This window comes from Rhamphochromis sp. 'chilingali', assembly GCF_963969265.1.
Source record: "Rhamphochromis sp. 'chilingali' genome assembly, chromosome: 15".
In the NCBI taxonomy this organism is placed as follows: domain Eukaryota; kingdom Metazoa; phylum Chordata; class Actinopteri; order Cichliformes; family Cichlidae; genus Rhamphochromis; species Rhamphochromis sp. 'chilingali'.
In genome coordinates this window covers 22,457,096-22,601,274 of record NC_137942.1, presented here as the reverse complement: position 1 = coordinate 22,601,274, position 144,179 = coordinate 22,457,096, and the positions used below count along the sequence as shown (strand labels likewise).

Sequence of the window (144,179 nt, the reverse complement as noted above, 5' to 3'; positions counted from 1 at the left end):
GACGGTTCAGAGTTAACTGAAAGATGCTGAAGTTTAGCTGCAGGTGTGTGTGCGAGCATTAAGGGGGTATCTTGAAATATAATGACTGGAATTTCCTTGTCTGGTTGTCTTTCTAAGAACTATAACTGACAGCATATTCAAACAAAAATTAGCTTTTCATAAAGTCGGAGGTTTCTTCCTGTGAAAAAGGAGCTTATCATTCCCGTTGTCGCCAAGTGCTCACTCACATGGGGTCGTTTGATTATTGGGGTTTCTTTCAATAACATCGTTGAGATTTATAGAAATAAAACTGAACTGAATTTCCCCCAAACTGCAAATATAACGGTGTACAGAAAGAGTTGAACGCGCACGGGCAGAAATGTTGAGAGCGCAAGCAACACATTGCGAGCAAGCGCAAATGCAAAAAACTGAGCGAGAGGGGCTGTTATTGTGTGTGTGTGTGTGTGTGTGTGTGTGTGTGTGTATAATAGCAAACACTGAAATACATTTTCGCACGCAGCTATGAATTTTGCTGAAATTCAATGAATTACTCCTCAAAATGCAATGCAACACTTGCGCTCAATTTTTTTTTTTACGTGCGCTCAGAATAGTGGCACAAAAGTAACGCCATACTCTAAGCCCTGGATAGCTGAAGTTTTAGCCACGTCGCCTTTGTTATTTCCATGTTCAGCTGGGTGAAGGGGCTTTAAGCATCTGATTAGCATTAGGTTACAAATGTTTTCATGGTGGTCATCCTGGAGTTTGTGTGTCTTCATTGAGCATGACTGCCTATGTGTGAAAACAGACATGAACATGAAACCCAGCGGCTCATAACTGGACATGTATGAGGATGATTGGCTGCTCATCAGTCAAACAACATCTGAGAATGTTTTATAAAAGCAGGTGTGTACAAAGAGGGAAAACCCTAGATTGCACCACAGCAGCGTTTTCAAAGGTTATTGACTTTAAAAAGCTCCCATAGAGCACTTCATATACTAACGTAAACCTGCTCACACTAAAGCCGAGACTTGTACCTGTGGTGTGGTGATGATGATGGCTCCATCAACATGGGTGGCGCTTAGGTACTGGACGATGGACAGGTGTTCGTCAGAGGTGCCGGGTGGAGTGTCTACGATGAGGTAATCCAGTTCCCCCCAGTCCACATCCCTTAAAAACTGCTTAATGATCCCTGATTGGACACAAGCACCACACAGGTTGTTGCTATGTGAGATCTGGAAACATGAGCATCTCACATACACACATCACATTACCGCACCATTTTTCTTGGGTCCTCTCCAGATCACAGCATCATCGGGACTACTTAGCAGGAAGCCAATAGACATGACTGCCAGGTTGTCCTCCACATACTGCAACACAACGCAGAGGCCCCTGTTTTATTATGCTTAAATAAGGAAAATAATTACAAATAAATAAATAAATAAATCGTTCAAATCAGCTCACCACAGGGGACCATCCAGAGCCACTCTGGTGAACCTACACAGGAGACGACAGAAAGACAGCTCAATCTTTGTGTCCATGTGAGATTATGATTAAAATGTTGCACCAATAGATATAACAGCCGTTTCTGACAGCTGCCTACTGACTTACTTGCTCTCCCTCTAAACCCACGATCCTTGGAATGGATGGACCACAGATGTCTACATCAAGCAGGGCAATCTAAAAAAAGGAAAAAGAAAGTGGAAGCATGAAAAGTCGGCAGTCCAGTATAATGAAGGCAACTGTCTCCCGAAAGGCTACACAAGGCATTTCCTGTCTGCTTGACTGGGCAGCACATCAAAACAATGGGGCTGTATCCCAGCACTAGGAGCCATCCTAAAGCATTGCTTTATCAGCATTTTCTCTGAGGAACTGCTAAAACTTTGGGAAGTGGAATGTTTTGCGTGGGAGTGTCCAGTTGATCCCCTTACTATGGATGACATCATTGTGAATGAACCTTTGTACTCCAGTGGTTTATGGGTAACAGTCAAAGATAAAAACTCCTGCTAAGTCTAACATGAGATTTTCTTTCAACTAAGAAATAATGATTTACGCAAACTACACTAAGTTTTCATATGTCAAATTCACCTATATTCAGCCTAAGAAACAACTTTATGTAATACAGTGGTCCCTCGCTATAACACGATCCCTTTACCTTTCGCAGCCTCGCTGTTTCGCAGATTTGCTTTGTGCAATTTTGCATGCTTCTCCCCCCAGCGAATTATGTTCTGTGTCCTGATTGGCTGTAGCCATTGTCACTCAATCTCATGCCGTGTCTCCTCTACAGTACAGAATGCGTTCAGCTTGTCAAATTTACATAAATCTTTGATCGCTAGCAGTGTGACTCTGAAGTGCTGCACTGTATGTAAGTTTTCTCCTCCCCAACAAACACAACAGTGTCGACGAAACGTTTTGCACCGTCAAAGGCAACCGCGGGTGCCTTTGGTTTCATTCTATAATACTGAAGTTAGCTCTCTACCGAGGTTTCAAAGTGTTTAAACAAGAGAGAAAAGTGTGAAAATCATGCCATCAAGTACATTCAGGTCTGACGAGCAGGTTTTTGGTTTGATCATTAATTCTGGCGAACTGCACAGATATTGCAAATTCATCAAAGTATTTTAAGCCGTGCAGATTTAAGGAAAGCAACATCTCTGGTATGACTGGATTGCCAGTTTGACACTAACAAAGTGTTATTAACAGAATACTTTAAACAGAAGACAGTGGTGTACATCTTACGGAAGAAAGATGAGGACAGATTCTAGAAAAATGCCCTGACAGATGTCTAAAAAACTGATTCTCCCACACATACCTCCGGGTGAGACAGCAATAGTCAATATGAGATACTTTTTTTTTTCTTTTTTTAAAGAAATGTACATAAACTTAACAATATATACAATGATTTCTATTGAGATGCCTCTGATGCAGGACCGGAGCCTGACTTTCATTAAATTTAAAGTGCTGTTGAGCACTTTGCCATCAGAGGCTAAGATATTACCGCCGATATTAGAAACTTTACTCTGAAAACAACGAGGAAACTTTACTTTAAGAGCAAAGAAGAAATTTGTTAGATTTAGTTCTTCAGGCTTCCTGAAGTCTTTCACAGTTTTATCTTTGGACACTGGCTTCTTTTTCACTAATCTTCACTCCCGCCCTTCTCCCTGATCCCTCTCAGAGGAATGTGTTTTTGGTTTGTTCAGCCACTTAACACTGACCTATGAATCATTCAAGCATATTTTATCTTTATGCACTTTCTTATTAGGGGCCTGTCACAAAAACACATGATTTGTTCCCATTACTTTAGTTGAATCCACAAAAAATCCCCAAAACAAACATAAGACAGTTTGACAGGAATAAAATTTTTTGCACCAACATGGTGATTCACAAATAAATCCAGCAACGACCTGACACAGGACCCAAGATATGAATCTGCCCCTCCAGTTTATCCATCTACGGTTCATTGAAGGCTCATCATGGTTTCAGTGAAACGGTGGCGGTCAAGAAGCTACTCTTTGGAAATGAGCTTGTGGCAGTAATTTGATAAGAATGAGAGATACTGTTAGATAAATTAGGACAAGAGGCAAACATATTACCTCCAATATTAAAAACTTTACTGTGGGGGGAAAAAACAACTCAACTCTTCCAGAGTAAAGAAGAAATTTGTTAGATTTAGAAAGTGGAAATGTTCAATAGTTTATCGGTGGATACGAATAAAAAAAAAAAAAAAAAAAAAAAGCAGAATTATGCTGAATATTGTTAATAAGTTGTGAGATGTAGGATTGTCTGCTTCATTTTAGTTCGTTGCTGCAATAATGAAGTGAATTCTTATAGATTTCAAAGTCAGTTTATGATGATTTATGATTTTCTCTCTCAGCTCATTTGAGAAACGGCATCAGAAAAGTTGTCCAGCACTTCATCTCATGCGGGAGATAGAGCAGGAGATATGGAATTAAAAACTCAGATAACTGATGCAGATTTACAGCTGAAAATGTTTTCTATAAAACAGCGATCCCACCACCTGCCTGTTTGTACAGGTCAAATAAAACTACTGGTGGCGGCCAGTGGTACCCCTCAGCCTCCTAGCAGATACATCTGTGGTGCCAGTTTTAAAATCCTAGTTGACGTCCTTCTTGAGTTATCGCACACGGGTGTCCATGTCGCCGTCCGGCAGGAAGCCAGCAATGATCCCATCAGCCTTTTATGGCTGCAAGTTAATAAAAACTTTAATGACTTGGTAATGCTTTAATGAGCCCTGTGTTAGCCGTATCACCAAGACAGGTGTCAGTAATAATGCCAATAATAAATATTTGTACATCAAGGGATGTGCAGTGGCGGAGCGTGGGGGTGGCTTACTGGGCTTAAGCCCGGGTTGTTTTGTCAGAAGCCCGGGGTCTTTTGGAGTGTAATTTTTTCATAGTTAGATGCCTGGCTGACAACTGTATAAAACAAAAAGTACACACAATATTCGAAGCACATAGTGCACACTGTGGGAATTTACGACTGTGCGTAAATCCCCCCTAATATTGGTATGATCCGAGCTCAGACACTAAGCGACTGAGCGAGGGGGCGGGGCAGCTGCTGCCTGCGCGTGCGCTGTTGGAGAAGCGCAGCCAGGCAGACAGAGGAGAGCTGAAGTTTGACCAGGTACCAAAGCAAATCATTCGTACTGTACCAATAATGTAAATATGACGGTGTATCACAAAAGATTGATATCAAACTGATCATTTGACCCATGTTAAGTTACTTGCTCTTCAAGTGAATCAACAAATGGCAACATGAAAAGCCGAACAACAACACTGCTGTTTTTTTAGAGAGTCTTAGCTTACATGTGTGTTTATTTCATATTTTCAGTTGTTACCCTCCACGGCTAAATAAATCGGTTTCAGTAATGCACTGATATACAAGAATGGACATAAGGAGCTTCTTTCAAAGAAAAAACTCAGGTAGATGTTATTTTATATATTGTACTTTGTATGTTGTTCAGTATATTCCTATGCAAAACAAAAATTTCAACACACAGCAGTATATTGACAGTTGAAACCAGATATTTACATACACTTTATGGAAAACACAAGAACATTTTTTTACTGCACAACATCAGTTTAGAGTAAACTTGTTTTGTTTTGGATAAATAAATATTGAAATATCTTTTGAATTAGTTAAATGTCACAATAAAGAGAGACAGAGCTTTCTGTTTTTTATCACTTTCATCAAATTTAGGAGTACATGTACACTAAGTTTATTGTTAATTAATAAGAAAACTCCAGACGATTCCATTCTGAGCTGAAGAAGCTTCTGATAGGTTAGTAGAGTCCATGTGAGTAAATTGGTGGCACAGCTGTGGATGCATATAAGGCAAAACACAGAGCCTGTTTCTGTGACATGGGAAAATCCAGAGATATCAACCAAAACACCTGGAAAAGAATTGTGGAGCTCCATAAGTGTGGCTCAGTTTGAATACAATTTGGTGCCATTTGCAATTAAGAAATACAGATAGTTTCTCTCTTTACTCTTAAAGTTAACAAATATGTTTTTATATTTATCAATCTAAAAAAATAAACATTTAGTCTGATTTGATGTTACAATTAAAAAAGTGTTTTTATCTGAAGAGTCTGTAAATATCTGGTTTCAACTATATATTTGATGATGTTGGTGTTTGGCTTGATTGTCAGCACAAAGAGGGAGAGAGAGGAGCAGAGAGAGAGAGAGGAGAATGAGGACAGAACAGAGATGAACAAGAGCAGGTGAGACACACGTTAGTCAAATGGTTGTTTACCAAAAGTATCACCGTATCATAGGTACTCATGTATCTCGTACCTAATGTTTCTTTTTAGGTTTGTTATTTTTCAAATTCTACATTTATTAAGTTATGCAGGCTTGTTTTCACAGCAAGGCTAAATAATTATATAAACCTTTCTGAATCTAAATAGTGGACTTCGGTAGAATTAAAAAATAAGTGTAGTGCAGGTTTTAGTGCTACTATCATCTAGTTCTGATTGTGGTTCTGTTTTGGTTAAGTCCTAAGTAGTCCTGATTTTGAACTGTTGTAGTCCTGTTTTAATTCCGAATCAGTTCTGGGTCTGGTTGAATTGGGGTTTAGCCCCGACTTTGTTCTTGCTGCTTAATTTAAAACCTATATGAAGTCCTGCTTTTTTGAACAAAACTCAAAACAGAGCCTATAACCCCCCGCCCCCATCCCACATGCATACTACCCTTTAGGGCTAAGCCCTGGGTGTATCAAATGTCTGCCTCCGCCTCTGGGGATGTGTGCAGTAAATTATAGGTAGTGATGGAGGCAATGAGATAAGGTGGGTTTAATGTGTGAAAGAGTGCTGCATCTGTAAGGTTTGCTTACTGGCTTGCTGCTGGTGTCAGTTCTGTTATTAATAATTATAATAATAATTCCACTGCATTCCACTGTTAATAACAGGTTGTGATTATGTGATTAACATTGTATAATACTATCGGAAAAAAGTGAAATGAAAAACAGCAGCTGAGCAAAATTTTGACACAAGTTCTTTTATCAGCCTGGGACTGAGAGCTGTCCTGCTCATGTCAACAATCGAGTGTCAAGTTCGCTGCTTACAGTAAACATACATGTAGCACTCACTCTGCAACTGATGCAAGACAAATAAAAACATTAATTTGATTAACATTAATTAAACACTGTTGCCCTGTTCAACTTGAAACTGTGAAAGCTACACAAGAAACTGGCGTATAAAGAGAGATATCTCACAGAAAAACTGCAGGAGACATAGACTAATAACCTGAGGCATCTAACTCCATCCTACTGGTTAATATAATCTATCATTGTTTTGAATGGAACTAATAAATTTCTTCCTTGATTAAGCTGTGGCTTCTTTTAGAGTGATAGCACTGTGTTCCTTGTTATCGCTGGGTTTCAATGATCGATTTTCCAATTCAAATCAATTTTAGCTTGAATAAAGCGATATTGATTTAAACCCTGAATTGATTTTTAAATATAAATGTATTTTGCCAGAAATGCCAGAATCTCAGGTTAAAGCTAAAACAGCAAATACGAGCAGGTAAACAGATTCCACACAAAGCTCCACACAGTGAGTTGTCGGCTTTCTCACCCGACAGCACGGACACGCCGTCGGTGCTGATAGCTCACAGCTCACTGATTAAACAGTTGCAGGTTTTGTCTCTCTCAGACCAAAATTCACTGAAGCAGCAACAAAAGAAGATCCTTCTTACTATTGCTGTTTTTCTTCCACCACGATAAAAATCACACTTCCCGCACAGCTCTTTCTCTCTCTCAGTGTACTTCAAGAACAGTTTCCCATCTCAAATATCCGTTTTCCGCATTATTTGCTTGCTTATTACGCAAAAAGTGTACCGTTGTGTACAGCGTGTCAGCGACAAGAAAGCCTAATTTCTTCTGTTCAATACCGAAGAAATTTAAACTTTTTAAAATTATACCAAATTGCAAAATGTTTAGCTGTGTCTCTAATAAAACCTCTGTAACTTTGCTCTGCTTCACTTCAGCAGCATCAGGTAATATTCATATGTTGATTCATGTTTTTTTCAGCTTATTATCTATTACAGAATATTTTAAATGTTTTTAAATTAATTTAATCATCTGCTATAAAAATCCAGGCCAGGAACACCTTCATGTTTTTCTGTGCTTTATCCCCAGTTACTTTGACACAAAGGAATCTGCTGTGATGCTCACACCTCTGATGAAGTCTCACAAAAGTCAATACTGATAAATGATCAGAATTAAAATATTTCTGACTGTCTGAGGCAAAATTTCCCAGATTCAAATCGAATCGGGACCCTGTGAATCCGAATCAAACCTATTATAGAAATCAGTGACGACCCACAGCCATGTTCCTTGTGTAACACAATTTACTTTCAGAATTCAAATATATTGTTACTCTATGTCTGCAGTGACCTCTAGTAGTCAGTGTATTTTAATGTTTTATATGAGAGCATCAGGATTTACACACACTAGCTACTTTGGACACCACTTGTTAATGCAAATGTGTAAATATAATAGCCAATCACACGGCAGCATTTAGTCAATGCAATCTGCTGAATTTCAAACAAGCGGCAGTTCTCTGAGTGAAAATGCTTGTTGAGGTCAGAGGTAGAAGGAGAACCGACCGACCAAGCTAACAGGAAGGGAACAGTAACAAAAATAACCACTCATTAACCACTCGTTGTGGGTGGCTGTAGCTCAGGTGGTAGAAATCATCTCAAACTCGATTCTTGAACATGACAATTACTGATATTCTGTATTACCTCCTTTGTGGTGTCACTTGCCAGAGCGTGAGCCAAGTGAGCGCTAAAGGTGCTCTTCCCCACACCTCCTTTTCCAGACAACACGAGGATCTTGTGTTTGACTGTTGACAGCTTCTCTCCTATCTCTGCTATAGCTGCAGACACACGGGAACAAGATGTTTTAAGCTCTTAACTAATCCCCTAATGTATCTGCTGAAGCCCAAATATGTATCAAAATATTAAAGTGATGAGATAATAGCACACGGTCTTACCAGGGTCAGGGGCTTTTGTGGCTCCAGAGGCACAGAGTTTCTGGTTGGGACAGCCCTGGCATGGTGCAGACTTGCCAGCTTGCTCACTTGTTGTACCCGGACAGTCTAACAAGGATAAAACAGAATCCAGTCATCAAGATCTGAGCACCTTAAAGAGACCTAAATATCCTAGATCTGCTTCGAGTGGTTGTCGTTAAAATAAAATGTGGTTGAACAAAATATCTAGAATCTCTGCAAAGTCTGATTGGCGCTTGACTGTCTTTAATATTCAGGTGAGAAATTGGTTCAGATGTTCAGGAACAATGCAGGAACCACTAAGGGTCAAGCCTGCCGTAAAGTGGAAACTGCTAAAACACCAGCATCACTACAGGGAGTGCAGAATTATTAGGCAAGTTGTATTTTTGAGGAATAATTCTATTATTGAACAACAACCATGTTCTCAATGAACCCAAAAAACTCATTAATATCAAAGCTGAATGTTTTTGGAAGTAGTTTTCAGTTTTAGCTATTTTAGTGGGATATCTGTGTGTGCAGGTGACTATTACTGTGCATAATTATTAGGCAACTTAACAAAAAACAAATATATACCCATTTCAATTATTTATTTTTACCAGTAAAACCAGTATAACATCTCCACATTCACAAATATACATTTCTGACATTCAAAAACAAAACAAAAACAAATCAGCGACCAATATAGCCACCTTTCTTTGCAAGGACACTCAAAAGCCTGCCATCCATGGATTCTGTCAGTATTTTGATCTGTTCACCATCAACATTGCGTGCAGCAGCAACCACAGCCTCCCAGACACTGTTCAGAGAGGTGTACTGTTGTCCCTCCTTGTAAATCTCACATTTGATGATGGACCACAGGTTCTCAATGGGGTTCAGATCAGGTGAACAAGGTGGCCATGTCATTAGTTTTTCTTCTTTTATACCCTTTCTTGCCAGCCACGCTGTGGAGTACTTGGACGCGTGTGATGGAGCATTGTCCTGCATGAAAATCATGTTTTTCTTGAAGGATGCAGACTTCTTCCTGTACCACTGCTTGAAGAAGGTGTCTTCCAAAAACTGGCAGTAGGACTGGGAGTTGAGCTTGACTCCATCCTCAACCTTAAAAGGCCCCACAAGCTCATCTTTGATGATACCAGCCCAAACCAGTACTCCACCTCCACCTTGCTGGCGTCTGAGTCGGACTGGAGCTCTCTGCCCTTTACCAATCCAGCCACGGGCCCATCCATCTGGCCCATCAAGACTCACTCTCATTTCATCAGTCCATAAAACCTTAGAAAAACCAGTCTTGAGATATTTCTTGGCCCAGTCTTGACGTTTCAGCTTGTGTGTCTTGTTCAGTGGTGGTCGTCTTTCAGCCTTTCTTACCTTGGCTATGTCTCTGAGTATTGCACACCTTGTGCTTTTGGGCACTCCAGTGATGTTGCAGCTCTGAAATATGGCCAAACTGGTGGCAAGTGGCATCTTGGCAGCTGCACGCTTGACTTTTCTCAGTTCATGGGCAGTTATTTTGCGCCTTGGTTTTTCCACACGCTTCTTGCGACCCTGTTGACTATTTTGAATGAAACGCTTGATTGTTCGATGATCACGCTTCAGAAGCTTTGCAATTTTGAGACTGCTGCATCCCTCTGCAAGATATCTCACTATTTTTGACTTTTCTGAGCCTGTCAAGTCCTTCTTTTGACCCATTTTGCCAAAGGAAAGGACGTTGCCTAATAATTATGCACACCTGATATAGGGTGTTGATGTCATTAGACCACACCCCTTCTCATTACAGAGATGCACATCACCTAATATGCTTAATTGGTAGTAGGCTTTTGAGCCTATACAGCTTGGAGTAAGACAACATGCCTGAAGAGAATGATGTGGACAAAATACTCATTTGCCTAATAATTCTGCACTCCCTGTATTCACAGTAAAGCGAGTTTTAATGTGAGGATGCCAACTAAGAAAGAAGTCCCTGCTCCAAAATCCACACCTTCAAACTTGACTGAAATTTATGAAGCGGACAAAATTATGAAGGAGGAGGATTACCTCCCAAGTCTTCAACTTCACCTTACATCAGCAGCTAATCTGGTAGCAGTTGGATGTTCTAACAGGAAAATTAAGCCAAACACACAAACTGGTTTTGGAATGGATAAAGCAGACTAATATTAAGTCTTCCCGAAGCCCCAACCTCAACCCTACTGAAAATTACTACTTTACAGTTTTTCCTCAGTTGCTTTGGTGCATTTCTCACAACAGAATTAAACTTTGCACAATAGTTAGTTCAACCTTCACAACATGTAGTCGTTTTGGCACAACCTTGTGGCGGCTTCATGTTCATTGCCAAATGCCTTTGGACATGAAGCAGTTGAGTAAGTACAAATATCTAAAGAATGGTCACTTTTGACTTGCTATTCATCACTATCTCCCTGCTTTTATCATGAATGTCACAATTATTTATACTTGTACCGGTTGAATAGTCATTGTCCTTACAACTAATAGTCTTCATTTCATTGCTTGTGTCAGTGCACTCAAAATTGTTGAACATCTTGTCAAACAATTTGTACACCCATTTTGAAAACCCTATTTTTAAGGAGTTTCCATGAACATCTCCATAAATTACTTTTCTCAGGTGAACCTTATCTCACACTAATGAAAATTGGTGTGTGTTACTCTTACTTGCAACCAATGAAAAGCCTCTTCTACCCAGTCACAGGTGAATCGCGTTATAGTAACCCCTACTCTACAAGTATATATATATCGCACCAGGCAAGACCCCAGGTGCAGGCTGTATAAAGATGCCCCAGAGACAATCCAGCACATAACAGCAGGGTGCAAGATGCTAGCAGGCAAGGCATACATGGAACGCCATAACCAAGTGGCCGGCATAGTGTACAGGAACATCTGTGCCGAGTATAACCTGGAAGTCCCGAGGTCAAAATGGGAGATGCCCCCAAGGGTGGTGGAGAATGACCGAGCTAAGATCCTGTGGGACTTCCAGATACAGACGGACAAAATGGTGGTGGCTAACCAACCGGACATAGTGGTGGTAAACAAACAGAAGAAGACGGCCGTAGTGATCGATGTAGCGGTTCCGAATGACAGCAACATCAGGAAGAAGGAACACGAGAAGCTCGAGAAATACCAAGGGCTCAGAGAAGAGCTCGAGAGGATGTGGAGGGTGAAGGTAATGGTGGTCCCCGTGGTAATCGGAGCACTAGGTGCGGTGACTCCCAAGCTAGGCGAGTGGCTCCAGCAGATCCCGGGAATAACATCGGAGATCTCTGTCCAGAAGAGCGCAGTCCTGGGAACAGCTAAGATACTGCGCAGGACCCTCAAGCTCCCAGGCCTCTGGTAGAGGACCCGAGCTTGAAGGATAAACCGCCCGCAGGGGCGTGCTGGGTGTTTTTTATATATATATATATATATATATATATATATATATATATATATATATATCAATAAATAATGTAAACCAACAGACAGGATTGGCATGAGGTGCATACTGAATCTACAAAACTGCAGAACATGGAACGTCAGCCTTGTGGAAGAGGGGTGAGGATCGGTGGAGGACGAGGACAAAACCAGGTAAGAAGAGACCAACCACATAGACACGTTCCTGACTAAATCAGGGCAACACTTGTGGATCATGTGATAAACCATGGCCTCACAATGGCCGAGTCTGGTCGAAGGGTGCAGCCAAATGTTGGGAGAACTACTGTAAGTTCTATTATTCAGACATTTCGTCGGGAAAACAGGTGAGCATACTGTAATGTAGTTATTCAGCACAAACTAATTTGCTCTGCACTTTCATAGTCATACAGGAGACTTGCATTAGGACATGACCTCATAGATCTTTACATATAGACGTACTGTAACTGAAGTGCAGACTTGGCCCAGGTGTGGCATAGTGTGCTGTGGTACAATACAGTAATGCTGTAAAGAAAGGAGTTTTGAATGATAGTCCTGTAACAATTACTGTAAGCATGTTTGCGCTTATTTATGTTTTTGTTTTGTCATCTGCATCTCAAAAAGGACTGCCAGACAACCTAGAAGAGGCAGAAGAGGTCCACTTTTGACTCCGCAGCAAGAGGAAACAATTTGTGCAACGGTGGCTGCAAACAACGCTTTGAGACTGAGAGAAATACAAAGAACTGTCGTAGAAGATGACACCATCTTCGGAAATATTCAGTCAATATCAATTTCCACCATAGACAGAGTCCTCAGATGGAATGAAATGTCCATGAAGCGATTGTACAAAGTACCATTTGAACGGAACAGCGATCAAGTGAAGGAGCTCCGTCACCAGTATGTACAGGTAAAACATGTTTGCATATGTACCTCTGTTTACTGTAAAAGTTTAGGCCATGTACTGGACTTACATTTATGCATGTTACTGTAATCCTATTTACAATTCAAACTGTACAATCTGTTGTGCCAAATGCACCATTACAGACTTTTTTTTATTCTCATCCTTTGTATAGCGTATCCTGGAATTGAAGCCAGGGAACACCTGCACACGTTTGTATATCTTGACGAAGCGGGATTCAATCTCGCAAAAGGCAGACGGCGTGGACGCAATCACATTGGAGAAAGAGCCACCATTGATGTCCCAGGCCAACGAGGAGGAAATATTACAATGTGTGCAGCAATCTCAGAAAATGGCATTCACACCCATATTCCTCATATTGGTGCATACAATACACAACACCTGTTGGCTTTTCTGGACGCTCTTTATAGGGACCTAATCCCACAAAATGAAAGGGATGATCCTGGTGACAATCGGACAATGTATGTAGTGGTTTGGGATAATGTTAGCTTCCATCACTCTGCTGTAGTGAGGCAGTGGTTTGCAGGATGGAGCACACGACAGGATGCTTATGGAGTTTCTTCCTCCTTACACTCCATTCCTAAATCCAATTGAGGAGTTTTTCTCTTCCTGGAGGTGGAAGGTATATGACAGGCATCCACATACCCAAATGACCCTGCTAGCAGCTATGGATGCAGCTTTAATAATGTTTAATGTTTTAATGTGTGTTAGTCCCCATAGGGAAATAGTTCCTCTGCATTTAACCCATTCACCCAGTGAAGCAGTGGGCAGCCACCAATGCAGCGCCCAGGGAGCAGTGTGTAGGGACGGTACCTTGCTCAGGGGTACCTCAGGGTAGCCGTTCAGTGGAGTTGAACCCCCGACCTTCCGATCATGGGGCCACCACTCTACCTACTGAGCTATCCCTGCCCCTTCCACAGAGCTATCCCTGTGATGACATCACAGCAGAGTCCTGCAGAGGGTGGATTTGACACTCCAGAAGATACTTTCCCCGATGCATCGATAGAACTGACATTCGCTGTGATGTTGATGCAAATATATGGGCAGACAGACGGGAGCGTCTAGAGAGCAATGATTGATATGCAGCAGTGTCTGTTTTTCAGTTTTCTTTTGTTTCATAACTACTGCAGTAAGGTTTACTGTCTAAGTGAGTTTGTGTTTGCTGTAAAATGTTTGATTTACTGTATTCCCCCAGTTGCACAATGCTGTGAACAGTTTCAATTAAATATTATCAAGAGTGCATATGAAGTGTCTTGATTTTCCTTTACAATTTATGGTTTTCAACATGCCATGCATGCTGTCCAGACTTGACATGTCATTGGGACGCACCTACAAAGAAATCCGTCACAATGAGAACATGTTCAAACTATTTGATTTTGTGACCAAAGGTGCTGGTGTAATGACTTGTAATTGTGACAGCCCTGACACTTTGATATAAGTACTTGCTTTTGATGAATATATTATCTGTTTTGATTAAGGGACTTGCTTTTGAAGCATTGACTACTTATTTTGAGCAACTGACTTTGCTTTTTGATGAAGTGACTCACTTTTGCAAGTTATCCACCATGTTTTGCAGTTTGCACTAATTGTTTTGAGAAGAGCCTTAGTAGTGTTGCAGAGATCAATTCTGTTGTGAGAAATGCACCAAAGCAACTGAGAAAAACTGTAAAAGCCAGGTCAAACAAATTTAAATGCTCTCTAGCAATCCTGCCCAGAAGAGTGGTCAAATATCCAGAAAGAACTGTTCTAGAAGATTCTTGATGGGTACCTTATTACATCTAGTTTTGCTAAGGGATCGTGTAATACAAAAAGAAAAGCTGCTCTCATGCGATGGTCCCTTAAAATCATTTATATACAGCTTAACATAACATTCAGCCAAGAGACTACTAAAATGACTTTATTAAAACTTATTCACATAATAAATTATACAACTGCGTAGAAGACTGTCATCATGACTCAGCAAAACTGGAAGACGTACTGCGATACCTATTCACATTCCCTTGTGTGGATATTATGCGCATTTTGCCCACAGCAATAAAAACAAACAAACACTTTAGTGATACATCAAACGATGTCTGATAAGCTATCTATCTAGCTAGCTATCTATCTATCTATCGATCTAAATAAGCATCACATTCAACTTTCCGAATATCCCGAATTCAACGTGTAATAAATTCATTAAATTAAATTACAACACCTTGAAAATTAATTTATCTAAAACATCCTTATTAATGTCCTTTCAAACACAGACTCAAAGCTATTAATGTTGATAATTCCAACAGAGAGGAACAACCGCCGTGTGTTTAACAATCACCGCGACCTTACAGTTAAAAGTAAATTCCCTACATCCACACACAACTTGAACAACATGACTGAGGTATTAAAACTGAAGAAAAGTAAGTTTAAAGGCTTACGCTCTGGAGCATTTTCTGGTACGTCTGCCATGTTTGCAAAGTGTCCTTCAATTAAAGTCTTCCCCTCCAAACGTTCCGGATACGCAACGTGAAACGTCGATTCTATTCTTTTTGTACAGTTTTAAACAGTTTTATCGAGGGACTGTGACAACAGCACTCAATGTACTCAATACAGTACTGAGCACAGCAATAAATATGGAAATAAATAAATAACTCCATACATACATACATACATACATAAACAATAGATATATCATTTGTACCGGTCTTGTGAATACAAACACTCAGGATCGGTTTGAGGAATTTTTCCTTACATACATCAGCTTGTGAGGCTTTATTTCGAGCATGTTACAATCGTAAAGCAGCTAGATTAAAAACTAAAACAAAACAAAAACATAAGAAAGGAAAAAAGGAAAAGGATAGGACATAAGGAAATTTTAACAAGAAAACATGATACATTAAAGAAGCAGGAAGAAGCATATTCTTATTTTATCCAGTATTCTCCACTATTTATTATTAATTATGATCACTGTTACTTCCTGTTTATATCCTGTCCAAATCCCGCGAAAAGCAACAACAAGACACTGGCCACTAGAGGTCACTGTAGACATAGTATAACAATTGCAAATTCTAAAACTACTTCTGTAACCGGTCACAAGATTTTCAAAAAACCTTGAGGTCAAGGTCACTGAGATTTGAACTCGTCTAAGATTTTTAGTGAAGGCACCTCTGATATCAACCTGAAAATCCTATGGTGTGCTGTCGAATTCAAAAGACTTTCAGAAAACCTGATCTCTGACTTTGACCTTGAGGTTGAGGTCACCAGGGTTAAAACTCATCCGCGATTTTTAGTAGATACACCTGTGATATCAGTCAACTTAGGTGTCCACGCTGCCAACAGGCAGATAACAATACTGATGAAGTAAAAAGTTTCACCGTTACACAATGAAGACAACCCTATCGCTCTTAAAGATGCCACAGCTGCATCAAGGAGGAAATTAATTTGTTAAATTTTATTCACAAAGATGTTAGATTACACTAATCAGTAATAGGATAGAGTTAGATAGCCTCAGATTATTAACCAATGTCGACTGCAATTTGTCTGTGAGATAAACTTTGAGGACAATTTGTGATTGTTTGAGTAATTCTTTGTTGTAACAAAGACATTTTAGCATTTTAACAATTTATTCATTAAGCGAACAGGGGTCTCGGTGAGACCCAGGGGAAAAAAAAGTATTTTGATTTTTCCATATAAATCAAGTGTTGGGTTGGTAAAAGACACATTGCAAAAACAATTTTGTTTTTAACTAATTTTATTAAAATTTTACAACATGTGCACTACAGTGCACAAGGGGAGTTCATTGATCACGAATGTGAAACTAACAAAATTCAATCCTTTTCTTGATTTCTAGAGAGAACTCTTCATCACTGGTATTATTCAGGTCTTGTTCATATATTTGTCCCTTGTTTATCAGTTCCTCAGCCAAGAGGCGCTTGAACTCCAGGTATTGGGAGTTCTTCTGAGCTTGTTGCATGTCCTCGCTATCTTGTTGGTACTGAAGCCAGGAGTTGGTGATGACCAAATCAATGAAATAACGTGTGGTGCAAACAGTCCACTTTTTGGTCCGACTAGATATTCTGTAGAAGCTGAGCATGTGATCAGATAGGTCAACCCCTCCCATGTCGATATTATATTTGCAACCACTGCAGGTCTTGGGACTTGTGAATTGGGACAGCCAGTGAATGGAACGATCTGTTCATCATACAGACCTTTGTTGGCCTGGGCAGATTGAGGCAACCTAAAGGACTCTCTTTAGAAGTGGTCTGACTTTCCCCAGGAGATCCTTTTTTTTTCTCATTTTCTGGCAGATCATCGACTACTTTCAGCGAAGACCTGATCTTGTAGAAATGACCACATGTCATGGAATCAGCTATAACTGCGTACATTTTAATTCTCGGATATCCAAGGCATGCAATGTACACTGAGATTCCTAAAAAGCTATTGATTTCTTCTGGTGTTGTGTTTAAACTACACCCTGAATCCTGTACCATACGCTGGTTGGTCAACAAGGACAAGTCCTGAATTAGTTTTTTGTCAATGTACTGCTGGAAATACTGCTGTGGGCTCCAATCATTAAGTGTCATTAGGGTACCATCATCTCCAATTCTGCATTCTTCCAACAAAGGCATAAACCTAAGATAATGGAAAATTATTTAGCAAAATAAAATTTAGATACTCCAATATCCGATATAGTTCACTTGCAACACATTTACACTATCTTTATAAGTTAAATCAATTTACTGGAAATCATTTCTGCACGTTACCCATACTTTTTTCACTCAAAATCAAAAATTCCTGATTCTCCTACATGCTGGTTTTGTACCAGATAGGATGACGGCAGATTTCAGCTGACCCTGTGTCGTTCTCCATTACACCCTGCATCTTGATAATCTTTGTCTGGCTCTCTCTGGGTTTTCACCCTCTCCTATCTGGCTCATATGACTCTCATCTTCTGAAAGATCTATGTCTGAAATTCCCTCAATGATTGTGTTAAGAATTCTTTCTGCCTCTGTCAAAGAGTTGTTTAGAAAAAAGTGAAATAAATTTAAGTACAAAGTCCTGACGTGCACCAGAGTACACATTAATAAATTAGTCATTTTCTCCGTGAAACTAAATAAAGTTAGGTCTGAAAACCCCCTCAAATTACTTACTAGATGTTTATTTTTGAAAATTAATCAAAATCTGAGTTTAAAAAATATCTTAAATGTAGATATCATGCTTACATGTCTTTCTTCCATAAAATGTGCTTGTGGGCATGCCAGCCATTTTGAAAGGTAGGAAAAAGAGAGTTGGGAAGGCCACACCCCCACACATGTGACATCATTTTAAAGGTGCTGTTGACCTCTCTAAGAAACATCAGGACTCAACAGAGTGGCATGTAGAGTGTGAGTGATACAAGCAAAAACTAAATGTGTACTACAGTGCACAAAAATGAATTACTGGGTCTCAGGAGGATGTGGATATGATGGCCTTTCACACAGATGTGTTACAGAAGAAAATAACTTTTGATAATGACTTTTTCTATCCATGGATGGGAATTGTATCACTAGAAGCTAACAGAGACACATGCTGTGGTAACGGTGGACCTAATGTAGTTAAAATTTTAATTAATGCGTTATCTTATAATGTAAGATAATATAATGTTATAAAAGTGGTGATAATGCCACATTTCTATGAAAATATACACAGTACACGGAGAAAAAACCTAATGAACTGTTCTAAAACAACTTGTGTGTCCACCAGGGAGCGTTGTTGTTTTAATTATGCTCCAACGTGTGCAGGGTGGGGGTGTGGGGTACAAATTTTCAGGTTTAGAAGTCTTGAACTGAAGTTGCAGGTGTGTGCAATTAATTTCTCGTAAGGGGATATGTGAGAATCATGGACTGTTGTGGAGGGCCGGAACAACAAGAGATTAAGAAAATTAAAATTGAGCAGAACTCAGTTCAACTTATTGTGTCTCTCATGTGACCCCTTGAGAAAATGAATTTCCCACTCCTGATTCATAGTGTATTGTAATAGCTTCCCATATCGATCCTGGAAGGAAACACCAATCCCTTTAAGGTTGCACCAGGAAGGAAAATCTGCCAAATCAAACATAGCAAAGCCAACAGTAGCCACTACTGAAGTCAAAATATTTCTGACCAACCGTGTCGTAATCCTGTACAATTAAAGCTGCTTTTTATGGAATTTCCATCTCACTGTTTTCATTGTAATGACAATAAATTTGGGTACATGACTAATAATATATTGAGAAGTCCAGTGACTCAGGAGGACTGTAGAATTCAGTGACTGTAACCTCAACAATACAGCTAGTGTTCATCTTAAAATAGACCAAAATGACAAATCACAAACATTTACTTTGAAATCTTTACTTTTAAACTGCAGATTTAAAATATAAACCCTTTTTCCTCTTCTCATTGTTCACGTGTATTACACACCACATTAAGTGGGTCTTCACAGTTCGCAGCTGTTTGTGTTCAAACACGTTTAAACTTTATGAACAAGGCTGCCTTATTGGCTCTCTGGTATCACAGGAAAAGGTGATTGTTTGCGAGAGTATCATTTGTCCGCCTTTGTAACCGCGAAACAAAAGAGATATGTTGTTTGCTCCAGTATGTGCATGTGTCCTTGGATATAATGTGTTAAAAGCCAAAGTAGTCTAATAGCATTACCTAGTACTGTTATAGTAAGCACTCATTCACATTTCTAAGGTTCGAACCTGTGTGTCTGTGTGATTTTTCAGTGTATGCGCCTTCCCCTCCTCCAACTGTTTGCAGTGTTCAGACTTTGTAATGTGATATTTTCTTTGTGTTGGCCCTCCCTTTGCTAACTGTCACACTTATTCACACAAACCATTAATAAGCTTTGTGCACTGCTTTGACGTGTGTGGCAGCTTGTTGATCTCCTCTCAGACATGTTTCTGTGTCATCTAAGACGAAAGGAACACAGCTAAAGATGACTGCAAATTGCACAGAAAATAAGTGGAGCACACGTGATGCCAAAAGTCAGTTTCACTAAGACGAGCCTAGTGACTGTAATGACTGTATGAAGAGAAAAACAGCATTACAACTAGAGTGTACTTAAAATAGCTTTGATGTCCGTCCTGTTTCCTTTTCACAAGTCCTCCCCTGCCCTTTACACCCTTTAATGTCAGGGGTCTAAGTGTTAAAATGGTATAGAAAAGACACTTAAAGCTCAGCATATCCATGATTAAAAAAAAAAAAAGTTATAAAATAAGCTGTCATGTTGCAGGGGTGCATAGTGCCAGTCTGTTTAAATGGTAAATATAATTGTACATTATCTTTGCAAAATATAGGATCATGGTTTCACTGGTGCCAGTGTACTTCTTGTGCCAATCACAAGTCCTGATAAATGGGGTGAGTTGCATCAGGAAGGGCGTCTACCCTAAAGTCTTGGAGGGATCAAAAACGCAGATCATAAAGAAGGAGATTTCCATACTGGAACAGTTGGGGCCTGGGTCATCAACAACTGCCTCAGGTGTTGTTGACCAACAAGGTGAAAACTGTACTGTCGGCCGAAGATGGAGGAAAAGGAAGAGAGTGGGAAGGCATGTTGGGGCGCAGTGAGAGAGGAAAAGAGGAAGACGTCAGAGGGTGTTAATGGATGTAGTGTTTGACTCAATGTGTTATGAATGTGTGATCGATGCGCCACACTGTGTAATTACAGTGTAATTGTGTGATAAATACATCAGTGTTTTTAACAAAATATTAAGAAGACTGATAATATGTCTGTGAATGTAAAACTTATATTTTAAATAAAAGTTTAGATTTTTCAAGAAGTTGTTTGTTTTTACAACACTGATAGGACAGTTGTGTAGTCAACTAGTTACATAATTACATTACATGGTTACATAATTTCCTCTGGGCTCAATTATTCTCAAATATTCTCTCAAATATTGCAGTTTCACAAGATAATTTACTGTAGAAATGACACTATCACTGTACTAAAGATAAAGTTACAGTATTAGTAGACATATACACACTTTAAAAATTACATTATTACTGCAAAGAATGGTGTAAAGATTTACAGCACCACTACAGCATTTTAAAAAAAGTATGTTCCTGTAAAAAATTACAGTAAAAACTAAAAACAATTACAATATGGTGGCTGTGTTTTACAGCAAGGCGATGTCAACCCTGCTGCCAGTTTTTAGCTGTACAATCTATAGCTTTTTTTTCTTACTGTGAAGACATGCAGAGGGTTGGTGTGATAGAAGACGATGCCAGGGATAGGATGAGATCGAGAAAGATGATCTGCTGTGGGGACCTTTAAAGGGATTAAAACTATGAACATAGGATGTGCAAACATAAAACAATTTCTGTGAATAATTTGAATGGAGGAAAGATGATATGACAAAAAATGGACTTCCCTTTGTGTGTGTGTGGGTGTGTGTGTGTGTGTGTGTACCATTAACCATCAACAAACACCATTACGTGCAGCTCCTCTGGGCATTTTAAGTATATGGGGCATTATGTTTTGGTAGCTTTTCAGTGTTGACACCATCTTCAAATCTCGGTATTACACAGGCAATACGAGCCGACCAGATACCACATAATGAAGTCAGGCGGATTTTGTCTATTCAGCGAGTGGTACACACACACAAACACACACACACACGCATGCACACACACACAGACACACAGACAGTCACAGAGTTACTCAGCACAAAACCCAAGCCATCACACTGGGAGCAGTACCACACACACATTTACACAAACGGCCAGTCTTAACATAACTCACAATTTTCCTAGCAGAGGGAGTTTTCTGTGTGTGTGTGTGTGTGTGTGTGTGTGTGTGCGTGTGTGGGTGTGTGTATGCGGTGGGCCAGAGATGTCACCCAAGTGAAGAGGAAAGAGGAAGTAAGCTGTTTAGAAAAAAAAATATTTGGGTGTTACCAGGATATGAAGTTAACAAGTCAGTGTGAAGAAAATGAAACACAGTTGGAAACAAAGTGTTTGTGGATTTTATTTGAGGTTTTGAAGGGTGAACTCTTCACTTTTTCTTTTCCTAGAGTAAATCAGTAAAACAAAGATGTGTTTGACTGAGCTGTGGTGTTATTAATAAGAGTGACAGAGCAGAGCTTGCGTCTATAGATACGCTTCCAGAAACAGAATTACTTAGTTTTCATTTGACCTCGATGATCTTCCTGCTTCAGATCTTCCCTCTTCACTTTTTTTTGTTTGTTTGAACTCCTCCTTTTTCTTCTTCTCATATGATATTCTCAGTTGCTATAGACATGAAAGGTCATTCCCTTGGAGACTGTCTTAAACTGCACCCACATGGCTTCTGTTTCTGGACATTGGCAGAGATGTGTTTCTTTTAAATTTAGTAAACTCAAAAGTGTCTCACACATTTTTGCCTTTTTTAAGGTTCCTTCAACACTAACAGAAAAAGGATTGTTTGTCATTTTGTCAATGCAACGGAAATGCAAAGTAACCCACTCCCACATTAGGATTAAATACAGGCTATGCAAAACAGCTTCACGACACCATAAGGATTACTTTGTGTATGTGTGGGCATAAATGACTGTGGATGTTGCCCAAGGGATAACGCATGCAAATAAATGATGTTACTCTTCTAAGCCATATTTAATTAATAGCGTACAGTGAATTGATATATGCCGGTCAACAGATGAGACAACTTGCGGCTTAACTTTGGGTCACACTCACTGTGTGACAAAATCAAATAAAAGTATATAACAAAAAATAAAATAAAATAAAACTGCGCTCTTTATTTGCAAGAGCCACGCCTTGTTAGAGGCAACTCCCTTTGTTGGTCCGGGGATGCAGACAGCTACACACTTCTCCTGGAATGCATGGAGTCTCCATTCATTAATTTGCACTGACAAATGAGAGGCTGCAAAGAATTAGTTTTATATAGTTGGAAATACACTTCCATGGCTCTTGACCCACTCCACATTTCTACAAGAAATAGCTGCATTGATTTATCAGAGCATTAAAAACCCCCAAAACAATTTGTGTAATTCCAACAAGCTTTCTAATGACGTCTTTATTTTTCAGCACAGCATGAACTTTCTCATGGCAATTTTCTTGTCATTTCTTTAAGTACTCTTTAGGTATAGTTCTCCAGGACATTTACATTTGGATCTTGGCAGCCTTTCGTTCTTTGTCAACATGATTCCACGCTGCTTCAATAACGTTGATGTCCAGCCTCTGAGGAGGCCAATCCATGGCTGAGCTTGAATGACACACTGAAGGAGTTTTCCATTTATGTGCATGGGATCATAGCCATGCTGATCTCCAGCAAACGAAGCTGTTGGCAGCCAGATGCTTTTCATATGGTATGGCATGGTGGATTAAAATCCAATGGCACTTTTGTGTGTTCAGAATTCCATCAATTTTGACAAGCTCCCCAACACCACTGGCTGAGAAACCATAACAGAGCCTCTGCTGTGTTTAACAGATGGGTAGACACTCACTGTTGTACCTCTCTCCAGACCAACCTTCGACACACTGATGATGATTTTAACCAAAAATTCCAACTTTGGAACAACATCCCTTTGTAACACCAGCTCTTGTTTAGCTCAAGTTCTTGTGTAATTTAGAATACCTCAGACTTTTCTCTCTGTTTCACTTGCTTAATGATTGCTTCTTCAAAGCCACCCTTCCACTGGGACCATTTCTGATGAGAACAACTGAAGGGCTGGATGCATCTTCGAGATCCCGTCTATAGGGTTTTATCCTATTTCTTAACGGCATGACTTTTAAACTCTATTCATTCAGAATTTTTAGGCCTTCTTTCGTCTTCCACTCGTCCAGTTTACTCAAATTTTCTAAGGGCACAGTACACACTGTGCTGAATTTTTAGATGATAGTTCTGTGGGAATCACTTTGTTGGTGTGTTATCTTTGGTACTTTTTGAAGATTCAGCTAAATAAATGGGAAAAAATGATGTGTTATTGTGACAGGCTGCTATTAAGAAAGTGCCTAAAGACACAATTTCACAAAACACATTTTGCATGCAAGGGAAATATCCTACACGAAGAGAAGCAACAGCATTATACATCATGTACATGCATTTTGTAGAGGGAGAAGAATTTCAAATGGTTCTTGTGGTTATTTTGGTCGGGCTGTAGCACGAGGAATCCCAGACATCAACTCTTGATACTTCCATCCCCCAGCCTCCATTTCACCCACTAACAACCCAAACCACTGACCACATGCACCCCCTGCTCCCAGGACCAAGCTAATTAAATGGTGCCCCCCAAACAAAATCACCACACTGCCATGGCATCTGCTTCGTGTTCATAAGTAAACACGGGTAATCAGAGGGGCTAGTAAACTGGGGACTTTTGTAAGACACAGACAGTGTAATCATTGTGTGTGTAAATGTGAACTGCTATAATAATACCTCACCTTTGACCTGCAGCCTTCACTACAGTGCAGGGGGATGACACACACTCTCTCACACACACATGCACACACAATTTAATACCATGTCAAAGCACATTATCCTGATTTATGGAGACTTACTTTTAGCCTTACCTTAGATTAAGTCTTCTACTTTACAGCACGTGTCCCAAAAAAGGAAGCTGAGCCGCCAAAACACGAGTACAGCTGTCTCTGTCTGAGCAGGGTGCTCCAGGATAACCATTGTTATCTTGCTTGGTCTTTCTGGATTCTTTATATGTCTTCTTGTACTTGGGTGCAACAGTTCAGGCTGAGGGGGGGGGGGGGGGGGGGTTATCTTTGTTCCAAGGACGGGAAGCCGGTTGCGTGTGCGTGTTTGCCCTCGCGTGAGATAGCGTTTACGTGAAGGAAGGAAGATTAGTTTGGCCAGCAGCCTATTTCTGGCCACACAATGTTAGACATAAGAGTATTTTCACTGCGTTCATGTACACATGATGATATATACATTTGTTACCGTACAAATGGCAAATGCAATATTTGCCGTTTGCAGATTGTGTTGTCAGTCTGATATCAGGGAATACGCATGCTAACAGGCATGGTAAGTTTTGTGTTTCACAAAAGGAATTTTGTGTTTTGCTATTTTTGGACTCACAAATTCACTTTCCAACAGTCGAGGGGCACAAAGGTCGAGCACAATGAAAATAGCTTGTGTAACAAGAGCATTTTGTCATGTACAGCAAGTAACTGTATATTTCTTGTATCTATAAGCATGAAACTTACACACATTTTGAGCTTAGCTCACTGGATTTCTTAAAGGGACAGTTTTTCTTTTGGAGTATAACATCCAGAGGTGGAAAGAGTACTCAAAATTTGTACTCAAGTACAAGTACTGTTACACTGGTTAAATTGTACTCAATTACAAGTAAAAGTACTGGTGTTAAAAAAAAATACTTGAGTAAAAGTACAAAGTACTGTTCTCAAAAACTACTCAGAGTATTAATTACTTTTTAACAGACTGATGTTTTATTCTGTTGTCAATAGCAGGCATTCAACTCGATTCACCAGTATAAATATTTATGTTCAAAGCACATTTTTCAGATGAACAAGGTATAGAAAGGTAACTTGTTTTGTAAATAAATGTAGATATAAAAGGAGGAATTTTGTTTGTTAAAACAATGACAAAAATGTTTCTGAACATGCGTAGAACCATTTAAACTTTTCCCCATACACTGAACAACAGGCAGGTAAGTGTCTTAAAGTCTTAGCATTTCTTTCACACTTTACTTTCTGAACCTTTTGTTCAGTTTCAGCAAGAGCTGGTTTTCTAAATTAACAGAGGCAATCCGACTTCGTTTGGCAGTGAAGAGTAGACCAGCACAGCTAAAAAGTCGTTCACACGCAGCAGAAGCAGGCAGAGCTGTGTTTAGTTTAAGAGAGAGGTTTTTGATGGCTGAGAAGGAGTGCAGCAGCTCCATGGTGTCTGTGGCACAAGCAAGATAACCATCAAGCTCAACTGCACTTTGCAGCCTTCTGGAGATTGGTCTGGAGAAGAATTCATCTTCATCAGATGACTCTCTTTGCTGATCCTCACTCTCATGCTCTGTCGTTTCAAGATGTTGTTTGATGTATGTCAAGGCTGTAATTGCAAGTAGATAACACAATTTTGTTATTTAAATTTCAGTGATTATTCCTGAACACAAATTTAAAATCGGCAAATTCTCAAAAAGGATTGTTTAGTATTCAGGACAGACCATCAATAACTTACAATGTATTAGGTGAAATACTCACTTAAGCATGTGTTCAAATGTAAAAATACACAAAAATGGGATCACATGAATCCTTACCAGCCTCTGTTACATCTGCTCTGTCAGTCCAGGAAGTCTTGAACTTGGGTAAGAGGACTGCAGCTGCAGCCAACTCTGGATCCTCCATCATCGCTACAAAACGCTTTTGAAGGCCATTTTGCAGGGCTCTGATGAGTGGCACGCATGTCTTGCTTGATGTCTCCAGCCTGCTAAGTTTGGACAGTAGTTGTTGGATTACTGGCAGGAGCCATCCCATAAAGGAAGTGGACTCAGACTGAAGGATGTTTGAAGCTTTCACCAGTGGCTTCATGGTGGTACAGTACTCCCTTAGGAATGCAACTTCTGCAGGACTCAACCTGTAAGACACAACAACAAAACCCACCATGACTATAATAGGGATCTTCTGATTTAATATTAAGAGTCTGCTCACGTTTTTAACCATCCATTAAGGAAAATTCACAAAATTTGAAACCATATTGGTAGGTGTCCAATTTTACTCACATTTTCACCTTGAACTCCTCACAAATGCTCCTGATGGCATCTTCCCCCTTCTCATCAATGATGCGTATTATCCTTTCAATGGCAAGGTAGGTTGAATTCCATCGTGTTGCATTGGGACGAATGATCTGTAGCTCACACTTGTCCTCTACCACTTCATTAGCCAAATGAGATCGGCCAGTTTTGTTCCAAATGGCCTGGCATTTTGCAAAGGTTGCACGGGAGAGCCTCTTGTAGGTTTCATTCATGCTCTCTGCTAGGGAAGCATCAGTTGTTGCCACAAGGTTTAGCAGGTGACATGCACATCGCTGATGAGGCGGAAGTTGATACTCCAAACCAGAGTCTTCATCAAGAATTGCACTTGCCTCATGGTAGTCCCTATGGTCAGTCAGGTCAATAGTTTCTGGGTCTGCTTCATCTTCAGCTTCATCTGCATCATTTTGTGCCCCAAACATGTGGAAGGCCTTGACAAAGTTGGATCCACTATCAGTTGTGGTTCTTACAACTTTGCCTCTAATCTTGTATTGGCAATGGATATCATCAAGCGCACCAGCAAGCATGTCAAATGTGTGAGACCCTCTCAATCTTTTGCATGCTAGTGCTGCAGATCTTCTTTCCAGGGACGCTTCCTCTATCCAATGGCATGTGACTCCAAGGTAACTTTTCTGATGAGCTGACCAACAATCAGTAGTGGTAGCAACAAATTTGACTTTATCCAATGCTGCAACCAAAGTCATCTTCATGTGATCAGCAGCTTCACAGATTCTGGCACGGACAGTGGGTCTGGAGATGACTTTGGCTTGAGGTTGTAATGTGGTAACCAATTCTTTGAAAGATGGCTGTTCTACCACTGCAAATGGCTGTAGACCCTCACATATGAAATTGATGACAAGCTTGTCAACAGTTGCTTGTGGAACATGTTTGTTTGCAGCTCTCAACATCAGGTCTGGTAACTTGGCTTGTGTATTTGCTGAGAGCTTGTTTGGTGTGGCTGTGGTCTTTCGCTGTCGAGATGTTGATGCCACAGTGATATTGTACTGCTCAGTCTTCGATGGATGTTTCCTCTGTAGAGATAAATATTATCATACGTCAGGTTCATACATTACTTCATAACATCACTGTGATTAACACTAAAAGAAAACACATTTTTAAAACATTATTCAACTAGACTTGAGCTAATCTTTGATTGTTGAGCATAGTATAAAAGAGTGGTGAATTGGTCAAATTTTGCAGATATATTGCTGTATTTATTCACAAGTGTAAACCAATTTTGAACGATCATTGCAAAAAACATGAATTTCTGTATACATTCTAAGTTCTGTAATATGTATACTATCTGTAAAAAGAGTATCGACCAATGTATCAGTATCTAAATTTTTAACTCCTTTTTATCAGTATCAACCTAAAGTTTTCAGTATTAGTCAGGTCCTAAAAATACTAAGAGAGCAAAATATGTGTATCTAGCATATCTAATTTAAGAAAAGGGATCACATACACAAAAATGCTGCCCATACAGCTAACAAATAAAACCAATCCACATTATGTTCTTTAAAAAAAGATATCATATTGGGAAACATATAACCCTACTGATTAAGAGCCATGTCACTATGATAGACCTATATCAGGCCAATGATCCTGATCAACTGATCCATCAATCGGGCTCTGGTACATGTCAGCTGAGAGCTGGAAGATTAATTTGAGATGCAGCTCAGCACTGTGTTCAAGTTTGTTTGTTTTTTTGTTTGTTTGTTTTTTTAAATAGGCCAGCTGATTGTAGGCCTGTGAGTTTTAAATGACTACAAGTTTAATTTATTGTAATGACGGTGGTTATCCAAATAATAAGCTAAAACATTCCTACGAATTGTAGCTCAGTTATGCATGCACACACGCACATTAGCTAGCTCCGTCTTATTTTAATATCAGGCTAACCAATGGCGGTGACAATATCTTAGCCAAACTAGTAACCTTAACACACATGAAAAATAAGAAAGCAATATCATACACGTATAGTTGTAAAACCTCTTACCTCAATGTGTTTGTTTAGATTAGATGCTGAAGTCTTGTAAGCTGAAATGACTGTAGAGGTCAAACAAAGTTTGCACTGCATCTGGACGCTGTCTCCTTTTCTTCCTCTGTACACGAAAAATTCCTCCAGGTATAGCCACGGGCACGCGTCCTCCGTCTTTTCTACGTCGTTTTCATGGTTGACAGTGTTGTCCTCTGTCTCCATTTTGGCTTCTTTGTCTCCAAATCTTTCGTCTATAAAGTAGTTTATACTCCACCATTTAGCACCTCCAGACACCTGTGCCTGCTGCTGCAGCGGAGTTTATTCTTTGCTTACGTCTTAAATTGGCGCGGTTGCGATTGCACGGCCTTATTGGCTGCAAAAATGCAGACGAAAGGTTTGAATATTAATTCAAATTGTGGGCGTACTCAGTAGTGACTTTTGATTTTATAAGTAGCGAAGTAGATTACATGGTGTAAGTTGTACTCAAGTATGAGTAAAATTACACACTTGAAAAATTACTCGTAAAAGTACAAGTACCCAAAAAATGTACTTAATTACAGTAACGTGAGTATTTGTAATTCGTTACTTCCACCCCTGATAACATCAAGTCAATTTAACTTCTGGGATATTGATCTGGTCAGTTAAATAGCAGAGGGGGGTTGTTGATCAATTTAAGCTGCTTTTTTTTATTAATGAAATTACCAACAGGTGCACTAGAGGGGCAAAAATGAGACAAATCCCAACACAAAACTGGTTTTACAAGTGGAGGCCACTCACATTTTTCCCTCCTCTTCCTTTCTGACTTTTACTTCACTCATTTTTGCATTTGGCTAGGGTCAGAGTCACTACTGGTAATATGTAGTGACTCTAGGTAAATGCCTGGATCCTACAGAGGTTGCACAGGTAGTTTAACATTGCTGTGCCAAGAGCATGGACTTGATTGAGAGCTGGGTGTGGTGGGTGTGGCCGTAGAAGGCTCTTAACCCACCAGCAGTACTGTTATCTGCTTCTTTGTGCAAGAGTGAAAAGGATGAACACTGCCAGACTAGTGTACAGCGTCTGGCTTTCAATATCACCTTGATCTCAAAATATTTGTTTTGCTAATAATTAGGTGATTAGAGAACATGCCCATTGTGAAAATGCCGGGAACCGTGTGTTTGCATGTATGCATATTTTTGTGAGTGATCCATGTTCATCAGCTTAGAAAGAAATTGCTGATAAAACATGATGACTAACTGCAGATCTTCAATGTTGGCCTTCTTATCAGACCTACAGTTCCGGTTGTCATTTCCTTTTTGACTGACTGGTTTTTTTATGCATTAGGAAGCCGCAGACCTTTTGCTGCCTAAATCACGCAGTCGCTGCTCTCGGTTTCTTCATTTTCTGTTTTGTGTGTACTTTCTTTAGGCTCTCTGTGTCTGAAGTTCTGTGCCTCCTGTGGCCAGATGCTCACGCAAATGAATGGAAATCTAGGGATGCAAATCCAACGGAAAGTAGCTTGTGTTAGTCCGTTTGTGTTTGTTTGTGTGTGTGAAGTCTTTTGGCTTCAACCAGATTGTCCTAGCTAAACCAGCTCACCAGGGTGGGGTGAGAGAAAGGAAATAATAGCAGGAAAAGTAATGACAGGTGTTTTGCTGCTGAATTATTTCTCCTGCTTATACTTGGCATCTAACACAGGCTGGTGATAGCAGCATAAGGATAATTCTAACACGAATAAGACGGCGACTTTTCATTATGTCTCTGAAATTGTGCAAACCCCCAAAGTGGTCCTCCTCTTTTCATTTTAAACAGGGAGCTTTGACTTCTAAAACAGGAAGCTTGGATACATTTGTGACTTTCTTTATTGTGCAGGACAAACACTGTACAAGTATGTTAGAGGAGTTTTGGCCCTCCCTAATTGAAACTCCCGGATAATATTCTGGTATGAGGTTACTTCGTGCAGTGTTTGAAAGGTCTGGATGACACACAGCTTCAGCAAACTGAAAAAAAATATGATTGTTTGTGTTGCCGTGTAATTCTAAAAGCAAATGCAATTATTTTAAATGTGTCTGCATCAGTGTCAACACTGCCTGAGCCTCTCCCTCCGTCTACCAGAGGAAAGGAAGGGAGGGAAGAGAGAGGTGAAGAAAAGAGCCTGACTGCCAGCATTGTTCCACAATCACATGTTTCTGACTGCTTTCTTTTTCAATGTATAATCTTCTGCATATTTTTCTCCCTCACTAATAATATTGCTTCTGTACAGCAGTATCTTCTATCTCTTGGCTTTGTGTAGTTTTTTCCTGCCTTGTTCATTCTGCCTCCTGCTGATTGCCTAAAGTAGCAGGAGTGAGCGCGGACACACAGACACATACACTCTTGTACACACTATGAGAAACAGGAACAGAGGAGGTGGGGGTGCTTCCTGTCTGGCTGGAGATCGTCGTGTTTCTTTGTGCCTGTGTGTGCGTGTGTGCGTCTGGCGTGCTTCTAGTGGTAGAAGCACTGCAGAATAAAACGAATTCGAGGGGAGTGGGAGGATTTCAGTTTTCATGGTCACACACAGCATAAATGTCTTTGAATGAGTATTAACATGATGAAGGTCAGAACAGAGTGCACAGGGAGGCAATTTTCCATGACTTGTGGTTAAGTGAAGAACAATTTTTAAAGGAGTATTTGAGTTTCTTACAGTTTAGACTATTTTGCTATCATTCACAATGTTTAAAATAAAGTGTAAATGCAAAATTTAGCAGTTGGGACATAAGCAGCAGTACTAACAGTGCATAATTCACAGTGGCCTTCACAGTGTGGGCTGGGTGTGTCTGTTTCTGAAATGAAACTGTTAAAATGCTAGTTTTTGTGAGCAGGCTGCTCTCAAGGCAACTGGCCCATGACCATATGCATTTAAATAAATATATAATTTTATGTTAATCGTGCAGAGATCATTGTATTTGGCACACCTGTTCAACCACTCTTTAACACAAATATCAAATCAACCAATCACATGGAAGCAACTTAGTACATTTAAGTATAAAGACACAGTCTAAACCACCTGTTGAAGTTCAAGAATGGGGAGGAAAGCTGATTTATCTGACTTTAAACATGGCATGGTTGTTAGTGCCAGCCAAGCTATTTCAGAAACTTCTGATCTACTGGGATTTTCCAGCCATCTCAGAGGTTTCCAGAGAGTTGTCTGACAAGAAAAAAATATCCAGTGAGCTGCATTTCTCTGGGTGCCATACAATGTTGATGTGAGAGGTCAGAGGAGAATGGCCAAGCTGCTTACAGAGGACAGGAAGGCAAGTGTAACTCAAACAACCACTGGTTGCCATAAAGGTATGCAGAAGATCATCTGAATACACAACACGTTGACTGTTGAAGCAGATGGGTTACAGCAGCTGAAGACCACACGATGTGACAGTCCTGACAACAGAAGACCGGATTGCTCTTAAGGATTGTTTGGAGTCGACTGTGTGGGAGGTGATCTGTGACGACCACGGAGAGGACATCGACAGCCTGGTAACATGCATTACGGACTATATAAACTTCTGTGTGGATAACACCGTGCCTACCAGGACTGTGCGGTGTTTCTCCAACAACAAACCGTGGATTAACCCAGGCATTAAAGCCGTCCTTAAGCAGAAGAGGAGGGCCTTCAAATCCAGAGACAAGGAGGAGTTGAAAAGGGTGCAGAGAGAGCTGAGAGGACTGATAAGGAATGGGAAGGACAGCTACAGGCAGAAGTTGGAGAACCAGCTTCAACAAAACAACATTGGTGAAGTCTGGAGAGGCCTCAGAACCATCTCGGGCCACAAAGGTCAGAACTCTCTGCCTGGGAGGGATGTGAGGTGGGCAAATGAACTGAATCATTTCTTTAACAGATTTGATTCAGCCATGAGGCAGTCTTCAACATCGGCTGCAGACTCACTCACCCCCACTGCTGCTGTCTCACCTCTGACACCTCAGACACTTCACACCTCCTCCACTCACCCTGCTCACTCCTCCCCACCCCCAACAACAGCATCCAATGCACACTCAACACAAGGCTCCAGTCTGTTTCTCTCAACCACCCAGGTTAGGAGGGAACTGAGGAGGATTAAAGCCAAGAAGGCAGCGGGCCCAGATGGCATCAGCTCGAGGGTCGTCAGGTCCTGCGTGGACCAACTGTGTGGGGTGATGGAGCACCTCTTCAACCTGAGCCTGAGGCTGGGAAGAGTCCCACAGCTCTGGAAAACCTCCTGTGTTGTACCAGCGCCAAAGACTTCACGCCCCAAGGACCTCAACTGCTACAGGCCGGTGGCTCTGACATTCCACCTGATGAAGACCCTGGAGTGGCTGGTCCTAGCTCAGCTTCGGCACCTGGTGAGCTCATCACTGGACCCACTTCAGTTTGCCTACCAGCCTGGCATTGGAGCGGATGATGCCGTCATCCACCTCCTACATCGTTCCCTCGCTCACCTGGAGACCGCTGGGAGCACTGTGAGAATTATGTTCTTTGATTTCTCCAGTGCCTTCAACACCATTCTTCCCACGGTCTTGAAGGACAAGCTGGAGAACTCTGGAGTGGACCATCACCTCACTACATGGATTCTGGACTACCTCACCGACCGACCACAGTATGTGAGAACTCAGGGCTGTATGTCGGACAGGGTCGTCTGCAGTACGGGGGCCTCACAGGGAACGGTTCTGGCTCCGTTTCTCTTCACCATCTACACTGCAGACTTCTCCCACAACTCCACCCAGTGCTTCCTGCAGAAGTTCTATGATGACTCTGCAATAGTCGGCCTCATCACTGATGGGGACGACAAGGAGTACAGAGGACTGACCCAAGACTTTGTGGACTGGTGCCAGCTGAACTACCTCCAGATTAACACTAGTAAAACCAAGGAGCTGGTGGTAGACTTCCGCAGGCACAAGAATTCTCCACTGCAACCACTGAACATCCAAGGTATGGACATTGAGGCTGTGGACAGCTACAGGTACCTTGGTGTTCATCTGAACAATAAACTGGACTGAACTCATAATTCAGACGCCCTCTACAGGAAAGGGCAGAGCAGGATGTACCTGCTGCGGAGACTCAGGTCATTTGGAGTGAAGGGCCCACTCCTGAAGACCTATGACTCTGTGGTGGCCTCAGCAATCTTTTACGGTGTGGTCTGCTGGGGTGGCAACATCTCTGCAGGGGACAGGAAGAGACTGAACAGGCTGATCCGAAGGGCCAGTGTCAGGAGAACGGCGGCTAAGCTGTCATTCCTGTTGGACAACATCTCCCACCCCATGCAGGAGACTCTGACAGCACTGAGCAGCTCCTTCAGTGGAAGCCTGGGGCACCCACGGTGTGGGACGGAGAGATTTTGCAGGTCTTTCCTCCCCACTGCTGTCAGACTCCACAACAAAGACTTTTGCAGCTGATCAAACCCACACATGAGCAATAAGACTCCTATATGTGCAATTCTTTCTCTGACAAAGTTGTACTTTTGTATTTTCTTACTCAGTTGTATATAGCATTTGTATTCTATTTGATTCTATTGTATATAGTATTTTATTTTATTGCATTCCAGTGTTTTCTAATTTCTGCTACATAACTTTGCACTTTTGCTGTAACGAAACAAATTTCCCACCTGTGGGACTAATAAAGGTCATCTTATCTTAACCAACCTCATTAAAGCGGTTCAGGCTGGTGGTGATGGTGCAATAGCGTGGGGGCTATTTTCTTGGCAGACTTCGGGCCCTTTAGCATTATTTAAACAACATAGCCTATGTGAGCGCTGTTGCTGGTCACGCCTGTCGCTTTATAACCACAGTGTAATGCACACACACTAGACTAACATAATCTTGAAGTGGTTTTTTGACCATGACAATGAGTTTACTACTCAGATGGCTTCCCCAGTCATCAGATCTCAATCCAATAGAGCGCCTTTGGGATGTGGTGTAATAGAAGATTGACATCATGGATGTGCAGCAACTGCATGATGCCATCATGTCAGTATGGACCAAAATCTCTGAAGAGCCTTGTTGGATCTATGCCACAGAAAATTAAGTCAGTTCCAAAGGCACCATGCTAGTACTAGCAAGGTGTAACTAATAGAGTGTCCAGTGAGCGTATGTCCTCGTATTGAATTTACACTTCCAAAAATGTTGGGATGTCCCATGTTTTTTATGTTGCTACGTCACTTCCTCTGGAGGAGAACAAGAGCAGTTGCTGTGGTTCACAGTCTCGGGCCCCATTTGTCATATTTTTTCATTTCATAATGCTCCAGGTCTGAACCACAAGCAGGCCAGTTTAGCATTGCTGCCACGCTGCTGTAATATATGCAAAATACAGTTTGGCATTGTCCTGCTGAGATAAACAAACAAAACATTATCTGAATGGCAGCACATGCTATCACTGGGGTGCAAGCTAACCATGCCATGTCCACTAGCTCCCAGACAGACCACTACAGATGCTGCTTTTGACCTTCTGGATCTTGTTTTTATACTTTTTTCTTCTTTCTTTGGATGGTTAAGATTTAACCCCATTAGTGGATGAGGGTATTCTTATTTAAAGTTTGAAATTATTTGCAAATCTTCCCAAACAGCTTCACATCACATCTCAATTTTGTACAAACATGGCAGCAGTAAGAGAGTGGAAATCTAATTCTGCTTTAGTAACATTCCTTGCTGCAGGGTTTTGGGCGGAGATGGGTTTTAGCTTTTTGTTACCACCTATATGTCTACAACAATAGCAGGCCACTGATATGTGTCCATAGTGACATACTTGTAAGTGGGTGTGTGTGTATTAACATGAGTAAGTCTCTCATTTTTGTCGTATGTGTGATGGACACCCAACACCTTGCAGAGAGGTGAAACCAGTTTGCATGATGTGTTTATGCGTTATAGCAGTGGTATAGGGGTCGGACACCTGAGGGGCTAAAGAGGATGGGACTGCTTTGTTGTTTAAACAGGCACAGGCTTTGGATGTGCGTGCATCTGCGTGCGAATGTGTGTGTTTGCTGTGCAACAAGGGATGTTGAAATGAACAACAAATGTACACCAGGCTTAAACCAAAGCAGGCAGACAAAATAAATAGAAAAATTACAAAGATGACCAAAACATCCAGGAATATTGTTTTTAAGTTGCTCTCTTAAAATTGTAGCATGATGCTTTGCTTAAAAAAAAAAAAAGCGCGTTTCTGTGGTGACACGCTTGCTGAAAGGAATCCAATAAGGAGAAAAAGTAATGCCAGCAAATGAGGGATAATCCATTGTATTAATTGGAATGTGGCACCATCAGCTGCACAGCAGATTACATCCATCCTATCCCGTCCTGCACAACACATTATGTGTGCATTCTTTAAAAATATGCATACATTATTTGCAAAACAAGCGAAGCCCAGTGTTTTCTTTGCCCACAATAACCTTCTTCTCACACAGCAACAGGCTTTATTCTAAAACGATCCTGGCAGCTTTCCTGCCCAGCCCTGCCCACTTTGTGATAACAAATAATGGCATCAAGATACATCAAAGCAATTAATTTCTTCCAAAAAGCTCTTGAATTGTCTGTTTTAATTATATCCATGTGTAAGTTTAACCAGGACATCCTGAACACACATTCATTTCAATGAAAATCTTACACTGTCTGGACATGAGCTTTGAAGCTTTATTTAACCAGGATATTAGCGTTATGCCTCTAAGCTCCATTTCCTTCTATTGTTTTAAATCAGTGGAGCTCTTGAACGAAGCAGCCCAATGCCATGTGTCTGGCTGGCATAACACTGCTGCCTCACTATGAAGGTGATGCTTAACATCAGCTCTTTTTGCATTTGCAGCCATTGTCACACTGGCAGCAGTCACGAGCTGCGGCTGCCAGGAAAATGCACGGAATTATGAGCTGCACAATGAGCTCGGACAATGCCTTCTTCATTACCTCGTGCTTGTCTTTACCAACTACTTCCTTATGACCACAGGAAAGAATTCCACCTTGTCAGAGCGGTTACGCCAGCCAGCAAGGCAGGCGAGACAAAGATGCCTTAAACTCACGATGTAAGATTGGCGAGTGTAAAAGAAGTGGTAACAAGAGATGGGATTCCTGATAGTTGTTGAGGTTTAAGTTAGGCTGTCAATTATTTGCAAATGGCAAGTCTTGATGGGAGAGTTGTTTGCAGACCCAGTCCCACAGCAGATACGCCTTTAGAGATGGGTGTGACATTATATAAACGCCCTTAGTGGTAAATAAATGAAAACACTTATGTGGGAACAACGGAGTAAGTAAAACAAAGTGAGAAATTATTTCTGTTTATTCATCTTACCTTTACATGCCTCTTCAGCACATGGCATCACCCCTGTTAGCACATTTATGAATAGGTGCATTCTGCTGAAGTCAAACTGTTCTCTTATGCAGCACATTTAAAAAAATTTTTTTAATGTTTATTCTCATTTTGCATCCGTATTACTGAAGGCTTCATTCACCCCACAAAAGAAAAACTAGCAATGAGGATTGTTGAATTACTTTCTATGATTCCTCAAGACTTTCTGTGTTTGCATTTATTGGACCTATTGAGATTAGCAAAATGAGTGAATAGATTTACTTTTGAACCCTTTTGTGAACTTGCTTGATGCTCATTTTGTGCTTCTGGGCTGAGACAGATGAGTAAGGCACTCCAACCTCTAGCTTGGTATGAATACTGGAAACAAGAGGAAGCTTTGTTCAACAATATAAACAAGAACTATGGCACCATGATCTTTAATATTCCAGATCTCTTCATGCAGTCTTGTTATCGCCACACCCTTTAAGTAGACATAGTTAATTCTGATGTTCAGCTTCTGACTTTAACCTCATATCTACCAAACAGCCTCTATGTTTCATTATCTCATCTACATCTTTGCAAGACACCATCACACATAAATTACTAGATTGTTCTGTTAAATTAGGCGAATGTTGCAGACCAATGGAACTATGCTAACCTTAACTAAAACTACATCAACTGCATACCATACAAAAATACATTAAATTACCAAAAGTATTTGCACATCTGCCTTGAGTGACATCCCATTCTTAATCCATGGAGTTTAATAGGATGTCGGCCCACCCTTTGCAGCTATAACAGCTTCAACTTTTCAGGGAAGAAGAGTTCCCATCCATCCATTCACTTCCACTTATCCTTTTCAGGGTCGCAGGGGGCGCTGGAGCCTATCCCAGCTGTTATAGGGCGAGAGGCAGCGTACACCCTGGACAGGTCGCCAGTCTGTCGCACAGCCAACACACAGGGACAAACAACCATTCGCACTAACATTCAGACCTAGTGGCAATTTGGATTATCCAATTAACCTATCCCCACAAGCTACATGTCTTTGGACAGTAGGAGGAAGCCGGAGTACCCGGAGGGAACCCACGCAAACACGGGGAGAACATGCAAACTCCACACATGCAAACTCCACCAGCCCGATCGTGGAATTGAACTCAGGACCTTCTTGCTGTACGGCAACAGTGCTAACCACCGTGCCACCGTGCTGCCCAGGTTACCAAGGTTTAGAAGTGTTTGTGGGAAATTCTGACCATTTTTCCAGAAGCAAATTTGTGAGATCAGACACTGATGTTGAATGAGAAGGCCTGGGTTACAGTCTCTGCTCTAATTCATCCCAAAGATATTTTATTGGGTTGAGATCAGGACTTTATGCAGGCCAGTCACGTTCTTCCAAATCAAACCTGCTCATCCATGTCTTTATGGACTGTGCTTTGTGTGCTGTTGTGCAGCCATGTTGGAACAGGAAGGGACCATCCCCAAACTGTACAACTCCTGAAAAACAACCCTACACCATAATCCCCCTCCATCAAACTTTACACTTGGCACAATGCAGTCACACAAGTACCATTGTCCTGGAAAACCCTGACTCGTCCATCAGATTGCCAGGCAGAGAAGCATGATTTATCACTCCAGAGAACATGTCTCCATAGAGTCCAGTAGTGTCTGATACACGGTCTTGAGCTAATTTCAAACTCACATGGACTTTGGAAGTCTGTAGCGACCAAGTCGGCAGAAGGTTGGTGACCTCTGTGCACTATGAGCCTCAGCATCCGTGGACTTCACGCTGTGATTTTACATTGCCAACCAGTTCATGTTGTTCCCAATCGCTTTCACTTTGTTTTAATACCACTAATAGCTGACTGTGGAATATTTAGTAGTGAGAAAGTTTCATGACTAGATATGATGCACAGGTGGCATCCTATGAAAGTACCACGCTGGAACTCACCGAGCTCCTGACAGCAACCCATTCTTTAAAAAAAATGTTTGTGAATGTGGAAGTGATTGGAACACCTGAATTCAATGATTTAAATGGGTGAGTGAAAATTTTGGGCATTATAGTGTATTTTTGCATGACATATTGGAGTGTTAGAGATTGGTAGTGCTTGTCAGCAAACAGACACAGGGCAGGATTCTGATTGCAAAGCAGTGACTTGTGAGAGCTTAAAGAGGGAGATCTCATTTTCTGTGCTTGTCTTTTCATGATTGCTCTTTGTGTGGATGTAAACTGTGGGCCTTCCAAGAAGCAGTTGTTTTAAATTTGTGGCAGAACCTAAGAGAAAGAACTTTTAATTATAACAAGCTGTGGCAGCCCGCCAAGAAAGCAGTGCTATACTTGGAAACCAAACTTTATGAGCAGAAAATCCAAACGCTGCCCACACTGGGCCTCGGAGGTAAAGTCCAGAAATACCACAACAATGAAAAAGGAGTGTTTAAGGTGGATAAGAATACAAGGGGGGGGGGGGGGGGGGGGTCCTGGGTCAAATATTTTGACCTCTAAAATGAAGGAATACTTAAAAAATCTAAATTAAAGAAAACACAGGTAACAGAGTCAACTGTTTTTCCGCTCCTCGCCCCTTTTCAGTATTCCTTCTTCATTCCTTCCTTTCCTTCACTTTTCATCCCCTTTTATCTCTTTAATTTCCTTTTGTCTCCCTCCCTGTCCTCGGACTCCTTCCGCTTGTTTTTTCTCATTCAGACTGTAGCCATGTGAGGAAATATAAACTTTCTATTTTTTTCACCATACTTTTCTTTTCTTTTTCCCGCCGGGCCCCAAATTCCTGTCACCTATCATCGACACGCGCGCGCGCGCGCACACGTAGACCTCCCAGTACATCGAGTCCAAACCACACCCAGCTCCAGGTCTCCCTCCCTCGCGCGCTCTCGACGGCCGGGCTAGCGGACGTGCATTTGTACTTTTTTGTTTTTTTTGATTACTAGTGAGAACGACAGCTGTTCGAGGCTGTTTCTTCCACAGAAGAGTTGTTTTTCGTGCTTGGACCAAATTCGGTGAGCGAACTTTTCTTTCCTGATAACTTTTATTTTAAGTTTAGTTTGGCGCTTAAATGCCAAACAGAACTTTCTATGTGGGAGTTGTGGCATCACTCAGAGCAACTTTATGTGTTTGAAGTGCAGCGTAACGTGTTTACTGCTCTAGAAGACAGCTGTCTAAAAAATATAAATAAATACATGAATTAATACATTAAAACAACAACAACAACAACAACAAAATATATAAATAAACAGAACCTTAAAAAATATATTTTATGGTATGTCTGTTTAAGCGTATTTGGACATTAGGCCGTCTCTTACTGTTTGTTGCAGGGTTTAAGGGTCCCTTACTGCCGTGTTTTGCCCTGTGGGTATTTTTACACAGATTGTAACTCAGCTCCAAGTTCAGACATTGGAAATAAAAGGGGCGTTGTCAGCCACTTTGATAATGTGTGTGGGAGTAAAACGTATTTTTAAGTCCAGTGAAAGAAACTTTAGTGTTTTGGGAAGGAGGATAAACATTTAGTTTTTTCTTTCGTTTTTTTCAATGGACGCTGAAAATATGCGCCTGTGAACTCTGGGACTTAAAGATCGGGCTTCCTGCAACATGACACAGAAGGCTGTTATGTTGCTGTGGTTGTGGTTTCCGGGACTATGCTTTATATATGTTGCTTATAATATATTTAAGGGGTGCCATCTAAATGCAGTACACACACTGTAATGCCTTTATCCCTGTCTTTAAGTTTTCAATGGGGTAGATCCCTGTTTCTCTTCATGCCTGTCGCCCTCTTGTGGATAGAAAATAACATTAGACTATGTTATTTTAGGTTTCTGTGGTTACAGATTTTTTTTTAGCTCCAGCAACAAATAAGATAAAAGTATAGAGAAAGATATGAGGACATATGAAATGGGAGGGTTACAGTTGAACTGCAATAATGTGGATACACTGGATGGCGTGGGCAAAGTTAAATTGGCGGGAGGGGGCTCTGTCAAGTTGCAACACGCTCCTGAAAATAGGAACTGAGGCATCAAAGCATTATTTACTCCAGCCTCAATGCCACTTGTGGTATAGACCATGCTTCAATCACAATATGGTAAATGCTAAATGGCCTGTATTTCTATAGCGCTTTACTTAGTCCCTATAGATCCCAAAGCGCTTTACACTACATTCGGTCATCCACCCATTCACACACTGGTGATGGCAAGCTACATTGTAGCCACAGCCACCCTGGGGCGCACTGACAGAGGTGAGGCTGCCGGACACTGGCGCCACCGGGCCCTCTGACCACCACCTGTAGGCAACGGGTGAAGTGTCTTGTCCAAGGACACAACGACAGAGACTGTCGGAGCCGGGGCTCGAACCGGCAACCTTCCGATTACAAGACGAACTGCCAACTCTTGAGCCACGATCGCCCCACATTAAGCTATATTTTGAGTAGAAATCTGGTTTCCATATCTCTTAATAATCACATACAGGGAATATACATGTGAACAAGTGCGTTAAGCAAGAGACTGAGTGAGCAAATGGATGGATAAATTGCTAAATACAGGAGTGAAGCTAAACGTGGCTGCATTTTGATGGATACCATCATCCCACCATATTGAAGGTGGTGTGTTTTCATCCCATCAGAGTCAAGTTTTAGAGTGCAAGAGGGTTTGGATGTATAATTCAGGCAGAATAACTCCTGAAGCATTTTCCCTCTTACACTTATGTTTTGTGACACGAGGTAGCGAGCCACAAGCATTTCCCCTCATACAGAATGTGGCACGCGGAAAGACATGAGTGACATATGATAGGAGGGGAATTAGACAGCAGGCTTATGGAGAGATTTTAAGCGTCGCTGACAGATGAAAGCGATTAGGGAACAAGTGTGAAGTGACTGACAGAAGAACAGAAAAAGATGAACAATATAAATAAATAGGGATGGAGATGTGAGTGGAGGTCTCCTTTTCATCTCTCTGTCAGGTGTTACTTAACCTCTTTCTCCCTCTGTCTCTCCATGTGGAAGTTATTACTCAGCACTGTCACATGAGGAATGTGTGAAGAAAAGCACGTACACACACACACACACACACACACACCTAAAAACCATGTTAGCGTCCAACATGAAAGAATGCCTGTGTTGAAGTATTTGAAGCCAGAAGGAAAACAGTTGTGTATATGTGTGCAGATTCTTCTTATTTTTTGGGCTCTTTTGTAACTTCATGTTACCCTTCTCTAGTACTCAGAAAAACTTGATATTGTGTGAGTCTTTTTGTCTATTTGGGATGTGAATATGTCATTTGTATGCATTCACAGACAAATAACACAAATAACCACCGAAGTAACTGGTCTATCTGCAATTTCATAGACTGTATTGTACACTCTCCTAATATTTTAGTATGGATGGCAAGGAATAGAGCAACAGTCAGTCCAGAGTACCACTTTTATTGAATATTTGAAGCCTAATGTTGTGTTGTCCCATTAAAGCTAGTCCCTGAAAGATGAAGCCAGGTTGGGTCTCCTCAACACAGACATTTAAAGTCTCACCAATCCTTGTTGTGTCCTTCAAATTCAGTCAGATGCTGCATGACTTTGAGTCATTTAAATCCCCCTAAAACAGCACAGTACTGTTGACTTGCTACACAATATACAGGGTTTGGTCTACAAATGTAGCCAAACACTGTCACTAAGGATGAACTAAAATGTTTCCCCTTGTAGTAATTGTAAAGTTGCATCTAGAATGCAGCATCATATCTAAAAAAGACCTCTTATAGATACATAATGCTTGATTTCTGCCATCGGTCCTGGGAAAGTGTACCTTTTGTGTAAAGGTAATCCAAAGCTTGGCCTGTAAGTCGTATACACACAGAAAGATTTGGTTCCCCTTTGCTATAAGTGAATCTTATGATATATAAATTTAACATTATGACCAAGTCTATGACCAAAGCACTGAAAATGAGTCTTAATTTCTCATGGAGATTGAGTTTTTCATGAGCAAATGTTTCTCAATTGTCAGCTTAAGCTTCTTTGAATATTTGTGCATATACAAAAAGGAGTATTCAAGAGTAAAGGCAGATGAGGGCCAGAGGGCTCCACTGGAAGTCTTCTATCCCTTCTCTCTTCTTTTTTTTCCTCAATCCAATTTTCCATGGCCAAAGACACAGAGAGAGAGATAAGTAGAGAGAAAGGGAGAATGGGACAGTGAGAGAGGCGGGGGAGTGAGATGCAGAGGCCCAGTTAAGTCTGTGGCTTTGTGTTTTATGAAAAGAGGGAAAAAAAGGACATTAAAAGTCAGCATTTTCCACCAGACAAGGGAATCAGTCGACATGAGCACACACATATACACACTTGCACTCTTCCACTGACTGAGTCTCCCCCCAGTCTCCTATTATAAGGCTGAGTGGAGAGGAGGAATGGCTTCATTTGTGGTGTTTGTCAGCGTGTGTGTATCTGTGTGACAGGGAAGGTAACTGGAGTTATCTGTCATTGTGTTTCTCTGCTTACACCTAGCCGTATGCCAGACTTTCCTAAAGTTAAACACAAAGGGAACTGTCACATCTTGTACAAACAAAACACAGGATAATATACTTACTGTAAAATGACCTGAGTTATACTGCTGCTGATGTGGAGAAAAGCTAAGCTTCACTTTGTTCTTTTTTCCGACTAGAGACTTTCCATGGTCATTTTTTTTGTGCTGAGAAGGTCTCACAAAACTAAAGCCCCTAAACCATGTAAACCCACTTTGAATAGCTCTAAAAACACTAGCCTCACAGGGAAAACATAACAGCAAAAATTCAACTTCTGTAGGTTACCCTTTAGCAGCTACATTTCGCTTGTGAACATCACATCTTGTTAATGACCACGACAAAGATGGTGTTACAATAGATTTGTTATTACTTGTTCTGGTGGCGCACACCTCACAGTTGAGGCAAATAAAATCTGTCTGTTATGATAGATAAGGTGTGACAAATTGTGCCGTGTTGGTGTGAAGCAGGTCAAAGAAGCATGGCTAATGTATGCAACATGAATGTGGATAGTGTGTGTGTCTGTGTGTCAGCTGTTGCCTGATGTCAGAGGAACGACAATTCACACTCTACTATCAGCGCTGAGGGAAACCCATTAGGGTCGCTGGGAGTGCAGGGTCCACATTAGGCTAATGTTAGGGTATGTTTGTAGTAAGTGTTGTTTTCTTTTCTTTAATCATGCTCATGATAATCGGGGCCTGGCAGTCAAAGTAATGAAGATCTTTACAGTGCAAGCACTCACCAACACAAAAGACACTTATTTCATTTACTTTCAATTATCTACATTTTCCTTATGCGAATCGTATGTTTTTCTTATATTTAACTCAGCTCCCAAATGTTTGCGATTTTGCATTCTGTGTATGTGTGCATACATCAAAGTCTGCACGACTGTACTCAGTATGTGCCTCTAGGCTCATGTTTTTGTTTTTCTGCCTTCCCTCCATTTCCCTCCAATTGGGTTCCCTTCCTTGTTTCTCTGATCCCACCCTCCTCCCGTGCTCCTCCTCTCTTTGCTGAGATGAGAAGGCAGCTGCAGACAGTAGAAGATCCAGCTGTGTGTGCCCACATGTGCATGTCTGGGGATTATTTTCCACTCCAAAGAATGTCCCTGCAGGTCAGATTAGGCTCAAAGAGATGCATTGCACTGGAAGTGAATTAAATTATCTTTTATTTTTAACTTTGGCCGCCCTTTTCCCCAAATGTCTTTCGATGCTTCCTTCACTGTGCTAGCGTTTCTCTGTAAAATCAAAAACTAAAATCAGATTTACAGAAACAGATTTATTATAAAGTGTTATATGTGTGCTATTCACTACTTTGTGTGGATATTGAGAGAGTTGGCATACAGTAGCTACTTTATATATAAGGTGTCACATATAAACACACAACGACACCAAACTACCATATAAACACAGACATCGCAGGCTTTTATTGCCTCAAAGCGTTTATGTTGAGAATAAACATTTTGCAGGCTCACGTGCGACAGGATTTTCACTTCCATTTCTTTGTAGTTTTTTTTCCCTCACAACCTCTGGTCTCGGTTTAAATGAGTCTTACCAAGCCTTTGTCTTCTCCAGTTTGATTTTCAGAACAGTATCATTATGATCTTTTGGCTTGAAAAGCCCTTGCTGTTCGCATACTTGTTGGAAACCTGAACCCTGTGCTTTTAGATGGCTGTTGTTATTTTCCCGCTTCCTTTTTACTATTTACCACCTGGTGCCCCCTTCCCCCCTACCCAGACAGGGAGGACCTATCCTTTGGCACATCACACAACCGCATACTCGCACACAAAAACTGTGACCTGCTTCCTGTTGGTGGGCAGAGACTGTTTTTACTGTGACTCCATTTTGGCGGGGAAGACTAATTCCTCTGCAGTCTGGCTGGGGCTGTGTGTGTGTGTGTGTGTGTGTGTGTGTGTGTGTGTGTGTGTGTGTGTGTGTGTGTGTGTGTGTGTGTGTGTGTGATTGTGTACACTCACATGCTTTTAAATATGCTTGCGTCTGTGCCTCGTAAGCTTCTGAACCTTAGGTGGGAGGCACTTCCAGAAATCTAAATAATATGTTTTGTTTTATGTGCGTTATCTCCACGGTAGAGTTTGATGTGTGACACTGTGTGACGCAGATGCTAGTCAGTATGTGTTTCAGAAATGTAGGCCTACATTTGCAGACACATTATATTATAAAGTGCCATTAAAGCTGTGCTGTAAAATGTCACAGTTGAATTGTAGATTTTGGAATCCTGTGTTATGTGAGCATTTGCAGCCAAATAACCGAATGATGCTGACAAGGCATTTTTTTTATGCTGAGCAAAACTCAACCCTGGATTTTCTCACACATGGTTTTCTGGGTATGCTTGAGTTTGTTTTTGTTTTTTTGTTTTTAATAGAATCCACATTTTTATTCACTCTGAGGAATTTGTCTGTAGAATACACAAATAAAAACTAATGAAAATAACAAAAGAAAATAAATCAGGCGCAACCTTGCAGAAAGAGAACACAGTAACTTATTGTTCAAATAACTGCCTGTTCAGACACAAATACGTCTTATCCTAACAGATACACCCAACCTGTTATGACTGTCAACAGTGATTTGTGAAACCATACACTTCTGGACATTTAGTTTGAATCATACTGCTACAAAGGCTAAGGTCACACTGCAGAAGAAGTAGAATAGGCTGGTATTTGAACCTGCACACTGAGTGCCCTTGGTTCATTTGAAATATGTAAACTTTACTGAAATGTATCCATGGCAGTGCGTCTTGATTTACTGGCATTCTTTTTATCAAATTTGTAACTGATAATTGTGTATCATTGTGTTGGTTAATCTCAGGTTTGAACAAAACACAGATTTACACACACACACACACACACCCCCCCCCCCCCCCCCGCCCCCCCCCCCAAAGTTTACTGCTGAGTCCTCGCTGCCATAAAGTCTGAATGAAGGCCTTTAATCACTGCAAAGTATACACTACACTCCCACACATTGTAAATGTGTGTATATATACTGTGTAAAACACCCACTCTTTCTTTGACACACATGTACACATGATTTGCTGGACAAAACATAAGATGTGTGTTTTCTTTAATTTAAGGGAAGACTCTGAGGCTTCTGACTGTTTCTTTGACAGCTATTTGGACACAATGTAACAGAACATACATAGACGGATTGTAATTGAAGTTTTTAGCGATGCTTTATCTACATAGTTTCTAAATAGTTAAAAAAATCCTGTCAGTGCTATATTATTATACATTTCATTTCTATACATAATTTATATTTTGTTCTGTATGTATGTTATTCTGTCGATATTGTAATTACTGCTTGCTTTTCTTTGAAGGCTGATATTGGACAGTACTCCAGTTTCATTGTACTATTGGGCGATCGTGGCTCAAGAGTTGGGAGTTCACCTTGTAATCGGAAGGTTGCCGGTTCGAGCCCCGGCTTGGACAGTCTCGGTCGTTGTGTCCTTGGGCAAGACACTTCACCCGTTGCCTACTGGTGGTGGTCAGAGGGCCCGGTGGCGCCAGTGTCCGGCAGCCTCGCCTCTGTCAGTGCGCCCCAGGGTGGCTGTGGCTACAATGTAGCTTGCCATCACCAGTGTGTGAATGTGTGCGTGAATGGGTGGATGACTGGATATGTAAAGCGCTTTGGGGTCCTTAGGGACTAGTAAAGCGCTATATAAATACAGGCCATTTACCATTTACCATTTATTGTACAAGGTATGACTGTGCAATGACCATAAACAGTTAAAGACTGTGTTGACATTGCCAATATTAGTTATTTGGCATTATATGTATGTTGGCACATATTAGCTCATAAATTAAAATGAAAAAAATAAAGATGACACAGGAGAAACGCCCTTCAAACCATGAGTGCTGATCTTGCTTAGTTTGTCCACCACGCTGCAACTCTGCACTCGACAGTCAACGACGACTAGTAATCGAGAGTAATCGACCACTTGTGAAAATAAAGGAAGATTATTTTTAAACGACATTGTAGAGCTGCACAATTAATCGTTAGAAAATCGCGATCTCGATTTATACTTATGTGCGATCTCATTTCCAAATGACAACGATTTAAAAAAACAAAACAAAAAAAACAAAAAAACAAAAACAAAACACAGACGACAATGATTGTATTGCATTTTGATCTGGGACGTAATCTGCATGAAAACAAGCGCTCACTCTTCCTGCTCAACAAATGACGAGGGCGGAGCCTTATACCACGTGATACAGAAGCTGTGCCGTGTGATGCTAAAATTAGCAGGGAAAAAACAACTGAGAACATGTCAGGGATGACGAGAAAGTGACAGGAGAAAATCCGTCCCGGTCAACCACCCAAACATCAATAACGGGAACCTTATACAGCGCTTCCCTATACCCGTCGAACTCCCGCAGGCACAAAGAAATTACGGAGGCTATCACTTATCACCTGACCAAAGATATGGCTCCCATCAACACTGTGCAAAACGAGGGATTTAGGAAAATGATCAACACCCTCGACAAACGCTACACAGTGCGTTTCTATTGTTGCACTACCTGCTCTATACACGCAGTGTCCAGCAACGGTGGAGACGGAATTTCAAGCAGTACATTTTGCGGCAACAACAAAACGTGAGACATTTGTTGTTTTTATGTTTATTTATTGTTTTATGTTCAGTCTCAACTGTTACGAAGTTGATGTGCAGTTAAGCGCAATAAATATTTATATTGGAAAAGAAAATCGTGATCTCAATTCTATGCAAAGAAATCGTGATTCTCATTTTATGCAAATCGTGCAGCCCTACAACATTGTCATATTATCTTAGCTAGGACTTATCAACGACCACATATAACACATTTTTGGGACATCTGTTTCTGTTTTGTGTATCTATACGAGCTGAATTTTTACATCACCAAATATCGATATTGGTATCGATCATGCATGATGATGATGATTAAAGAAATCATTTCTTTTTTTTCATTTACTCAGCTATTACACTCATGTTGCTTCCAACAGGTTCTTTTCATGTGAGCGGCCTTGATCCATTCCTCACTATCAGTCTGCAACCCCGCCTGTCTGACAGCCAGCATAAACATACAGAAGTGGTTCCACCAAAACTGACAATCAGCCAGTGGGAGAAACAAACAGCGAGGGGAAACGGCCTGCAGGGTATTTAACCAGTTTGACCGACAGGTGACAAAAAGCAGATAGAAGTTAGACGGAAGGGCAGTCATGTTGATCGTCTTAGCTTTCATCATACTCTTTCATCTGGCTGCAGCCATCCTGCTCTTCGTTGCCACCATTCACAATGTAAGTACACACTGAAAATAAATACTCCTTTAACATAAATCATTTCACTTTTTTTAACAATGCTTGTGTCTATCCCTGATGTAGGCGTGGTGGGTGGTATCAAGACCTGGCATTAACATTATTAGTGACTTATGGTACGCATGTAACACCACTTGCGAATCGATTGAGGACAGTCACACTGTGAATGCAGGTAAGACAGTGTGTATACTTCCTATATCTCTGTAAATGTATGTCTGGGTATGCTACAACTTCTAACTTCTCTCTCCTCAGCTTATCTGCAGGCAGTCCAGGCTACCATGATCCTTGCCACTATATTGTGTTGCGTCAGCTTCTTCGTCTTCATCCTTCAGCTCTTCAGGATCAAACAGGGAGAGCGATTCATTTTCACAGCCATTATCCAGATATTGGCATGTATGTAAAACACATCTAACTTTTAATGTTCTAATGCAACTTATATCCACTATCCGTGTGTATGATTTCCATCCTTTTCCTTATCTCTTCTCTCATCTCCCAGCTTTATGTGTGATGATCGCGGTGTCCATCTACACGGCCGAGAACAAAAGCTTTCATAAGCATGACCTTCAGGAAGGCTCATTCGGCTCCTCTTATGTTGTGGCGTGGATCAGCTTCCCCATGACTCTCATCAGTGGCCTCGTGTACCTGGTGCTCAGGAAACGCAAATAGACATAATAGGCTTATATAAACAATATTCAAATTCTATAAATGGAAACTTGAACATATGAGTACAAACAAACAATTTTTCTCATCTAACATTCTTTTTTTAACCCTTATTTTTTATTTTCTATTGGAATCTGCTTCAAATTCTGCATCATTTCAAATCACAGGTGCAAATCTAGAAAACATTTAGTACTTTTTTGGTCCATCTTATGCATGAGCTTCTTGTTCCTGATGGTACATTGTTCTTACTGAGTGTGGCAAAGATGACTCTTCGGATTCAAGTCCTTTAGAGACATGGCAGTCCAATTTTTCCCCTGCTTACGTCTGTGGTAGCCACTGCAGTATGTTTCTGCAATTATCTAAGGCGAGAAGTGCACCGTGATTCACATTTGATCTGCAGTGCCTTGTTTAAACAGTGTAACCTTACCTTTGCCAGCATGGCACACTGTGCTGGCTAGCTCCATTTACATAAGGTCAAATCAGCTCGATGCAAATGCACACCACAAGAGCCTAGGTGACTTCATCACCCATCCACTGCTCTGCATAGACGAGGCTCCAGAGGACCCTTGCTGCATTTTGTGAGAACTTACCTTCACCTTCCTCCCTTTCCCTTGGCAAAAACACAGGAAGAGAGCTCTGCTTTGTCTCCCCCTGTTGTGTCGCTGTCTCCTGCTTTCCACCAACTCCAGTCACAGGACTGTTTTATCCAAAAGGATAATAGTGGAAGAAGGAAAAAGTGTGGAGGCTTGTCTGACATCTCCTAGACTTGCTAAAGGCTTTTTTTTTTTTTTGTGAATCTATAGTTGACAGACTTTATTTTGTACATATTTGCTGTGTGTGTATAGTTAAGGCTAGATTCAAATGATAAAAATTTTATCTATAAAATAAAAGGCATATAAATAAACAAATATTAACCACAGCATAGAAGTGTAGTGAATCAGTAGTTAGAGATACAAGATGTAGGATTTTAACCTTTTTGTTATGTTCTTATGTTACTTTTTGTGTTTTCATGGTTAGAAAGGAACCAGTGATTTGCTGTGAGATTTGGGATTTAAAACGACATAGAAATGTGTAAACTTCAAAGAAGAATGAACATTTCTTTGTTATTACTATGCTTGTTTTGTTCACAGCTTCTTTGAAGCTATTCTTTTGAAACCACTGTTTATTAGATTATAGCATCATGCGACTGGCGATGTATGAAGTAATTACCATATTTTTCCCCTCTCTGGCTGGGTTACTGCTTGGTCCATTACTGGAACATTTCTAGCATCTCTGCACTTACTCATGTGTCAGCTTTTAATAGTAAGCTAGATGTTATACCTGCCAGCAGTTCCTTGCATTACTTTAAAAGAACTGAAACCATCATGGGCATCAGCGATTATAGTTGTGCTGGATTACTTCAGAGATGCACTGTGCTGTTTTTGTTGTAAAGAGAAATGTTAGATAAAGCTTGGAACACAGAAGTTTGTAACCTGCTAACTCACCGGTGATGAAGATTTGTGGAAAAGGCGTGGAATTGAAGTTATTAAGCTTTACTATCCCAAGTCGATACTTGAAAATGAACAAAACAGCGTGTTAAAGGCCAAGATTACCATGATATTCATGCGTTTTGTCAAGTTGTCATCATTAGTGTTTCACTTGGTAAAAAGCCTCATGTAATTAAATGCCTTTTATCAAAAATGTTTGTTAATGTTGACTCTACTTTAGTTATGATGTAATGATTTTTAAAGCAGACCAATATTTAACTGTGGATAAATCAACGTTTTGAACATGGCATCTGATCAGATAAGTTAAATTAACATATTTTCCCAATTGAGTGTGTTGTTATTTATTCATCTAAATTGCTTTGGCATGAGTCGCCCTAGAAATGGCCACCTCCTCAGAGCAAATTCCCCCGCCTTTAACCAAAACAAATAAAAATACTCTGGTCTTTTCCTTTTAAGAAGTCATGGCCCAGTTATAGAAAAAAAAACTATTCGTAACAAGGTTTGTGTTTTTGTTTTTTTTGAGTAACTGGGTTATGATTCTGAGAAAGCCATCTTTAGCACCACAAAGCAGTCACCTTGTTATCTGGTTTTATTTTATCCAAAGAAAGAATATTTCTACAGCAGATGGCTCTAAAACTGGGCAACTCATACCAAATCAGTCTTTATGGCACTACAAAGTAAAAATGAAATAGTTTGTCCCTTTCATTTCAGTTGTAGATATTCAACATAAAACACGTTATTATCTTTAGAGTGAATTTATTAGTATACTTTTCTTGTAGTGTGTTTTATACCCATGTAGATGTCATAAGGTCATACTGACAGAAAAAATTGAGTTGTTGAAACCAAAACTGTATTTATGGGGATTTCTTTCTTTTTTGCATCTGAAATATTTCTAATGTTTAATCAAGTATTAATTCCAAATTGATTTAAAGTCTCATGTTGCTCCATAATGTTGTCAGTGTATATTTTGCTGCGTGGAGTTGTTTTCCGCAGGCTAGCAGTTTTTCAATTTCCAGTTTCTGCTTGTTAACGGCTCATTTCCTTGTATTGTTTTAAAAGCCAATTAAATTACAATATACTAGTTATTTTGTCCTCTGTTGCAGCTTCTGTGGCAGCTTTGGTGATTTGTTAACATTTTTTGTCCTGTGGTCACATCATCAGATTGAACGTTTGTCTGCTACCGACACCTAGTGGACCGGCAGAAAACTACATCATGTGTACGAGCTCGTTTATTTTATTCTTCAAGCGGCACACTGGTCAAACATCCAGTAGATTTATGAACAAATACTCAGCCTCAACACATCAATTTATCTGTGCTTATTTTTCTTTTACCTTTCGAAAAATGTCTTTGAATAAATAAAACATATTTGTTTGTAACTAGTGTTCTACTGGGTATTAATGTGTGCATACGTACTTGCTCTCCAGTGTCTTGTCTTTTTCTCTTTTCCCATGTTGCAGTGTACTACTTACCATATTTTAGGCTTTATTGTAAAATTTCATGGGAATTACACTCTGAGTGCAGTTTTGTTTCAGGTTTTTAATAAGGGAAAAAAATATGTCCAAATCTACCAGGCCCTGTGTGAGAAAGACATTGATTCATCAGGTGTGATTTCTGCAAGACCAAGAAATCAATTAAGTAGAACCTGCCTGACAAAGTGAAATGGACGAAGATCTTAAAATAGAACACAGCAAGTTTGGAAAAGGATTCATGATTACAACAATAAGAAAGAAATGGCGTACATGGGAGATTTTCAAGTAGACACGTTTACCATGTAGTGACTGGCTGGATAACATTTATGAAGAATTTTATATGAGACTTCTTTCACCTTATTTACAATCAAATATTTATGGGGGATCATCCAGACTGTCTTCCACTTGATATCTGGAACATATCGGTTCCAATAAGATATTATATATGGGAGAGAGATGATATCTGCTTGGAATAAACTACGTATTTTCTTATTGCTGTTACCAAGTTCTTGTGAAAAGCAGATTTTTCCTATTGGTGACTCAGCTGGATCAGGGAGAGTGACTGAGGTAGATATTGAGCTGTCAGTGTTTTTATATAACATTAAAGTCCCTGAGGGTATGGCACCAAGCACCATTGAGAATTCCTGAACACTGATTGGAAAATAATATAGTGCAATAAAGTCATTGTAAGTAAGTAGTTGTCCCTCTTTATTAACCAGCTGAGCCACCAATAGGATCCCATTTTGGACCCAAGTTTCCAGGAAAAGTGATTTATTTTTCTATAAAATATCTCTGTTGTTCCAGATAAGGTATTTGTGAGGTGAGAAGTTGTGTTTATAAATGAGGGTCCACGCATGATGTGTAAGACTTGCGCGAAAGGTGTCTACTTCCGGTCAAAGCATTTTACGATAGTTACAGGTCAGGGTATCTGTTACGATGTTAAGAATAACAAGTATCTCTTAAAATGTTTCCGATAATGAAACATTTAATATAATGTAGACAAAAACAAAAAAATAAAAAGATAGTGTGTTGTGCCATGCGCTTGTGAAGTGGCTGTTTGGTCTCTCCAATGTAAAGGTCTGGGCATTCCTCGCTGCACTGTACAGCATACACCACATTGTTAAGTCTGTGTTTTGGAGTTTTGTCTTTCGGGTGAACCAGTTTCTGTCTGAGCGTGTTGCTGGGTCTGAAATGCTTGGAGAAAACCCTCCTGAGTTTTTCTGATACACCGGCTACATAGGGGATGACAATGTTGTTGCGTCTGTCCTTCTTATCCTCCCTCGGGTGAGGGAGGGGGCTGACACCAGCGAAAGAGTCACCACCTCCACAGGACAAGACTCAGCTGTCCATCTGCATCTTAAGGATAAAGGACACTCTTTCGAGGATGCCAATGTTCACATTTTGGACAGAGAGGACAGATGGTTTGAAAGAGGAGTGAAAGAAGCCATCTATGTCCACTGTGAGTGACCATCTTTGAACAGAGGCGGTGGTTTACGACACCAACTCTCTGCCATCTATAATCCAGTTTTGAGTTCCCTCCCCAGACGCCTTAACGCCCACTCACATCCTGGGCCATCTGACCTCAGGAATTCGCATGATAAGGTGGGGCCAGGTTTCACAATGAACTCACCCGAAACCCTGGCTGATTGGGACTCACACCCAGTTTCACACCTTGGCTCAGGTGATTAGAGGATCATCAGGGGTCCTTTTGTCCCTCTGTGGGGGGATACTCCCACTAGGTTTATATCTTGGACTCTCCACCATTTGACCTTAGAACTAAAGAAGCTTCTTGGATGAGAGGTGAAATGTCTTCAAGCAACTTAAATATGGAATCAGAACAATGCCACCTTGAAACGAAACCGAAAAAAATATTGAAACCGAAAAAAATATTGTAACTGAAATAAATGTACTGAAAAATCTTGTATTGAAACCGAAAAAAAAATTGATAGTGAAAAACAATTAATTGAAACTGTAATTTTTTTGTTTTCGCTTATATATATATATTTTTTTCAGTTTCAATCCATTTTTTTTCGGTTTCAAACCATTTTTCAGTTTCAATCTGCTGGCACTGTTTTGGCGTCCAGGGGCGCGCTGGGGGGGGGGGGGGGGGGGGGGGGATTCCGGCCCCCATGTATTTGCATATATTATGGAGGCCACTAGCGCTGACCAAGCTGCCATCTTTCTCTCTTCCCGTCTTTCAATGGCTGCTTCAATTTCAGCTTGACCCTCCAAACCGCAAGTAAGTAATCATTTTTTGTCATCTTTCTTGCTGTCCCACTGGACTGGACATTAGTTTAGTTTTTTTTAGCTACATCTGGTGAAGTTGTGGTAAAATACTGGTATTAGCCTATTCGTCGTAGCAAGCTAGCCTGAAGCTAATATTTGCTAAATTTAGGGACACCTGTGTCTCTTTAGGAGTTGGAGGCCGGTGTTTTAGGAACGGCACAAGATCTCATCAACAGGCAGTGTTGGGCAGTAACGTAATACATGCACCGGCGTTACGTATTTAAAATACAAAATATGAGTAAATGTATCTGTTACAGTTATCGTTCAATAGGTGATGTTGAGAATACAGTTAGTTTGTTGAAATAAATGGATTACATGGCGGTATTTTCCTGTTTCATATGTTAGGCAATGGTCTCTCAATTTTTGGTAATTCCACGCTGGTGGAAACCCAAACAAAGCACGCAATAAGAGCCTCTAAAAATTATTATACAAAAATGATTTAATATGAAGGCAATAGCAGAGTGTTACAGGCATCGCCCTAAACAATGTAGCCTCATGGGCAGTGTAGTCTGTGCTGCAGGGAGAATGGACTGCCATACCCGTTATGTGTCTGTGAGCGAGGGAGGGAGAGAAAGGAAAAGTACGAGCTGTCACGGGGCAGAAACGGGAGCTGGAAGCATGTAAATATAATAATAACCACTGCAGCCAAAAAGAGTGCCTGACAAGCCCATCTGTAAGTAAGCTATCAAGTCTCGACTGTACACTGTGTTCGTGTTTTCCTCTGAAACAATAAGTCCCGTTGGAGCAGCCTTTCAACGCCTCTCTCTGTCTCTGGCAAGCAGAGTTGACCCAGACAACAAAGTAAAGCTAGTTTTCAGCTACGAGCCCGACACGAACCCGACGTATTAGCCAGAGGTCCCTTTACTACAGTTCGGAGCCGCGGACCTGTTTTATATACGCGTGGGATAGTTTTCTATACGAGATCACAGCAAAAAGTGCAGCCTTACCTAATGTCCACCTACTGTTACTCATTTATATTATGATTTTAACACCTAGTTGGTATTGGTATGGCAAGTAGCCTTCAGTAATAGTAACAAATCACACAGCAATAGTACATTCATGTAGTTGTAAAGTATTCAGAATACATTACTTCTATAATCTTTGGTGGAATACATTTTAAAATTAACCTTCGCAACACTGTCAACAGGTTAGCACTTCATACCACAGTGCAGCAAAGCAGTCTCATGAGTGCTGGGAAGGACAAGCCCAGAGCCCAAAACAGACAGTGCAGGAGATGACAAGGTTAGTAATTGTATGGTGAAAATTATACTTTTAGTTATCTTGATTGGCAAAAGAAAAGTAAATACAAAATCTGCTTCTCACATTTAGGGCATTTCCAAGATTTTTTTTTTTTTCAAAACTTCAATTTCTTTCATTATAGCTGTCCTGTGCCAGATGTTCTGTTGACCCACAGTGAGAGGCATCATTTCATAAACACCAGGAAGACTGAAACTCATCGCCGGGATCAAGCAGGGCTCGTGATCTTCACCAGCAGCTCCCTCACAAGAAGGATAAACCCAGCATTTCATGAACACTGATGGAGACCTTTGCTTTGTGTAATGTTAGAAGTACTCAGATAATCCTCAGAGGAATATCTTTAAGTCCTGTAGAAAGTTAAACATATGTTGTGCTCTCTGGTTACTCTGGTATGAATGACTCTGAATTACTTTATGATAAATAACACACTATTGTCAAAAAACAGTGAAAGAATTCCAGATCACAAGTTTTTAGTTCAAATACAAGTAACAACCTTTGACTTTAATCAGGTTTTATTTAATTGTGTCAGAGAAAACATCACGTGCTCTTCATGTAGCTGAGTACATTCAGTGTTTAAAACAGAAGTTGTGCAGGTCTGAGCTCAGCAGTTTTCTGAAACACCAAACTGAGGTACTGTTAATGCTGATGTATAGTGACACAGTTACTGGGGTGATTAATCCTTTTGACTTTTTGTCTTTAAATTTATCAATAAAACAGCTGCAGCTTTCACTGACAGCACATGTGGTACTTTAACCTTTGTACTGTTTTCTTCAGTTAATTTTGGAGTTACTACAAAGATTGAAGATATAGGATGATCTGTCTGCTGTCACTGGGTGGTGCTGAGGTCTGAATCTGAGGACAGCTCCTGTAATCACAAACAGAACCATCACAAACTGAAATATAAAGTTTATCTCAAATCTGAAATAGAGCTGATCCTTCTCTGTCCTCACACATTCGGGATCTGAAGTTGTTCAGTCCTACAGTTCTGCCAACAGCTGTTTATTTTTTAGTTGTTTTAAAGGCCTTATATACTAACACATTTTCTAATATCATGTTTACCTTTGAGTTGTTGATGCTTTAGGTCCTTAGCTAGCTACCTAGCTAGCTAAGGACCTAAATTACGGATTAGCTTACAAACACATTTAACTTACCAAAAATAATGCGGTGAGGCCTCAGGTCCTCCTGTCCGGTGTTCCAGATCTACTGGCGTTTAGATCAACTGGCGTTGGTCGAACAGATGTGTGGCAGTCTTGCGTTTCAGGAGCTGCTACCGACAAACCAGCAAAAAAACGGCAAATGTGTCATCTGTGACACTTGTGAGGTTATGTCAAACACACTCCGTCAGTCTTGATGCTGTTGAACAACAAAATGTATAAAAATGTGGCGAGTTTACCTGGTGATATCCTCATGCGCGACGCGATCGCGAAAACAGCAAACAAGTAATACTACGCCGATGTTGTTCACAGGACAGCAAGAGTAAACGATCGGGAGACTGTTGTTATCCTTCCCCTCGCACGGTTTATTTCTCCGAATTCAGCGTTTTTGCTTCACAACTAAAGCGAGCAGTTTACTTTGTGCACTAACATGGACTCGAGTCAACCAGCGCCACCTCTGGCCAAGTGCCGCAGCCTACAGCCAGATCAACCTGTGACACACATCTGCACCACGTTTGAATTCGTTTCATGCACAACACATTTGTACCTTTCAATTGTGTCTGTTTGTGCGTCATGCAAATAAACCTTTGAAATGAATGAAATGACACTAATATTTCACTAGTGTTGTAACATCACATGTCGTTAGCGTAGTCTGTGTCTTTTCTCTGCGAACAAACATGTTAGAGTTGGTTGTTATATACAGTCTGTATAAGTGTGATTAATCTAATAAACATTTGTAAGGAGATGGCAGTTACTGTGAATGTACAGCATTTACACAGTGATTAGTAATAAACAGTCAGACAATGACTCTGACAATCTCATTCAATTTTGCAGACTGAATGCACCTTCTGTGGAAAGTGGTACCACACAGTGTGTGTGGACTTCCCCTGTGCAGAAGGCGACAACAAATGTTGTGCATGCTAAATAAACAGAAACAAATGATCCCTGTTGTCTTTGCTTACTGATTGTTTTCAGTGTTGACAATCCACATTGCTGGCATTGCATCTTTCAACATGTTTGTGGGTAGATTTGGATGTACCAGGGGTAAGTGCAGACACTCAGCCTCTACTCACTGTGATCATAGCAGCAGGTGCAGATGTGTCACAAGTTAATCTAGTAGTAGGCTATGGTAGTAGTGGACTGACCTCCATTTGAAACTGCTCCAGCTGCTGTGTGATAGTGGATCTGCTACAAATTGAAGATCATATGGAAGTTTTGGAAATTAACCCTTGTATTATGTTGAAAAACAAAAAAGTGACATTGATTTTGTTGCGGGTCATTTTGACCCGTACTGTGTAAATCCACTCAGAATTGTCAAGAAACTGCAAGAAACTGCAATAAACTGCAATAAAACAATAGCAACTTTATTTTCCATCAGATAAACATGTAGAACACAGACATACAACATAACTATTTTAGGAACAATTTGGTTTTTCGTTCTTACAAACACGTATTTTGAACTTGCCCAACGTTCTCAGTTTTCCAATGCTCAACATTTTCTATTTTGTCCACATGATGGACAGAATGTAACTGTGTGCTTCTTGCATTTCTCACAAAAAGTGCTTGTTTTCAAACAGGAATCTTCCTAACTAAGATTTAAAACAAAGGATTTCTACGTCTCCTCCAGTCTCACAGATGACAAACCAAGCGACACACCTGAGTCACTGACTTTCTTAAATCCACTCACTCTCACTGGCTCTGTTTATTACTAATCACTGTGTAACTGCTGTGAATTCAAAGTAACTGCCGTCTCCTTACAAATCTTCATTGGATTAACCACACTTATACAGACTGTATATAACTACCAACTCTCCAGCCATGTTGATGGATTGCCTATATTGGCTGGAAATATTAATTTCCAGAGAAAGGACACAGACAAACGATGCTTACAGGATGTGATGTGACAACACTAATGAAATATTGATGTGTCATATTTGTCCAAGGCGTATTTCATTGTTATGGAAAAAGAGAATATCAAAATCATGATGACCAATTGGAGTGGTGATTTCTATGACTTTGTGTATATAATTTGGAATTTTGTACAAATGTAGGCCAATAAGGAATATATGATATCATTTTATTCTTTTCAAAGGTTTATTTGCATGACGCACAAACAGACACAATTGAAAGGTACAAATGTATTGTGCATGAAACGAATTCAAACGTGGTGCAGATTAGGGGTGGGTTTTTATAATCGATTCATCGATTAAAATCGATTCTGGCTTGGATAACGTAAAATCGATTCATTAAAATCCTGAATCGATTTTTTTAATATAAATTTATTTTGCCCGAAATGCCAGAATCTCTGGTGACATCTCACAAAATTTCAAGAACCACCAAACAGTTAAAAGAATAGAAACTGGGTCCCATTTTCACATATCAAAGCAGCATCTTTACATGAATCCTTCAGTAATTAGATGACAAAAAAGACTTTAATTCAATCTTCAGTGCATTTAGTGAAGGTCTTTTGTTTTGCCATTTACACTTATGAATGTGGTATTTGCCCATAATTATTACCATATTGTGGAGCATGGCAAGTTCCTTAGACGGATCGCCATTATTGTATAAAACCTGTGTTAGAGTCAGTGGGGTCATCCCATCTATTCTTACACTCAACCAGTCTACCAAATCCTGCCAGAAGTCAGTCGTTACTGAGCAGGAAAAAAACAAATCAATACTTTCTTCATTTTGCAAACAAAATCCACATGGCTCCACCTCAAACCCAAACCTTTTTTTAAGCATTTCAGCTGCTGGGTAATATCCATTAATTATTTTAAATTGCATTTCTTTGACTTTGGGGGGGATAGGCCATTTTAAAAAGTGTGTATATTTGTTAGTTATTTTAACGTTACTCCCTTTTAATTTTGTGTTACTGTTAAAATCGTGAAATAATTCATTTTTAAATATATTGTTTATGATTTTATTATTACACTTTTTATTAGTTAAAGGAATCTGATTTAGCTGTAAAGAAGGTAAACTAATTTGTCCCTTAGAGTAATATAAATAGCCTTGTATCAAACTTAACAGAGGTAAGAGGATCACCTTACAGACCTTGTTATATTCTCTAAGGGAACACTGAATGTTAAACTTTGCAGTGAAAACACCCACTGGGAGAAACTGCCCCTTTTCATCAAGTAAATCTGTTATAAAGATGATGTTTTTTTTCCATACCACTCTTTAATGAACAATGACTTCCTATTAATTGTAATGGTCCTGTTAATCCACAAGGTGGAGCAATGTGGCGTGAAGTTATGGGCAAAAACCATCTTCCAATAAGACAAGACCTGCTTATGATATTCTGACAGTTTCACAGGCAACTTCAATATATCAAAATCACATTTCAGGAGAAAATCCAACCCTCCCACCTTTTTGAAAATATTTTTAGGGATATGGAACCATATGGAGTCAGGTTTCAAGAGGAAGGCTTTTATCCAGTTAATTTTAAATACTCCAACCATTGATTGAAAATCAATTGTCTTTATACCACCTTTGGTGTAATCTTTGACAAGTTGTGATTTTTTAATGTAATGTGTTTTATTGCACCAAATGAATTGATAGATTATGGAGTTAATCTTTTTAATACTTTTTGGGGTAATGTATAATGAGTAAGCTGGATAAACCATCTTTGAGACGCCCTCTGATTTGGATAATAGACTGCGTCCAAAAATTGTGATATCTCTCATTAACCAATGATTTAGTGTTTTGGACATACCATCAATTTTGTCTTTTAGGTTTTTTGACTCTCTAGTTTTGATGTCTCTATTTAAATAAATGACTAGATATTTGACTTCATTTTTCACTGGAATTGTCCTCGTTATTTTCCAAACAATCATAAAGTGGCAAAAGTCCACACTTCTTTAGATTCAGACACAAGCCTGAAGCTTTAGAAAAAATTGAAATTACATTCAACGCTTTCTCAAGTATTAATTTATCCTTTAAAAATATTACTATGATGCAAACTGACTCATTTTCAGTTCAGTACCAAAATTTTTTATTCCTTTGATGTCTGAATGGTTCACAGTGAGGTAGGCCATTAATTGAGTGCAAAGAATAAATAATTTTGGAGAAATTGGGCAACCCTGTCGAATTCCACGGAATACGTCTATCCTAGGTGTTATGCCTGGATTGAGCGAAACATAACTGTAAATCTGCTTGTAGAACAGTTTGATCACTTTGCAAAATTTGTTTCCAAATCCAAAAAGTTCTAAAGATCTAAATAGAAAATTATGGTCTATTGAATCAAAAGCTTTAAAAAAGTCAATAAATAATATTAAACTTTCTGAATTGATAAAGGATCGGTAGTCAATCATATCTAATATTAAACTTATGTTATTTTGACACTCATCGATTAATTTGGTTAAGACGCTCTTAATCCTATTTGCATATGCTAAGGCTAATAATTTGTAATCATTACATAAAAGTGTTATGGGTCTCCAATTGTCTAGCACTTGTAAATTTTTGTTTGGTTTGGGCAATAAGGTTATTAATCCTGTTTTCATTGTTGGGGATAGTTCTTCATTTTTTAAACAATCCAAAAAGGCATTAAATAACAAATCTTTAATGTCTTGCCAAAAGGTTTTATAGAATTCAATCGTTAGGCCGTCAATTCCAGGCGATTTTCCATTTTTCATTTGTTTTAGAGCTGTTTCTAATTCAGATATATTCAAATCTTCTTCTAACCATATTTTATCTTCCTCTTCCAATTTTTTTTACCTGGTCTTTAATCATATCAAAAAAAGATGTCTGCATTCTCTTTTTCGGTTCTTGGTTTATACAGATTACTATAGAATATGTTAATTTCCTCACTAATTTAGTTTGGTTCCTCTATCATAGTGCCATCCTCACTCAATTTAGTTATTTTTTTTCTTTGTTTCTCTGCGCTTCTCAAGACTATAGAAATAAGATGATTTTTTTTCCCCATGTTCAATCCACTTGGCTTTAGACCTTACATGTGCTCCTTTAGCCTTAATCAAGTACACCTCATCTAGTTGACTTTGTAAAGATTGTAAGCATTCTGACTCTTCTGCAGTCATACAAGGCTTACCACATAATAAATGTATTTGTTCGATTAGATTTTTCTGTTCACATATGCGTGTGGCAGACACTTTCTTTCCCGTTTCTATAGCTAGTTGTTTGACACTATATTTAAACCATTCCCATTTACTGACATTAGTCATCATCAAATTGTTAATTTCTAATTGAATTTTTTTTAACTTGTGTACAGAAATCTTTGTTTTGTAATAAACTATTGTTAAATTTCCATAAGTTCGCAGATCTTTGTTATTTACGTAGAGATGATGAGAGACTTATCAGACAATGATCAGTAAGTGGAGTTGTTTGGGTTTCACATTTAGTAACATATGATGATACTGTTTGGGAGACAAGCCAATAATCTAGTCTTGAACATACGTTCTTATTTGTTGGACTAAATCAAGTGTATTTCTTCGTATTTGGGTTTGTCATCCTCCAATAATCCATCATATTAGTTGTTGTACAAAAATCACAAATAATGCTATCGTGTTCTGGTTCTTTCCCTCTCTGTGGTTGCCTGTCAAGCCATGAGTTAAGTGCCAGGTTAAAATCGCCTCCAGTTATTACCTGGGTAGAACCATATGTATTACTGCAATTTGCAATTAATTTACTAAAGTTTAACATCATGTTTCTATTTAGAGACCTGTTATTGTATCCATACACGTTGATAAGAATAATTTTCTAGACTCATTGCTTGTTTACACTTGATTTGCAGTACTGTTTAATCCTGTGGGTGGCGCTAATCGGTTTTTCCAAACCACCAATAAGAGGAACACGAAGAAGACGAAGAACGCTAAGAAGAAATCAAGCACAATTTCAGGTACTGCAGCTATAAACGCTCATTTATTTTTTAACTCTCTGTTTTGAAACTACGGCATGATATGATAGCGGCCCTTTCTGTCTATAAACAGCGAGTCTGTTGCTTTTTAATGGTTAACCAGTAGACTGGTTTCCAGTGGTTTCAAATAGCTAAACGTTAGCGAGGGGTTTAATCCATTTTTAACAGTTTCATTGTTCTGTGTTTTTTTGTTTGCTTTTTAAAGCATCATTAAATTATCCAACATTACGTAAGAGTGAAAAAAGTTAGCATTGTGTGCAAAGAAAATGACATTATGGCTCGTAATTATTATTATTAGTAGTAATAACGGAGCCCTCACAGACACGAGCAGCTTCCTGTATCATGAGACAAGCACAGGCAGCTCTAACCGAGCTCAGCGCTGTATTACTGCATACTCAGCGGGTTTACTGGGGAAACTAGAACCAATACTCTAAATACATTTTGCAGCATAATAGGAGTGAACCCCCCCCAAAAGCTGCATTGGCGGTTGTTACTGGCACATTATAGCCAGTGTTGCCAACTCCTCAGTAAGGAAAATCGCTATTGTCTTTTATTGTCCTAAAAGTCGCTAGATTCAATTCCAACCCTGCTCCTTTATCCGGGCCTGGACTGGCAAAAGTGACCCGAGATTGGCACTCTGGTGGAATTAATTTGTGTGTGTGTTTATAAGTAGTTTTAAACCTTGTGATCCACAAAACAGCATATCAGTAAAGGAAGAACTGACTGCGTTACAATCAGTGCGGGAGCAGCGGCTTCGCTCATGCGCGATTCATTTGCAGTTTGGACGCACAGGTGTGAACGTCTCCTGCCCTGATAGCAGCTGGGGGAGGACTATCCTCCGCCCGTGAACGCTTTGGCACGGGTGAGGTGCCCACGGCAGCACCGCTGCTTGTTGAGAGTAAAGGCGATACCCGCTTTCTCGTCAAAAAGTCGTCATAAATAAGTCTCCCTTCACACCAGAAAAAGTCGCCAGATTTGTCGCTAGTCGCTTTTTAGAAAAAAAAAGTCGCTAAATATAGCGACAAAGTCGCTAAGTTGGCAACACTGATTATAGCTGTCTAATCGTTCTTGACACTGTAGGTTTAGTAAAACATGTCAGCACCACAGGATCAAACTTCCACCAGACTAAAGAAATGCAAGCTTTTTTTTTTTTGCACAAGTCGATAGGCGACAGGCACGACAAGGAAGTGTGCTTGAGTGAACGCTGGATTGGCATTTGAAAAGCGCTCCTGTGGCTTCTTGATGAGTGAGTTAACTTCAGCAGCAGTAGTATGGCTTTGGGAATAATTGTGGCTTGTTTGTGTAGCTACTGCTTGTCCTGCCGCTTGTTTTGCCACCAGTGTATTGATGCAAAAAGATTCAGATCCCTGAATGCGCTTTGATTGGTGGACTGCCTTCCTGTTAATCGTTAATAGATGTCAAACATTTAGCCCAAGCTTGCTAGTAGTGAACCTGGCAAAATGCACACCTCCTCATAATTCCCCTTTCTGTGAGTGTAGAGAAGCTGCATATTTAACCCCGGAGACCTTTTAATTTACAGGAGTGTAGGTCTGTCACATTAAACAAATGTTGGTGTAATAAATAGTAGGGCTACAACTAAATATTACTTTGGTAGTCAACTAATCTGCCAATTTCTCTTTGATTAGTCAACGATTATTTCAGTAACTCTTATCTAATGTGTTCTAGCCTCCATACCTCACGTGCTCAAGTCTGCCCTCTTGTGATTATCACTCCGTCTCATCCCAGAGCAAATTAAAATAATGATCTAGGAAACATATGAATTGAAAAATAATCAAATGAATCTATAGGCAAGGCAAGGCGAGTTTATTTGTATAGCACAATTCAACAACAGGGTGATTCAAAGTGCTTTACACAGACATTAGAAACAAAAACAAATAAAAAGCATGATTTAAAATTGATTAAAACAAGCAAACAAACAAACTAACTAATTAACAAACAAACAAACAAAACAGTATATAAAATCAAAACAGATAAAATCAGAACAATAGATAAAATCAGTAGTTAAAATGTTAGTTTTGAAATTTAAGCTTAAAAGTGTGGATTTGGTGCTTTATTCAAATGCAGCTGAGAACAGGTGAGTCTTCAACCTGGATTTAAATAAACTGAGTGTTTCAGCTGATCTGAGGCTTTCTGGGAGTTTGTTCCAGATATAAGGAGCATAAAAGCTGAATGCCGCTTCTCCGTGTCTGGTTCTGACTCTGGGAACTGATAAAAGACCAGATCCAGATGACCTGAGGGATCTGGATGGTTCATACTGGGTCAGGAGGTCACTGATGTATTTTGGTCCTAAACCATTCAGAGCTTTATAGACCAGCATCAGGACTTTAAAGTCTATCCTCTGACGGACAGGCAGCCAGTGTAAAGACCTCAGACCTGGACTGATGTGGTCCACTTTTTTGGTCTTAGTGAGGACTCGAGCAGCAGAGTTCTGAATGAGCTGTAGTTGTTTGACTGATTTTTTTTTAGGTAGACCTGTAAAGATGCTGTTACAGTAATCAAGCCTACTAAAGATGAATGCATGGACTAGTTTTTCCAGGTCCTGTTGAGACATCAGATCTTTTATTCTTGATATATTTTTGAGGTGATAGTAAGCTGACTTTGTTATTGTCTTAATGTGTTTTTCTAAGTTTAGGTCTGCATCCATCACTACACCCAAATTTCTCGCCTGGTTTGTGGTTTTTAGGTGTATAGATTGAAGTTCTCTGGTGACCTGTAATCGTTTTTCTTTGGCGCCAAAGACTATTACCTCAGTTTTGTTTTTGTTTAGCTGGAGAAAATTGTGGCACAACCAGTCATTAATTTCCTCAATGCATTTACCAAGAGCCTGTACAGGGCCTCGGTCTCCTGGTGACATTGTGGTATATATTTGTGTGTCATCTGCATAGCTGTGGTAGTTTATTTTGTTGTTCTTTATAATCTGTGCAAGTGGGAGCATGTAAATGTTAAACAGAAGGGGTCCCAAGATTGAACCTTGGGGAACTCCACATGTGATACTTGTCTGCTCAGATGTGAAGTTACCTATTGATACAAAGTATTTCCTGTTTTCTAAGTATGTTTTGAACCAGTTCAGTACAGTTCCTGAAAGACCTGCCCAGTTCTCCAGTCGTTTGAGTAATATGTTGTGGTCAACTGTATCAAATGCTGCACTGAGATCCAGTAAAACTAGGACTGACATTTTTCCACTGTCTGTATTCAGACATATGTCATTAAACACTTTTGTCAGAGCAGTTTCAGTGCTGTGGTTCTGTCTAAAACCTGACTGGAAGGCATCATAGCAATTATTCTGTTTTAAGAAGTAACTGAGCTGTTGAGAAACTGCTTTTTCAATGATCTTACTTAAAAACGGGAGATTTGAGATCGGCCTGTAGTTGTTCATTTGTGTCTTGTCAAGATTGTCCTTTTTCAGTATAGGTTTGATTACAGCAGTTTTTAGTGATTCTGGAAACACACCTGATAATAAAGAAAAGTTGACGATCTGTAACAGGTCTGACTCTAAAGTCTTTGAGACCTTTTTGAAAAAACTTGTTGGCAGGACATCTAAACAGCAGGAGGAGGAGTTCAGTTGACCTAAGATGTCCTCCAGGTCTTTGCTGTTAATAGGGTCAAACTGTTTCATGGTGTTTAAACAGTTTTTCGGTGGACACAGTACATAGTCTGGATCTGCTGTTGATGTACCAATTGCTTGTCTAATCTTTTGGATTTTGTCTGTGAAGAATTTGGCAAAGTCATTGCAGGCCATGGTTGAATGAAGTTCAGCTGCCACTGGCACAGGAGGGTTTGTTAGCCTGTCAACTGTAGAAAATAAGACCCGAGCATTATGGCTGTTTTTAGTGATGATGTCAGAGAAGTAGGACCTTCTTGCACTCCTCAGTTGTAAATTATAATTGTGAAGTTTCTCTTTATAGATGTCATAGTGAACCTGGAGGTTTGTTTTTCTCCCTCTGCGCTCAGCTTTCCTACACTCTCTTTTTTCATTTTTCACTAGTGTGGAGTTTCTCCATGGAGACTTTTTCCTTCCAGAGATAACCTTCACCTTAATGGGAGCAATTGTATCCATTACATTTAACATTTTTAAATTGAAGCTATTGACGAGCTCATTGACTGAACCTCTGGACAGGTCAGGGCCCTATTTCAGGAAGCCGGTTTAGTGCAAACTCTGAGTAAGTATACCCTTAGTTAACGAAAACTCTGGGTTTTCGGTTTCACAAAGCGAGTTTAGATTAATTCTGAGTGAGTTACTATGACGACACACTCCGTGAAGCTAACCTGCCCCCTAGCAGGTTTACTTCAACTAACCCTGACGTTCTCCGCCTCTTTGTCGGAAACCTGACTGTAGGAAGTGTCAGACATGGCGTGTCCCTTCCTTGAAGAGCCAGTAGATGTTGAAGCCCAAATTCTCCGCAGAGCTCTCCGCCGGGAGAGAGTGATTAGAGTGCGTTTGGACATTTTATCATTTCCTGATGATTTCCTGTGTGAACGTTACTGTTTTTCAGCACAATCTACAATTTATTTGAATAACATCCTCAGGCCTAATATTGCTCATGTGACACATCGTGGACATCCTCTCAGTTCTGTACATATTATTTGTATCGCACTTCGGTTTTTTGCAAACGGGAGCTTTCTGTATAATATTGGTGACGCTGAGCACGTTTCCAAGGCTACCGTCTGTCGGGCAGTCAGGAATGTTACAGTTGCACTGAAACGTCTCCTGTACTCGTTTGTGGTGTTCCCCGGTCATAGACCCACAAGATTCATCAAAGAGGGATTCCACAAAATTGCAGGTAGCAGGATGAACAAAACTTAATTCATGATGTGGTGATACTTGAACTACTACTTAAATTTTACATTTATTTTCACGGTTCCCAGGCGTGATTGGCTGTATAGATGGCACTCACATTCCAATCATTGCTCCTTCAGTAAATGAAGGAGACTATGTGAACAGGAAGTCTTTCCACAGCATTAATGTACAGGTACATAGTTCCCTGTAGCATTTCAAACTAACAAATTATTTCATTATTAGTAATGGATGCGTTCTCTGCACTGTGAAGATCATATGTGATGCTGCCAACATTATCACAAATGTGGAAGCCAAGTGGCCAGGCTCTGTGAGTGGTGGTGGTGGAGGACCCCCACCTGTTTTTCGGGCCTCCGCTTTTTTTCTAGTGGCCATAACGGGTCACATTTGAGCATACAGAGTAAGCAAATATGTACTTGTAATGTGCTCAGATAATTTCAATAAGTGCTTACAGAGAGGTAATTAATGTAGCCTCTAACTGCAATTGATTTACGTCGGACAAACAGACCAAGCACTATGGCTCATAATACAATTACACCTTACCTGTTTGGACTATATTTTTATATTTCATTTTTACTTGCTGCCAGGAACGTTTGGGGCCTGTTGGGTTGCACCTGCGCTCACATCACATCACAAAATCAAATGTATGAAATAAAAAATAAAAAATAATAAAATAACGTGTTAAATGGGTGGAAATCCCTAGATCAATGTTTAAATTAACACTCACGCATTGACTCTGTCGGCTATGTTTTGCCATGCATGCTCCCTTTCTTTTGCAGCTGAGACTGTGTTACTTTTTTCCTGCAAAATTTGCATGTTATCAGCATATGCTGCCATCAGAATTTCGGCCTCAAGCGCTGTAAAATGCATTGACCGCGCCTTCTTTCCCTCCATCTCCATGGTGACTCGCTTAATCTGTGCTCCACTAATCAGGGCTTTATGTATCCTCGTGCGCGCGCTTAATTTGGGGTTAAAGCAACTCCGCGTTGATTGAACTAATTGTTATCAGCCTTTCTGAAACCGAATATTCCGAGTTGGACAGTTCGGGGTTACTCAAACCTGAGTATCGTTTTTCCACTCTGAGTTTTCTAAACCGGCTTCCTGAAATAGGGCCCAGGTGTTAATGGGAAGACCTGGTTAAAGATCTCACTACTGTCTTCAGTTATACACCGTTTTGTGATCACTGCTGTTGATATATTTGTGTGGGCTGAGATTTTACTTTCAAAGAAAACACAGTAATGATCAGATAGGCCCACATCAGACACAGTAATGTTTGAAATGCTCAGGCTCTTGGAGATCAGTAGGTCAAGAGTGTGTCCTCTATCATGTGTGGCCTCTGTTACATGCTGAGTCAGCCCAAAGTTGCCCAGAGTGTTACTCTGGTCTTTAGTCCCTTTGTCCTGAGGGTTGTTCACATGGATGTTAAAATCCCCAACAATAATTACACAGTCGAAATCAACACAGATCACAGCCAGCAGTTCACTGAGGTCATTAAAAAAGTCTGTGCAGTATTTGGGAGGCCTGTAAACATTAAGAAACACAATTTTGGATGGGGCCTTCAGCTGTAAAGCCACATATTCAAAAGACTGAAAACTTCCAGGAGATAGCTGCTTACATTGAAATGATTCATTAAATAAGACAGCAACCCCTCCTCCTCTCCTGCTCACCCTGGCCTCACTGATAAAACTGTAGTTAGGAGGGGTCGTCTCGATGAGAACAGCTCCACTGTTACTTTGGTCCAACCAAGTTTCAGTTAAAAACATAAAATCAAGGCTGTGCTCAGTGATTAAATCATTAATTAAAAATGTTTTCCCAGCTAAAGATCTAACGTTTAATAAAGCCAACTTAAGTGTTTTAGAGGCATTACTTGTTGATAGGTTTGTAGCTTGAACCCATCTGCTGGAACGTTGAAGACAATATAATTACACTGCAAGCAAGACGCAAGTAGGCAAACTTCTTCATGGTACTCGTGCACGGGAGAGAACCAGACAAACGCCGTTCCTTCGCTTGACCCCAGTAGCTCTCGTCCGTCCTCCCGTAACACTGTCCTTTTATTGAGGTTACATGAATATGCATAGGTTCATTAACATACGACGTCTACATACAAACAAAGAGTACCGTGTGTGTGTGTGTGTGTGTGTGTGTGTGTGTGTGTGTGTGTGTGTGTGTGTGTGTGTGTGTGTGTGTGTGTTGCTGATCAAAGGGTCAAACATCCTTGGTCAGGAAGAGGGTAGCCTCCCCCTCACCCTAGATGGTTCATCCTAGATAACACGGTGAGGAAGTCCTGCAGTTCATCTAAACAAAGAGCACTTAGACTAGAACAGACGTAGCTACGTTAATCCTACCATAAAACAATAAGACACGGTATGACCTCTCATGCTCCCAAAGTGCTGTCTAATACACACAAAGTTTGCAGACTATCAAGGATCAAAACCTCTACCAATCTACAACTAATTACAAAACTCTAAGCATATATAAGTAAATATTTCTAAGCATAAATGACAATCAACAATACAAATCTAACACTTGTCCCCTCGTGTTTGGGAGTAGTCTGTGGCACACAAGGTATGTTTACTATGTTTAAAGATCTTTTAGAGTGCAGCTCTCTGTGTTTTGACCAGGCCACATGTCTCCTTCTGTCACCTGAAAGTACAGAGATTTTAAAACCTTCTAGTAAACAGGGTCCCAGCTTCTCCTGGAAAAAGTCACCACTGCCATAATCCTCGCAGCTCGGACCCTCCACACATCACACATCAGACTGCGGAGACAAAGCATGAAGGTGGTAAGGAGGAGCTAAGGGGGGCGAGGCTGGGCAATGTGACTTCGATCGATCTGTTGAGGGTGGGGCTCGGTGGCGAACCTTTGGCTGCTCTGGTGGGGGGTTTATGGGGGACAAAAAGGGATTGGGCCGGGGGGTAGATCTGAGCCCAGCATTGACCTGCTCCATCATCTCCTCAGTGAATTTCAGGTGTGGGGAGGAGGGAGAAAGGGAGGGGGAGGAGGGTGATGGGGGTGATGGCCTGTCAGGGGTTTGGAGGACTGGGGAAGATCGTGGTCCCTGGTCCTGGTCGTTGGTGTTGTTGAGAGAGTTGGAGGCAAATAGGGACCCCTCTTCTTGCCTCAGATGTCTCTCCTTTCTGAGGCTCTTCCCGGGTGGGGGCAGATGGAGCTGCTCCTCAAGGTTTCTGCTGGGCTTTGTCTGTTCTTGGAGTACTGTTTGTTCCTCTTTATGAGATAACTCCTCGTTTATCTCATCCTTGGCACCAAGCACAGATGAATGACGTATGGAATAAAACAAGTTGGAGGTGAACAGTTTCACCCCTGACTTGTTAAAATTAAATCCATTTTCTTTAAACAGATGCCTGCGTTCCCAAAAAATATTAAAGGATTACTCAATATCAAATGTCAGGTAATACATATTAAAGTGCTACTAGTATTTAATTTAAAAAAAAGTGCTCTGGAGTGACGCTTGCTCTAATCTTTGAGATGATGCTCTCTGTCATGTCTTCAGTAGGGATGGGTATGGTTTAGGTTTTATCCGATACCAGTACCAAACCGGTACTTTTGAAACGGTGCCGGTGCTTAAACGGTGCTCGAACCGGTGCTTAAAGAATGGAGAACACACACTTTGTCCAAAAACCTCTCATGTTCAGCTGTTTTTTGTAAAAAGATAACAATGTTAGCCTTTTCTGCAGCTATGGGGCATATATGGTATCACTCTTGGCTGGAAGCAGTGCTTAAACAATGGAAAAAAAAACCCCCACAAACTTTATCCAAAAACCTCATGTTTAACTGTTTCCCTCTTTTTCTTTGGTCATTTTGGCCTTTTTGGCCAGGGTGAAGGGAGTATCTGCCATCAAACAAGAAGACAGCCGCATGTAACTGCGACGGTGTTTGCTAGTTCACCTTACATGCATTAATTTAATAACGTGGTTAGCCTACTCAACGTAAATTACACACGAACAACATTAAGCCACTCACTCAGAGAAGAACGGCTGTTGCTGCCATCATCATCCGTCATCATTTCTGCTACACTGGCAGGGCTAGGGGCCAGGACTCTCCTCTTTGGGTTCATGTTGCTAACTCTGGGACCGATAACAGGCACCACACCCGCAGTAGATGTGCTCGGTGTGAGCTCTTGCAGCAAAATACGCTGCATTTCTCGGCTTAAAAAAACCTCCCGCTATGCGTCGCCAGGTGTTTCATCAGATTCGAGGTGTTACCTCCTTTGCACAGTATCACAGTATCACCTTAAATCACTTGTTGGAGGCTGCTGAGTTTGCATCTTTTGTTGTGAAGTGCAGCCAGACTTTTGACCGCTTCGCTTTGGGCATTTTTAATCTGTAGCTCTGCTCTAAAAGAACATACGTACCTGGGCCCGCCTGCTACACTTGCAAAGGTAAAATGATTGGCTAGAATTCAAAGTGTGTGACATCTCAGGGAAAAAAAAGCACCGAAATAAAGCACCGAAATGTGCACTGCTTTTCGATCTGGTTACTACCGTTTATATCAGAACCGATACCGGTACCCATCCCTAGTCTTCAGCCATTTGACAGGTGCAAGAGCCTCTGTACAGGACAAACTCATCTATACGCTTGTGCTCAATACTAGAGCTGCTACTACTTACAAATTTGGTTGTCTATGATAGTTTCTCAGATAGTGTAGTGTTCAATGCCAATTACACTGTTTAACTGATTACATTTATGATTAATTACTGATATGGCCCAACTCACAGATTAACAACCTAACATTAGGTGGAAGAGGTGTACTATTCACAATAGACGATAATATTAATGTGAGAAAACGACCTAGGAGACAGTGTAGCTACTCCTGTTTAATGTTTTACTGTCTCATTTCACTCATTAGATAAAAAACCGTAACCCCTGAAAACTGACCCAATCAGAGTTGATGTCACAGCTCCAGGGTGCCGGCATATCAAATGCTCGTGCACTGCAGTGTTGCTGTCAAAGATGGAAAGCAGTCTGCATTTAACTTTGTTTTTTCTTTGTTTTTGTTTTCTGTGAAATGCTTTCAGATTTTTAACAATTCTTAGTTTCCATTTTCTGCCATTTCGCCGTTTGTGCAGCGTTCTTTTTCGTTAGCATTAAGTGTAGTCTTTGCAGACGATGTCGATGATACTGTCCCAATAGTTTCCTGTAGTATACTGCACTTACAAAAACACTTTTATGTATTAGTATTAAGACGTGCTGACAATAAAATTATATGTCAAAAAACGTTTTATAGTCAACATCATTGATTATGTCAACGAATCATTGCAGCACTAATGAACAGAAGAAACCTGCATCAGGGCTCTTTAAGCTCACACTGTAAAAAATAAAGAAATAAGAGGCTAATACTAACAAGGGAGTAAGAAAACCTTTAAAATTGATCAAAATACAGTTATACACCCCTCCTTCTTTGAAATGTAAACATTTTCCAAAGCTATCCAGTGATTTGGTGGGCTGCTTTTGGCCCACAGGCTGTATGTTTGACACCTCCGCTATGAACCTTTTCTTCAGGCAGTAAAGGGATTTTAGGAGCAGAGGGCAATATTCAGATACTTTTCATTCTTGAACTTAATGTCTTGTTTTCATTGTATGATAATCATGATTGGAAAAGGCTAATGGGTAATATACATGTAATATGTTAAATGTTGCAAGGTATGGGCAACATTTTAAACTGTTTTAATGCAAGCACCTTTCAATCTTTCTCTGCAAGGCACAACCTATGAGTTACACTCTTGCTACTTGATGCAGAGTTACACACGTCACTAACTAATGTTCTGTTTGTGCGTCTGGATGAAGAATGAAGCGGCGACCCCTGACTCTAGCTTCTGCTGGAGCCGATAACATGAAGATGGACTTCTCCCAGTCAGAGGTAAGAAACAACGTTTGAGTTTGTGTGACTGTGTTAGTTCTGCACTCGCAGGCCTTGCTAGCTCAGAGACTTATCACTGTGAACAAAAGCAAGACAGTCAGAGCTCAATCGGTTTTTAGTTGCAAGTGAAGTCCGATCAGGATCTTGGAGCTCCAAGCTCCTCACCTGATCCCAGCCAACTTCAAACTCCAGCCTTCCCTTACAGCCTTTTTTTTTTTTTTTTTTTTCAGTGAAAGCACAAACACCCCATTGTAAAACCCATATGGTGTGTCATAAAAGCTAAGGCACTGTGTGTGTGTGCATACATGTGCGAGCATGTGAGTGCGTGTGTATGTGTGTTTGTATACGTGACTTCCTGGTTACAACCGTTTAACAACATCTCAAGTCATAAAAGGGGCATCTCCCGTCACCCCATATCTGACTTAACCCCGTTAATGGTCCACCATATACAAGCATAGGTGAGCCCACAAAGGGCAGGAAGTGAACATTCCTTACCAGATAAGGAAACCAGAACCTTATATGCAAGTGTGCCTGCAGTTGGAAACTATAGCTAAAAAGCTTGCCCCAAATTCCTACATTTAAGGCTTAACAGAAAAATATCTAATCATGCAGTTCAAGACAAGGGGTCCGTTCTTCGTACCTCGCTAAGTAAGTTAGCTGGATTTGATTGTTGACGATTTCGCGTGATCTTGGATCATTCGGTTCTCCGAAGCTCATCCGGGACTTGCTGTCATAGCAACAGATCCGTAAGCGTAAACCTGCTCGGGAGCAGGTTTACTTTATGCAAACAAGATTAGATCGCGGCCACTCAGGTATGTCCGCTTCATGTATACGAAAGCAACAGCGATATTTTACCACCGTTTTACCATAAATAAATATTATCAATGTAACTAAAGATAATGCAGTATTTGATTCTTTTATTGATTTCATACAGATACATACAGGTCATTTCCTAAAAAAAAAAGGGAAATGTACTATTAATCATTCTATTTCATGTATTTGATTATTACAGATGTAATTCATATTTTAGAGTAGTAATAGTAAATTACTTCGTGTAATCAAGATGAGAGACCACGGCTATAAAAGCGAAGGTGGATTTGGGAAGTCTGTTGCAGCCATGTTCTGTCCGTATACGCGAGCCACCCATTGCGGAAGGTGCAAGATTGATAAGGAGAGTTTTCAGAATTCAGCGTACATTGCGGGATAGACAGGATCCTTTAGCTCAGCGCGACAGTGTGCTCATAGAGAGATATCGATTTTCCCGTGAGGGTATTATTTACTTAACCAACTTGTTGACGAGGGGGTGCAGGACCACCACCTGTCTTTTTTTGCTCTGCCCTTTTCTTGGTTGCTGTTATAAACAAACAAACAGATTATTTCAGGGACTCTTTTCAAGAGACTAAAAGCAATATAAGTGATAAATATTACCATTCTGTAGAATATTCTTATATTTCACTTTTACTTGTTCCCATGTTCTAGTGGGTCCTGTCGTGGCTCTAATGTGAAAGAGGATATAATGTAATATAATATAATATGATATAATGTAATATAATATAATAAATTTACCCTACTGCCTACTGGTGTTGGCCAGAGGGGCCGATGGCGCGATATGGCAGCCTCGCTTCTGTCAGTCTGCCGCAGGGCAGCTGTGGCTACAACCGTAGCTGCTTCCACCAGTGTGTGAATGTGAGAGTGAATGAATAGTGGCATTGTAAAGCGCTTTGGGTGCCTTGAAAAGCGCTATATAAATCCAATCCATTATTATTATTATTATTATTATTATTATTATTATTATTATTATTAAATTACTTCCGAGTTTAATTTGTCAGCAACTTTCTGCCAGCCCTCTCTCCTTGCTTTTGCAGCCTTTGCAGTGTTCCCTTGCGTTTTAATTAAACTCTGAAACTCCTGAAATCCCTCACTCAAGAGTTCTTGCTCTGCTGCCGAAAAATACCGAGCGCGCTCCTTCGACATTTTCGCCGACCAATCAGAGGGTTGCCGATCAATGTTTCTACTATCGATGCGTAGCCCCTTTTACGACACCCAGTGATCTCACATTACTTCATCCAGCTGTACTAATCGTCAACAACAGGTGTGGTCGGAGAACCGGAATAGCGAGCTCAAAGTTGGCGCGATGATTTGATCTTGGATGTAGTAAGCGAGGTACGAAGAACGGACCCCAGGTTTACAAATTTAAAGCACAACAATGACAACTTTTAACAAAATCACTCTAACAGACTGTTGCTTTTTTGTGCATGGTTGTACATGCCATTTTATCTGCTGGATAGCACTAACATCTGAGTCTACTGCATGCAGTTCTGCCCTTTGTTTCTGTTAGATAAACATCTGTATACAGTTGTGTGCACACAATTTAAAAAAACCCAAAAAACATTAAAAAACAAACAGTCAAAACACTTTATTTTTTGTTCATTAACAAACAATCATTTTTAATTGATCCTGTGTGGATTCCTGTTAATTATGGTATGTCTAAAAATTTGGGCACCCTATTATGGGAACGCTTAAGGGGAAAATGTTCTACTCCTGAACAATGATGTAAACAAGACTTTTTGTAAATTACCCCAAGACATTCAGGCGATAGCTCTTAGATTACCTTCACAGCCCCTTCCTGAAGGAGCCTTGAAAATCTGTTGATCATAAATATGCTGTGTGTGCAAGACAGCTACAAAATATATATTTTTTTCACTTGAAAAATGAACACAGCAGTATACATGTGATTTTGCGTACAGGTGCAAAAGCTGATGGAGCAGGAGGTTCCCAGTGCAACTGAAACTAAACTCCAGGGTTTAATAGAGAGTATTCAAAAGCTTGAACATGGAGTGAACTTTGAAAGGTCCATTGAAAAACTTGAGGTCAGTACTGCATATGTTTACATATCTGTCCAGTTTTTAATTAATGCCATCTCACGTGTGGACATATTCATCGCCGCCCATTGTGGTTTTCTTTTTTTCCAGTCTTTCTTCTTGTCTCTCTCCATGCTTCCCTGTTTTAATGTCACCAAGCTATCTTAAAATCAGTCTCTAGGTCTGTCATGTTCTTTTTTTTGTGTGCATTTGTTCCTAAATTTTAGAGCAAGCGGTAAAACTTTTGGGCATCTATACTTAGGCTCTGCTTTCTTATATTGTTTCTTAGTTTATTTCTTGATTAGAGGGAATCGAGCTAAATTTGTGTGCGCACCTTTTTTTTTTTTTTTTTTGCAGGTCTAGAGAGTCTGCAACTCCAGTTACTTGGGGAAAATATTGTTTATTCCCCAATCACTGAGCAAGTGTTTGTGGCAGGTTGCTTGCTGTTAATTGGTAAAAATGGTTGTAAAGAGTGTGCTGTGCCACAGAACCTCCTCTGGTCTCTACCAGATTGCCATGGTTGCCTGTAGTTTGAATGTGAGACGACGGCCTGTCTCCTAACACTTGCTAACTAAAAAATGAGCAGGAGTGAAACTTGAAGAAGCGTGAACACTGCCATTAAAGTAAAAGTTGTATTTTTGAATATCTCTGAAACCAATGCTTTTCAAAAAGTCTAACTTTTGAAGATAAGCTGTCTTAATTTCCTGTTGCTGTAGTACTCCTTACAGTTTCGGTACTGCTTAGCGAGTAGTTGGCGCTGTAAATAAGTCAGTGTCTTGCATCCAAACTAAGCCATCGAAGCAATCACGGAGGTTTTTGGTGCCGAACCATATACCTCTTTGCAATTAGTTTCACCTAGCAACAGCAAGTAACCTCCCACAATGTGATGCCAGTTTTACTAACTGGTCTGCATGACTGAGACTGGGGATTCCACTTTTTTTTTTCTTTCTAATTTCATAGCAATCAGTGGTTTCCAGCCAGTCTCTAGGCCTGTGTGACTGGGGCCTAAGACGAAGTAGTGTTTAAATAAAAAAAGAAAAAACAAACAAAAAAAATCCAAACAAACCCTAACACACTTTTTTTTCCCCCACAGGCACGAGTTAAAATATTGTCTAAAAGAGCAGAAGCTGCTATTGACTATGTGACAAAGATGCAAAAAAAGGTAACAAAGACAAAATGCACAGTAGAATTAATCACATTTTTTAATTTTATGGAATTTAATATTGAAACACTATTCATTGTGTACATGCAGTAATTTAAAAATCCTAACGCAACATGATCAATTTTACCATTTTAACTTTCAGAATGCAGCGCCCACTCTGGTCAGGTATGTAGAACCAGCTCTAATATATTAATCTTTAAAAATGAAGACCCTTCTCTTTTTTTTTCTTTTACGTTCTCCTTTTTTCTTCTCTTTTCTTTCTTTTCTTCTTTTTTTTCTTTCGTTTTCTTTTTCCTCCTTCTTTTCAGGACTTAATGAATGAGGTGGTCATGTGAACTTATTAACCCTGTCATGCATGAACTATGCCAACCTCAATCAGGACCCCCATTCATCCTTAGGCATGAAAAGATGAATAAAAATCCTGACTGAGGTTATCATAATTCATGCATGAAACAGCTAAATAACAATAATTACAAAGAAACACATCATACATCTATAGTAACATTAAAGGACCAGGCAGGGCTTGGAGTGACACATCAGTGTCCAGTGTAGGGGTTTAAGTATACCATCAAAATGAAGACCCTGATGTGACTTTATGGTTGTGATTTATTTTATCAGTCTGTGATGGTTCTCAGTCATCCAGGTCATCGTAGTCAAAGGAGCTTGGAAAGAAAAGCGTCTGGACTTCTTTAAGTTGCTTGAAGACGTTTCACCTCTCATCCGAGAAGCTTCGTCAGTTCTAAGGTCAAATGGTGGAGAGTCCCAGATATAAACCTAGTGGGAGTAACCCCCCACAGAGGGACAAAAGGACCCCCTGATGATCCTCTAATCGCCTGAGCCAAGGTGTGAAACTGGGTGTGGGTCCCAATCAGCCAGAGTTTCGGGTGTGTTCATTGTGAAACCTGGCCCCACCTTATCATGCGAATTCCTGAGGTCAGATGGCCCAGGATGTGAGTGGGCGTTAAGGTGTCTGGGAAGGGATCTCAAAACTGGATTATAGATGGCAGAGAGTTGGTGTCGTAAACCCCCGCCTCTGTTCAAAGATGGTCGCTCACAGTGGACATAGATGGCTTCTTTCACTCCTCTTTCGAACCATCTGTCCTCTCTGTCCAAAATGTGAACACACCCGAAACTCTGGCTGATTGGGACCCATGCCCAGTTTCACACCTTGGCTCAGGCGATTAGAGGATCATCAGGGGGTCCTTTTGTCCCTCTGTGGGGGGATACTCCCACTAGGTTTATATCTGGGACTCTCCACCATTTGACCTTAGAACTGAAGAAGCTTCTCGGATGAGAGGTGAAACGTCTTCAAGCAACTTAAAGAAGTCCAGACGCTTTTCTTTCCAAGCTTCTTTGACATTTATTTTATCAGTTTTGTTACAATTTCATTTAATCCGCAGAACAAATTCAGAAGAAAGAGACATGGAAGCTGTTTCACAGAGTAAGAACCTACCAAGCACATTAATATCACTGAGTATTTCTTGCTGAAATTAATATTTATTCAATGCCATTTTATTTCTCAATAGATGCAACCAAGAACGGAGGGCTCTTTCAGATGATGGTAAATATGCCATTGTTTATTTAGTCAGTTTTTTAAAAATAGTTTAAAATCACTTATTGATTTAAAATTTTGTTGGGGTCAGCAGCTTCTTGAAAGGTCTCAGGGTAAAATTTCACAGTAAAACATCTGCATTGGGGTTCATATTCAAAGCTTATTGGTTCTTTCTATCCAGGAAATCACAAGACAGACACTTAAGAAGATGCGTGCTGACGGTAAAGGTAAGTTTATTCACATGCAGGAGTTTTTATGTGTTAAGGTATATAGTTTTGCATTTGTATGGATGGGCATGACCTGTGTAGTATATGTGCACATGTGAAAATTGAGATTTACTCATTTCTGTATGTATTCTGGTAATGCTACCAGTTATAAGCTTTTATTTTGAACCCCAAAAGAAGAAAGGGATATACTTCTATTTCACCAATGATAGAATAACCAGTTAAGTCTGTCTCAGGGAAATATTTAAATAGATTAATAAGTTGGGCACAAGTTGGGCAGCTAGCGTCTTTGTTATCATGGCGATGATGCAGATCCTTTAAGATGATTTTTACTAAGAAGTTCTTAGATTGTCATGTCTCATTTATAAAATGTCTTTACTTTGTAAAACAAGAGTATTTTGGTTTCATACATGTAAATGTTTGTGTACCTCAAATCTAAAATGCGTATCTTATTTTGCTTGTGCTAACGTTCTTTCTCTGCAGATACAATAAGCTGTTATAATACCTTGAAATGTAATAATATGAATCAGCATATGAATAAACTATATCCCTTTTCCTGCTATTTCCCATCCCTTCTGTCACTTGTTATTTTACATAATCCACATAAGCTTTGATGGCTGCCATGGCAGATTTAAATGAGGAGCAGCGTCCTCCAACTCCTAACAGCCCATTGGAGTATGAGGTAGGAGCCTTTAAAAATAAGCAATATTACATAACTGCACGTACACTCATATGACCCCTTTACTAGGTAAACCTTGTTAGTACTGGATTGGTCTCGCTTTGGCTTCATTCTTCATGACAAGGTGCTGGAAAGATTGCTCCGAGATTTTGGTCCATATTGACATGATGAGTCACACAGTTGCTGCAGATTAGTCAGTTGCACTTCTATCTCCAGTTCCACCACATCCCAAAGGTGCTCTACTGGATTGAGATTTGATGTTTAAGAAACTAGTTTGAGGTTGGTGACATGGTGAGTTATCTTGGTGAATCTTGGCCGCCATCAGAAGATTGTTATACTGGGGTTATAAAGGGATGAACAAAGAAAGAATAGTAAGAGAGGCTGTGTCATTTAAACAATGCTCACTGGGTGCTAAGTGGCCCAGTGTGTCCCACACTAGTGCGTCACCACCAGCCCAAACTATTGATAGAAGGTAGGATCCATGGGTTCATGTTTTCACGTTGTTTACGTCACATTTTGAACCTGCTGTCTGAATGTTGGAGCAGAAGCCACGATACAGAGCAAACAACATTTTTCCCATTTTTGTATTTTCCAGTATTGGTTTAAGCTCACTTTCCTGTTCTTAGCTGATATGAGTGGCAGCCCCTGTGGTCTTTTGATGTTATAACCCATCTGCTATAAGGTTTACCTTGTTGTGCATTTAGAGATGCTCTTCTGCATACCTTTTGTTGGAAAAAGTGGTTATTGGCATCCCTTTTGCCAAGTTTGAACATCAGCAGTTTGTCTTGACCATGTCTAAATGGAATAAGTTGCTGCTATGGGTTTGGCTGATTACTCAGTTGTCCAATGAAGTAGCCAGTGATTGTATATGCCAGTTATGAGAACTACAGAAGCACACAAAAGTAATGCTGGTTCCATAAGATAATAAATCACCTACCAGCTGAATCTTTGTCTGTTTTCTGTCTTGAGTTCATTTGTCCATCTTTGTTTTTGGTCTCTGAGTTGAGGAGTTGATGCAGTTTGAGAATCCAAAGGGTCAAAGAGTGAAAGTAGACGGTATCTTTCATGACAAGACGAGAGACATTGATAGAGACACAGAGCATGTAATTCAAGTAGACTGCATGTTGGCATCTTTGTCAGCATATATCTCTTTCCCTCCCAACTGGTGATAGCAGATACCCGCCTCCTCCCTTATCCTGAATCTGTTGGAGGTCTTTTTTTTTTTTTCTAAAGAGAGCTCTTCAGTCAGATAGTTGGGGTTTTATCTTTCTGACCTTTGAGAGGTGTTTAATATATACGGTATTTTCAGCACTATAAGGCACACTTAAAATCCTATAATTTTCTCAAACATCGACAGTGTGCCTATTTATGAATTCCTGGTTATGCTTATTGACCTCGAACCGATTTTATGTGGTACACAGCGCTCAAAAATTGGTCAAAAAATGTTTTAGTATAACTTTGGTAAGCTGCACCACTTGATGGATTGTCGGAGCAGTACGTCTACCGTAGTAATCTGGGTGCAAACTCCGCTTCAGATCCCAAACTCTCATTTCTCGTTTCTTAGCCTATTGGTTCTTGCCCTAATATACATTTTAACAGTTGTGAAATAGTCAGCTGTGTACCAACCTGACTTCTGCACAACCCCATTAAGAAGGCAAGAAATTCCACAAATGAACCCTGACACACCTGTCAAGTGAAAACCATTTTAGGTGACTACATCAGGAAGCTCATTGAGAGAAGGCCAAGGGTTTGCAGCGCTGACAACAAATCAAAGGAATCTAAAATATAAAACTTATTATTTATCCATTTTTCTTTGCTACATAATTCCAGATATCTTGCTATATATATATTTTAATGTCTTTAGTTTGTATCTACAATGTAGAAAGTAGTAAAAATAAAAGCTGTACAATGAGAAGGTGTGTCCAAACTTTTGACTGGTAGTGTATAATAATAATAATAATAATAATAATAATAATAATAATAATAATAATAATAATAATAATAATAATAATAATAATAATAATAATAATAATGATGATGATGATGATGATGATAATAACGATAATAATAATAACAATACATAAATTTAATTTTGCATAATTTTAATTTGAGGTCAATATTAATACTTTATATTTTAAAGCACTTTGATTTTTGTAACATGCTATATAAATAAGCTTTACTTACTCGTTATTATAATTATTATTATTTATTATTATTGTCGTAATAATTTCACCTCTAATTTAGTGGCTTTCTTTCTGCCCAGGAAACCACGAGAAGAGGAGTAAAGAGGACGCATGAAGGTAATGAAGAAAAGTCAACCATTTTTAATTTTTATAACAAAAATCCCCCTTTTCCTACTTCCTCCTGTTTCTTCCCTTCTCCTCCTTCACATTTTAAATAATCTGTATTAAATTATGACAGCTGCCACGACTGATTCAAATGAGGAGCGGCTGCCTCCAGTTCTGACTCCTCAACGGCCTTTTCAGCTTAAGGTGGGATGCTTTACTATGCGCTCTTTTATTTATTTTGCCACAAATGAATGTGTGGAGGCTATTTGAGCAAGCAAAAAATAGTTCTTTTAAATGTCTTTTCATTTTTTTTTTTTAATCATTACTGACATCTTCCATTTTGGCATGTGTAAAACCAGCATGAGTACACAGCTAAGCAAGAAAAAGAAAACAGTGAAGAAGAGTTTGAAGAGCCGAAGCATCGAAAGGTGAAAACAGAATGTGTCTCTTCTGTCGCCACGAGGAGTCCCAGTCACACTGACTCGGAGCAGGTAATACACCCATGCTGAAAATACATTTGGTTCATTCCACTCTTTGAGGTACATCACACCCACTCACTTAAGTTTCCTTCCTTCCTCAGAACGGACTCTCGTTACCTCCTCTTCCTTCTAGACCCTTCCCCTCCGTCCTGAACATGGAAGCGGCCTCGTATAGCATCCCTCAGAAACTTGAAGTAAATCTGGCCCTCATCAGAAACCCCAGCGGCCTCTCTATCCTCTGGAAAGTGGTGGAGGAAGACCCATCTGCTCCACCCATGGACAGTTACATGTAAGAAGCAGTGTTGAACTCATCACTGTGTGTCGAGCGTGTAGTTTCTCAGCCCTACGACCAATATGAAAAACAAAAGGTCCTCATGAGGATCTCACTGTGACGCTGCTGCCAGTTTTTGTAACCACCTGATGGAAGCAGTCAGTGAGTTCTTAGGCTTTACTAGTAATCTTGACTTTAAGTTACTCACTGATGATATTGTTTTTTTCTGTTCTTTGTCCCTGTTGCAGGATCTTCCTAACTATGGAAAAGGTTAAGGGCAGTGGCGCTTTCCCAGACTGGAATATCCTCGGTGAGGTGAAGGCCTTGAATTTGCCCATGTGTGTGCTGGTCAGAAAGTATAAGCCTGGTCACAGGGTGTGTGCGGCTGTGGTGGGTAAAGATGTATTTGGCCGGTATGGACCTTATAGTGCAGTCGCTACTTCAGTCATACCCGAGTAGTTGGGAAGAGGGCATGGAGCCGCCTATTTAAATTTCCAGGTACTCACTCTTGAGTTTGTGCTGGACAGCATGGACAGTCCTTGTGCTGATGTTGTTTCGGGGCCAGTGTTTTGCTCACATAGTTTTTAAGTACCATAAACCTTAATGGTCACATAAAGCTAAAGAAGCTGCACTTTGTAACTTGTGCCTTTCATCAGTATTTTCGGTTCAGATGGAAAACGGTGAACTTTTGTTTCAAGCTCTTCTTTCTTTGTCTGCTTTCAGATTGTTAAGGACAGTGTTGCATATCACTGTTAAGGTCACCATGATTCAATTAGTGCATTACTTCAAAATATAGTACAGTTTACCTCTAATATACATCTCCAAAACAATGTTGCATTATTATTATTGTTATTATTATTGTTGTTAATAAAACTTTATTGTGCTCTTTGTGGGGTTTTATTCTTTGACTGTCAATGGAAAATTGTACTTAGTAGTCAGTATAATCTTTTAATGATATAAGTTTGCATATGGTAGAATACTGCATGTAATCATTTGCGTTTAGAAGTATATAGTTGGTGGCATACTGAAAGAATGTCTCATCCTAGGAGGTCTGTAACAACTTGGTGTACATTCCAGGGTGTTCTGGCGTTCACCCCCAGATCCTAGGAGCATGGGAAAGGTCGTACCTTGTCTTATTGTTTTACGGTAGGATTAACGTAGCTATGTCCGTTTTAGTCTAAGTGCCTTTTTTACATATAGATGAACTGTTGGATTTTTCAGACCAGCAGGTTAAGGGAAGTTGTTTATGGGGTCACACTCTGACACACACACATATACACTTCCGCATTCCAATGTAAGGAACAAACGCCCACTGATCTATAAATAAAGACCAGGGTAGTCTCTCAGGGCGAGTATCAGAGCCCTCAGTCTCAGTTCGAGTACTCTGTGCTGCCCTTGTATACAAGTAAAACTGTGTCTTTCTCCTCTCTGATTCTCAGCTGAAGAAGTGTCTTAGAATACATCTCTTGACAATGACTAGTACTTTGGTTTCTTTCATGAATACTTTGGAATTGGATTACTCTAAAGCTGCACACATCACAAAGGTGTGTTCAAGAAGTGAGTTTCAGGAAAACTTAAATGCAAATATACACAGGTTTGTGTGAAGTGATTTCTGTGATGGCAGACTAAGCGTGAAAGGATTCAATGTTTCTTTCCCGATTAAAAACAAAGCTCGAAAAAACAAACAAACCAAAAAACGTAAGGCTCTTTTTCTTTTTGCCCAACCAAAAACTTACAGTATCAACAAAATGAAACCTCTGCATGAGTGTGAAGCTTGGACAATTGAATTTTTCCTCTAGTTCTGCTACAGCAAAAGCAAACTCAAGGGATGTTGGTTACCAAGGTTTTCAAATATTTGTGTAGTCTCTCTCTCTTCGGTGTTGCATTTGCAGACTGTCGCCGAATACCCACACTTGAGGGACAAAAGCACTGGGACACCTTCAGGAGCTGCTCGGCCATGGATGCTCCAGGTGGATGGTTTTTGTGCTGATTTTAATGCCAGAGGAGCTTTGGCGCTTTGCAGTTACCAAGTCAGCAGATCGTCTGTGTCTTTTACACATTACGTGTGTCAAACATTGAAACATTATTCATTTTCCCCAGGTTTCAGGATTAAAGAGTTACACTCCATTTAAAAGTAGTAACACCACAGCACATGTTATGCAATTATTTACCCGCCCACTACAAACTGCTTCTCTTTAACAAAAAGCTAAGTCATAATAAACGTTTATTGCAGTCTATAAAGTAGTCTGTCTTGGATAACATTTGGTTTTATTGCTAAACTGACTAAGATTCTTCTTGAACAGCTGAAAATGAGAGACTACACTTATACGAAGTAAGTATTTGGCACTTTGCATTAGGAAGTTGCAAAAACTTTGTGAATGAGTTTGGTTTTTTTTGTATATGTACAGAAGATTTGCAAGAGGTACAGCTACACTGATATTGTGCAAACCTTAGATAAGCAGCTGTGAAAATGGTTTAAATGCTTTTACTTAGCTGCACATTTCCTCTCTGTGTACAAAAGTTAAAGAGTTTTGATAAAATTTATCTAAAAAAAGAGCAGGCGCTAGTCTGTCCTGAATACTTTCACTTTACCGTAACAAGTTACTAATTAACAGTCTAACCTCCTAAAAAGAACAGCCTTGGTGTTATTCTTGTCATGTCTGTACAAAGTTAAGCATTTTGAAATGTATCAGTTGATTAATAAAAAATCATTTTCAGAGCATCTGTAGTGTAATGGTGTAATAGCATAAAGCACTAACCATCAAAAAGCGTTTTCAGTACTTTTTTGTTGTTGTTGCAGTATTCACAAACAGTGAGAGAGAGAGAGAGAGAGAGAGAGAGAGAATTCAATTTCCGCCCATCCTGCCAACGGTTCACTTCCTGTCTTGCTATCGTTTGGATCCAGCAACATACATCTTTGCTTTACTGCAGCAGCTACTGGAAATCAGACACAAAGGTAAGAAAAAATAAACATATTTTGAACAGCGAGTAGTTCGGTCAGATATTTTACATAGTGACGATTAAGAATATAGCAAAATAAATGTTTCTAGTTAAACTGAAATATCTATGATAAATTCTGCATTAGGTGAAAAGGGAAAAGAAAGTCTGGCTGTTCTCAAGACAGTAGCAATACAACAGAACTTCTATGTAATAATACTCATATTTAGATGCAAATGACAGTCACTGAGCTGACTGTGAAGAAATAACATCATGGGGAGCCTATGGTCTGCACATTGCTGTGCAAAAACGAAAGAAAACAGTTGTGAGCAAGACAACATTTCCACTGCTGAGAAGAGTGAAGAAAGTTCACTCCTCCCTGTTGGACAGCAGAGGGGGGGAAACACAGTGAAGGAAAGAAGGGAGGAGCCTGCATGCACACATGCTCAAGAAACTTCTGGGGAAAATGACTGCAGTGAGAACAGCAATGATACTGTTGAACTCAGTGCCCTCGGGTGAGACCTTTATTATCTTCTTATAAGTAAATATACAATCAGTATTTCTAAGGTAAAAGATGAAATAAATTATTAGCGTAGATTTATAAACCATGTATCGCTAAAGCAGTTTTGCCTTTTTCTAGTCCTTGTCTGTCTGCTTCAGCAGTAACAGAAATGAAAGGTAAGTTAATAATTATAATTTTATGATTAACTCTGATCATAAAATGCACATGCTTTCATTCTTTGTCTTCTAAAGTTCTAAACAACATGTCTTACTTTTTTTTTTAACCTTTTCATAGATGCAGCCTTGGTGGACAAGAACCGCACTAAGCTCATTCAAAGCGTCACTTTGGTGATGGCTATAGCTGATGAATTGAGACAGCGGGGTATGATCCATCCGGAGATATACAACAAAATCAAAGCTGCTGGGACTAGCCAGGATCAGATGAGGGAGCTCTACAATTCACTGACTACTAGAGAAGTCAAATTTGCCTTCTACAAAATCCTCAAAGAAATTGAGCCACAGGCGTGTGAAAGTATGTTTCAGTTGTTTGGTAACTATGTATACAGTGCATAGGGAAAGCATTTACAGCATTTGACATTTTGTCATGTTACAGTCTTAATCCAAAATGGATTAAAGTCATTTTTCACCTTAAAAAACAATATTTTTTTTTTCCAAATTTCTAATACATTCATGTGAATGTGAACCAAACAGTTTTCACTTTATGTATCCTTCTCTGTGTAGAATTTTTTTAAAGTAAAAAAAATTATCTATTTTGGAATAGGACGAAATGTGGAACACGTGAACTGCTGTGAATACTTTTCGGGTGCACTGTACAATTATTAAATACAATTAATATAATGTTACAAATTTGCGTAAACTGCAAATAAACACAAAATGCAATGGTTTTTAAATCGCATATCCACATTTTATTTAGACAATAGAAGACAATAGAAAACACATGCTTTATTTTGAAATTGGTGGTTTTCCTCTTTACCTACAGCAGAAGATGTCATCAAGGAGGTCATCAAAAAGAACAAAGAATATCTGAGGCAGAAGTGTCAATGGGAGTTGGAAGGCACTGGGAAGTCTCGTAAGGATGAAAAATCATTGGATAAAATTTACACAGAGCTTCACATTATACAAGGAGAGAGTGAACATGTCAATAAACAACATGAGATCTGGGAGATTGAAGATAAAGCGAGAAATCAAACTGTTGAGTGTACAAAAATCAACTCTAATGACATCTTTAAACATGAGAAAGATGACAAAGAAGTGAAAGCCATTAGGACTGTGATGACAAAGGGGGTCGCTGGCATTGGAAAAACTGTCTCTGTGAAGAAGTTCATCCTTGACTGGGCAGATGGAAAAGCCAATCAGGACTTGGACTTCATCCTTATGTTTCCATTTAGGGAGCTAAATTTGGTCCAAGATGATCAGATTAGCTTTGAGAACCTTGTGAAAACATTCCATCCAGAACTTAAAACCATAGCAGTTGCGAAAGCTTTGGCTGATCGTGAAGTTTTGTTCATCTTTGATGGTCTCGATGAAAGTCAACTTCAGCTGAAATTCAAAACGACCACAATACTGGATGATGCTACGAAGGTGTCCTCAGTGGACACTCTGGTGACCAACCTTATCAGGAAACATCTTCTTCCCTCTGCACTTGTTTGGATTACCTCAAGACCAGGAGCAGTTCGACGCATCCCTATTAATTATGTCGACCAGTGGACCGAGGTCAGAGGATTTGATGATCCACAAAAAATAGAGTACTTCAGAAAGAGAGTTGAGGACAAAGCAGTCGCTGAAAAAATAATTGAACACATGACAATGTCACGGAGCCTGTACATTATGTGTCACATACCTATCTTCTGTTGGATTGCTGTAGATGTTTTTGAGTACTTGATGCGTAAAATGGGAAACACCAAAGATGAAAACCAAAAAATACCCACAACTCTTACTGGGATGTACACACACTTCCTTCTTATTCAGATGATGATAGCTAATGAAAAATATGGCGACCAGGAAGAGCCTGATACAGCAGAGCTTTTTAAGTCAAATGAAGAGTTCATTTTGAAATTAGGCAGGTTGGCTTTTGAACAACTGGAAAAAGGCCGGATCATATTCACTGCTGGAGATCTGAAGAAGTATGACATAGATATAACGAAAGCTGGAGTTTACTGTGGGTTGTGTACAGCAATATTCAAAGAAGAGAGTGTGTTCCTAACAAAGAAACTTTACTGCTTTGTGCATCTCACAGTTCAAGAGTATTTTGCTGCTCTCTTTGTATATCACAGTTTTGTAAATAAAAAAATTGATTCTGAAAGTCTCAAGGATTTCATGCTAAAAGGGTCTGATGAAGAGCTCAAGTCTATCTTGGAAACAGTTCCAGTGGATCTACCTTTGAATGAACTGATTGAAATTACAATAGCTAATTCGGCTCTTAGAACGACTGGAGAACTGGACATGTTCCTCAGGTTCCTTATTGGCTTGTCTCTACAATCAACACAAGACCTGCTTCAAGGTCTGATTCAACAGACTGAAGAACACTCAACGAATATTGAGCAAATTCGGTCAAGTCTTTTAGATATAGATTTATTGGATTGCTCAGCTGAAAGATGTCTAAACCTTGTCCACTGCCTGACTGAGTTGAAAGACAATTCCCTACATGATTCAGTACGAAAGTATCTGAAACCAAATTGTTTTCCTGAATCACCGCTCTCTCCTGTTGAGTGTTCAGCTCTGGCTGACTTGATTCTGATGTCAAACACACCTCTGGATGAATTCAATCTCAAGAAATACAGACCATCAGGAAAAGGTATCTTTAGACTTCTTCCAGCTGTGAGGAACTGCAGGAAAGCAAGGTAAGTTGGTTCTTTATACAAGAATGTTATTAAGTTCAGCAACTTGAGAGCACTGCAATATTTGGGCAGTGCTTTGTTCCTCCTCTTGTGCTCCTATGAACAGTCAACTTGATAAGCAAGCTTATCAGTAAGCTTTAATGTAAGGGACTAAGTAACATCCTAACAACTATAATACAATAAAGCAGTAAATTTGAAATAAATATAATAAAATAAATGAAAGGAGACTGAAGAAGAATTATAATGTTTCGATGTAAGGGTAAATTCTTCTCCTGAAATTGCTGCTGTATGGTTCTGAGGACTGAGACTCCGGTGGAGCGCAGGATTTATTCAGAAGAGATATGTTTTGTTAAAATCCATTTTATTACACGAACCTGAAGTCTGTGAGTAACAACAGACTTTTACAAGAACACATGTGTTACAACAACAGATATGTGTTAATGAAGATGCTGCTACAGTTCCATATGTGTAAATGTGCCTGTGTACAACCATAAGTACTTGAAGTCAATATTGCACACTATAACATTAAACACATTAGTCTAGCACACTAACACAGCCCCATCAAGAGCTGCTTTTTGACAGACCTGTGGTATCATTAACAACATCAATGTGTTATAAAGAAACATGGAAACCACTGTGTGTACGCACTGCTGAGAAAAGACACGCAGAAATGGGTACCTTGTACATGTCTTGTGACATGAATCTCTCCTTCCTTTCCTCTTATCCTCCATATTGAGTTTGGCTTTGTTTCAATAAAACACCAGTACTATTGTACTGTAGGAATATGTGGGCACGGGCTCTAAGCACTCAGATAAAGAGTTACAGAACACATCCTGAGTTTTAGCACTGTGCTCACAGCTTTGAGCCATCCAGTTACGCAATTGTACTGATAACATTTCACCCTCTCATTCCAAAAAACACAAGACACACATTTCATTTTAAATTCAGCACAATTTACAGGAAATTGCTCACCTCAAATCTCAGTAATTCACCTTCGTAGGAGTTAAAATCTTCACTTCGACAGATAATAGTGAAGCAGAAGAGTTGCACTCATTGGTGCACGCTAACTTTCTTGATGCATCTTCTTACATTTACAAACTTTAGCTTGTCTGTCTAAAAATGACTGCAGTTGGTCAAAGTCAGACTGTGATTGTTTGGAAACACATTGCTGGGAGGTTGAATTTACTGGATAACAAGTTGGTTGCTCCAGCTACTTGTAATAGTTTGCAAACCCCAAAGAATTCAGTGCAGTCGCTCAGTAACAATTGAGTTTTTCCATCGCAAGATTACCATCCCATTTTACTATAGAGTGTTTGAGGCTTCACAGCAGCAATGTTTTGCAACACTAGCTAGCAAAGGAATGAAGCTTGCTAATGTAAACAAATGACTGACTCCCACCACAGTACAGACTCCAGTATAAGCTCCACAAGTACAGAAGCCCTATCAGTGTGAGCCACTGGCTCCAGCTGACGTAATACCTGATGCTAGAGCTCTGGGAGCTGAAGAAAAACTAGTACAAGGCATGAGCAGACCAAGTTAAAGTACTGACCTACCAATCAGAGCTATATGAGGACATGAAAGAAATAAATACAGCCTGTAGGACTAAACCTAATGTACCTCTCAAGTGTGTCATATCTGCCAGACCAGACCTTTGAATCCATGCACTCTGCCTGTTAACTGATTAATCTCACACTGTGACATTAAACACCTAAGAAAAGAAAAAAAGAATGAAAAAACCCAACCTATTCAGGTCATGCTGTGAAGTGTTATGGGTGCTATTACTCCTATTGCAGTGATTTCAGTCAAGTAAATCATTTGCATGCTTCTAAAACGTTATCAGATACTGAAGAACCATCTTTTTTTCCCATCTCTTCAGAATTTCAGGCTTGGATCTTTCTGTTTGGGAATATAAAACTATCGTTTCAGCTCTTCGTATGCCACGTTCTGTGCTGACTGAACTGCACCTGGTCAATAATACATTTTACAGCAGAAATGACGAAGGTGCAGAGATATTGATTGATGGACTGGGGAATTGCCAGTGTAAACTGAAAACTCTTAGGTTAGTAAGAGTATTATTTTTCGTTATGTTTTGTTATCATTTATTTGAATGAAACTGATTTCATAATAATTTTGTGATTTTTTTTGCAGGCATTGCATATAGGGATGGGAATAGATAAGAATTAAGAAGTTCCAATTTCATTATCGACATCACTTACCGATTCAATTTTTTATCGATTCTCTTATCTATTCTGTGCAAGTGGAACTGATAAGCAGTAGTGATGTGTCTGTCGCGAAAGAAACGGCTCTTTGAAGTGAACGCCGCGAGCCGTGGTTTTTGTTTTCTCTCTCTCACCCTCTCTCTCGCACTTTTTTTTTACTTCACTCCGCACGCCAGCCTTGTGCTTGCACTGAGCAGAGGGGGGAGGGGCGGTAGTTACACTCACAGTAGCACATGAACAGTAGTGATGGGATTTCCGGCTCTTTTTAGAGAACCGGCTCTTTCGGCTCGGCTCACTAAAAAGAGCCGGCTCTTTCGGCTCTGAACTGGCTCTTCAGGTTGTTTTGTTGCTTTAATTAATTTATTATTAATATTTATTAATTTATTATTAATTATTAATTAATATTTATATATAAATATATGCGCTGGCCCCTAGAGACAAAACACGTACAAACTCCAAAAAGCACGTACAAATTCCAAAACACATTTCTAGCGTTAACTGAGCTACCTAGATCACTTGAATTACACAATTGAAAGCATATGTGTATGGTTTGTGTATTAATACACAAGCACGCATATATATTCAAATAATTTTAAAAAATGTACATTTACCTGTTACTACCACACACCAAATCCAGTCGTTGGTACTTCCTGGCTTGTGTAGCCACTAGGTAACAAAACCTCAACACTGCGCCTAGCATCCTGGAGCACGTCTGGGGTTTTGTACGTGCTTCGGAGTTTGTACGTTTTTTGGAGTTTTTACGTGTTTTGGAGTTTTTATGTGTTTTGTAGTTTTTATGTGTTTTGGAGTTTGTATGTGCTTCGGAGTTTGCACGTGTTTTGGAGTTCGTGTGTGCTTTGTCTCTAGGGGCCACGGTAAATATACTTTTATTTATTCACTCCACATAAAATGTAATAAATAAATCATATAATACAAAAACCAACTATTCACATTTCAACTTTTAACTATTTAAATTTTCATCTTTTTCCTTTTTAAATAAATTTAAAGTGAAGCAACAAAAAGGACCACAGCACAATTAAATATAAATTAAAATATGAAAACAAAAAGAAGATGCACATCTCTGTCATTTCGGCCTGCATGAATAAACTTTCTGAATCCTTTATCATCTGCAACTGAAAATAGTTGTGGATGATCACTATACCTTTCTAATGTGATGTTGTTGTCCCTGGCTCTCTTTCTCTCCCTCCTGCTCTGTTCCTGTGCTACTGCGAGTGTAACTACCGCCCCTCCCCCCTCTTCCCAGCGCAAAGCACAAGGCTCGTGTGTGGAGCCTTGTGCTTAATGTACAAATGTACAAAAGTAATAATGTAAAGAAGAGTGGGCCAAAATTCCTCCACAATGATTTGATGAACTCATTACTTAACATTACAAAAAAATTACTTTGAATTATTGCTGTTTAATGTAGTTCTAAAAGCTATTGAGTATTTTGTTTTTATAGAACTGTGTGAAAACTTTTTTCCCATGACTGTGTTCATCAGTCACTTTTCACCTATTATCCTTTATATTTGCAGTCTTTCTGGTCACGGGCTTTCAGAAACACAGAGTGAAAATCTAGCTTCAGCCATCAAATCAATCATCTCAAATTTAAAAGAACTGGAGTTGAGTGACAACATACTGAGAGACTCATTACTCTCTGTGCTCTCCACCGGACTGGGCTGCACTAACCTGGAGAACCTCAGGTCAGTGTTAGATGTTATTTAGATGTTATTCCTTATCTGCGACTTAGCATTATAGCCTGAGATGACACGGCTTTGATCAGAAGTTATTTATACCATTACTGGCTTTCAGTCCTGCTTGGATGTCTAGGCAATAACCTTTCATGACTGTGTGTGGGTAAGCCCACTAACAACAAAAAAATGCCCTTTCCATGTTTGGTCAATACAAAGAATGCATATGATTTTGCACTGGCAAAACTGATGCAGGACTCACTGAATAACCATTGTTTTACACTATATTCTTTTGTGCGGTGGTTTTTGCATCAAAGATTTCATGAATGAGTAATGAGCCTATCCTATTACAGCCAAATGACAACCTGAAATGATTTAAAGAGTGGAAAACAAGAAACCTTTGACCTTTGTTTGGCTTCATATCTAATCAGCCAATCACCCGGCAACTTAGTGCATTTAGACATGTAGATATGGTGGAATTAATCTACACAAAGCTGATTTTAGTGACTTTGAAGAACCACAGGTGACTCTACTACTACTACTATTTTGGCCATGAATTTTCTGTGGGTTTTACCGCTGGAATAGACATCCAGGGGAAAAAATTGGTGGTCCTCCAGACGTGCCAACTAGAATTGCTTACTGAGCACATCGGGTTTGTAGCTGAAAAGTCAATGTTTCATCCATAGGATTAATGTTAGCTAGCTCTACTTGCTCCATATTGTCTAGGTCCAAAAACAACATGAATGATAAGGAGAGCAAAGGGGATGCTCCCACTTTGCGAGGAAACAATTTGCCAGATACACTTTGGGAGAGGTTGAGCCTTTCATGCATGCCCAGATTTCATTGTTCTTCTTTGTAGTGTTTACATCAGCTTAGTCCTGTAAGAACACACTCATGTATTGTACTGAGTGAGCTGACCAAAAAGAAACCACAACTTATTTTAACTTGTGTAACTGTATTCATCATCCTGTGACATCCTGCTACAACACTTTAACACAGAGTGGACTTAAAAAGAAATACTACGGTTGTTACTTGTTGGCTTTGCGGCTAATGGCAAGTACATAGGAGCAGCCAGACTTCTGTGTCAAAAAGTCTGCCTTGACTGTAATTAACTGAATGAATCACTTGTTAGAGCATACAGTCTATGATGTAAAACAACACAGGACTTGTAGAGATGTGGGTCAATCAACAGTTACACAGCACAGATGACCTTATTATGTTACTGGCAGGGACAATGAATTATAACAGGCATTTTGGGCTGTACATGGGCTTTTTTTAAACCATATTAACAGTTGAGTCAAATTCTTCTCTACAGTGTAAAATTGTCTTGAAAAGACTACCCATTTCTTCCAAGACTTTTTTCTGCTTCAACTAACAGCCTTCATTGGTCTCATTGCATAAGAGTAACAGCCAATTTTTGTAAAAGTGGGTGATTTACTGTATCTATGGATATCTATCTAATCTAATGCTGTTTTATCCTCTGTATCAAAAGGTTGAACCGAAATTGTAGGATTGCAGAAATCTGTGAGAAGTTAGTAACGGCATTCACATCCAGCACCAGTTACCTGAAAGAACTGGAACTAAGCTACACTGATTTAAAAGACTCAGAAATGGAGAGCCTCTCTGATGGGCTGAAGAACACAAACTGTAGATTGGAGGCATTAAGGTACAACACTGCATTAAAACAACAACAACAACTTTTAAGTACAAACTAAAAAATTTCTGTTACATTTTAGAGCTTTACAGAGAAGAGAAACCTCCCACCTCAAGTTTATTTTAGCAGTCAGCAGGGAGAGAGTGCTATTTGATTTCTTTTAAGAGATAAGATAAGATAAAACTTTATTAATCCCTCGGGTGGGTTCCTCTGGGAAATTCGGTTTCCAAAAAGCACAGCACTGACAGAAGTTACAGAGTTACAGAATATTATATATATACACACACACACACACACACACATATAAATACAGAGACATATATAAATAAAATATACCAAGGGGATAAATAGAATAAATAGGAATAAAAATAAAAATACAAGTGAATTGCACATTTAAAGTATTGAGGTCTATTGCACCATTGATTATTAACAAAAGTATTGCACAAAAGGTATTGCACAGTGAAGTGAAGAGGCACTACAGCTTAGTTGGTCCCCCCTCCTTTGTCCTCCTGTCTCCCCTCCCTCTCCCCTCCAGAGAGGAGTTAAACAGTTTGATGGCGTGTGGGATATAGGAGTTTTTAAGTCTGTTAGTTCTTGTCTTGGGGAGAAGCAACCTGTCACTGAACAGACTCTTCTGGTTGTTAATGGCCGTGTGCAGAGGATGCCCAGCATTGTCCATAATGTCCAGCAGTTTCTTTAGTGTCCTTTTCTCTGCCACTGTCACCAGAATGTCCAGCTTCATGCCGACCACAGAGCTAGCCCTCCTGATCAGTTTCTCCAGCCTGGATGAGTCCTTCTTTGCTGTGCTGCTCCCCCAGCACACCACAGCATAGAAAAGTACTCCAGCAACCACCGACTGGTAAAACATCCTCAGGAGCTTCCTGCAGATGTTAAAAGACCTCAGCCTCCTGAGGAAGTACAGTCGGCTTTGGGCTTTTTTATACAGGTGCTCTGTGTTGCATGACCAGTCAAGTTTATTGTCCACCCACAGCCCGAGGTACTTGTACTTGTTGACCACCTCCACCTCCTCCCCCTCTATCTGAACCGGCAGTGGACCTTCTCTGGACCTCCCGAAGTCCACAACCAGTTCCTTAGTCTTTGAGGTGTTGAGTTGCAGGTGGTTTGTGTGACTCCATGCGACAAAGTTCCTCACCAGACTTCTGTACTCCTCTTCCTGATCATCCCAGATACACCCCATGATGGCCGTGTCATCTGCAAACTTCTGAATGTGGCATAATTCAGAGTTGTAGCAGAAGTCAGAGGTGTACAGGGTGAAGAGAAGAGGGGACAGCACAGTTCCCTGTGGTGCTCCTGTGCTGCTGACCACTGTGTCAGACGTGATGTCCTTCAGCCTGACGTACTGTGGTCTGTCGGTGAGGTAGTCGGAGATCCAAGCCACCAGGCAGGGGTCCAACTCCATCCTGTTCAGTTTTTCCTGAAGCATACAGGGCTGGATGGTATTAAAGGCACTGGAAAAGTCAAGAAACAGGATCCTGACCGTGCCTTTTCCCCCATCCAGGTGTGAGTGGGCTCTATGCAGGAGGTACAGGATGGCATCCTCCACGCCGACATCCGCCTTGTATGCAAACTGTAGTGGGTCCTGGGCATGTTGTACCTGTGGTCGGAGGAGGTTGAGGAAGAGCCGCTCTAGAGTCTTCATAAGATGTGATGTCAGTGCCACCAGTCGGAAGTCATTCAGCTCATTGGGCCGGTTCCTTTTGGGGACTGGGATGATGCAGGATGTCTTCCAGAGGGCGGGCACTCTCCCCAGTCGCAGGCTGAGGTTGAAGACTCGTTGTAGCGGCTCCCCAAGTTCAGCAGCACATGCCTTTAGCATCCTAGGACACACCTTGTCTGGGCCTGCTGCCTTTCTGGGGCGAAGCTTCCTTAGTTGTCTCCTGACCTGATCCACTGTGACACTGGGAGATGTTTGGGAGGAGGGGGGGGGGAAGATGTCTTGCTGCTGAGAGAGGGATTGGAGGAGGGGGGTGTCATAGTGTCAGGAAGGGGGGGAAGCGAGGGAGGTAGGAGAGTGGGGAGAGGACTCTGTAGTAAAGGTGAGGGTGGGGGGGTTGTGGGCTGGTCAAACCTGTTGAAGAAGTTGTTGAGTTCGTTTGCCTTCTCCACAGTCCCCCCCACTGTGCTTTTCTTGGTGTTGTGGCCTGTGATGGTTTTCACACCATTCCAGACCTCCCTCATATTGTTCCTCTCCAACTTCTGCTCCACCTTCCTCCTGTAGGTGTCCTTTGCTTCCCTCAGGCAGCGTTTCACCTCCTGCTGTGCTGCTTTCATCTCCTCCTTCACTTTGCTCCTGAAAGCCGCCTTCTTCATGTTGAGGACAGCTTTGACTTCCTGTGTTACCCACGGTTTGTTATTAGGATAACACCGTACCGTCTTAGCAGGGGCGACTGTGTCCACACAAAAGTTGAGGTAGTCTGTAAGACAGTGTGTCACCCCCTCTATGTCCTCACCATGTGGGCTCAGAAGCACATCCCAGTCTGCGGTGTCATAGCAGTCTCTCAGAGCATCCTCCTTTTCTGGGGTCCATCTCCGGATGGAGCGCGTTGTGACAAGCTGCCTTTGGACGAGGGGTGTGTATTGTGGCTGTAGGTAAACCAGGTTGTGGTCTGACTTCCCTAGTGGGGGGAGGGGGGTGGCTCTGTATGCATCTCTCACATTGGCATACAGTAGGTCAATTGTCCTGTTGCTCCTTGTGGGACAATTCACAAACTGGTGAAAAGCAGCCAGAGTAGAATCCAGTGTGGCATGATTAAAGTCTCCAGATATAATAATGAAAGCCTCGGGGTTTTGTGTCTGAAGTCTTGCTGTGACTGTGTGTATTTTCTCACAGGCAGCTGTTGAGTCAGCCCTCGGAGTAAACACACACACAGATCACATGACTGAACTCCCGATGTAGATAATATGGCCGCAAGCTAACAGCTAGCAGCTCCAGGTCCGGACGGCATACCGAAACTTTAACAGAGACGTGTCCAGGGTTACAGTATCTGTTGTTAACGTAGACAATGAGTCCCCCACCTCTGCTTTTTCCGCTGGCCTGCGTGTCCCGATAAGATCTCATGGATGTGAAACCGCATAGGTCTGGCAGGAGGTTCAGGCTGCTGAGGTCCCGAACAAATAGACTCAAGGACAGCTTTTACAACAGGGCAATAGTCCTGATCAATGTAAATAGCTGACCTGACTGGATACCTCCCTGGACTTTTTAGGGGGAGGTAACAATGTTTAAAACGATAACAATAATATTTATATTTATAACAAGGTGCAATAATAATTAATGTGCAATAATAACAGTGTGCAATACACATACACTTATTCTTCTTTTTTATACTAAGTTAATATACTGTGTTGTGTTGTTTGTTATGTTGTGATGTGTCATATCGTGTCGTGTTGTGTTATATGTAGTGCCGACGTAGGACAGTTTTTCCAATTTCATTGTACTACTGTACTATGTATGACTGTGCAATGACAATAAAGAGTTATCTTATCTTATCTTATCTTATCTTATCTTATCTTATCTTATCTTATCTGTCTACGTTAGCCTCTGGCGTTAGCTCGGTTAGCCACGTCTCCGTGAAGATAAACAAGCTGCACTCACGGTATAGTCTGTGGTTGTTCAGAGCGCACAGTTCATCAATCTTATTCTGTAATGAGTTCACGTTGCCCATTATCACTGTCGGGATTGATGGTTTGAATCGCCTCCGGTGATCCGCTCTCCTCGCTCCAGCTTTGCAGCCTCTGTAGCTCCTCTTTATCTCAGCCGGGATGTTGTGTCGCATGCCGGTCTGTCCCTTTGTTCTTAGTGCCAGCAGCTCCGCTCTCGAATAGATGAAGGAGCTGGTTCCAGAAGTTTAAAAAAGTGCATTATCCATCTTGTATCGCTATATCTAAGAGGTATAAGTAGAGTAACTAGAGGAAGGTGAAATAAAGTTTGAAAACCTAGTCTAAAAAAAAGTTAAAGTTAAGAAAAAGGTGCGGTGTTGTAGAGCTACTTGGAAAGGCTGCCGTCACTCCAGTGCCATCTTGATGTAAGCACACATTTGACAGCTATTGTGGTATTCTAACTGGCCATCTTCAAACATGGTTTCAAACAAAGACCTTGCACTTGGTTAATTCTATTATACTATTTTATTTCATCTTGCACAAAACTTTTATTATTTTTGCTAGATGAAAAGAAACGGATATTAATTTTTGTTTTGGGCTTTTGCATTTTATATGGTATATTGCTTATATATGTTATAAAATAATTAGTTTTTAATATTTTTCAAATGTGCAATTTCCTGTATTATTAAGCTAAAAAAAAATTTCCTGCATTTTTTCATTCAGTCTCAGTCACAACAAACTCACCAAGAAAGGCTGTGAGACACTGGCTTCTTTGCTCAGCTTCAGAGCTTCCCACCTGAAACACCTGGACATGAGTTATAATGACCTGCTGGATTCAGGGGTGATAGCACTGTGTAATGCACTGACAAACCCACAGTGTGGATTAAAAACACTAAGGTCAGTTCACATGATGTTATCACAATAAATCTCCCATAAGGGAAGTAAATAATCGATCTCCTGCTCAGTTTGCTCATTTACAAACAAATGAACAGTCTCCAGATTTTATGGTAGTCCCATTTTTACTGAAAGAGACAGAATATCAATCAAAAATCCAGAAGAAAAGATGTTTCATAAAAGTTATAAATTCATTTGCATGTCATGGAATAAAAGAACTTTTTGATCCACTACTGCCTAACCAGAATTCTGGCTCCCACAAATTAGCAGATTACAGTCAATCAATCAGCCAATTACAGATACTCCTGACCTCAACTTATTATCTGTATAAAGCGCACCTATCCACAGATTCAGTTTATTCCATTCCAAGCTTGGACAAGAACCTCCGTCTCTCAGCTAGAACACTGAATATGGTTCGCGAATCAGTCGTCCAGCGGAACAATGACCCAAAACATACTGCCATGGAAACAAGAGTGGCTAAAGAAGAAAATAATAATCACATTAATATCACAGAGTAGCTTTAATCCTACAGAAAATAAAACTAATTCCATTAAAATGAAACTACCATAAAATTGGAGACTGTTCATTTCTTTGTAAAAACTTCAAAACTTGACAAAACATCAATTCAGCAAGGTATCAAATAATTATTTTCTCCAGTGTACATGGAGCCTCCTGCAGTATAACAAAAGTCTTACTGAATTCAACGTTTTTCAGACAGTTTAAGAGATGGTCTGTTATCGTGCAGTTACAATGCCTTGCAATAATTTGTACATTTAATATGCTTGAGATATTTATATATAACCACCACCAAGTCCCTTTGTTACTTTCAATGGATGATTTTTTTTGTTTTAATCTCTGAAATAATCATATGATTACGTATGAATTTAGTTTGTGAGGTATAAATGCACACATTAAAACTGGTCTTGATAAGATCATCTACCACACCCACTGTTTGATTTCTGTAGGCTGTCATTTTGTAAAGTGACACAACGTGGAGGCTCCTCGTTGGTCTCAGCTCTTGACTCGAACTACTGCAGCCTCAAAGATCTGGACCTCAGCTTTAATAACCTCAATCAAGAAATAGTCAAGCTGCTAAATGAAAAAAAGAGAGATACATGCTGCAGTCTGGAAAATGTCAAGTATGGAAAAAAATCCTGTCTTAAAAAGAATGCTTTATGCTTAATTTATTATCAGTTTTTCAGTCATTTTAATATTGCAAGATCTATTATTGTTCTTCGTAAACAACAGTGCTTTTGTTTATTTTTCCCATTAGTGTGGACCACAATGAAGAATGTTGGGTCGATCTGAAGCTACTGAGACAGTGTAAGAAAAATATGTTCAAGAAACACTGCATGTGATGTGATTTGTGTGCAGGTTGTAATCTATAATTTGAAATATAAAAAAATTTTTAAATCGGGGGGCAGGGGGTTTGAAAAAGAAGAAAAATCAGTTGGATTTATTAGTGTTTACTACTCAATGAGAATTATCAACAAGGTTTCCTGATAGAGAACATAAATAGCAGACAAAAACACTGAATTTGCTGGCTTTAAATTTTATTTTATACCTCAAAAGATAAATGATTAGTTGGTTTAAAGTCATAAACAAATTAGAAATGCTGATGCACAATACACTAAGATGGAGTCCACATTGACTGAGCAACGGAGCAACATTTAATCTTAAATCAAAGTGTGTTGTGTGTATTTTGTTTACAGACACAATGTACATGCAGTTATTTGGTGGCACCTGTAAATAATAACTAAACCACTTTTGGTTTAAGTTTCATAGCAACATTATCTGAGATCAAGAACGGCACAAACAGTTAACGTTTTTCTACTGTTTTGATTGCAGATGCCTGTGACCTAACACTTGATCCCAACACAGCAGGTGTGAATATTATTTTAACCAAGGAGAAAAAAATGGCAGAATGTGTTCAAGAGAAGCAACCATATCCTGATCATCCAGACAGATTTGATCTTGATCAGGTTCTCTGTGAAGAAGGTCTGACAAGTCGCCATTACTGGGAGGTTGAGTGTTTACGGGCTGATGTTGGAGTGGCATATAAAAGCATTGACCGGGTGGGAGACTCTTCCTCTGAATTTTCTTTTGGAAAAAATGAAAAGTCTTGGTGCTGGATGAATGGTGGTGTTTTTAGTCATAACAATAACTTAACACTTTTGAAAAGTACACCACTGAGGTGTACCATAGGAATGTATCTGGACTGGCCGGCAGGTATTTTGTCCTTCTTTAAAGTCTCTGCTGACACAGTTACTCATCTCTACACCATACACACAGCTTTCACTGAACCACTCCATCCTGGTTTCTCTCTGGATCAGTTGGGATCAATTTACCTTTGCAAACAAAGAAAAGAAGAAAATTTTAGATGAAAGGAAAGAAAGATTATACAGGGAAAAAAAACTGGATTGGAAGGTTTATGATATCTCTTTATATTATGTCGTGCTCAGCTGCATATAATAAAGACATGGTTTCATGTCCTGCATGCCTTCAACAACACTAAAAATGTGGGCTCACTTTTTAGCAGACTTCAGAAATTTGCCAGACCAAATGTGTGGGACTCTAACGACCTATCAAAGGCAGTATATGTTTATCCCAACTGTGTTGACTGTACATTTTGTAAAATGTTAAACATGACTTTTTTTATACATTCATTTTTAATGTTTCAGTTGTGCTGTGTTGTAACATTTTTTGAAAGGTGCTGTATAAATAAATGTATTATCTTTCTTTAAAATTGTATATTTACTGATTTGTACTCATGTATCTTTTCCATTTTATATTTATACACCTCCTAACAACAACAACAATAATAATTTGTAGGGAACAAAATTTGCAAATTAAAAAGTCACATATTTATTGTAATTCTTAGCTTCTTCCTAGGATGACCCCAATAGTGGCTGCACACAGCTTGTACAGACTGCATTTGATTTTGCATGAATTTTATCAACCTGATAGGTCAGATAACAGAAAAATATTGTGGCAATTTTTGATTTGGATTACTAGTCTACCTTGTTATTTACTTTTAATGATAAGAGAAACCACGAGTGAAAGACACTGGGTGTTTATCTGTCTCTGTCTTTTTCCCCCTGACTGCAACAACAATATATTGCAACCAACATGAAATTTTTTACACAGTGAGCAAACCAGACATCTGTATGGACCAATGTGGAGATCGTGTTTGATTGTTTTCACGTAAAATACATCCAATGATCTCATATTCCAAAACCCTTAATCTCTTCTCATTCAAAAGCCACACACCTGCAGAACATGACTAGTACAAAATTTTTCATATTCTGATATACTGTTTTCAAAAGAGATTCAGAAAAAATGGGATGGCATATTTGTAAACATATTGAAATTTGGTTTAAAAGTTGTTGCAGAAATGTAATATTAATCTCTCCAAACAGTGGTGAATGCAGTTTCAACAAAAATGAAGACTGTTAGGTTTACTTCAACCTACTGGCACATTAAGAGTGATGTGATGTTTAGTAACACTGGGGGACCAAAGGGGACGGTCTTATCTCCATTCCTGGTTATTTTGTACACATCCGATTTCCTGTACAACAGTGAGCATGCCCATGGGTGACAGCAAAAGAAGTAAATCCACATTAGAGCCGATAACTTTCCTTATTACGACCAAAATTCAACCACAATTATATGGTCGTCCACCACCATGAATTATAAAAACCAATCACCCTTTGTTATGTCTTTCAGGATTTGACCAGTCATTTTCATTATAGAATGCCATACCCCTCAAATTCAGTCAGTCCATCTTTTTACCAAAGCTCTGGTCATGACACTGTAAGTCTGTCAAATATTATGGCATGAAAAGTATTAAAAAAGTATTTTAAAAAAGGGGGTTTTCCCATCTTTTCAATAGCTTGTTAGTGTTGTTAGGTTAATTGGTGAGTCTAAATTGGATATAGGTGTGAATATAGGTGCAAATAGTTGTCTGAGTCACTGTGCTAGCCCTGTGATAAACTGGTGACCTGTCCAGGCTGTACCCTGCCTCTTGTCTTATGGCAGTTAAGATGGGCTTCAGCCACTCCACAACCCTGAATTGGATAAATAGAAGAGATTGGATGGATGAGTTTTCCCTGCAGCTGTAGCTAGCCAACCAAGCTGAAGGCTAATGACAGTTTATGTGCAGTTAACCTAGCTATTTTTTTTAAAATAGTAATATTTCCAATAGTAGTAGTTACAGTTAGAAGAGTCACAAACAAATCTCTGTTTATTAAGTATTGTATTAGCTTGTTTGCTAACATTGTTAATAATGTGCAAGCATGACAAACATTGAGACTAGTGATTGGGTTGCTAGCTATTATTTAAATACATTGTGGTGTGAATGAGACACGACGAGTCCACAGATCAAGGATTTGGGCCATCTTTATTAGTTCAGCTGCAGCTCTCAGCTGCAGATGCATCACACCACAACACCAACCCAAACACAACCCTGATTCCCCTTCTTGTAGCCAGTGGGTGTGATTGCGGATGCAGAGTGGGTGCGTCTGCCTTCCCTGCACTGCACCGCAAACCACGTCCCACCTCATACATACCAGCAGGTCAACTAATACGGTTAACTGCTGATGGGAAATTTTGCTGTGAACTGTGTACATATAACACATTAATGAGAATCAATATCACAAACTGAGAAATTTCATTTGTGACAAAGTTCATTTACATGAAAAGAAGTAAACAGACTTCAATAGACTTTAGTTTGTATTGTTAAATGAGAGTTCAGGATACAAGTGCAGAGTACAAAGACACAGCAACATGCTTTAAAAAGTTACAAAACTACATGATAAAATTTTTTATCCACCACTTCCATATCTATTAGTAAAATACACTAGACACTAACAAATTAAATTTGCAGAGTAAAAAAAAAACATCCTGTGGTTTCTCACTGACTTCCAGGAGCTTCACTGACAGATGTGCCTTATACCACCCAGCAGTGTCACAAGAGGAAAAGACTGAAAGAAAAGCACAGTGGTAAAATAATAAGTGGATGCATAAGAAGAGTCACAAGTCATCAGCAGTGTCACCAGTAGTACTTTGTGAATCAATATTTCTAGGCCACCATGACAGATGAACCCTGGGGGTAAAAACAAACAAAAAAAAAAGATCAACCCTGACTTCAGTGCACAGGATATTTAATTGTATATAACTTTATTATATACTAGTGAAAGTGGAAGCAATCTGTTGTTCATCATGTCATATTACACCTTACCATGAATGTTCTTATGTACAATTTCAATTTATTATTCAGTTCACTTCAAACAAATAATAAAGCTTATGAAAATTATACAAAATGCACAGACTTTTTTTCCACCTCACACGAGTCACTCACAGAGCAGAAGTGAGCTACATATATAGAAAATTCTGATGTATCCGCTCAGCCTGACAACTGTTCACTTCCTGTCTTGCTTTTTTTTTTTTTTAAATCCAGCCACAGCTTCAGAATGCAACATGGCTGTTTCATTGCAGCATTTACAGGACACAAAGATAAGAAAAAAGATTTTATATATATATATATATATATATATATATATATATATATAAAAACACCCAGCACGCCCCTGCGGGCGGTTTATCCTTCAAGCTCGGGTCCTCTACCAGAGGCCTGGGAGCTTGAGGGTCCTGCGCAGTATCTTAGCTGTTCCCAGGACTGCGCTCTTCTGGACAGAGATCTCCGATGTTGTTCCCGGGATCTGCTGGAGCCACTCGCCTAGCTTCGGAGTCACTGCACCTAGTGCTCCGATTACCACGGGGACCACCGTCACCTTCACCGTCCACATCCTCTCGAGCTCTTCTCTGAGCCCTTGGTATTTCTCCAGCTTCTCGTGTTCCTTCTTCCTTATATTGCTGTCATTAGGAACCGCTACATCGGTCACTACGGCCATCTTCTTCTGTTTGTCTACCACCACTATGTCCGGTTGGTTAGCCACCACCATTTTGTCCGTCTGTATCTGGAAGTCCCACAGGATCTTAGCTCGGTCATTCTCCACCACCCTTGGAGGCATCTCCCATTTTGACCTCGGGACTTCCAGGTTATACTCGGCACAGATGTTCCTGTACACTATGCCGGCCACTTGGTTATGGCGTTCCATGTATGCCTTGCCTGCTAGCATCTTGCACCCTGCTGTTATGTGCTGGATTGTCTCTGGGGCATCTTTACACAGCCTGCACCTGGGGTCTTGCCTGGTGTGATAGACCCCAGCCTCTATGGATCTTGTACTCAAGCTTGTTCCTGTGCTGCCATGATTAGTGCCTCTGTGCTGTCTTTCAGTCCAGCTTTGTCCAGCCACTGGTAGGATTTCTGGATATCAGCCACCTCCTCTATCTGCCGGTGGTACATACCGTGCAGGGGCCTGTCCTTCCATGATGGTTCCTCGTCTCCCTCCTCTTTCTTGGGTTTCTGCTGCCTGAGGTATTCACTGAGCACTCGGTCAGTTGGGGCCATCTTCCCAATGTATTCTTGGATGTTCGTTGTCTCATCCTGGACTGTGGTGCTGACACTCACTAGTCCCCGGCCCCCTTCCTTCCGCTTAGCGTACAGCCTCAGGGTGCTGGACTTGGGGTGAAACCCTCCATGCATGGTAAGGAGCTGTCTTGTCTTTATGTCAGTGGCTTCTATCTCCTCCTTTGGCCAGCCTATTACCCCAGCAGGGCCCTGATCACGGGCAGGGCGTACGTGTTGATGGCCCAGATCTTGTTCTTACCATTCAGCTGACTCCTCAGGAGTTGCCTGACCCTCTGCAGGTACTTGGTGGTTGCAGCTTTTCTAGCGGCCTCTTCATGGTTCCCATTCGCCTGTGGGATCCCCAGGTACTTGTAACTGTCCTCTATGTCTGCAATGTTGCCTTCTGGTAGTTCAATCCCCTCAGTTCTGACTACCTTCCCTCTCTTTGCTACCATCCGACTACACTTCTCCAGTCCGAACGACATTCCAATGTCATTGCTGTATAGCCTGGTAGTGTGGATCAGTGAATCGATGTCTCGTTCACTCTTGGCATACAGCTTGATGTCATCCATGTACAGGAGGTGGCTATATATATATATATATATATATATATATATAATCTTCTTCTTTAGCTCTCAGCGAAGGCGGTCGCACTTTTCTCCTCTCCTCCTCACCCTTATCTTCCCTGTCCTTGTCTTGTCTTGTGTGCATTACTTTCCCTGGAATAGCCTCCCACTGTCGTTCTCTAAAACCTAAAAGAGAATTATGGATTTAGGCCCAAGGCTGGAGCCGAACAATCACTCCCTGATAATGACTGTGTTACGGCTATTCTTCCCATCCCATGCAAGGACACCTGGATTGGCTGGAGGACTGTTTACTTAGCCTGATAGGCCGAAGGACACTGGCTCAGCTAAACTATGGACACGCACACACACACACTTACACTGATAAGCACTCACTCATCCCCTCTCCCTTTCCAACGCCTTCGATGCGTGTGCCCTACCGGGGAAGATAGCAGTCAACTGGACCAGCACAGATGCTGCAGAACCGGATGCGCTGTCTACACCGGCTCTCTCTTACCCTTTACCCGCCCCTGTTGCTTGTCTTGTGTTTCTATGGTGTATTGATAGTCATGTGCTTTTGTGCTGAGGTGTTTTTTCTGTTATCAAGCTGTTCTCCCACTAGGAGCTCAGTCTGAGTGGAGTTTTTTTTCCACATGTATATATGTATATATAAAAAAAAAAAAAAACACCCAGCACGCCCCTGCGGGCGGTTTATCCTTCAAGCTCGGGTCCTCTACCAGAGGCCTGGGAGCTTGAGGGTCCTGCGCAGTATCTTAGCTGTTCCCAGGACTGCGCTCTTCTGGACAGAGATCTCCGATGTTATTCCCGGGATCTATATATATATATATATATATATATATATATATATATATATATATATATATATGCCAAGAGTGAACGAGACATCGATTCACTGATCCACACTACCAGGCTATACAGCAATGACATTGGAATGTCGTTCGGACTGGAGAAGTGTAGTCGGATGGTAACAAAGAGAGGGAAGGTAGTCAGAACTGAGGGGATTGAACTACCAGAAGGCAACATTGCAGACATAGAGGACAGTTACAAGTACTTGGGGATCCCACAGGCAGGGATCCATGAAGAGGCCGCTAGAAAAGCTGCAACCACCAAGTACCTGCAGAGGGTCAGGCAAGTCCTGAGGAGTCAGCTGAATGGTAAGAACAAGATCCGGGCCATCAACACGTACGCCCTGCCCGTGATCAGGTACCCTGCTGGGGTAATAGGCTGGCCAAAGGAGGAGATAGAAGCCACTGACATAAAGACAAGAAAGCTCCTTACCATGCATGGAGGGTTTCACCCCAAATCCAGCACCCTGAGGCTGTACGCTAAGCGGAAGGAAGGGGGCCGGGGACTGGTGAGTGTCAGCACCACAGTCCAGGATGAGACAACGAACATCCAAGAATACATTAGGAAGATGGCCCCAACTGACCGAGTGCTCAGTGAATACCTCAGGCAGCAGAAACCCAAGAAAGAGGAGGGAGACGAGGAACCATCATGGAAGGACAGGCCCCTGCACGGTATGTACCACCGGCAGATAGAGGAGGTGGCTGATATCCAGAAATCCTACCAGTGGCTGGACAAAGCTGGACTGAAAGACAGCACAGAGGCACTAATCATGGCAGCACAAGAACAAGCTCTGAGCACAAGATCCATAGAGGCTGGGGTCTATCACACCAGGCAAGACCCCAGGTGCAGGCTGTGTAAAGATGCCCCAGAGACAATCCAGCACATAACAGCAGGGTGCAAGATGCTAGCAGGCAAGGCATACATGGAACGCCATAACCAAGTGGCCGGCATAGTGTACAGGAACATCTGTGCCGAGTATAACCTGGAAGTCCCAAGGTCAAAATGGGAGATGCCCCCAAGGGTGGTGGAGAATGACCGAGCTAAGATCCTGTGGGACTTCCAGATACAGACGGACAAAATGGTGGTGGCTAACCAACCGGACATAGTGGTGGTAGACAAACAGAAGAAGATGGCCGTAGTGATCGATGTAGCGGTTCCGAATGACAGCAATATCAGGAAGAAGGAACACGAGAAGCTGGAGAAATACCAAGGGCTCAGAGAAGAGCTCGAGAGGATGTGGAGGGTGAAGGTAACAGTGGTACCCGTGGTAATCGGAGCACTAGGTGCGGTGACTCCCAAGCTAGGCGAGTGGCTCCAGCAGATCCCAGGAACAACATCGGAGATCTCTGTCCAGAAGAGCGCAGTCCTGGGAACAGCTAAGATACTGCGCAGGACCCTCAAGCTCCCAGGCCTCTGGTAGAGGACCCGAGCTTGAAGGATAAACCGCCCGCAGGGGCGTGCTGGGTGTTTTTTTTACATATATATATATATATATATATATATATATATATATATATATATATATATATATGTTTGTAGCTTGAACCTATTCGCTGGAACGTTGAGGACAATATAATTACACAGCAAGCAAGACACGAAGTAGGCAAAGTTCTTCATGTTTCTCATGCATGAGGGAGACCTGCCTGGAGCCAAGTGTCGTTCCACCACTTGACCTCCGTCAGACTCTCAGCCAGGCTCCCCATAGCACTCCTTTTATTGTGGTTACATGAATATGCATAGGGTCATTAACATATAGCATCTTACATAGGTATACATGTGAACAAAGAATACTGTGTGTGTGTGTGTGTGTGTGTGTGTGTGTGTGTGTGTGTGTGTGTGTGTGTGTGTGTGTGTGTGTGTTACTGCTTTTCAAAGGGTCATATAACATGAAAGCACGAAGGCAATACACACAAGGTTTGCAGACTATCAAGGATCAAAACCTCTACCAATCTACAACTAATTACAAAACTCTAAGCATATATAAGTAAATATTTCTAAGCATAAATGACAATCAACAATACAAATCTAACATATATATTTTAGAGATGGCACGATACAACATTTTTATGTCCGATACTGATATCATAAATTTGGATATCTGCCGATACCGATATGAATCCGATATATTGTGTTTTTTAATCAATAAAACTGTTTTATTCAATATCTTGCTGCTTTTTGTATAAGTTAATACTCAAGTTTAAAAAAAACAAAAAAAACAAAAAACCACTAAAGCTATTCTGTTATACCTGTATGCAAAAAATACACTGCACCCAAAATATTTCATAGTTCAGCAATACTGATCAATCTAATAAACTTAAACCTACTCCATCCTCCCTATTCTGGTATTTTAAAGAGTAAGCAACCTAACTAATAGGGCTTTAAAACACCCAGCAAAAAAAAAAAAAAAGGGAACCACCCACCACCTCGTGGTGCTTAATCGACGTAATAAACTTTCATTTGATGCAGTGTGAAAAAAAATGCACAGAAATCAATTCTTTTTCAAGAATAATTAAATAGATTCAACATCTTTCTTCAACAGAATTGGAGACTGCACAGATTGTACCTTCCCAAAGGAAAAAGTACTATAGCTTACTAGGGTATATTAGACTCAATAGTTACTATATACAGTAATGGACTTCTATACATTTTACATCAGATTAAAACTTTGGGTGTAAGATTCGGATAATTTATTTATTAAAAGCTAGACATTTTAAATGAGAATAAGAAAGAAAAGTATGTCTTTGTGCCCCCCTTTTCCCTGAAAGTTTAGCCAGGCCCCCCTGGGGGGAGATTTTCCGTTTTCGTTTTAAAAAATAATCCCGTCCACACGTAAATGCAGAAATGAACGAAAACGCTGCTAGGAACATGCCAAAGCAACAGGTGGCAATATGTTCCTGACAGTGTAGAAATGTTGGCCAATCAGAAGTCTAGAAGCCTCGGTGGGAAATAGTAAACAAGGATGGGGCATAGAAGCAGAACCGAGTCCTATGTGTGGAGGGACAGTAACTGTGTGTGTATATGTAAGCATTTAAACACTGCAGAGAGTACAATTAACAGTAATAGTATTGTAGAAATTCATTTCACCGAAACAATAACGCGGTGCACAGTGTGACGTCAAAAAAGGCGCACACCTTTGACGCTGCGTTTTCTCCGTTTTTCTCATCCACACGTAAATGCAAAAACTGAGTTTTCAAAAATATCCACCCTGGCCGGAGTTTTTAAAAATCTCAGTTTTCAAATCAAATTCAAATTCAAATTTTATTTGTCACGTACACAGTCATACACAGTACGATATGCAGTGAAATGCTCAGACAACTGCTCGTGACCTAAAGAAAAAAAGAAAAAAAAAGGAAAGGGCTATGAATAAGATAGGAAATAAATATGAAAAATTAAGAAATGTGTAAATTTAACTAGGAAGGAATAAAATATAAGAATATAAAATATAAAAAATGAAATAACTGTACAACACAAATTAGAATGAAGGGTAAATTTAACTGGGAAAGAATAAGATAAAATATATAAATTAAAGTTGAAAATAAAATAACTGTACAACAAAATACACAATACACAGTATAGAACTATATAAGAATGTATGAAGAAATATAAATAAATAAATATATATATATATACACACACAATAACAGCAGCTGTACAAGTATTAAGTGGAAATGAAGAATATAGTGACCAGTGTTGTGGAATCCACATTATGTCTTGTGCAGTGCAAATATGCTTAAAGTGATTTAAGTGATGAAGTGAAAACAATGTCCAGAATGTCCAGTGTGTGTGTAAGAACCATATGTGTGGGTCAGTACTGTGTGGTGGTGTGATTGAGAGACCGTATCGCCTGCGGGAAGAAGCTCCTCCTCGGTCTCTCTGTGTTGGTCTTCAGGGAGCGGAATCGCTTTCCTGACCTCAACAGAGAGAACAGTCTGTTGTTGGGATGGCAGAGGTCCTTCACGATCTTCCTGGCCTTGGTCCAGCACCGCCTGCTGTAGACTGAGTGCAGGTCAGGGAGCTCGGAGCGGATGGTGCGCTCAGCTGACCGTAGAGCTCGTCTGTCCTGCATGGTGCTGTTCCCGAACTAGGTTAAGATGTTTCCCGTCAGGATGCTCTCTATGGTGCAGGAGTAAAAGTTCCTGAGCACGTTGGAGGGCAGTTGGAAGTCTCTCAAGCGTCTGAGGTGGTAGAGACGCTGACGGGCGTTTTTCACCACGGTGTTGATGTGACAGGACCATGACAGGTCCTGCGTGATGTGAACTCCGAGGTATTTGAAGCTGTCCACTCTCTCCACTGGGCACTCGTTGATGACGGGGGTCTGGTAGTTCCTCTCCTGCTTAGTGCTGAAGTCCACTATCAGCTCCTTTGTCTTACTGACGTTTAGAAGGAGGTTGTTCCTCTGGCACCAGTTCTCCAGATTCCTAATCTCCTTCAGGTAGGCCGTCTCGTTGACATCAGAGATCAGGCCCACCACGACGGTGTCGTCAGCAAACTTGATGATGGTGGTGGAGCTGGTAGTGGCCACACAGTCATATGTGTACAGAGAGTACAGCAGGGGGCTCAGAACACACCCCTGGGGGGCTCCAGTGCTGAGAGGGGTGGAGGCTGAGACATGTCCGCCCATCCTTACTGCCTGTGGTCTGCCAGTTAGGAAGTTGGAGATCCACTGACACATAGATGAGCTGAGTCCCAGATGCTCCAGCTTGGTGGTGAATGTGGAGGGAATTATGGTGTTAAATGCAGAGCTGTAGTCTATGAAGAGCATTTTAACATAATTCCCCCTTCTAGTGTCCAAGTGAGTGAGTGATGTGTGGAGGAGATGAGAGATGGCATCGTCTGTGGAACAATTTGGACGGTAAGCAAACTGTAGTGGGTCCAGTGTGTCTGGTAGTGAAGAAATGATGAAGTCTCTGACCAGGTGTTCAAAACACTTCATCACTACTGAGGTGAGGGCTACAGGGCGATAGTCATTGAGAGAAGCAGGGTGGGGTTTCTTCAGGATAGGAACAATGATGGACTCTTTGAAGCATGTGGGGATCACCGACTGAGATAAAGAGATGTTGAATATCTCAGTGAACACAGGAGCTAGCTGGTATGCGCAGTCTCTGAGGATACGACCTGGGATGCCGTCTGGTCCTGCTGCTTTCCTGGTGTTCACTCTCTTGAAGGCTCTCCTTACTTCATGCTCAGAGATGACGAGCACTTTTCCGGTGCTGGCAGTATCTTCCTGTCTGCAGCCGTTAGCGCCGCTAACACTAGCATTGTTGGAGTCCTTAGCTGCAGCCTCGAAGCGAGCATAGAAAGTGTTCAGCTCGTCTGCCAGAGTCACGGCCGCGTTCGTCATACCGGTTGTTGGTGCTTTATAGTCCGTTATTGTCCTTAGTCCCCGCCATAGGCTCCTAGAGTCACTCTGTTGGAGTTGTGACTCTAGTTTCCTCCCGTAGCGCTGCTTCGCCTCTTTCACCGCCCTCCGCACGTTATATGACGCGGCTTTGTACGGGTCTATGTCCCCCGTCATGAGTCCCGTGTTGTAGGCAGCGGTGCGGGATCTCAGATGGTTTTATCCACCCACGGCTTCTGGTTGGGAAACGTTATGATAGTCTTTGTCTCCACGGTATCATCCGCTAGTTTCCTGATGAATCCCACAACCGTTTCCGTAAACACGTTGGCATCATCATCGGAGCTGTTTCTGAACATGCCCCAGTCTACGTCATCGAGTGCGTCCTGTAACGCGGCCACCGATTGATCCGTCCAGTGCGCGACCTTCCTCTGAACCGGAACTTCCTGTTTCAGCCTTTGTTTGTATTTTGGCATGAGGAAGATGGCGGCGTGATCGGATTTGCCAAATGGAGGGCGGGATTGTGCCTTGTAGTCGTCCTTGACCGTAGTGTAGCAGTGGTCCAGTGTCCTTTCACCTCTGGTGGGGCAGGTGATGTGTTGATAAAAGTTCGGCGCTGCGCGTTTGAGGTTGGCACTATTAAAGTCCCCCGTCACAATAAGCGCAGCGTCCCGGTGTTGTGTCTGGTGCTGTGTGGGTGCCTCATGCAGCTCGGATAAGGCGGTGACCGTGTCCGCTTGTGGTGGAATATAAACGGCACTTACAATGACCTATTTAAATTCCCGAGGTAGATAAAAAGGACGACACATGATGGATAGTAGTTCCAGATTTGGTGTGCAGGAGCGTGTGAGAGGAACAATGTTCGCACTGTTGCACCAGTTGTTGTTCACCATTAAACACACGCCGCCTCCCCTTGACTTCCCCGAGTCCCGTGTCCTGTCCATGCGGTGAACCGAGAAGAACTCGGCCGGCTGGATGGCGTGGTCCGGCACCGCAGGGTTCAGCCATGTCTCGGTGAAGCAGAGGAGATTGCAGTCCCGAATGTCTCTCTGGAACTTTATCCTGGCCCTGAGGTCATCAAGCTTGTTCTCCAGTGACTGGACGTTGGCGAGCAGGATGCTAGGCAGAGGTGTGCGGTGTGCACGAGCTCTCAGCCTGTTTCCTGACGCCGGCTTGCTTCCCTCTAGGCCGCCGCCACTTCCCTTTGTTCGCCCTCAAGATCTCACTCGGCCAGCTCGGATCCGGAGTTAAAATCTTCGAATTGTGAGTACATTGTATCCCAATAGAAACAAGAGTGTCACTGTCATACCTAATGTACCCAATGGTGATGATTTTGCCGATTTAGAAACGCTGAAAACTAACTTAAAAAACAAAAACAAAGAAAAAGTGGTCGGAGAAGTCGTGACGGCAGCCGACCTCACCGGCGCCATCTTTGTATATGTTCAGTGACCGAAAACGCCGTTTACGTGTGGACGAAAGGCGCAAACGCATAGAAAAATCTGCGTTTTCAAAAATACCCAGGTACGTGTGGACGTAGCCTTGAATTCATTCTTTGAAAACATGGACACCATATCCTCTTGACCAATTAAGGAGAGGGACCAACTATATTATTGCCTAAGGAATTGGCAGTTTCCTCATCTATAACGGCATTGTGGCATGGCTTCATAATAGAAGAGGTTTTTTGCCTACAATCAAGACCTTAAAACAACTGAAACATTTGATAAATTATTAAATGAAACATTTAATGATGTATCAGACAACAGTTTAAACATTTGATGATCATTTTTTATATGCTCTATTGTGAATAAAATACAGGTTTGGATTTGAGGCTTTATTTAAGATACTTATTGCAGCCATTCTGAGGGCTTTTTATCCTTTACCAAGGTCAAAATGACCAAGTTAACGTTAAAATTATGTGTTTTGGTTGAAATTGGTGGTTTTCCTCTTTACCTACAGCAGAAGATGTCATCAAGGAGGTCTTTAAAAAGAACAAAGAATATCTAAGGCAAAAGTGTCAGTGGGAGTTGGAAGGCAATGAAAAGTCTCGTATGGATGAAAAATCATTGGATAAAATTTACACACAGCTCTACATTATACAAGGAGAGAGTGAACATGTCAATGAACAACATGAGATTTGGGAGATTGAAGATAAAGAATCAAATTGTTGAGGGTACTTGAATCAACTGTAATGATATCTTTAAACATGTGCAAGGCGACAAGGACATGACAGCAATTCGGACTGTGATGACAAAGGGAATTGCTGGCATTGGAAAAACTGTCTCTGTGAAGAAATTCATCCTTGACTGGGCAGATGGAAAAGCCAATCAGGACTTGGACTTCATCTTTATGTTTCCATTCAGGGAGCTAAATCTGGTCCAAGATTATCAGATTAGCTTTGAGAACCTTGTGAAAACATTCCATCCAGAACTTAAAACCATAGCAGTTGCGAGAGCTTTGGCTGATCGTGAAGTTTTGTTCATCTTTGATGGTCTCGATGAAAGTCAACTTCAGCTGAAATTCAAAACGACCACAATACTGGATGATGCTACGAAGGTGTCCTCAGTGGACACTCTGGTGACCAACCTTATCAGGAAACATCTTCTTCCCTCTGCACTTGTTTGGATTACCTCAAGACCAGGAGCAGTTCAACGCATTTCTCGTGAGTATGTTTACCAGTGGACTGAGGTCAGAGGATTTGATGATCCACAAAAAATAGAAAGAGAGTTGAAGACAAAGCAGTCGCTGAAAAAAATAATTGAACACATGACAATGTCACGGAGCCTGTACATTATGTGTCACATACCTATCTTCTGTTGGATTGCTGTAGATGTTTTTGAGTATTTGATGCGTAAAATGAGAAACACCAAAGATGGAAACCAAAAAATACCCACAACTCTTACTGGGATGTACACACACTTCCTTCTTATTCAGACAACGATAGCTAATGGAAAATATGGCAACCAGGAAGAGCCTGATACAGCAGAGATCTTTAAGTCAAATGAAGAGTTCATTTTGAAATTAGGCAGGTTGGCTTTTGAGCAACTAGAAAAAGGCCGGATCATATTCACTGCTGGAGATCTGAAGAAGTATGACATAGATATAACGAAAGCTGGAGTTTACTGTGGGTTGTGTACAGCAATATTCAAAGAAGAGAGTGTGTTCCTAACAAAGAAACTTTACTGCTTTGTGCATCTCACAGTTCAAGAGTATTTTGCTGCTCTCTTTGTATATCACAGTTTTGTAAATAAAAAAATTGATTCTGAAAGTCTCAAGGATTTCATGCTAAAAGGGTCTGATGAAGAGCTCAAGTCTATCTTGGAAACAGTTCCAGTGGATCTACCTTTGAATGAACTGATTGAAATTACAATAGCTAATTCGGCTCCTAGAACGACCGGAGAACTGGACATGTTCCTCAGGTTCCTTATTGGCTTGTCTCTACAATCATCAGAAGAACCACTTCAAAGCCTGATTCAGCAGACTGAAGAGCATTCAACAAATATTGAGGAAATTCGGTCAAGTCTATTAGAAATAGATTTGTTTGACTGCTCAGCTGAAAGATGTCTAAAACCTTGTCCACTGCCTGACTGAGTTGAAAGACAATTCCCTACATGATTCAGTACGAAAGTATCTGAAACCAAATTGTTTTCCTGAATCACCGCTCTCTCCTGTTGAGTGTTCAGCTCTGGCTGACTTGATTCTGATGTCAAACACACCTCTGGATGAATTCAATCTCAAGAAATACAGACCATCAGGAAAAGGTATCTTTAGACTTCTTCCAGCTGTGAGAAACTGCAGAAAAGCAAGGTGAGTTGGTGCTTTATACAAGAATGTTATTCAGTTTACCGCACTTTATCTATAATTGTATGTTGTTGTTTTGTTTTGTTTTTTACAATTATTGTTATTGAACAGAACCAGATACCAACTATGTGACTTTTATGCTCAGTTCCTGAATACCCTGTCCTATGCAGTTTTACCTAGGACCGGACTTTTTAATCCATACATTCATGTTAACTGATTTATCTGGCATTTTGACATCAGTCATCTGTTTAAAATATTGTTCTTTTCACGCTGCAGGAGGTGTTACAGTTAGCTAATCAGCGCCTTTACCATTTTGTGTGCCACAAAAGGAATATTTGAAACATCTAATGCTTATTTTGATTTGGTATGTTGTTGTGGACTGGTTCTATATAAGTAAAATGAAATTGTAAGATCTAATTGATCTTTTTTTTTTTAAATGTTCAATTAGGGAAAACTAAATCCTTTCCCCTATGGAAATCCCGTAATATTGGACTGTGTCAGGGTGCAGATGGAAAAGGGGTTTATTGAGTTCACAATTTTCTATTAAGTTAAGAAATAATGTATGCTTTTAAAAACTGTATCTGATATTTAAACAATTGTCCTTTTATTAATTCTACAGAATCTCAGGTGTAAATGTTGGTGTTTGGGAATATAAAACTATCTCTTCAGCTCTTTGCATGCCACACTCTGTGTTAACTGAACTGCACATAGTGAATAGTACTTTTGGCAGTAGGGCGGATAAATGTGCAGAAACCTTGGCTGATGGACTGAAAAATTCTCAGTGTAAACTAGAAGCTCTAAGGTTAGTAAAATTATCATATTTATATGATTGTTTTGTAACATTTTGTACTGATTTCTTTTGATTTTGTGTCCTTTGGTCTTGCAGTCTTTCTGGCAAAGGGCTTGCAGAAAGAGAGATGGAAGATTTTGCATCAGCCATAAAATCAGTCATCTCAAATCTAAGAGAACTAGAGTTGAGTGGTGACATACTTGAGGACTCATTGTTCTCTGTACTGTCTGTTGGTCTAGGCTGCCCTAAACTTGAGAAGCTCAGGTCAGTTTAAGATATCGTGGTATGATGTGTTGCTTTTTGAAATCTTTTAGCCTACTTTACTTTGTCAGACAGGTTCTAGTTAAAGGAAGTCTTGATTCAACAGGTCCGGAAGTAACCAGGCCTGGGTGTAGATAGTGAAATTGAATTGAACCTTCTAAAAATACCCAGTGGTCAGAACTAGAGCTTCTTCTTCCCTGTAGCTAAAGGAGAAGATTGTGGATCACCAAGTTTTCTGGGGATGAATAAATTTTGTGTTCATGTAAAGTGCTTTGGCTCAGAATGGGAGCACTAATCTGCAGTAGTGGGTCCTGTTTGGCAGAGGAGAAACAGCCTTTGCTGATTTAAGTGGATACATGTGAGGTGACACCATACAGTAACTCTAATTGTAAACAGTGTTTAAAAGATTAACAATTAGTCAAAATCTTCTATGTAAAAGTGTCTCCCCCCACAGTCACTAAAATTCACAACTTAGTGTCTTGTTTTCTTAGATTAGAAGGACATTTGCTAAAACTTGGATAGTATAATCTATGTTTATATCTAATCTAATGTTTTTTATCCTCTGTGCCAAAAGAATGAACCGACATTATAGGACTGCGGAAATCTGCAAAATGCTGGTGACAGCATTCACATCCAAACCTTTTTACCTGAGAGAACTGGAACTAAACTACACCCAGTTTAAAGACTCGGAAATGAAGATCCTCTCAGATGGACTGAAGAACAAAAACTGTAGACTGGAGGTACTGAGGTAAAGCACTGCATCAAAAAAACAATTGAAGCAGGATTTAGATACTTGAGAATTTTTACTTTTGAGTTTAAAATAGCAAAAAATTGTATGTATATATATAGTGTGTGTGTGTGTGTATATGTACATATCTATCTATCTATCTATCTATCTATCTATCTATCTATCTATCTATCTATCTATCTATCTATCTATCTATCTATGTATGTGTGTGTGTATATATATATATATATATATATATATATATATATATATATATATATATATATATATATATATATATATATATATATAGCGTTTTAGGTGATCTATTCAGGCAGTTCCTGGTTTTAGTTAGCAAGGTAGCCAACTCCTGAGGAGTCAGCTGGATGGTAAGAACAAGATCCGGGCTATCCAGACCTACAACCTGCCCATGATCAGGTACCCTGCTGGGATAATAAGCTAGCCAATGGAGGAGATAGAAGCCATCGACATCAAGACAAGGAAGCTCTTCCCCATGGACGGTTTCACCTCAAGTCTAGCACCTGGAGGCTGTATGCTACACGGAAGGAAGGAGGCCGGGGACTGGTGAGTGTCAGCACCACAGTCCAGGATGAGACAACGAACATCCATTACTACATCAGGAAGATGGCCCTGACCAGTCACGCATGCTCAGTGAATACCTCAGGCAGCAGAAACCCAAGAAAGAGGAGGAAAAAGAGGAACTATCATGGAAGGACAGGCCCATGCACAATATGTACCACCGGCAGATAGAGGAGATGGCTGATATCCAGAAATCCTACCAGTGGCTGGACAAAGTTGTACTGAAAGACTGCACGGCCATATTCTCTTAATATCATATAGCTATTTCTAGAGGCAAGAATTTTTATACTAGATTCTGTTTTAAATCAGGTTGTGATCTTAAAGTCAATAACACTGATTTTAACGTAATTACAACAATTGTAATGTCTTTTAAATCTTAAACTACCTTTTCCCCAGTAAGGGTTATGGTGAAATTTAAGTTGTCCTTCGAAAGAAGCGTACTTATAGTTACACTCTGGTGAACTGTAATCGTGTTAGGTGATCTGTTCAGGCAGTTCCTGGTTTTAGTTAGCAAGGTAGCCGACTTTGTGTAACTTAGGCTAACGCGTTACGGCGAGCCTTTTCAGTGTCCGTCTAGCTTTAACTTGTTAGCAGGCCACAAACCGTATTAGTGTCTCACTAGCATTAGCTTGTTAGTCAACCTCAGGGTTCGGTTAGCATTAAGTTGCTAACGATATTGGCTAGCAGAATGCAGCTAACATATCACAATGACCTGACTCCCGCTACGACTAGCTTGGATTTAATCCCCACTGCTAGCTCTGACTACGAACAGGCTAATGTGTTGCGATGAGCCTGGTGTAGCCTGGTCTCACCCCCTTTCCGCTAACTATGTCTACGGCTCCTACCCCCGCCAAGGGGTCAGAACCAAAGGCCAAAGAGGCTGCATCCCTCATACAATGTGTATTATCTGTATGGGTGCCAAGCATGCTCAGGCTTCACTGGTGGACCCTCAGGGATGCCCCCATTGTGCGTTTATGCCAGAGAAAGTCCTGGAAAGGAGGCTGAGAGTAGCAGCAATGAACATTTTGGACCCCCACCTGTCGGCTGCTATTGCTACGAGTGACATCCGTCATCGGCGAGCCTCCATGAGCTGGGCGGACATGATGAAAGAATAGTCCCTGCTCATGCCCCCATTGTTCGAGGACTTCCTTGATCAAAACGTGGGCGAGTCGGGTGGCGAGGACGGAGAGGGTGATGCCAACTTCGACCTACTCAACCTAGAGGACATGTATGATAAAGAGGAGCATGACTCCACCTACCCTCCCCAGCAGTCCAGGTCACTGAATGGGGCAGAATTTGCACCCCCGGCGTACAGCAATTTATACAAGGTCTGCAAATGGGCTGCTAGGTATCCCATGGCCAGCCGCCCAGGATATCGAAGGGGCAGGACACAACCTGCATGATGGCAAGAGGCTCCCACCAGCCTCAGTCAGAAATTCTAGAAGACATGGGCTGTCAGCTGGATTCGGGTTCCCTAAATCCAGCCCTCTGGGATGAAATCTGCATGGTTAATGATCTCATCCTTCGCTCCTCCAGGAGAGCAGTCCAAGGTTGTGGGCGTGTAATGGGCCTTGCAGTCTCGGGTGAGAGAGACATGTGTCTAAACCTGTCAGGCTTAGATGATGCTCAGAAGGCTGAGGTCATGGATGCAGCCTATGACCCGACCAAGGGTCTCTTTGGCCCTACCCTGGAGAAAATAAGAGAGACAAGCACCCACAGAAAGCAGGAGGGAAAAGCATTCAATCTCTGCTTGCCCAGAACCCCTAACCCACAACCTCAGCAGGTGCCAAGAGCTGCTTTGCGGCAGCAGCAGTAGCTGTGAGAGGGAGACAGAGTGGGGCCAGAATAGAGAGAGGAGAAGGGAGGCCCTCAATCCGCTTGCTCACCAGGTCAAAGTTGAGAATCCAAGACCTTGGGGCAAGCATTCTGGAAAGAAAATAAAAACAAAAGAAAATCACTGCCATTTCTCCTTGTCCCCAGCTGGGGGAGCTTACGCTCTTTGTGAGGGGGACAGCCCCAACTCCTTCCAGGAGACAAAGGTGACGTCGTCTTTCAGTGGAGGAAAGTTGTGCAGTTTCAACACTGTCTCCGCCTCCTTGGCCTCATAGTCTCGGTGATATCGTGGTACATTTGGAGCTGCTCATGATGAGGGATTTTCAGCAGTGAATTGCCTCTCTGCGGCTCTGCCCTCACCCACATCTCGGTCACAGTGTAAAAATAACACAGTCCTGTATTGCGGCTCTCGGCCATGGAGGAGCCTGACAGCTCTCGCTGCGGGGGTACCTCTGGGGGCAGTATCATCCAGGGGGACTCTGACCATAGACTGTCCCTGTCAGGTTGGGGTGCAACTATGATGGGCAGAGCAGTGAATGGCGTTTGGTCGTGGCGACTGGCTCTGAATCACATAAATCTGCTGGAGCGCAGCGCAGTGCTCTTAGCTTTACAGTATTTTCTGTCATATCTCCGGTGGCAACATGTTTTAGTGAAAACAGACAACTCCATGGTAGTTGCTTTTAAGAACTGTGTAGTTACCGGCAACTACACAGGTTAGCCAGGGAAGCAATTGTGTGGAGCAGCACACAGCTTCTCTCCCTTCGAGCAACTCATGTGCCAGGAATTCTAAATAGGGGGGCCGATCTCCTGTCCAGAGGGAATCCACTGTTCGGAGAATGGAGACTTCACCCACAGGTGGTGGAGCAGATATAGATAGATCTCTTTGCCTTGCGAGAAAACATTGTCCACTGTTTTTCTCCCTGTCAGACGCAGATGCCCCACTGGGCGTGGATGAGCTGGCTGATCCTTGGCCAAACACACTACTGTATGCTTTCCTTCCCCTCAGCTTCATCTCCCCAACACTGATCAGAGTGAGGGATCAGGGGCTGTCGCTGATTTTAATAGCCATGAAAAGCAGGCAATCCCTTTTCAGTGTTCAGTGGTGGAGCTGTTGTGTTTTCTTCAGAACATGCTCGACAAAAGGAGAGCTTTTTCCACTATAAAGGTCTGTTTGGCAGCTATCTCAGCCTGCAATGTGGGGTTTGGTGATAAACCTTCCTGTCACCACCTACTTGTATGACGCTTCATGAGGGGTCTGTGTCAAACGCTCCCAGTCTCTAGACCACTGGTCCCTTTATGGGATCTGTCAGTTGGTTTAGACACCCTCTCCCACCACCCCTTTGAGCCTTTTGGGGCAGGGGAGTTGTAGTTTATCTCGTAAGACCGCTCTGCTGTTAGCTCTAACCACAGCTACGCAAGTAAGTGAATTGCAGGCTCTGTCTATCCACCCCTCTTGTTTACAGCTGGCTCCTGTACTCACTAAAGCATGCCTAACCCAGCCTTTGTCCCTAAGGTGATGGAAAGATCATACAGGTGCTCTACAGTAGAGCACCTGTACTTATGTTGACAGGAAAGCTGGATTCAGGAAGGCAGATCAGCTGTTTGTTTCCTGGGCCTCCCCTCACAAGGGCAGGCCCTTACCACGCCAGAGGCTAGCTCATTGTAGAAGCCATACCTCTGGCTTATAGCTGTAAGGGCTCGCAGGCCCCCCCCGGGACACTGAGCTCAGTCTACTAGGTGTGTGGCCACATACTGGGCTTTGTTCAGAGGTGTTAGTCCAGGATATTTGCGCTGCAGCAAGCTGGGCTACACCACACACGTTTGTCCGGTTTTATAGGCTGGATGTAGTGCCCCAGGTTTGACCTGAGATCCTGGAGTTGTACTGGAGCGTAGCTTTGGAAGCTGGCGCAATCTGGGAGGGTGCCATATCTCCCATAGTGAAACACTGAGCTAAGTTAAAAAAAGAATGTTAGGTTATTTAATGTAATCCCTGGTTCTTTGATAACAGAGAGGGGTATTTCGCCAACACTTCCCCCTTGCTTGGGCACAGAAATCTGCTTGGAATGGGACTGGTCGGTCGTGTTAGAAGGAGGGGGTGGAGCCCTGAGCACGGCTCAACAAGTCTTTCATAGACAGACGTGGTGTCATTAAAGCTTCCGTAGTTGGTTAGGTCAGGGTGATTCCCATAGTGAAACACTTCACTCTGTTATCAAAGAACCAGCAATTACATTAAGTGACCCAATATTCTGAGAGCAGAAACAGCCTGTCTTATAGTTCTCAGATGGATGAATGAATGAATGAGCACACACACACACACACACACACACACACACACACACACACACACACACACACACACACACACACACACACACACATACATGTGTGTGTGTGTGTATAAATGTATATCTGTGTGTATGTGAGTGATAAGATTAGAATTACTGAAAAAAATGTAATTGCTAATATTTTTAAAAATTTTGTTAATGATTATATTCCTATATTTTTCTGTCAGCCTCAGTCATAACAGACTCACTGAGAAAGGCTGTAAGATACTCGCCTCAGCAATCAGCTTTACAGCCTCGCACCTGAAAGAGCTGGACCTGAGTTACAATGATCTGCTGGACCAGGGAGTGATGGAACTATCTCAGGCATCGAGGAACCCAAACTGTGGTTTAAAAACACTCAGGTTAATATAATAAATCTCATTTAACTTCAAACCATGTTATCACAGTATATCTAGATTTAGCAATTGCAAAAAAAGGATTAAGTCTGCATTTGTAAAACGGTCTATCTATCTATCTATCTATCTAAAGCTAGAGCACAGCAAAAGGCACTCTACGTGGGACCATGACACACACATGATGCTAGATGTCCAAAGGGAGATTGAAAAAAGACTAATAAAATGGTGCTCAGGTAGAGCTGGGCGATAGAACGATAACGATATGTATTGCGAAATAACTTTCTCGATAGAAAAATGAAACTATTGCGATAGACCTCATCTCTCTCTCTCTTCCGCTCTTATAAAAAATGAATAGCCAATACAAATTAAGTAGCACAGAGCCGAACCAATCACAGCCGCAGTGTCACGTCATGTAACCTGTTACGTACAGCTCAAGTGCCAAGCCGCACATGTGTATTTGTTTGGGAAGCAGCCAGCCGCCATGCAGCCAGGTAATGAAGGAAATGAGTGTGCCGACTAGAGAAAAATCAACCGAGAGCTTAGGTGACCAGGTTACCGAAGAGAACACAGATGACGGTTCCAATGCCGGAGAGATTGTCGAAAGGAAAGGTCAGAGAAGTTCCGTAGTGTGGAGGTATTTCGGCTATTTGAAATCTGACAAAAAACAGAGTAATGTGCACTGTAAATTGTGCCGAAAGCATGTTCCCACAAAGTCTGGAAATACAACAAACCTTTTTTATCACCTGAAGCAGTGCCACCCACTAGAGCACGCTCAATCTCTGACTGAAAGCGCTAATTCGTCATCGAAAACAACCAGGGGAATCCCTGTGAAGCATATGGCAAAGGGGTGTCTTACCATATGAGAAAAAAGCTAAGAGACATAGCAACATAACGAGTGCCATAGCTTACTGTCTTGCTAAAGACATGCTACCAATAAACAAAACACAAAAATGAAGGATTCAAGCAGCTAATTAAGGTAATGGATCCTCGTTACCAACTCCCTGGACATAAACATTTCTCTCAGACAGCGCTTCCAAAGCAATATTATATAAGTTAGTCAATTTTGTCTCTTCTTCTGTAAAATAAACTAAGATTTATTTTTAGAATTAATATTTTGTTTCCAAGTGGAACTGACAATTTAGTAGTCTGTTTTGTTTATTCTATTTTGAAACTGAAATGCTTTAGCGGCTACCTTTTGTGTAGTTTGTAATATTTGCCTTTATTTTGCCTAAACTGAAGCCTCATTTTAAGTACATCTGCCCTGTTGAACTTATTATGGGAAATAAATATTTAAATCAAAACAAGCTGCTGATTATTTCACATTTTACTTGTGAGCAACAGCACATTTAAATCTTACATATATAGTTATTTGGCTTATATCGTGATATATATCATTATCGCCTGAAATGAAAAAAGCATATCGTGATATGAAAAAATCTTATATCGCCCAGCTCTATGCTCAGGCCATGACAGGAAGTGAAAATGTGCCCTGATCATTTAACACACATCTGCTGTTCGATTTTTGTAGGCTGTCATTTTGTAAAATGACGGGAGATGGAGGCTATTCTTTGGTCTTGGCTCTAAACTCAGACCACTGCAGCCTCAAAGATCTGGACCTCAGCTTCAATAACCTCACCAAAGAAGTTGTGAAACTGCTGACTGAAAAACAGAAGGATTTGTGCTGCAGTCTGGAAAATCTCAAGTATGAAAAAAAACTGTTCTGTTTAGAACAGTTTTATATTTTTATAACACTTTATACTGATTTCTGATTCACTTTTATTGTTTTTCATAATCAACAATGTTTGTTTGTCCATCAGTGTGGACCACAATGAAGAATGTTGGGTTGATCTGAAGCTACTGAGACAGTGTAAGAAAATATTTTTTCTTCATGATATTCTACATCTGTGATGTGATTGGAGAAGAATGCGCCCATGCATGCATGCACGTTCATGCACACGTAAATGCGCATGCACACGCACCGTCCAGAACCGTCTCCTCCTGGCGTGTGTTTTAATTAATTTAATTTAATTTTCAGTGTAAATTTTTACAAGCAGGAATGACTTTTTATAGATGGAGGAATAGGGATGGGTACCGGTATCATGGCACCGGTTCTGACATAAACGGTAGTAACCAGACCGAAAAGCAGCGCACATTTCGGTGCTTTATTTCGGTGCTTTTTTTTCCTGAGCTGTGATACACTTTAGATTCTAGCCAATCATTTTACGTTTCCGAGGATAGTAGGCGGGGCCAGGTACGTACGTTCTTTTAGAGCAGAGCTACAGATTAAAAATTCCCAAGGCGAAGCGGTCAAAAGTCTGGCTGTACTTCACAGCAAAAGATGCAAACTCAGCAGCATGCAACAAGTGCTTTAAGGTGATACTGTGATACTGTCAAAGGAGGTAACACCTCAAATCCGATGAAACACCTGGCGACGCATAGCGTTTTTTTTTAAAAGCCGAGAAATGCGCCGTATTTGATAGCTTGCTGCGAGACCTCACACCGTGCACATCTACTGCGGGTGTGGTGCCTGTTATCGGACCCGGAGTTAGCAACATCACCCAAAAACACGAAGAGGAGAGTCCTGGCCCCTAGCCCTGCCAGTGTAGCAGAAATGATGACGGATGATGATGGCAGCAGCAGCCGTTCTTCTCTGCATGAGTCGCTTAATGTTGTTCGTGTGTAATTTACGTTGAGTAGGCTAACCACGTTATTACATTAATGCATGTAAGGTGAACTAGCAAACACCGTCATAGTTACATGCGGCTGTCTTCTTGTTTGATGGCAGGTACTCCCTTCACCCTGGCCAAAAAGGCTAAAATGACCAAAGAAAAAGTGGAAAACAGTTAAACATGAGAGGTTTTTGGACAAAGTTTGTTTTTTCCATTGTTTAAGCACTGCTTCCAGCCAAGAGTGATACCATATATGCCCCATAGCTGCAGAAAAGGCTAACATTGTTATCTTTTTACAAAAAAACAGCTGAACATGAGAGGTTTTTGGACCAATTTTTTGTTCTCCATTCTTTAAGCACCGGTTTGAGCACCGTTTAAGCACTGGCACCATTTCAAAAGTACCGGTTTGGCGATACCCATCCCTATGGAGGAACCAATTATTTAATGTCGCTTTATTCTAACACTATGGAGGAGCCTTATAGGAAGACCTATTTGCTTTTTAGTCAGCGATCTGAATGGAGAATAAAGCCTTATGTGGAGTGGAAGACCTATTTGGTTTTGTTAGAAGCAATCTTACTGTATTTGGGGTTTGTTTGTGCGACTCTTTTTACTTGTTTTAACAGCAGGGTGTTTTCCTCAAGTGTCCTCTGTGGTTGTTTATTTCACCTGTTTTGCTTTGAGAGCTTTTATTGCCCTTTGCCTGTCATGTGTAGTCTTTATGTCTGAGAAAATGCAGTCTAAACCTTCAGTATGTCCTTTCATCAAAAGCATTTGTTTCCTGAGAAGCCGGACACCTATGCACGTGTTCGTGTGTGCCCTCAACTGCCCCCACCCAGCTGTCACGTTTACTTGTCCGTGTAAAACCAAGTGTTTTTGGGATCTAAATTTCAAAATGTAAGACAAATACAGTATACTGACTTTGATGCCATCTTTAAAACGTAGATGTGTAATTAACAGGCAATATATTATTTAATTTTGTTTTATCAAGCGTGGCAAGTATTTCAGATTTCAGTGTGAATTAATACAAACAGAAATTACTTTTATAGACGCAGAATCAAATTATTTAATGTTGTTTTTTTAGACTCTGCTCTGAAAGGTAAATTTGATTTGTTTTTAACTTAGAGAAACATAGTGTGAATCTTTCTTCTCTTAAAAAAGCTTTTTCACAGGTTTAAACTGTGTGGTCTGTCTTTCTGGGAAAACGCAGGACAACTTGTGAAATGAGAGCATGCACTACCCTCCAGAACTCTCAGTTTTGCCCGTCCGTTGTTAGTGAAACTTAATATTTTATGGATCTAAATGTTCAGAGAAAATAGCGATGTACTCAACTATGTGTCTCTTTAGATTGTAGATGCTTATTCTAGGCTACTTTATTTATCTCCCACTGAATCTGCTTGTGATATGCTATGTATAAAGGTTCTGAACTTTTCCAAAATGGCGTAGAGCAGTCAATTTTCCCTCCTGTGGCTATGAGCAGTGTGGCTGGTGGAAGTTTTTAGTTTATTTGTGCAACTGAACGTGATTGTGGAAAATTAGTGTACCCCTTGATTTGAGTTTCGTGTTGGATCCCTTTCTTCGATTGGCAATTCTCTTGGAGAAATGAAGACACAGATTAGGGCTTACAAGTTTTGTTCTGCCCCTGGGGTGAGTGAGAATTTGTGCAGCAGATCCCAGCGTGGAAGCTGATGGTCCAGAGTGAGGGACCAAGCAGCCAAGGCAGGACAGGTAAAAATGTCTTCAAAATGAGTTTTCTTTATTTTAACCCTCAAAAAAAAGTTCAGAAAGACAGTTCAAAAATATAATTAGCAGGCCCACAAAAGAGGTCAACTAAATATAACTCTACAAAAAGTAATTTCCAGAAACTTAACCAAACAAAGTGAGGGTAGTTTTTATAGTGGTTTGGCCAAACCATTTACACACAACAGGTGAAAACAAAAACAAACACCTAACCATACTAACTAAGCACAGAATAACATAAGTAAACCTAAAACATCCCTGTTTCTGATAAGCACTTGGTTGTTCCTGTTGAGTAGGCATTTTGTTTTCAAAGGCCTTAGCCACACCTTTTGCCCAGACAGGAAACAGCCACCTCTGCAAACCAGGTAAAGCAAAGAAAGAAACCTAATTAATATAACAGAAAACATTTTTAGAAAAACCACACAATGCTATTATGTGCGCGCCTCATAATATCAGTATTAGGTTTAAGCAAAAACATTAATGAATTATATTAGTGAAGCAACTGCAAATCAAACTAATGAAGTGAATGGGCATTGCATATGCAAAAGAGAATTACAACAATCCAATGTGTTCCTCTGCTCCAAGACACCTGCGGTCCTTGATGAGCATGTCTGTTATAGCCTGCCCTTCATAAATATCTGCCTGTTAGATCTGATTTTTCAAACCTTGTTTAAAATGTGAGTTACTTGTTGTCCAATGCAATGTCGCTGATTTAAAAATGTATACATATTTTCAAGGTTTTAGCTGGATGTCAAACATATGAAAGAATCTCAAGCAAAGCGTGCACCAGTGCACCCTAATGTAGTCCATTGAACTGTATGTTAATAAGTACATTAAGTGTACCTCTAACTCTGAAAAGAGTCTGTATCCATAATTTGTGGATCTACTAATTTGTTGTCAATGACACCTTTGTTTTCATGATAAGTTTTACAGATGTTTTACAGATAAAAAAATCCTCGCAAAAGCTAAACAGGTGGTTTTGCTTTTTTACAGCTATCATTTATATTCTTCTGATTTGCATGTGTTTTAGTGTAAATGCATATTTTTGGATGTCCTGAGATATCTTTCAAATCAGGATTTCAGTATATACGCATCTTGAAAAAGCATCCTGTTGTGGGCCTCAGTGCATACAGTTGAGTCTATAATTTGTCTGAAAAAGACAAAGTTTTTGCAGATTTGCCTTTGTACACCATCACGGTGTATTTTTGATTGATTGATTGATTGGTAATTTATTTCAACATGTGAACAATATACAAGTACATTTAGAAAAGAAAATAAGAGAGACAAAAAATACTACACAAATTACATACAAAAAAACATTCTGATTAATTTACATGTTGAAAGGGAGTGGGAAGAAGTATACACTTATTTAATCCCACCCCTTTGCCATAAATTATCAGTTAATATTTAGTCAGCTTCCTTACTGATATAATTTGTAATAAAAATAGTGAACAGATTTCTGATATACTATATACTAGAATATCACATCATGAGTTTTTTGTTTGTTTGTTTGTTTTTAAATAGAGACATTCACTTAATTTAAATATTTTCCTTTTCTTTATAGTTTTTGAACAATTGCCACATGTCTGAAGTTCAGACTTTAGTTAAAGAATTTTTAGAAAAAAATATTTTTAATGAACAATGAAGTAGACAGTTTTCTAGTCCCCCAGTTTTAAGAGTCTCATTGGACAATTACCAGAAAAGCCATGGTTTTTCACCATAACGAAAGTTATGAGGCCCAAAAAGATTTCAGTGCAAGTGAAAGAGGCCACCATAAAAAATAAAATAAAATAAACATATTAAAACTTTAGGAATATCCAAATTAGACAAATTGATTCATACTTTAAAAGAAATAAATGAACTAGCCAGCTAAGCAACACCAAAATGCTTGAAAGACCACAGAAGACAATTAAAGTGGATGTCATGGCCAGCGGGAGCTGACTGTGTGTTGCGTGAATGATGAACCCAAAACCAGACAACAATGGATGTGGAAATCAACTTGGATTAACAGAAAGCGAGCCTATATTTGTGGCTGATTACAGGGATACACAAAGCAAGGAAAAGTGAATGGGGAAAAAACTAAACTAAAGCCTAAACTGGAAGAAACTATGACTGACTATGAAACTGTGAAATGAACACGATTCTGCACTGGTGTATGTGAGAAACTGTGAATAACGGAACAGAAACATGAACATAATCTGAGCAGAACCGTGAACGGTTTAATTCTGACGTGATGTGGAGGGTAAATACACAGACGACCTGAGGATGACTGAACGGAAACACACAGGCTAAATGCACACAAGGGGCGATCAGGGGAAGTGGAAACACATGAGGAGATAGCTGACCCAATAAATCATAATGACACCACAGGGGATGTGAAACTAAGCACATAGAACATAGAAACAAGACCTTCATAATAACCAGGAAACATGACGGTACGCAGACATGACACAATGTTGACAGCATGAACCACACTGACATGAAACATGACAAGTAAGACACACTAACCAAAAAGGGAGACTTAACACAGGAGGTGATGACACAACAAATTTTAAATAAACAAGGAGCTATAACTAGGCAACCTAGGACCTTCTGACTGGATGGACTTAACCAAAAACAATGAATAACAAAATACAAGGTAACTCAAATCCAACAGCCACAACAAGAACTTAACATACCTTCAATATACCTAAGAAATCACAAAAATATAACAATAACTCACAATGCTCAGTCACAGACCCAGCACCTGACAGTGGATGATGACAGAATTATTTCCTTAGTTAAGAAAACCAACTTCACTTGACTTGGCTGAGTTGACTTGAATTGGCTGAAAGTCTTTAGACATCATTTGAGTGTGACAAAAACACAACACTATAATGAAGGGCATTGAGGGGAAGCTGCTTGGCCTACAGCTCTTTGTCAGACACCACAGTGTTTTTTTTCCGTGTAGCCATTTCTCTTTTTGTCAGGCTTCTAAAAATTATATATAGAAGGGCCTAGTACCAGGTATTACCGCCAAATTGCAAACTCTAAAAGCAGAGTCAAGTCGTCATGGGCCAAGCCAACTAGGTACCAGTGGCAGAGAGTCGTAATGTAATTCTACAATCAAGAGATGCCTTCATAAATGGAAATACAGGGTTTACAACAAAGTGCAACCAATGGTTACACTCAATAACAGGAAAGTCAAATTAGACATTGCCAGAAAACAATGCACTATGCTTTTCAGATTATAGATGCAAAACTGAGCAAATGAGCAGCAACTTAAGGTGGCTACAGTAAAAGCCTGGCAGGGCATCTCAAAAGTGTAAGCACAGCATTTGGTGATGTCTGTGGCTTGTAGACTTTAGGTTTCAACTGACTGCAGAGAATTTTCATCCTAAAATGATTAAAAAAAATTCTTCCATTTAAAATTATCAGAATCATCAGAATCAGAATACTTTATTAATCCTGAGGGAAATTAGGGTTACAGCAGGCAGCACGCTAATGGCGCATGCGCACTTACAAAGGAACCTTCTGACCAACTTTACACAAACATCACATTGGGCAGACATGTCAGAAAGGTAGGCTGATAGGAGAAAACAACGAAAATACACTACATGAGGTAAGAGGAGGAGAAAAAAAACTCCACTCAGACTGAGCTCCTAGTGGGAGAACAGTTTGATAACAGAAAAAACACCTCAGCACAAAAGCACATGACTATCAATACACCATAGAAACACAAGACAAGCAACAGGGGCGGGTAAAGGGTAAGAGAGAGCCGGTGTAGACAGCGCATCCGGTCCTGCAGCATATCTGCGCTGGTCCAGTTGACTGCCATCTTCCCCGGTAGGGCACAAGCATCGGAGGCGTTGGAAAGGGAGGGGGGATGAGTGAGTGCTTATCAGTGTAAGTGTATGTGTGTGCGTGTCCATAGTTCAGCTGAGACAGTGTCCTTCGGCCTATCAGGCTAAGTAAACAGTCCTCCAGCCAATCCAGGTGTCCTTGCATGGGGCGGGAAGAATAGCCGTAACACAGTCATTATCAGGGAGTGATTGTTCGGCTCCAGCCTTGGGCCTGCAGCTGGCGCCTTTATGGGGGTCCGCAATCTCGATATTGATTTTGTAAATTTCCATGCGAGCAGCCAGGAGAATTTTCAGGCTGCCCTAACACTCCGACACTGGCCTCTCGATCTCCCGTTGGAGAGCCGCGAGCCTCCCCATGATGGTATCAAACTTCTGTTCCATGGTGTTGTCATTCTTTTGATTCTGAGACCTCACAGCTGCAGTGATCCGTTCCGCGATGTCTTCCAACTGTCGCTCATGGGTCCCATTTTGAGCAGGCCTCTCTCTGATGTATCCCCCCATACGCTCAATGTTGTTGCTTTGAGCCTTCACAGCCGATGCAAGCGTCTCCAAGGTGTTGACCATATTACGTTCGTTGTGAGAGGTCGCGCCTCGTCCCATCGCTTCGATTCCAGCGGGCAGCCTTGGGGGGGTTTGAACAGCCGGTTCCGCCCTCTTATTTCTCCGATTATGTCAGGCTGTCTAATTCATTTTGAGCTTCTGAAACTGGAAGACTGTATAAAAATGGCTGTAATTTCTAAACAGTAAATGCAAATGTTTACCAAAACCTTTTTGAATTATCTACCTGATTAAGTTTAATAGTTGCTTCTAGTTTTGTTCTGATCTGAACAAGTGTGTAATTGGTAGTAATTCTTAAAGTTGTGGCCCCAATACCATAATTTTGACTTTATTTTGTAGCTCGCCGCTTATTTCACATCCTGAATATTTAGAGATAAGCCTCATAATAACTCAGTAATTATGATGAAACAGAACAGAGCAGAACTTAGCTAATATAAACTCAGACAGAAACCACACTGACATGATAATGCTGTTACAAATGATTCACTGTTTTTCCTGCACTGATTACAGATGCCTGTGACCTGACACTTGACCCAAACACAGCATCTGTGAGCATTCGTTTAACCGAGGAGAACAGAAAGGCAGAGGCTGTTCCAGAGAACCAACCATATCCTGATCATCCGGAAAGATTTCATGAAGATCAGGTTCTGTGTGAAGAAGGTCTGACAGGTCGCCATTATTGGGAGGTTGAGTATTTTTCTGCAGATATTGCAGTGGCATATAAAAGTATCAACAGGATGCCTGAGTTTTCCTCTTATTCTTCTTCTGACTATGGTTTTGGTGACAATGAAAAGTCTTGGTGCTTTAAAAATCCGGACAATTTTGCTCATAACAAATCATTTGTAAACTTTATTAGAAGTAGAAACTCCGCTGGTGTCATGGGAGTATATCTGGACTGGCCAGCAGGCATTTTGTCCTTTTTTGAAATCTCTCCTGATACAGTTACCCACTTGTACACCGTGCACACAACATTTACTGAACCACTCCACCCTGGTTTTGCTGTTTATTTTAATGGATCAGTTTCCCTCTGTAAAATAAAGTAATTAGACAACTTGGATGAAAGGAAAGAAAAATTATTTTAAGCACCAAAGATTGCACACAACATCCTTATAAAAATATATTTAGTTGTCCTAGACTTCAAAACAGTTTTGAACAGTCCCATATCTCATGCATTACATTTTCAAAAAAAAGACGTGTTGCATTTGTGGCAGTAAGTATTGTCAGCACTGACTTAAGTGTAGTGCTTTACACTTATATGTGTGTAGGTGTGCATGTGTATGGGCTTCCTGTGTTTCCGAAAAATGTAAAAATGCTGTTTCGTATACCTCAATTTTTTATGTGTTCATTCGATTGATATACTACTTTACTGTACTTTACATTTCTGCACCTTTAGCTTCTGAACTTTATTAAACTGTAAAATTAAATAGTTTCATTTTTTCTTTTGTAACATTTGAAAGGTCCTGTATGAATGCATTTATGATTCCAGTATTCATGCACTTTATACTCACCTCATACATGATTGCAGTGCCCCTTGTTTTAACTAAAAAACAGCAGCTATCATAGAAAAAATAACAGTTTTATTCCATGTCAAATAATGAAGTTATTAGTGCACTTTTTGCTCAAATTTGCACAAAATGTTATGGTATGTTATTGCTTTCTAGATGGTACTCTAACTATAAGTCAGAAAATAATTTTGTTAACTATGTCCTTTTGTTTTAAGACCTGAGTCAGTCCTTCTCAAATCATCAAATTTTATTTTAAATCATCTGCAATTTGCAAAAAATTATAGTTATATAATCAAAAAATTATAATTATTATAATAAATTATAAAAATAAATGTGTTCTGTGCAATTTATATTAGCATGTACTCAAGTATGTGACTTTGTTGGATTGTTTGAATTTTCTTAAATATTTTAACTTGTCAAAAGTGGGTGGATGGACTGTTTTTCCAAAACAAACAAACAAACAAACCATTTGATAAATGGAACTCAAATTTCACAGTTATCATTACATTTGTCCAAATTTGTTCTATGAAATTTCTTATCCAAATTGAGGATGGTGAAGCAGAAAAACATTATTGATTTGACATGTGATTTCATTGTTTTTGATCGATCGAGAGAGAGAGATTGATTTTTGAGTTGTGAGAGATTTGTGACGTTTAGTGTGGAGTGTATAGTTAGTGTGTTGTGTAGTTGTTGTTTTGTTTTGTCTGTCAGTGCGGGCACTAGTGAATGTCACAAAGGCAGATCGCAGGTGGAAAACAGGACGAGTGATACAACTCCTGCTATCAGGTCTGCAGGTTTTATACCTGTGCTGTTCTCCTGTCTTATGGCAGATAAACATTTTTTTTCACTGGCACAAATAATTTGTTGGGCACCTTACTGTGAAACCTGATCGTTCTCTAATTTTTCTTTTAGTATTAGGTTTAAATGGTTGTACTAAAAAAAACACCGGATGCATTGTCTGCATTTTTAGATAAATAATTGTATATATTTGTTTACAAATTTGTGCATAGGTTTTCTTACATTTACAATTTCTATATGCATTTCATGGTTATGAAGATAATTAACTAAACATACCTGTGCTTTTTACAGTAAAAACAAATATACCTACTATAACTATATGTTTTGTTTTTATGTGATTTCAGATGAATTGTGTTAATACAGATGAAAAAAATAACTGTAGCTTCAGACATGTGAGTAAATAATGTGATGTAAATAATGAAAATAAAGGTGAACTACAAAGGTAATATCAAAAGTCTTCAAAAATGGCCAATTATATTTTGGACCCAAAATTTGTTGGGTTAATTGTGACCATACGCTTGTATTTGTCACAATAGCTAGCTTACGCAATAGCTAGTTGTTATAACATGCTGTGTATAAAGGAGTTGGAGTGTAGTAAAGGGAGTTATTAGAACCGCACTGAACACCTGCTTCAAGCATCAACAATACTGTGCGTGTATGTATGTGTATAACCAGGGGGATCCAGTGGCGGTGCACACTAGAGTGATGAGCCTCCTAAGACCACTTTAAATTTTTATTTTTATATCTTCTAAAAAACTGGACTTGTTATTTCTAACTGAGACCTGGCAGCGGGACTTGGACTATTCGCCCCTCATTGAACTGTGCCCGAACGGCTATTCCGTCATCAGCCAGCCTCGGGGATCTGGTCGTGGAGGAGGTCTCGATGTGGCATTTCAGGGCCGTTTCTCCTGCCACTCAGTGAAAGTTGGACACTTTCTTTCGTTTGAACTACAGCTGATTAAAATCGGACGTAAGGATCCTTTTTATTGTGCTGTGGTGTATCGTCCACCTGGCCCAAATAGCTTGTTTTTATCGGAGTTTAGCGACTTCCTGTCCTCTACTATGAGATTGTCCAGACTGCTTTTAGTTGGGGATTTTAACCTACATGTTGATGATGACTCCGACCTCTTTGCCAGAGGTTTTATCAACATTATGATTTTTTTTTTCATTTTACCCAGCATGTGTCAGGCCCCACACATAACAAAGGAAACACACTGGACCTTGTTTTTACTTTGGGTTTGAATATTGATTCTATTTGTTCTGAGGACATTTTTATCTCTGATCATCGCTGTATTCTTTTTAACATGTCTTCTCACAAGCCTTTGTCTCCTGTTCACCGGACAATTATCTCACGCATCATAAGATGCGTTGAGAGAGTTGAGGGGACTGATAAGGAATGGGAAGGACAGCTACAGGCAGAAGATGGAGAACCAGCTTCAGCAAAACAACGTTGGTGAAGTCTGGAGAGGCCTCAGAACCATCTCAGGCCACAAACAGCAGAACTCTCTGCCTGGGAGGGATGTGAGGTGGGCAAATGAACTGAATCATTTCTTCAACAGATTTGATTCAACCATGAGACAGTCTACAACATCGGCTGCAGACTCACCCACCCCCACTGCTGCTGTTCCACCTCTGACACCTCAGACACTTCACACCTCCTCTATTCACCCTGCTCACTCCTCCCCACCCCCAACAACAGCATCCAATACACACTCAACACAAGGCTCCAGCCTGTCTCTCTCAACCACCCAGGTTAGGAGGGAACTGAGGAGGATTAATGGCAAGAAGGCAGCGGGCCCAGATGGCATCAGCTCGAGGGTCGTCAGGTCCTGCGCGGACCAACTGTGTGGGGTGATGGAGCACCTCTTCAACCTGAGCCTGAGGTTGGGAAGAGTCCCACAGCTCTGGAAAACCTCCTGTGTTGTACCAGTGCCAAAGACTTCACGCCCCAAGGACCTCAACAGCTACAGGCCGGTGGCTCTGACATCCCACCTGATGAAGACCCTGGAGCGGTTGGTCCTGGCTCAGCTTCGGCGCCTAACAAGCTCATCACTGGACCCACTTCAGTTTGCCTACCAGCCTGGCATTGGAGCGGATGATGCCGTCATTCACCTCCTACATCGTTCCCTCGCTCACCTGGAGACCGCTGGAAGCACTGTGAGAATCATGTTCTTTGATTTCTCCAGTGCCTTCAACACTATTCTTCCCTCGGTTCTGAAGGACAAGCTGGAGAACTCTGGAGTGGACCATCACCTCACTACCTGGATCCTGGACTACCTCACCGACCGACCACAGTATGTGAGGACTCAGGGCTGTGTGTCGGACAGGGTCATCTGCAGTACGGGGGCCCCACAGGGAACGGTTCTGGCTCCGTTCCTCTTCACCATCTACACTGCAGACTTCTCCCACAATTCCACCCAGTGCTTCCTGCAGAAGTTCTCTGATGACTCTGCAATAGTCGGCCTCATCACTGATGGGGACGACAAGGAGTACAGAGGACTGACTCAAGACTTTGTGGACTGGTGCCAGCTGAACTACCTCCAGATCAACGCCAGTAAAACCAAGGAGCTGGTGGTAGACTTCCGCAGGCACAAGCATTCTCCACTGCAACCACTGAACATCCAGGGTATGGACATTGAGGCTGTGGACAGCTACAGGTACCTTGGTGTTCATCTGAACAACAGACTGGACTGGACTCATAACTCAGACGCCCTCTACAGGAAAGGGCAGAGCAGGTTGTACCTGCTGCGGAGACTCAGGTCGTTTGGGGTGGAGGGCCCACTCCTGAAGACCTTCTATGACTCTGTGGTGGCTTCTGCTATCTTTTATGGTGTGGTCTGCTGGGGCGGCAGCATCTCTGCTGGGGACAGGAAGAGACTGAACAGGGTGATCCGAAGGGCCAGCTCTGTTCTAGGATGCCCTCTGGACCCAGTGGAGGTGATGAGTGACAGGAGAATGGCGGCTAAGCTGTCATCCCTGATGGACAACATCTCCCACCCCATGCAGCAGACTGTGACAGCACTGAGCAGCTCCTTCAGTGGGAGACTGCGGCACCCACGGTGTGGGACGGAGAGATTTCGCAGGTCTTTCCTCCCCACTGCTGTCAGACTCCACAACAAAGACTTTAACTGAACAAACACACACATCCACACATGTGCAATAACACTAAGTGCAATAATCTTTTCTGGCATCGTTGTATTTTTACTCAGTTGTATATAGCATTCGTATTCTATTTTTATCTTATTGTATATTTTTATTCTATTTTATTCTACTGTATATAGTATATTATTTTATTCTATTCTGTACAGCTGTGTACTGTATTTATTCTTATTGTATTCTAATTTTTGCGTCATAACTTTTGCACTGTCCACTTCCTGCTGTGACAAAACAAATTTCCCACGTGTGGGACTAATAAAGGTTATCTTATCTTATCTTATCTTATAAATTCCTCCACAGCGGAGAATTTCTCAGATGCTTTTAATTTAACTCTATCCCCGCAAAACGGTGTTGGTTTCTTAACAAATCTATTTAATAACCATGGTTTTTCGATCTTAGATGAAATCTGTCCGGTTAAAATGAGACCAGTTTCTGTTTCCAAGTCCTGACCCTGGCTAAATGACAACATCCGCTCCATAAAACGTGATTGTTGTAAAGCTGAGCGCTTATGGAGGAAAATTCATTTAAATTTTCATCTCCTTTATTTAAAGGATCTTTTAGCCTCTTTTAACAATGCAATTAGAGATGCGAGGGCTGCTTATTTTTCTCATCTGGTTGCAAAGAGCAGAGGTAATCATAAGGTGTTGTTTGACATTATTACTGATATTATTACTCCTGCTCCACCTACTGCCATTATGTCTTCTAATGAAGACTGTGAAACATTTCTTTCCTTCTTTCTAGAAAAAAATTCTAATGTAAGGAAAAAATTGTCCCATCAGCATCTGCATTGTCAGTTCCTACGCCAGCTCAGCCTGTCATCTTAGAAGACTTTTTACCCATCTCACTAGCAGAGCTCGAAAAAATAGTTAATAGTTTTAGACAAACATAATATCTTTGACAAATTTCAGTCTGGCTTTCTTAGAGCTCATTCTACTGAGACAGCCCTTCTTAGAGTTTCCAGTGACATTCTGATGCAGAAAGATTCAGGAAAATGTTCTGTACTCCTAATGTTGGACCTCACGTCAGCCTTTGACACCGTTGACCATTACATTTTGCTTGAAAGGCTGAAATACTGGCTTGGTGTATCTGGGTCTGCCTTAGAGTGGTTCTCCTTGTATCTCTATGAATGATACTTTTCTGTGGCGTTCTCTAAGAACAGGTCATCTTCCACGTCCCTGTCCTATGGTGTGCCACAAGGTTCTGTGCTGGGGCCCTTATTGTTTTTAATATATCTACTTTTTCTCCAGCATATTTTGAGCCCCTTTGAGGACATTCGCTACCACTGCTACGCAGACGACATCCAGCTACATACATCTTTTAAACCTGAAGATGTTTCTAAGCTGCTGATTCTAAATGAGTGCTTAGAATCCATCAAAGGTTGGATGGCTGACAACTTCCTCCAACTTAATGAAGAAAAGACTGAAGTCCTTGTATGTACTCCAGACAGACATGTACCTAACATAATGAATGCTTTTGGTCCTCTTTCAACATTTGTGAAATCGTCTATCAGGAACCTAGGGGTAACCTTTGATTCTGCTCTTACCCTGGATGTCCATGTTAAATCTCTGGTTCGGTCCTGCTTCTATCATTTAAGAAACATTTCTAAATTGAGCCCTATAGTGTCTCATACTGAACTGGAGATTGTTATTCATGCATTCATTTCATCATGATTGGACTACTGTAATTCACTGTTTACATGTCTAAACAAAAACTCCCTGGAGCGTCTGCAGATTGTCCAAAATGCTGCAGCAAGTACTCTCATGTAAAACCATTGCTTATACAGTTGCACTGGCTCCCCGTTGAATTCAGAGTCCATTTTAAGATACTGGTTCTGAAATTTAAAGCTCTTCAAGGACAAGCACCAGCCTACATCATTGAACTTTTACAGCCCTATGTCCCTAGTAGATTCCTGAGGTCTTGTGATCAGGGCCTACTTGTTATTCAGCATACAAGGCTGAAAACCAAGGGAGATAGAGCTTTTGCCACTGTGGCCGCCAGACTGTGGAACTCTCTTCCTCAGAACTTAAGATCTGCGGACTCAGTGATCACTTAAAAAAAACAAAAACAACTAAAAACACATCTTTTTAGAATTGCATTTTGTTTACTTTTGTTTGTTTTTGTTTTATACCTTGCGAAGCACTTTGTGATCTTTTATCTAGAAATGTGCTATATAAATAAAATTTTACTTACTTTTTTTTACTTACTAAAACACACGCCCACTTGCATCCTGGCACACACAGTGGCTTCATTAGAGTTGACAACAAATGAGGGAGAGCTTATGTAAAGAGGGCGAGAAAAAGGAGAAAAAAAATGTAGAAAAAGCAGAGGTGATGCACAGGAAGTTATTAAAGAGTAAATGTTTTCTTTAAAGTGAAGGTTCGGCAAAATGGATCCGGAGCACCACTTCCTGCCATAAAAGACATCTACAGGAAGCGGTGTCTGAAAAGGGCTGGGAAAATCATCAGAGACCCCAGTCACCCATCACAAAGACTCTTCACCCTCCTGCCCTCTGGGAGGCGCTACAGGAGCCTCCAGACTAAGACCACCAGGTACCGGAACAGCTTCTTCCCCACAGCTGTCAGACTCCTGAACTCTGCCTCCTGACATCTGACCCACGTTAAACTCATGGACTGAACATACACACACACACACAGTGGACAACTGTACCCTCAAACACACAATAATAACATGGAGTGAACCACCACTCACAACCACTAGCACTTTATATAGCCTCTGTAGAAACTATCCACACCCTCACTTATCTTAACTGCACTACTGTATAGCTCTGTGTAAATAATCATTCTGTACATACGATAATTTTTAACCCTACAACTGTTTACAACTTGCATAGTTCCCATTTCTGTATAGCTGTATATCTCAGATTTCTGTAAAGTTATTTCATATTCTGTATAGTTTTTCATATTTATATCCTGTTCATATCCTGTACATAGCTTGTACTCACTACAGCCTGTACATACTTATAGTTATAGAATATTCACAACATACTTCATACCATGTACCTTATAACATACCATAATAGACCCATTTCTGTAATATACTTACATATCTATATTATTGCTAATATACATTGTAATATATCTATATCACTAAAGCACTTCTGGATGGATGCAAACTGCATTTCGTTGCCCTGTACCTGTGCATGTGCAATGACAATAAAGTTGAATTCTATTCTATTCTATTCTAAAATGATGTCCCACCCACGTTTGCTCCTGTAATGAAGGATGCCTGTGTGTGTGTGTGTGTGTGTGTGTGTGTAATATTAAAGAGTTTCATAAATATGTGCTTGAAGAAAAAGGTCTACATAACATACTTAACACACTGTTTGCTGCTACAACTACACATGTTTCTTTTTCTTTCTTTTTCAGCTATTTATTTATGAGTGACTTATGTATGTATGTATGTATGTATGTATGTATATATATGTATATATTGTACTATTCTTAGTTAGTGTATTGTCTGTCTTGTCTTAATGTTGGTTTATAATGGAGCACTGTAACAAAAAATAATTTCCCCCAGGGATCAATAAAGTATTCTGATTCTGATTCTGATTCCATCCTAAGTTGTTTACAAATTTATACTCCATCCATCCATCCATCCATCCATTCTCTTTCACTCAGAGAGAACCCACACAAACACAGGGACAACATGCAAACTCCATGCAGAAGGGCCAGGCCTACCCAAAAGGTAAGAACTCAGCATCTTTTTGCTGTGAGGAAAAAGGCTAACCACCCAACTTTGTGCTGCCCCCAAATTTATACTCTATACCCCAAATTAATGTATTTATTTTATATGACATATTTTATATTGTTATGTCCCTACTCTAGCAGGAGGAGTTTTGTGTCTTGAGCTGTGAGTCTTTGAATTTGTGCAGAATGTGTGGATTATCTGTGGTGTTAGGTGGGTTAGAGGCACTTATGTTTTATGGTTTGAAGAAAAGAACAATTTAAAGAATTATTTAAAGCCATGTAAACATTGCTCAGTTATCTGGATCTCCAGGTTAAAGAGTTGTACCTCATCTAAAAACAGTAACACCACTGCACACTTTCCATGCAGTTAGTCCCCTGGCCACTAGAGGTTGCTTCTCTTTAAAAAATAGCTGGAGTCTGTTGGCTAAGACAGTCTGTCTTACCCATGTTACGTCCCCCCCACCATGGTGGAGGCAAAGGTAGGAAGGAGACAGCAACACTGGACAACCACAATCAATGAAGGAGGAAGACCACAGAACAGTTAAGTATCAGGCAGGATTTATTGGTTGCTTGCCTGGATAGTCAAACTTAACAACAGAAAAGAGGTGGGGGAGGAGGACTGGGCGGTAGGGCTGCTCAATTAATCGAATTTTAATCACGATTACGATCTGGGCTTTCAACGATCATTAAAAATGACTGAGCCGATTATTAGCCCCTCCCTAATTTATCCGCGACACCTTAAAGGCCGGTCCGTGAAAATATTGTCGGGCATAAACCGGTCCGTGGCGCAAAAAAGGTTGGAGACCGCTGATTAAGAGGACCCGAGGGAAGCTCGGAAAGCTAAGCAGAAGTTATTTGGAGAGTGACTGCCGTTGGTTGAAAAGAGAGTTTAAAAAAAAAAACTTCAGTGGTGTTGCACACTATTTTATATTATTTTTTTAAAGTCATTGTTAACCCTTTAAAGCCGGTCAGAGCAGCACGCTCCGTTTTGCGTAACTATTTTTAAATCCCTGTAGAATCTGAACCGTGTAAGCTAGCGCAATAATTTGTTTTGCATATGAAACCGGAGGAGTTGTACTTACATCTGATGCCATCAGCTTGTCCTCGGTCATGGTTTCGTTCCACATATAGCTTTGCAAAAATTGCATAAAAAGCGCTTGCAGGAACAAAAACATAATATTCCAGAAACACGCTTTGCCGTTCCTATCAGCTGTTCGTAACACTTCCCACAGTGAAATGATGCACCTGCTGTTTTCTTTGCAAATTTGCATCATAGGATTGTTTTTTGTTTTTCCTGCAGTATATAAAAATTGCTGTATCTCCAAAATAAAACTATGAAGACACTCAAAATAAATTTCCTGTGGTGGGAAACTATTTTTTGCAACTTTATTGTATTTAAAGTTTTGAGGGATAAGCCTCTTAAATTTCTCCAAGTAGAAATATATGTAAACAAAACAAAAGCGATTTTCAATTTTTTTTGTAGTTTATTGCACTTTTTTGCAATTTATGTAATTACTATGGACTTAATGCATACATATTATTAAAATATGGGCTATAACAGTTGTATTGATGTATAGCAACTTGAAATGCTCCCACAAATGGCACTACAGCATGTAAAAAAAATAATATAAGCTCTGGTGGACTTGGTTCTATAGTAGGTCTTAAAGGGTTAAATAAATATCGTCAAATAATCGTGATCTCAATTTCAGTGAAAATAATCGTGATTATCATTTTTGCCATAATCGAGCAGCCCTACTGGGCGGTTGATCCAAATCAAAGAAATTAATAAAACAAAAAGAGGTCGATAGCTTCCAGGGCCTAACTGAAAGAAAAAGTGCAAAACAAAAGGCCTACCTAGCTACTCGAAAAAAAAGGTCAGTGAAAACATACAAGAGTGGCATCAACCGCATAACCTAGTGTGACTAACAGAGTAAAACCTACAACCAGTGTATAGGGTACCCCAGCTTACCTGTCCAGCCTCCCACCACACACAATATAAAGAAGCCTGTTCACGAATGTTTGTCAAAGCAGCCGCCAGCAGTCACCAGCCGGCCAGGGGCTGCTCATTTGTAGTAATCCTCGGCGTGTGATTGGCCAACTGGGCCCAGACCAGCCAACAGACACATGCCAATCAACTTCGAATTGGCCAATAGGTGGCGGCTTGACACCTGAAAGATAAATAGAACACAAAAGCAAAGCCACATCTCTTGGCACATAACAGCCAACATTTGGTTTTATTACTACCTTGATTAAGATTCTCATTAAATAGCAACATGAGAAGCTACACTTGCACAAATTAAGTATTTGACACTTTAAATTTATAGGTTACAAAAGCTTTGTGAATGAGTGGATTATTATTATTTTGTACAAATAACATTTAAGACAAAAGGCCACACTGAAATCATGCACATTTTAGAAGCACAGCTGCAAAAATGGCTTTAATGTTTATTTCAATGGCACGTTACTCTTCACATATAAAACGCAAGGGACACTAATAAAGGTAAATTAAACATTTTAAAACTGGCAGTAGTCTACCGTGAATGGGTTTACCTTAACAAATTAATAACGTGTTTGCTATTACTATCTGAACATAGAAAAAATAACTCACCAAACCGGTGGTGTTACATTGTATCTGATTCTTTACACAATGTACAAAGCAAGAGAGGGAGAGAGAGAAAAAGAGAGCGCAAGAGATAGAGAGATAGAGAGAGTGAAAACGATCAAGTGAACAGAGAGAGATTCACCCAGCCAACTCTCATATTTACTGCAGCTACTACAGGACATCGAACACAAAGGTAAGATAAATATATTAACCACATATCACATTCACCCAATCAAATATCTTAGATGTCAATGATCATTAATTCTCTGAATGCTTCATTTTTTTTTCTTACTTTTACTTTTACAGACACCGGATGCGGTTGTAAAGCCACAGCACTAATGCGATAGAGCGTGGTAGCCTAGAT

General features: G+C 40.5%; 5 protein-coding genes and 1 long non-coding RNA gene across 9 annotated transcripts in view; 4 read left to right on the top strand and 2 right to left on the bottom strand.

The window, feature by feature from the left end:
• nubp1 (nucleotide binding protein 1 (MinD homolog, E. coli)) overlaps nucleotides 1–15,365 on the bottom strand; it is a 19,548-nt gene extending 4,183 nt beyond the window's left edge. Inside the window, exons 1-7 of the mRNA XM_080904236.1 lie at nucleotides 15,234–15,365; nucleotides 8,493–8,597; nucleotides 8,242–8,375; nucleotides 1,588–1,656; nucleotides 1,441–1,473; nucleotides 1,256–1,346; nucleotides 1,014–1,168 (exon numbers count right to left, since the gene is read on the bottom strand). Coding sequence (XP_080760362.1) covers nucleotides 1,014–1,168; nucleotides 1,256–1,346; nucleotides 1,441–1,473; nucleotides 1,588–1,656; nucleotides 8,242–8,375; nucleotides 8,493–8,597; nucleotides 15,234–15,264 — 618 coding nt within the window. The 5' untranslated portion in view covers nucleotides 15,265–15,365. The remainder of the gene's footprint in view (nucleotides 1–1,013; nucleotides 1,169–1,255; nucleotides 1,347–1,440; nucleotides 1,474–1,587; nucleotides 1,657–8,241; nucleotides 8,376–8,492; nucleotides 8,598–15,233) is intronic.
• A 24,241-nt stretch (nucleotides 15,366–39,606) lies between these two features.
• On the top strand, nucleotides 39,607–52,071 carry emp2 (epithelial membrane protein 2). Its single transcript, XM_080906503.1, has 5 exons — nucleotides 39,607–39,762; nucleotides 48,243–48,536; nucleotides 48,621–48,726; nucleotides 48,807–48,947; nucleotides 49,051–52,071. Exons 2-5 carry the CDS (start codon nucleotides 48,459–48,461, stop codon nucleotides 49,218–49,220), a joined length of 495 nt encoding a protein of 164 aa, XP_080762629.1. The 5' UTR covers nucleotides 39,607–39,762; nucleotides 48,243–48,458; the 3' UTR covers nucleotides 49,221–52,071.
• A 4,031-nt stretch (nucleotides 52,072–56,102) lies between these two features.
• LOC308411026 lies at nucleotides 56,103–57,306 on the bottom strand. The gene is made up of 3 exons (XR_013974323.1): nucleotides 57,108–57,306; nucleotides 56,866–56,981; nucleotides 56,103–56,579 (listed from the first exon to the last, which is right to left on the bottom strand). It is a non-coding gene; the product is annotated as an uncharacterized lncRNA (long non-coding RNA).
• A 5,333-nt stretch (nucleotides 57,307–62,639) lies between these two features.
• atf7ip2 (activating transcription factor 7 interacting protein 2) lies at nucleotides 62,640–83,834 on the top strand. The gene is made up of 14 exons (XM_080905167.1): nucleotides 62,640–62,719; nucleotides 73,358–73,430; nucleotides 76,178–76,300; nucleotides 77,385–77,453; nucleotides 77,596–77,618; nucleotides 78,854–78,894; nucleotides 78,980–79,014; nucleotides 79,187–79,232; nucleotides 79,838–79,911; nucleotides 82,172–82,208; nucleotides 82,330–82,400; nucleotides 82,556–82,687; nucleotides 82,777–82,964; nucleotides 83,195–83,834. Exons 2-14 carry the CDS (start codon nucleotides 73,359–73,361, stop codon nucleotides 83,403–83,405), a joined length of 1,122 nt encoding a protein of 373 aa, XP_080761293.1. The 5' UTR covers nucleotides 62,640–62,719; nucleotide 73,358; the 3' UTR covers nucleotides 83,406–83,834.
• Nucleotides 83,835–83,973: 139 nt separating this feature from the next.
• LOC308411284 (NACHT, LRR and PYD domains-containing protein 3-like) lies at nucleotides 83,974–104,466 on the top strand. 4 transcript variants are annotated; one of them, XM_080905166.1, is made up of 14 exons: nucleotides 83,974–84,916; nucleotides 85,250–85,278; nucleotides 85,747–85,902; nucleotides 86,114–86,398; nucleotides 86,524–86,561; nucleotides 86,680–86,916; nucleotides 87,385–89,245; nucleotides 91,119–91,301; nucleotides 92,994–93,161; nucleotides 94,642–94,815; nucleotides 99,145–99,318; nucleotides 100,281–100,454; nucleotides 100,589–100,638; nucleotides 101,164–104,466. In XM_080905166.1, the coding sequence occupies exons 4-14, from the start codon at nucleotides 86,157–86,159 to the stop codon at nucleotides 101,697–101,699; spliced, it is 3,837 nt and encodes a 1,278-aa protein (XP_080761292.1). In that variant the 5' UTR covers nucleotides 83,974–84,916; nucleotides 85,250–85,278; nucleotides 85,747–85,902; nucleotides 86,114–86,156; the 3' UTR covers nucleotides 101,700–104,466. The 4 variants fall into 4 exon arrangements, with proteins under 4 accessions (XP_080761292.1, XP_080761291.1, XP_080761290.1 ...); XM_080905165.1 differs by having other exon boundaries at nucleotides 83,974–84,092; nucleotides 84,839–85,902; XM_080905164.1 differs by having other exon boundaries at nucleotides 83,974–85,278.
• An 11,040-nt stretch (nucleotides 104,467–115,506) lies between these two features.
• On the top strand, nucleotides 115,507–133,749 carry LOC308411556 (uncharacterized protein). The gene is made up of 8 exons (XM_080905493.1): nucleotides 115,507–116,356; nucleotides 116,970–117,152; nucleotides 117,237–117,404; nucleotides 117,976–118,149; nucleotides 123,074–123,247; nucleotides 124,770–124,943; nucleotides 125,059–125,108; nucleotides 132,558–133,749. Exons 1-8 carry the CDS (start codon nucleotides 116,253–116,255, stop codon nucleotides 133,088–133,090), a joined length of 1,560 nt encoding a protein of 519 aa, XP_080761619.1. The 5' UTR covers nucleotides 115,507–116,252; the 3' UTR covers nucleotides 133,091–133,749.
• Nucleotides 133,750–144,179: the final 10,430 nt, after the last annotated feature.

Excerpts from the sequence above, each read along its gene's own strand:
- atf7ip2 (XM_080905167.1), top strand. The coding sequence starts at position 73,359 with ATGAAGCGGCGACCCCTGACTCTAGCTTCTGCTGGAGCCGATAACATG. Across the intron at positions 79,912-82,171 it reads ACAGCCCATTGGAGTATGAG|GAAACCACGAGAAGAGGAGT; the intron begins GTAGGAGCCTTT and ends CTTTCTGCCCAG. Across the intron at positions 82,209-82,329 it reads AGTAAAGAGGACGCATGAAG|CTGCCACGACTGATTCAAAT; the intron begins GTAATGAAGAAA and ends AAATTATGACAG.
- LOC308411284 (XM_080905165.1), top strand. The coding sequence starts at position 86,157 with ATGGGGAGCCTATGGTCTGCACATTGCTGTGCAAAAACGAAAGAAAAC. Across the intron at positions 100,455-100,588 it reads TGCAGTCTGGAAAATGTCAA|TGTGGACCACAATGAAGAAT; the intron begins GTATGGAAAAAA and ends TTTTCCCATTAG. Across the intron at positions 100,639-101,163 it reads TCTGAAGCTACTGAGACAGT|ATGCCTGTGACCTAACACTT; the intron begins GTAAGAAAAATA and ends TTTTGATTGCAG.
- emp2 (XM_080906503.1), top strand. The coding sequence starts at position 48,459 with ATGTTGATCGTCTTAGCTTTCATCATACTCTTTCATCTGGCTGCAGCC. Across the intron at positions 48,727-48,806 it reads CAGTCACACTGTGAATGCAG|CTTATCTGCAGGCAGTCCAG; the intron begins GTAAGACAGTGT and ends CTCTCTCCTCAG. Across the intron at positions 48,948-49,050 it reads CATTATCCAGATATTGGCAT|CTTTATGTGTGATGATCGCG; the intron begins GTATGTAAAACA and ends CTCATCTCCCAG.
- LOC308411556 (XM_080905493.1), top strand. The coding sequence starts at position 116,253 with ATGTCAAACACACCTCTGGATGAATTCAATCTCAAGAAATACAGACCA. Across the intron at positions 117,153-117,236 it reads TGTAAACTAGAAGCTCTAAG|TCTTTCTGGCAAAGGGCTTG; the intron begins GTTAGTAAAATT and ends TTGGTCTTGCAG. Across the intron at positions 124,944-125,058 it reads TGCAGTCTGGAAAATCTCAA|TGTGGACCACAATGAAGAAT; the intron begins GTATGAAAAAAA and ends TTTGTCCATCAG.